This window comes from Bufo bufo, chromosome 1 (assembly GCF_905171765.1).
Source record: "Bufo bufo chromosome 1, aBufBuf1.1, whole genome shotgun sequence".
NCBI classification, from domain to species: domain Eukaryota; kingdom Metazoa; phylum Chordata; class Amphibia; order Anura; family Bufonidae; genus Bufo; species Bufo bufo.
Genome location: NC_053389.1, coordinates 144,393,729 through 144,537,907, shown reverse-complemented (window position 1 = coordinate 144,537,907; position 144,179 = coordinate 144,393,729).

Genomic DNA, 144,179 nt, shown 5'->3' with positions numbered 1-144,179 from the left:
TATTTAGTCTGGGCCAAAGTAATAATTCATTATCATTACATACAGCAGCCGCCGTTACATGGAAACAGGGTAATAGCCATGGCGCCGCTTATGGTCGCACCACTTATTCACTATGACTGTTTTCTTGTGCCGGTGGTCATGTGTGTGCCACAATTCAAAACGAATACTGCGGACTGTGGCGCTCATAGCAGCACGCGTGACGGGACCAGGTCCAATCATAGACCTTTTACAACATGCATACAGTACAGACCAAAAGTTTGGACACACCTTCTCATTCAAAGAGTTTTCTTTATTTTCATGACTATGAAGGCATCAAAACTATGAATTAACACATGTGGAATTATATACATAACAAACAAGTGTGAAACAACTGAAAATATGTCATATTCTAGGTTCTTCAAAGTAGCCATCTTTTGCTTTGATTACTGCTTTGCACACTCTTGGCATTCTCTTGATGAGCTTCAAGAGGTAGTCCCCTGAAATGGTCTTCCAACAGTCTTGAAGGAGTTCCCAGAGATGCTTAGCACTTGTTGGCCCTTTTGCCTTCACTCTGCGGTCCAGCTCACCCCAAACCATCTCGATTGGGTTCAGGCCCGGTGACTGTGGAGACCAGGTCATCTGGCGCAGCACCCCATCACTCTCCTTCATGGTCATATAGCCCTTACTTTCAAAGTTTTCCCAATTTTTCGGCTGACTGACTGACCTTCATTTCTTAAAGTAATGATGGCCACTCGTTTTTCTTTACTTAGCTGCTTTTTTCTTGCCATAATACAAATTCTAACAGTCTATTCAGTAGGACTATCAGCTGTGTATCCACCTGACTTCTCCTCAACGCAACTGATGGTCCCAACCCCATTTATAAGGCAAGAAATCCCACTTATTAAACCTGACAGGGCACACCTGTGAAGTGAAAACCATTTCAGGGGACTACCTCTTGAAGCTCATCAAGAGAATGCCAAGAGTGTGCAAAGCAGTAATCAAAGCAAAAGGTGGCTACTTTGAAGAACCTAGAATATGACATATTTTCAGTTGTTTCACACTTGTTTGTTATGTATATAATTCCACATGTGTTAATTCATAGTTTTGATGCCTTCAGTGTGAATCTACAATTTTCATAGTCATGAAAATAAAGAAAACTCTTTGAATGAGAAGGTGTGTCTAAACTTTTGGTCTGTACTGTACATGTAATAAAAAACTTTGAAAATAAAAGTATTAGTATTTAATGTGATCATGGAAAATATTTGATTTTAGGTTACCGTTATAACATTACATTGTATTTAAATTGTAGGTGTGTGGGGTATGAGCAATGGGGTATTGGCCAATGGCCATCTGAGGAGAGGTGTACCTGTGTAGTGAGGTGACGGTACGGTATGGGGTATACAGCTGGTTCGCCTCTACGTGGTGCACCCTGGGTTATGGTAAATGAACCAGCGAATACGGAAATACTGGAGGTCAATCATTACTTCTCATAAACTGTGTGTGAGTGAGGAGGTGGGGGGGGACGTGATGGAGGGGGGTTTAAGGTGGTATAGGGTTTAAGGGAGAGGTGGGGTTGGTGTGGTTTTTATAGCGTAGGATATACAGTGTGTAGCACGTAAATAGAGGTGCTATGTGCATATGAGAGATATTTGTCTGCTATCCATACATACATGTTACAGACATTGTAGTGTGATGTAGCCACTTTAGTTTGTGCCATAATCATTTACCGCTTCACACCCAATGACGTAGCTATACTTCATCCAGCAGAATAATTAAACATGGATCAATCCTTATGCGGGCACCGTGGCCACCTGCTTTGTGTGGCTGCATACACCCACGGCTAATGTCCGTGACCGTCAGTAATACCGATGGTGAACATTTAACCCATAAGATGCAGTGGTCACTTGTTAACTATAACAATACAAGCAATACGAATATTTTAGCAATCGTGTTGGATTCGAAATGCAACTAATATTTTATTGCATTGCAATTCCAGCTTTGGAGATTTTGCTATAGGTATTGGTAGAATTAACTAATAAAACAAATATAGTAATGTATGTCAGAATAGTGCATTATAAAAGTTGGATTCGCAATGTGGTTAATAATAATAGCAAATATTATCGCATTGTGATAAAAAATTAGCACTGCTAGATTCAATATTAGTTAAGTTCGTTAATTCTAGAAAGCTGACCCATTCTATTAGAGACCCAGCAGCAGCCTCAAGTTGAAATCGCAATGCGATTAATATAACTTGAAGTAATCAAATTTCGATTTCAACTTAAAACTGCTATATTCCATATTCGTTAATTCTAGCCTAATATGGAATATAGCAGTGCTAAGTTGAAATCGAAATTCGATTATTATAACTTGAATTAATCGAATGTCTATTTCAACTTTGACCTGGTTTACTATGGTTGGCTTGGTAGAATTAGCGAATATGACAAATGTATTCGTCATATTCTATCAAAACGAAGATAACGAAGTTCTCCGTCTTCGTTTTTGCTCCATATTCATCAACTTCGTTAATTCTAGCAATCAAATAGGAAAGTTGACTCTAGAGACAGCTGTGTTTAATTCGCTATGCGATTATAATACTTTGCTTTTTTTAAAAATAAATAGAATCATTTTAATAATTATCAAGTATTATAATTATTCTATTTATAAAAAAAAATAAAAAAAGTAATATAAATCGCATAGCGAATCAAACACTGTCTCTAGAGTCAACTTTCCTATTTGATTGCTAGAATTAACGAAGTTGACGAATATGGAGCTAAAACGAAGATGGGGAATACTTCGTTATCTTTGTTTTGAAGAATATGACAAATACATTCGTCATATTCGCTAATTCTACCAAGCCAACCATAGTAAACCAGGTCCAAGTTGAAATCGCAATGTGATTAATTCAAGTTGTACTGATCGCATTACGATTACAACTTAGCACTGCTATATTCAATATTAGGCTAGAATTAACGAATATGGAATATAGCAGTGCTAAGTTGTAATCGCAATTCGATTATTATAACTTGAATTAATCGAATTGCGATTTCAACGTAATTCTCAAATCCGACAGTACATTCTAGTATGGAAACGTTCACATGGTGATGGGGACGCTCCTTGAGCACGGAAGTCGGCAGAAGCGGCAACGGTCACTGACTGGAGCAGCCAGGAATCCTAAGGACAGGTAAGAACTACTTTTGGGAAGTGGGAAAGAAAAAAATATAACAATAAAAAAAAAAAAAAAAAGTGCCGATATTCGCTTAAAAAATTTGATATTCGAATATTCGCGCTCAACACTAACAGTGACAAGGTGATATAGTGTGGAGATGGTAGTAGCACCAGCATCATTAGGATACCACAGAGTGGCAAGGTGAGATAGTGTTGAGATAACAGTAGCAGCAGCAGCATCAGGATACCACAAAGTGGCAAGGTGACAGCAGCAGCAGGATACCACAGAGTGACAAGTTGACATAGTGTGGAGATTGCAGCAGCATCAGGATACCACAGAGTAGCAAGGTGACATAGTGTGGAGATGTCAGCAGCAGCATGATACCACAGAGTGGCTAGGTGACATAGTGTGGAGATGGCAGTAGCAGCATCATCAGGATACCACAGAGTGGCAAGGTGACATAGTGTGGAGATGAAAGAAGCAGCAGCAGCATCAGGATACCACAGAGTGGCAAGGTGACATAGTATGGAGATGGCAGTAGCAGCTTCAGGATTCCACAGAGTGGCAAGGTGACATATTGTGGAGAAGGCATTAGCAGCATCAGGATACCACACAATGGCAATGTGACATAGTGTGGATATGGCAGCAGCATCAGGATACCACTGAGTGGTAAGGTGACATAGTGTGGAGATGGCAGTAGCAGCAGCAGCAGCAGCAGGATACCACTGAGTGGTAAGGTGACATAGTGTGGAGATGGCAGTAGCAGCAGCAGCAGCAGGATACCACTGAGTGGCAATGTGACATAGTGTGGAGATGACAGTAGCAGCAGCATTAGGATACCACAGAGTGGCTAGGTGACATATCATGCAGATGGCAGCAGCATCAGGATACCACAGAGTGGCAAGGTGACATAGTGTAGAGATGGCAGAAGCAGCATCAGGATAGCACACAATGGCAATGTGACATAGTGTGGATATGGCAGCAGCATCCTAATACCACAGAGTGTCAAGGTGACATAGTGTGGAGATGGCAGTAGCAGCAGCAGCATCAGGATACCACACAGTGGCAAGGTGACATAGTGTGGAGATGGCAGTAGCAGCAGCATCAGGATACCACAGAGTGGCCCCCGTCACACTAAATACCCACTCTGATGCCACACTACTGGCTGGGCAGGACAGCTTTTCCAGGGCAAACTCTGCTAGTTGCAGCCACAAATCCAGTTTGATTGTCCAGTAGTCCAGTGGATCTTCAATGTGTGTTGGCAGGGTGCTGTCTAAGTATGCCACCACCTGCTGGTTCAGGTGCTGCTCCAGGTCTACCTGCTGCTGCTGGTGAGTAGTTTCTTCACTATGCTTGTGAAGGAAGCTGTTCATTAGCAACTGTAGACTCAGGCTGCTGCTGATGGAGCTGGTACTGCTCCTGCCACCCCACCCCTCCCTAGCAGCCATGGCAGTGGAACGTGAGCGCAGATGGCTCCCCCGGTCAGACATGCGAGAAGATGGACGATGGTGCAGATAGGCAGCGGCCAACTGACTACATAGGATGTCTCTGTAGTAGCTCAGTTTGTCCTCCCTCTCAGTGGGTGTAAAAAAGGCCCCCATTCTGGACCGGTAGAAAGGGTCCAACAAGGTGGAGAGCCAGAAGTCATCCCTCTGCCAAATCGTGGCAATTTGGCTGTCACTACACAGGCAAGTGAGCATGCATCGGGCAATTTGCGCAAGTGACTCAGAGGGACTCCCTGCCTCCATCTCCACTGCCTACTGCCACTGTGTGTCTGGGTCATTTGTCTCATCTCCCTCATCACCCTCTGGCTGCTCCTGCTCCTCCTCTCCTGTCACCTGAGTAGAAAAACCACCCATTTCGCTACACATTGCCTGTGCTCCATTGTCCTCCTCCCCTCCTCCTCTTCCAGTTCAGCCGCCACAGGGCTCATGTGACCATGAGATCTAGCTGCCACGTCTACAGTCCCCTGACCAGCTATTGTTACCACCATCTATGCTCTACCTGAAGCTTGCTGTACTAAGTGGGCTGCTGAATAAGTGGAGTTAATGAACCGGAGTTCTGGTGCTGAGTGTGATTTTGTGGGTGTGATTGGAGATGGCTGAGTGAGGTTTGAAGCGAAGGTCCCTGAGAGTTAAGTATTTGCATTTTGGTACTGCCATTTAAACCCATTTTTTTTTTCTCTGCTTGGTTAAATTAAGTGGCTTGTGCTTCCAGGGGCTATTAATTGCACCACTGAACTCTCCAGAGCTTGCTCTACCTGAAGCTTGCTGTACTAAGTGGGCTGCTGTATAAGTGGAGTTAAAGAACCGGAGATCTGGTGCTGAGTGTGATTTTGTGGTAGTGATTGCAGGTAGCTGAGTGAGGTTTGAAGCAGAGGTCCCTGAGAGTTAAGTACTTGCATTTTGGTACTGCCATTTAAACCCATTTTTTTTTTCTTTGCTTTGTTAAGGGGAGTGGCTTGTGCTTCCAGGGGCTATTAATTGCACCACTGAACTCCGCAGAGCTTGTTCTACCTGAAGCTTGCTGTACTAAGTGGGCGGCTAAATAAGTGGAGTTAAAGAACCAGAGTTTAAGACAAGGAGCAAGAAACTAAGGTTTGATAGATTTTTCTTGTGTGTTGTTGGCTTGATTCTAGTTAGTCCTCCAACTGTAGCAGACGGGGTCTAAATCTTAACTCATATTTACTTTTTTCCTTCTTTACTGTTCATCCCCATTTAAACATGTGCTCCATGGACAATGCTACTAAGTGTGTGTCCTGTGCAATGTATGAGTGCCTTGAAGAGCCTTTCGAGGGTGAATACATTTGAACTAGATGCAATCATGTTGCATATTTCGATGCCCAGATCTTGGAACTAAATAAGCAGCTTAAAACACTTAGGGGCATTGCATACCTGGAGAGAGGCTTAGACCTCAATGTGCAGGCACTGACTGGGGTCAGTGAAATGGAGGTGGGAAGAGGAGGGCAAGATCAGGACTATTAGGTCATAAGTTAGGTTAATGTAGGAAGAAGGGGTAGAGGGAAAAGTGCCAGGGAGGCTAGTCCTGAGCTGGAATGTCCTAGTAAATATGCCTGTTTGGCTGATATTAGGGATGAAAGCCCAGGCCAGCAACACTGTAGCAGGTCATTGCTCCTAGCAACCAGGAGGATGACCGCTGCAGGAAGGATAGGAAAATGAGTGCAGCAAACGTTAGACAGATGCTGGTGATAGGGGACTCTATTATTAGGAGGAAAGACAGGGTCATCTGTTGCCGAGACTGTGAATGCCAAACAGTGTGTTGTCTGCCGGGTGCTCGGATTCGGCATATTGCAGATCGGATTGACAGATTGCTGGGTGGGGCTGGGGAAGACCTGGAGGTCATGGTACACATTGGCACCAATGAAAAAGTCAGGGGGAGATGGAAGGTCCTTAAAAATTATTTTAGGGAACTAGGAGAGGAGCTTAAAGGGCTTCTGCCATCCCCCAAAAGTCATTTTTCGTTTTTTGGGCTACTTAAAATCTTTATACTGTGATTTTTCTATATATAGTGCTCTTACCCTTTTCCATTCAGTAGTTTCTTTAAAAAATGCACTTTTATAATATGTAAATTACCTCTCTACCAGCAAGTAGGGCGGTTACTTGCTGGTAGCAGCCGCATCATCCTTTCAAAAAAACACCGCATCCTCCTGTTGATTGACAGGGCCAGCGAGCGCTCTCTTCCTCTGGCTGGCCCTGTCTGCGTTTTAGATCTCGCACCTGCGCCGTACCGGTCTTCAATCGGCGCAGGCGCACTGAGAGGAGGACGCTCGCTCGGCTGCTCCTTCCTCAATGCGCCTGCACCGATGAGGTCACATCTACACCCGGCGCAGGCGCACTGAGGAAGGAGCGGCCGAGCGAGCGTCCTCCTATCAGTGCGCCTGCGTCGACTGAAGACCGGTACGGCGCAGGTGCGAGATTTAAAACGCAGACAGGGCCAGCCAGAGGAAGAGAGCGCTCGCTGGCCCTGTCAATCAACAGGAGGAGGGGGCGTTTTTTTTTAAGGATGATGCGGCTGCTACCAGCAAGTAACCGCCCTACTTGCTGGTAGAGAGGTAATTTACATATTATAAAAGTGCGTTTTTTAAAGAAACTACTGAATGAAAAAGGGTAAGAGCACTATATATAGAAAAATCGCAGTATAAGGATTTTAAGTAGCCCAAAAACTTAAAACTTTTGGGGGGGGTGACAGATGCCCTTTAAGTCCAGGACCTACAAGGTAGTGTTTTCAGAAATACTACCAGTGCCACGAGCGTTACCAGAGAGACAATGGGAGCTTAGGGAGTTAAATTAGTGGCTCAGAAGCTGGTGCAGGACGGAAGGGTTTGGGTTCATTGAGAACTGGGCCTACTCCTCTGTCGGTTACAGGCTCTACAGTAGGGACGGGCTGCACCTTAATGGGGAGGGTGCAACTGCCCTGGGGGAAAATGGTTAGACGGCTGGAGGAGCTTTTAAACTAGGATCTGGGGGGAGGGTGGGGGATCATTCTAATAAGGGGGTAGTTAGTGTAGATAGAGTGTGATATAGAAGGGAACAGTGGGGATTTAGTGGGGGCTGGGGTTAGCAAGGAAAGTAGGGAGAAGACTGGGCATAACAATACACTTATGAAAAATAGAACCGCTGGTAACAAAAACCTGTTACATACAAACATCAATCAAGGTAACCCAAAAATCCCGGATATTCACTTTACAGGTAATAGTAATTTAAAATGTATTTTTACAAATACCAGAATTCTAGCTAGCAAAATGGGGGAGCTGGAGGCTGCGGTACTAGAAGAACACATAGATATAGTTGGTGTGGCTGAGACATGGTTGGATTCTTCGCATGACTGGGCTGTAAATATTAAGGATTTTACACTATTTAGGATAGATAGAGTCTGTAGAAAAGGAGGTGGCGTGTGCCTGTGGGTGAGGATGGTGAGGATGTGGAAACCTTATGGGTGAAAATTCTAAGGGATATAAACACTGAAAAAATAATACTTGGAGTAATCTATAGACCCGATAACAACACAGAGGAGATAGAAATGCAACTGTATAACCAAATAGAGTGGCTGCACTAGCTAGTACAGTGGTCATAATGGGAGATTTTAACTTCCCAGACATTGACTGGCGACATGATTCTACCGCAAAGGGGAGGACATTCCTCAACTTGCTGCAGAACCACATTATGGGCCAGTTTGTAGAAGCTCCCACTAGGGGCAATGCTCTGTTGAATCTGCTAATCTCTAATGATGCAGAGCTTGTTTAAAATGTTGCTGTTCGAGAAACACTAGATAATAGTGACCACAATATAATTATATTTCCCCTAAACTATAAGAAGCAAACTCTGTCAGGCAGAGCAAAGACACAAATTTTCAAAAAGGCTAATTTCCCTGGTTTGAGGGCAGCATTTCAGGGCATAGACTGGGTGCAGCTACTGTCACATAATAATACTGAGGATAAATGGGAGAGCTTTAAATCCACATTGAATAATTACACCTTTTTTTTTATTCCTTTAGGTAACAAGTATAAATGGCTAAAATTAAACCCCCGATGGCTTACAGCTACTGTAAAAAGGGCAATAAAAGACAAAAATAGGGCATTTAAAGGGTTTCTGTCACCCCTCAAAACTCTTCTTTTTTTTTTTGGGATAGTTAGATTCCTTATAGGGCGATATAGGAGAATATAATCGTCTTACTTACTTTCATGCGGCCGATTCTTTATAAAACTAAGTTTTATAATATGTAAATGAGGGCTCTACCAGCAAGTAGGGCGTCTACTTGCTGGTAGCCGCAGCAGCAATCCGCCCCCTCGCCGTGTTGATTGACAGGGCCAGCCGGGATCTCCTCCTCCGGCCGGCCCTGTCAGTAATTCAAAAATCGCGCGCCTCTGGTCATTCGGCGCAGGCGCTCTGAGATGAGGAGGCTCGTCTCCTCAGCACTCCCTCAGTGCGCCTGCGCCGATGACGTCTTCTCTTTCGGTGATGTCATCGGCGCAGGCGCACTGAGGAGACGAGCCTCCTCATCTCAGAGCGCCTGCGCCGAATGACCAGAGGCGCGCGATTTTTGAATTACTGACAGGGCCGGCCGGAGGAGGAGATCACGGCTGGCCCTGTCAATCAACACGGCGAGGGGGCGGATTGCTGCTGCGGCTACCAGCAAGTAGACGCCCTACTTGCTGGTAGAGCCCTCATTTACATATTATAAAACTTCGTTTTATAAAGAATCGGCCGCATGAAAGTAAGTAAGACTCTTATATTCTCCTATATCGCCCTATAAGGAATCTAACTATCCCAAAAAAAAAAAAGGAGTTTTGTGGGGTGACAGAAACCCTTTAAAAAATACTAATCTGAGGGGTCAGCTGGAGTGTTTGAAGATTGCAAAGGGCTTAATAAAAGAGAGCAAAACAAATCCAAAAAAATTCTTTAAATATATACAGTCAAGTCCATAAATATTGGGACATTGACACAATTCTAACATTTGTGGCACTATTAACCACCACAATGGATTTGAAATTAAACAAACAAGATCTGTTTTAACTGTAGACTATCAGCTTTAATTTGAGGGTATTTACATCCAAATCAGGTAAACGGTGTAGGAATTACAACAGTTTTCATATGTGCCTCCCACTTGTTAAGGGACCAAAAGTAATGGGACAATTGGCTTCTCAGCTGTTCCATGGCCAGGTGTGTGTTATTCCCTAATTATCCCAATTACAATGAGCAGATAAAAGGTCCAGAGTTCATTTCAAGTGTGCTATTTGCATTTGGAATCTGTTGCTGTCAACTCTCAAGATGAGATTCAAAGAGCTGTCACTATCAGTGAAGCAAGCCATCATTAGGCTGAAAAAAACAACAAAAAAGAAACCATCAGAGAGATAGCAAAAACAATAGGAGTGACCAAGACAACTGTTTGGAACATTCTTAAAAATAAGGAACGCACCGGTGAGCTCAGCAACACCGAAAGATCCGGAAGACCACGGAAAACAACAGTGGTGGATGACTGAAGAATTCTTTATCTGGTGAAGAAAACACCCTTCACAGCAGTTGGCCAGATCAAGAACACTCTCTAAGAGGTAGGTGTATGTGTGTCAAAGTCAACAATCAAGAGAATACTTCACCAGAGTGAATACAGAGGGTTCACCACAAGATGTAAACCTCAAAAACAGAAAGGCCAGATTAGAGTTTGCCAAACAACATCTAAAAAAGCCTTCACAGTTCTGGAACAACATCCTATGGACAGATGAGACGAAGATCAACTTGTACCAGAGTGATGGGAAGAGAAGAGTATGGATAAGGAAAGGAACTGCTCATGATCCTAAGCATACCACCTCATCAGTGAAGCATGGTGGTGGTAGTGTCATGGCGTGGGCATGTATTGTTGTCAATGGAACTGGTTCTCTTGTATTTATTGATGATGTGACTGCTGACAAAAGCAGCAGGATTAATTCTGAAGTGTTTCGGGCAATATTATCTGCTCATATTCAGCCAAATGCTTCAGAACTCATTGGACGGCGCTTCACAGTGCAGATGGACAATGACCCAAAGCATACTGCAAAAGCAACTAAATAGTTTTTTAAGGGAAAGAAGTGGAATGTTATGCAATGACCAAGTTAATCACCTGACCTGAATCCGATTGAGCATGCATTTCACTTGCTGAAGACAAAACTGAAGAGAAAATGCCCCAAGAACAAGCAGGAACTGAAGACAGTTGCAGTAGAGGCCTGGCAGAGCATCACCAGGGATGAAACCCAGCGTCTGGGGATGTCTATGCGTTCCAGACTTCAGGCTGTAATTGACTGCAAAGGATTTGCAACCAAGTATTAAAAAGTGAAAGTTTGATTTATGATTATTATTATGTCCAATTACTTTTGGTCCCTTACCAAGTGGGAGGCACATATGCAAACTGTTGTAATTCCTACACCGGTCACCTGATTTTGATGTAAATACCCTTAAATTAAAGCTGACGGTCTGCAGTTAAAGCACATCTTGTTCGTTTCATTTCAAAACCGTTGTGGTGGTGTATGGAGCCAAAAATGGTGTTGATGTCCCAATATTTATGGACCTGACTGTAAATGCTAAAAAACCTAGGTCTGAGCAGGTAGGTCCACTAAATAATGGTAAAGGGGGGGTAGTCACTGAAGATAAGGAAAAGGCAGAGTTACTAAAAAAAATTTTTTAGCTCTGTATATACAAAAGAAGAGAAAGGAGCTGATATCGGTGGTGCTGGGGCTGTTAGTACATCCAGTAATATACTCAATTGGCTAACTGTAGATATGGTCCAAGACAAGTTAAATTGGGTAAATGTGAAAAAGTGTCCAGATGGATTGCACCCAAGAGTGCTTAAAGAGCTTCAGTCATTAATGTGCCCCTGTTTATAATTTTTTAAGATTCTCTAGGTACTGGTACAGTGCCAAGTGATTGGCGCAAGGCAAACGTGGTGCCCATATTCAAAAAAGGATCAAGGTCCTTCACAGATAATTATAGACCTGTTAGTTTAACTTCTGTCAAGGGAAAAATGTTTGAAGGACTCTTAAGGGACTATATACAGGAGTATGTGACTGTAAATAATATTATAAGTTATAACCAACATGGGTTTACCAAGGACAGAAGTTGTCAGACTAACCTGATTTGTTTCTATGAGGAGGTGACTAGGTGAGTAGTAGCCTGGACAGAGGGGCGGCTGTGGATGTAGTGTTTCTGGATTTTGCAAAGGCTTTTGATACAGTCCCTCATAGACGTTTAATAGGTAAAGTAAGGTGTATAGGCTTGGAAAGTATAGTTTGTAATTGGATTGAAAACTGACTGAAGGACCGTGTCTAGAGAGTTGTGGTCAATGATTCCTATTCAAAATGGTCCCGGGTTATAAGTGGTGTACCCCAAGGTTCAGTGCTGGGCCCCTTATTATTTAATTTATTTATTAATGATATTGAAGACGAGATTAATAGCACCATTTCTATTTTTGCAGATGATACTAAGCTATGTAGAACTGTACAGTCTATGGAAGATGTCCATATACTACAAGCTGACTTGAACACTCTGAGTGATTGGGCATTAACTTGGCAAATGAGGTTCAATGTGGACAAATGTAAAGTTATGCATTTTGGTAGTAATAATCTCTGTGCTTCATATGTCCTAGGTGATGTAACACTGGGGGAGTCACTTATAAAGATTTGGGTGTCCTTGTGGATGGTAGATTAAATTTCAGCATACAATGTCAATAAGCTGCTTCTAAGGCCACCAGGATATTGTCATGCATTAAACGAGGCATGGACTCGCGGGGCAGGGATGTAATACTACTACTTTACAAAGCGTTGGTGCGGCCTCATCTGGAATATGCAGTTCAGTTCTGGGCACTAGTCCATAGAAAGAACGCACTACAGCTGGAAAAAGTACAGAGAAGAGTGACTAAAATGATAAGGGGAATGGAGGGCCTTAGTTATAAAGAAAGATTAAAAGAATTGAATTTATTTAGTCTTGAGAAGAGATGTCTAAGGGGGGGCATGACTAATCTATACAAATATATAAATGGGCCATACAAAAAATACGGTGAAAAACAGTTCCATGTAAAATGTGCTCAAAAGACAAGGGTGCACTGCCTCCGATGGGAGAGGAAAAAGTTCAGTCTCCGGAAGCGCCAACGCTTTTTTACTGTAAGAACTGTTAAGCTGGGGAATAGACTTCCTTAGGACGTGGTCACAGCAGGAACAGTGGGCAGTTTTAAAAAGGGTTTAGATGAATTCTTAAAAGTAAAGTAACATTAATGCTTATGAAAACGTGTAGAAATCTGAGTCTCAATTCCTTCTGGGATTCGCATCCTCACCTATCCCTTGGTTGAACTTGATGGACTTATGTCTTTTTTCAACCGTATTAACTATGTAACTATGTTCCAGGACATGAAGCAGTGGAATAACGTTGTTTCTCCCGTAGTCCTGGCGACTGACAAATTACGTGGTGTCCTCAAAAGGCCTGAGCAAACGGCAGGTGTCACGCATGAGCTGCCACTGGCTAACATTGAAGATACACAGGGGTGTACTCCTATCCGCTTGCATCATCAAGAAATCGTTGATGGCCTTTCTCTGTTCGAATAGTCGGTCCAACATATGGAGGGTGAAATTCCAACGGGTGGAAGCATTGCATATCAGCCTATGTTGGGGGATGCCGTTCTGCCGCTGCAGATCAAGGTGGGTGTGCTTTGCGGTGTACGAGTGGCTGAAGTGCATGCAAAGTTTCCTGCCCATTTTTAAGATGTCTTGCAGATGGGTGGAAGACTTCAGAAACCGCTTGACAACCAGATTGAACACGTGTGCCATGCAGGGCGCATGGCTCACCCTCCTTGAAGCAGCACCGACACAGTGTGCACCAATCAGTAATATGTAGTCAGACCTGCTAAAATGTGACTTTGCACGTATTGCGCAAAAATATGTGCATAATTAATTGCCGATTTGCACAATCGTGAATATATTGGAGCACTCTATCTGCATATAAAGCTATTGTAATGTTCTTCCGTGCCAACCATTTTCTCCAGTCTCAGCAAACTTTTTTGCGCAATACACGCATATTACATTGCCGATTTTCGCAATCAAGAAAATAATAGCGAATTCTCGAATTTGCAAATGTAGGATGAATATTCGCCCAAATATTCACGAAATTTCGCAAATTCGAATATTGCCCCTGCCGCTCATCAGTACTCAGCACAAGCCATCAGTTCTCTGAAAGGTGCAGAGTCCACCACTTGGAAAGGGAAGGACTGCAGCACCAGCAACTAGGACAGGAGCACGTTCAGCTTCTGCGCCGTTGGATGCGTGCACGCATACTGCTGTCTCTTGGCAATCGCTTCAGTGATTAATTGCTGACGGAATGACTGACGAGGAGGAGGAGTAGCAGGAGCATCTGGACCAGCAGAAGATGGGAATGACAGACAGCTCCCTTCAGCTGAGGTGGTGGAGCCTTGACTGGCTGAAACTGGGTGCGTGCCACTGGGTGATGCAGCGGTTGCTGCAGCAGGAAGGACCACCACATCGAAGCCCCGGTTCTCCCAGGCCACTGTATGGCGATGCTGCATATGTTGACGCAGGACCGTAGTGCCAACATTGGCACCCTGGCTACGCTTCACCTTCTGCCCACAGATTCTACATATGGCCACGTTCACCTCCTCCGGCAAAAAACTGCCATACCACCAAGTAGTTGATTCCCCCACTCCCAACGGTCCGCACTGACTGACTGCTACTGCCGCTGCCTCTGTGAACCCCCGCACTACTACTGTTTGGGCAGGTAGGCTGTTGCAAAGCAGATGGTCTACCCCGGACACTTTTGGCTCCCGACCTCCTACTGCTGCCAGCCTGCTGACTTCCGACCACTCTATTGAATTGCTGGCTCCGCCGCTGGCTCACGGGCAAGCTGCCACCCTCTTATCCTGATGATGATGATAAAGCCCCTTCTGCACCCCGCTCCCAAGTACGATCGGCTTCATCATCATCGAGTAGTGTATGCACTTCACTGATGTCCTCCTCAACGATCTCTGGGTCAGGAGCCTTACTGCTCGCAACACCAGCTCCCACGCCACTCTCCTCATCACTACTCGCCCGCCTAGCAGTGGAAGCGGCGGATGTCTCTTCCAGATCTTGGGTGGGCAGTAGCTGCTGACTGTCCTCGCTGTATAGTGGAGCTGAGCCTACAGCATGCAATACTTCTGTGGCTGAGGGAACAGCAAAGGACAGAGGCAGGTTGAGGACAGGTGAGGGCACAGGGCCTGCTCCCGGGCCATGCCAACTAAGGGTTGTGTCTGACGAACCCAACGACTTTTGGCTGGTGGTGTCTGATGTCACTTGGGATGAAGTTGATGACCGAGTTAACCAATCAAGAACCTCTGAGTTGCTGGTCAAGACACGAATGCTAGATGACACCGGGAGCTCAGGCCTCTCGCTGCGACTCCTGCTGCCACGCCCTCTTACTCTGCTGCAACCTCTGTCTGTGCCAGAAACATTTGTGCCTCTGCCACTCCTCTGTGCATGGCCTGGCACTTCTCTGTCTGACATACTTTTAGCTGAACTAAATACATTAAAAGTAACAATGGAAAAATGGGCGAGCACTCATACACTTGGCAACCAAATTGACATATGCAGAAAATATTTATTGTTAAATCCCCATAAAATTCAAGTAATAAAAATAATAAAAACAGTGTATTATAGCAATGACATACAAAAACTACAGTCACATAAACTATAGTAGATATAATAGTATAGTCGATATTGTATGCTAAAATATAGGATAATAAAATATTCGATACTAGTCTATAGTCGATAAATTCACTGATATAAATCAGACACCAAAAACTTAAAGTATTGTCCAGGTCTTATATATGCTGTTATTGTGAAGGGGGGGGTAATTCCTCTGTGAATCTATCTCAGATTGGGAAAATGAAATGAGTGTCACTTTAAATATTGTAGGTGGGGGGCGGAGCTTGGCTGCAGAGCGAGACGCACATGTTTGTGTGAGCTCTGCTTATGGTTACGCTCACACAAGCTTTTACAGGCACAACTGGCAATCAGAAATGGGCAAAGTCGGCAGAGATAGAGCCAAAGACACTCCGGGTGCACGTGGGAATCATTCTACCCACGGAGAGATGGAGAAATTTCTAAGAAGAGGAGTTGGGCCGACTAGAGCCGAATCTAAGATGGCGCCGGAAAGGGAAGCTTCCAAACATGAGGAGCAAACGGACGCCTCGGTCGACTCCCATGGAGGTAAGGACAGCGAAACTTGCACCAGACGTCCCAGAGACAACCTCCCAGTATCAAGGGACTTTATTACTCAAGCATTGGGGGCCGCACTAGCTCCGTTGAGACAGGACCTACAAGATATTAAAGCTGATCTGAAACAGGTTGGTGACAGGGTTGAAGCCCTGGAAGCGGGATGGGAAGGAACTACTGCTTTCAACTCAGCAGTGGCACATAGCTTTGACCATGCCCAAGCCCATGTCAATCAGCTATACAATCTGATAGAGGATCAGGATAATCGTGGGCGCAGAAATAACCTGCGTATAAAAGGAGTTCCGGAGACCCTGCTCTCAGACGCCATCATGACATCAATGGTGGAACTTTTTCATAAAATCCTAGGCCCGGACGCCACAGATGATTTCACTATGGACAGGGCCCACAGAGCGCTACGTCCTCCGCCTAAACCCCAAGAAGCACCAAGGGACATAATATGTCGCTTAACTAGCTTTACCACTAAGGAGAAGTTGCTCAAAGTGGCAAGAGATAAGCATCCAATAGCCTGCTTTGGTTCCGCAATTACTTTATTTCAAGATTTGTTGATATGGGAGGCCCATAAGGCTGTAATAAGGGGTCACTTTATAAGTTTGGGCTCCTTCCTTAAAAAGAAAAGAGAAGAACAGGTGTTGTCTCTGGCAAAGAAAATACAGAATCTGGAAACTTCTCATAAAAGTACTAGATCTGAGGAGGACCTTAATGAGTTGAATTTAGCACGTTCATCCCTCAAGAATATCCTGAACCAAAAAACGGCAAAGCTTTTTCTCTCTGCGCGATTTAAATATTATGCGCATGGGGACAAAGCTTCAAAGTTTTTGATCGCACAGATTAAAAAGAGAAAAGCTAAATCATATATACAAAAAATTTGCGCAACTACATCCTCACTGGCTAGGAATACAGCAGACATAGCGAAAAGGTTCAAGGAATTTTATGAGGCATTACATATAGGGATGAGCGAACCCGAACTGTATAGTTCGGGTTCGTACCGAATTTTGGGGTGTCCGTGACACGGACCCGAACCCGAACATTTTCGTAAAAGTCCGGGTTCGGGTTCGGTGTTCGGCGCTTTCTTGGCGCTTTTTGAAAGGCTGCAAAGCAGCCAATCAACAAGCGTCATACTACTTGCCCCAAGAGGCCATCACAGCCATGCCTACTATTGGCATGGCTGTGATTGGCCAGTGCAGCATGTGACCCAGCCTCTATATAAGCTTGGGTCACGTAGCGCTGCACGTCACTCTGCTGATTCAAGCATAGGGAGAGGTTGCTGCTGCGACGTTAGGGCGAGATTAGGCAGATTAACTCCTCCAAAAGACTTAATTCAGTGATCGATCTCCAGCTGTGGATCATTGAAGTGCTGATATTGAATTGCTCACTTTTTTTAGGCTGCCCAGAGCGTTTTTATATCACTTTTTTCTGGGGTGATCGGCGGCCATTTTGTGGCTTGTGGTGCGCCAGCACAAGCTATCACCAAGTGCATTTAACCATCAATAGTGTGGTTATTTTGTGCTATATCCTACATCAGGTGCAGGCTGAGCCTGTGTCACCCAAGTGCATTTAACCATCAACAGTGTGGATATTTTTTGGCCATATACTACATCAGGTGCAGGCTGAGCCTGTGTCATCCAAGTGCATTTAACCATCAATAGTGTGGTTATTTTTTGGCCATATACTACATCAGGGGCAAGTTTAGCCTGTCACACAGCGGCTAAAAAATAGGCCTGACATTTCTATTCCTCCAAATCAGTACAGTTTTAGCTGGTCAAATTATTTGTAGTGACCGTAAAAGCACAGTTTTTGTTCTGGGTTGAAAAACTATTCCCAAATTTGCCATTCTCAAAATTAGTAGTTTCTGTTATATCAGGCCTACTTTAAATCTATCCCAAAAAGGATATCTTAGATTCAAGGTGCTGATAGTGTCATTCTGAAAAACTTAACACACACGCTACCGTGCAGATACAAGTCTAATTCTGTGATTAAAGGTATATCTGTCACACAGCGCGTAAAAAATAGGCCTCACATTTATATTCAACCAAATCTGTACTGTTTTAGCTGGTCAAGTTATATTTAGTGACCGTAAAAGCACAGTTTTTGTTCTGGGTTGAAAAACTATTCCCAAATTTGCCATTCTCAAAAATAGTAGTTTCTGTTATATCAGGCCTACTTTAAATCTATCCCAAAAAGGATATCTTAGATTCAAGGTGCTGATAGTTTCATTCCGAAAAACTTAACACACACGCTACCGTGCAGATACAAGTCTAATTCTGTGATTAAAGGTATATCTGTCACACAGCGCGTAATAAATAGGCCTGACATTTATATTCAACCAAATCTGTACTGTTTTAGCTGGTCAAATTATTTGTAGTGACCGTAAAAGCACGGTTTTTGTTCTGGGTTGAAAAACTATTCCCAAATTTGCCATTCTCAAAATTAGTAGTTTCTGTTATATCAGGCCTACTTTAAATCTATCCCAAAAAGGATATCTTAGATTCAAGGTGCTGATAGTGTCATTCTGAAAAACTTAACACACACGCTACCGTGCAGATACAAGTCTAATTCTGTGATTAAAGGTATATCTGTCACACAGCGCGTAAAAAATAGGCCTCACATTTATATTCAACCAAATCTGTACTGTTTTAGCTGGTCAAGTTATATTTAGTGACCGTAAAAGCACAGTTTTTGTTCTGGGTTGAAAAACTATTCCCAAATTTGCCATTCTCATAAATAAGTAGTTTCTGCTATATCAGGCCTACTTTAAATCTATCCCAAAAAGGATATCTTAGATTCAAGGTGCTGATAGTGTCATTCAGAAAAACTTAACACACACGCTACCGTGCAGATACAAGTCTAATTCTGTGATTAAAGGTATATCTGTCACACAGCGCATAAAAAATAGGCCTTACATTTATATTCAACCAAATCTGTCATTACTTGTGTGCCTGTCAGGGGCGTAGCTAGAAATGCATGGGCCCCATAGCAAAAAAAAATTATGGGCCCCCCCCCTCTGTGCCATCCACAGATCCCCCTCCCCTAAATAGTGCCATCCACAGATCCCCCTCCCCTAAATAGTGCCATACACAGATCCCCCTCCCCTAAATAGTGCCATACACAGATCCCCCCTCCCCTAAATAGTGCCATCCACAGATCCCCCTCCCCTAAATAGTGCCATCAACAGATCCCCCTCCCCTAAATAGTGCCATACACAGATCCCCCCTCCCCTAAATAGTGCCATCCACAGATCCCCCCTCCCCTAAATAGTGCCATCCACAGACCCCCCCTCCCCTAAATAGTGCCATCCACAGATCCCCCCTCCCCTAAATAGTGCCATCCACAGATCCCCCTCCCCTAAATAGTGCCATCCACAGATCCCCCTCCCCTAAATAGTGCCATCCACAGTTCCCCCTCCCCTAAATAGTGCCATACACAGATCCCCCTCCCCTAAATCGTGCCATCAACAGATCACCCCTCCCCTAAATAGTGCCATCCACAGATCCCCCTCCCCTAAACAGTGCCATACACAGATCCCTCTCCCCTAAATAGTGCCATCCACAGATCCCCCCTCCCCTAAATAGTGCCATCCACAGTGCCATCCACACTCCCCTAAATAGTGCCATACACAGATCCCCCTCCCCTGAACAGTGCCATCCACAGTATCAGGTGCCTCTCTCTCCCCCCCCCCCCCATGTGCCAGTATCAGGTGCCAAACCCCCCCCCCCCCCCAGGTGCCAGTATCAGGTCAGATGCCAACCCCCCTCCCCCCATGTGCCAGTATCAAGTGCCCCCCCCCCCCCCCCCCCCCATGGCAGTAACAGTCGGGTATTAAAAAAAAAAAAAAAAAACACTTCTACTTACCTCCATGTCAGCGATGCAGCCTCTTCCTGTGTCCCTCCCTGTATGTCCATATATGGAGTCACTGCTTGTATTTCAGAAAAGGTTTCTGCTGGGATTCGAACCCACGACCTTCTGTATCAGAGGCAGAGCACCTACCCTCAAGACTATAACAGCTGCCTTGCTGATGACTGAAAAAGACTTCTACTGTTATAGCTGGCTAAGTGTACATCTATACACATAGCTGCTCATATATAGAGATATAGCAGAGCTGAGTGTGCTGGGATAGCTGTCATATAGAGATATAGCAGTGCTGGGTGTGTTGGGGCAGCTGTCATGTGTATAGATGTACACTTAGCCAGCTATAACAGTAGAAGTGTCAAATTTTTTCAGTCAGTTGCAATGCCTTCTTTATGGCTGTGAGGGTTAATGCTTTGCCTCTGATACACTGCCTCTGATACACTGTGGGTTCGAATTCCAGACACATCAGGAGACTTTACTATATACAGTAAGATTAGAGCACATTAGCGAGGGAACATTAAGACCGCTGCTGTGAAGGGGCCTTGAACAGTAAGACATCGATATTTAACTAACTTGAAAATAAACTGTCGGGCCCCGAAGCAGCTGCTTCCCCGGTAGTTACGCCACCTCCTGGCTTGCCTGTGTGTAGTGTCTGTGTGTGTTAAAAAAAAAAAAAAAAAATTTGAATGCGGTCGGACGGGCCCCCTAGTGGCGTAGGGCCCCATAGCCACTGCAATGGTTGCTATGGCGATCCCTACGCCACTGGTGCCTGTATTAGTGTAATACAGTACCTAAATAGATAGCCAGACAGTGTTAGGTGTCTGTAAAAAAAAGGCCTGAATTTTAATTCAATACATTGGCCCGAATAATATTTTTCTTATTGTGGTGAACGGTAACAATGAGGAAAACAACTAGTAAGGGACGCGGACGTGGACATGGTCGTGGTGGTGTTAGTGGACCCTCTGGTGCTGGGAGAGGACGTGGCCGTTCTGCCACAGCCACACGTCCTAGTGTACCAACTACCTCAGGTCCCAGTAGCCGCCAGAATTTACAGGGATATTTGGTGGGGCCCAATGCCGTTCTAAGGATGGTAAGGCCTGAGCAGGTACAGGCATTAGTCAATTGGGAGGCCGACAGTGGATCCAGCACGTTCACATTATCTCCCACCCAGTCTTCTGCAGAAAGCGCACAGATGGCGCCTGAAAACCAAGCCCATCAGTCTGTCACATCACCCCCATGCATATCAGGGAAACTGTCTGAGCCTCAAGTTATGCAGCAGTCTCTTATGCTGTTTGAAGACTCTGCTGCCAGGGTTTCCCAAGGGCATCCACCTAGCCCTTCCCCAGGGGTAGAAGAGATAGAATGCACTAACGCACAACCACTTATGTTTCCTGATGATGAGGACATGGGAATACCACCTCAGCACGTCTCTGATGATGACGAAACACAGGTGCCAACTGCTGCGTCTTTCTGCAGTGTGCATACTGAACAGGAGGTCAGGGATCAAGACTGGGTGGAAGACGATGCAGGGGACGATGAGGTCCTAGACCCCACATGGAATGAAGGTCGTGCCACTGACTTTCACAGTTCAGAGGAAGAGGCAGTGGTGAGACCGAGCCAACAGCGTAGCAAAAGAGGGAGCAGTGGGCAAAATCAGAACACCCGCCGCCAAGAGACTCCGCCTGCTACTGACCGCCGCCATCTGGGACCGAGCACCCCAAAGGCAGCTTCAAGGAGTTCCCTGGCATGGCACTTCTTTAAACAATGTGCTGACGACAAGACCCGAGTGGTTTGCACGCTGTGCCATCAGAGCCTGAAGCGAGGCATTAACGTTCTGAACCTTAGCACAACCTGCATGACCAGGCACCTGCATGCAAAGCATGAACTGCAGTGGAGTAAACACCTTAAAAACAAAGAAGTCACTCAGGCTCCCCCTGCTACCTCTTCTGCTGCTGCCGCCTCGGCCTCTTCTGCTGCTGCCGCCGCCTCAGCCTCTTCCTCCGCCTCTGGAGGAACGTTGGCACCTGCCGCCCAGCAAACATGGGATGTACCACCAACACCACCACCTGCGTCACCAAGCATCTCAACCATGTCACACGGCAGCGTTCAGCTCTCCATCTCACAAACATTTGAGAGAAAGCGTAAATTCCCACCTAGCCACCCTCGATCCCTGGCCCTGAATGCCAGCATTTCTAAACTACTGGCCTATGAAATGCTGTCATTTAGGCTGGTGGACACACACAGCTTCAAACAGCTCATGTCGCTTGCTGTCCCACAGTATGTTGTTCCCAGCCGGCACTACTTCTCCAAGAGAGACGTTCCTTCCCTGCACAACCAAGTGTCCGATAAAATCAAGTGTGCACTGCGCAACGCCATCTGTGGCAAGGTCCACCTAACCACAGACACGTGGACCAGTAAGCACGGCCAGGGACGCTATATCTCCCTAACTGCACACTGGGTAAATGTAGTGGCGGCTGGGCCCCAGGCGGAGAGCTGTTTGGCGCACGTCCTTCTGCCGCCAAGGATCGCAGGGCAACATTCTTTGCCTCCTGTCTCCTCCTCCTCCTACTCAGCTTCCTCCTCCTCTTCTTCCACCTGCTCATCCAGTCAGCCACACACCTTCACCACCAACTTCAGCACAGCCCGGGGTAAACGTCAGCAGGCCGTTCTGAAACTCATATGTTTGGGGGACAGGCCCCACACCGCACAGGAGTTGTGGCGGGGTATAGAACAACAGACCGACGAGTGGTTGCTGCCGTTGAGCCTCAAGCCCGGCCTGGTGGTGTGCGATAATGGGCGAAATCTCGTTGCAGCTCTGGGACTAGCCGGTTTGACGCACATCCCTTGCCTGGCGCATGTGCTGAATTTGGTGGTGCAGAAGTTCATTCGCAACTACCCCGACATGTCAGAGCTGCTGCATAAAGTGCGGGCCGTCTGTTCGCGCTTCCGGCGTTCACACCCTGCCGCTGCTCGCCTGTCTGCGATACAGCGTAACTTCGGCCTTCCCGCTCACCGCCTCATATGCGACGTGCCCACCAGGTGGAACTCCACCTTGCACATGCTGGACAGACTGTGCGAGCAGCAGCAGGCCATAGTGGAGTTTCAGCTGAAGCACGCACGGGTCAGTCGCACTGCGGATCAGCCCCACATCACCACCAACCACTTTCAGGCCAGTCTCTTCGAAGTGACTCAGAGGGAGGTTTTTTGCAACAGCAGAGGCCAGGTACAAATGTGGGCAGACAGGGCCCACTACTGGAGGACGAGGATGAGGAGGAGGTGGAGGAGGATGAGGATGAAGCATGTTCACAGCGGGGTGGCACCCAAAGCAGCTCGGGCCCATCACTGGTGCGTGGCTGGGGGGAAACACAGGACGATGACGATACGCCTCCCACAGAGGACAGCTTGTCCTTACCTCTGGGCAGCCTGGCACACATGAGCGACTACATGCTGCAGTGCCTGCGCAACGACAGCAGAGTTGCCCACATTTTAACGTGTGCGGACTACTGGGTTGCCACCCTGCTGGATCCCCGGTACAAAGACAATGTGCCCACCTTACTTCCTACACTGGAGCGTGATAGGAAGATGCGCGAGTACAAGCGCACGTTGGTAGACGCGCTACTGAGAGCATTCCCAAATGTCACAGGGGAACCAGTGGAAGCCCAAGGCGAAGGCAGAGGAGGAGCAAGAGGTCGCCAACGCAGCAGTGTCATGGCCAGCTCCTCTGAGGGCAGGGTTAGCATGGCAGAGATGTGGAAAAGTTTTGTCACCACGCCACAGCTAACTGCACCACCACCTGATACGGAACGTGTTAGCAGGAGGCAACATTTCACTAACATGGTGGAACAGTACCTGTGCACACCCCTCCACGTACTGACTGATGGTTCGGCCCCATTCAACTTCTGGGTCTCCAAATTGTCCACGTGGCCAGAGCTAGCCTTTTATGCCTTGGAGGTGCTGGCCTGCCCGGCGGCCAGCGTTTTGTCTGAACGTGTATTCAGCACGGCAGGGGGCGTCATTACAGACAAACGCAGCCGCCTGTCTACAGCCAATGTGGACAAGCTGACGTTCATAAAAATGAACCAGGCATGGATCCCACAGGACCTGTCCATCCCTTGTGCAGATTAGATATTAACTACCTCCCCTTAACAATATATTATTCTACTCCAGGGCAATTCCTCATTCAATCCTATTTTTATTTTCATTTTACCATTATATTGCGGGGCAACCCAAAGTTGAATGAACCTCTCCTCTGTCTGGGTGCCGGGGCCTAAATGTGTGACAGTGGCCTGTTCCAGTGGTGGGTGACGTGAAGCCTGATTCTCTGCTATGACATGAAGACAGATTCTGTGCTGACATGAAGCCAGATTCTCTGTTACGCGACCTCTCTCCTCTGTCTGGGTGTGGGGCCTAAATGTGTGACAGTGGCCTGTTCCAGTGGTGGGTGACGTGAAGCCTGATTCTCTGCTATGACATGAAGACTGATTCTGTGCTGACATAAGGCCAGATTCTCTGTTACGGGACCGCTCTCCTCTGTCTGGGTGCCGGGGCCTAAATGTGTGACAGTGGCCTGTTCCAGTGGTGGGTGACGTGAAGCCTGATTCTCTGCTATCACATGAAGACTGATTCTGTGCTCACATGAAGCCAGATTCTCTGTCTACGGGACCTCTCTCCTCTGCCTGGGTGCCTGGGCCTAAATATGTGACAGTGGCCTCTTCCAGTGGTGGGTCACGTGAAGCCTGATTCTCTGCTGACATGAAGCCAGATTCTCTGTTACGGGACCTCTCTCCTCTGTCTGGGTGCCAGGGCCTAAATGTGTGACAGTGGCCTCTTCCAGTGGTGGGTGACGTGAAGCCTGATTCTCTGCTATGACATAAAGACTTATTCTGTGCTGACATGAAGCCAGATTCTTTGTTACGGGACCTCTCTCCTCTGCCTGGGTGCCTGGGCCTAAATATGTGACAGTGGCCTCTTCCAGTGGTGGGTGACGTGAAGCCTGATTCTCTGCTATGACATGAAGACTGATTCTCTGCTGACATGAAGCCAGATTCTCTGTTACGGGACCTCTCTCCTCTGTCTGGGTGCCAGGGCCTAAATGTGTGACAGTGGCCTCTTCCAGTGGTGGGTGACGTGAAGCCTGATTCTCTGCTATGACATGAAGACTGATTCTGTGCTGACATGAAGCCAGATTCTCTGCTATGGCATGAAGAGACTGATTCTCTGCTGACATGAAGCCAGATTCTTTGCTATGGCATGAAGAGACTGATTCTCTGCTGACGTGAAGCCAGATTCTCTGCTATGGGACCTCTGTCCAATTGATATTGGTTCATTTTTATTTTTTTTATTTTAATTTTAATTCATTTCCCTATCCACATTTGTTTGCAGGGGATTTACCTACATGTTGCTGCCTTTTGCAGCCCTCTAGCTCTTTCCTGGGCTGTTTTACAGCCTTTTTAGTGCCCAAAGTTCGGGTCCCCATTGACTTCAATGGGGTTCGGGTTCGGGACGAAGTTCTGGTCGGGTTCGGATCCCGAACCCGAACATTTCCGGGAAGTTCGGCCGAACTTCTCGAACCCGAACATCCAGGTGTTCGCTCAACTCTAATTATATAATCTCCGTACCAATGATACACTTCAGGATAGAGATCTTAGATCAAAAAAAGATTGACGATTGGTTAGCGTCCCTGAAGTTACCTACTCTGGGAAAACAACAAATAGCTTCTCTAATTAGACCCATTACAATACAGGTGAAATACACACTTAAGTGAATTAAATCGGTAGACGTTCCTATAATATTTGAAAGATAACAGCCTGATGAACGTTTAAAAAGAAAAAAACAAAACCTTTATTTAAAGTCTGTTTAAAATAGGGTAGGGAAAGACCCATATGTCACAGTCTGTGACCATCAGGCAACTAGTCTTCAATTAACATACAGAGGGGGAGACTAAATAACACCTCTGTATATCTAAAAAGACCAGGCTAAGACCTGACTTGCTAGCTAGGATTGCTGGAGTATGCAATTCAGGAAAACGGACACAAATAACAGTGTGAACGGATGCAGAGTGTGTGTATACCAATGAACCTGTGGACTGTATATGAGGACAATTACGGGTGAATACCCACTGGTATACAAATCTCAGCACACTAAGTCTCACTACCTCTATCAAGTAGAAGTGTCAAAGGATTTGAGACCACTAGATATAACGTTTGGATGTGTATATGGCCTATGGTCAGGACCAAAAGTCGCAACTACTGTATATGCCCGCAGCCAATTTTGGCTAGATACAGTCACTCAGAGCTAGTATATTTTAGCTCCATACACACAGCAATAGCCAGTATATTTTGGCTCATCCATTCATCACATGCATACTCTGAGGCTGACTAAAGGGTAATTTGCATCTGGTGCAGTCCTGCCTGGAGAGCTGTGTCCTAGTACATTTACAGCAGCTCTACGCGTTTCCACGCGATCTATACATTATCATGCTTCTTCAGGAGCTTGTTTTCAGTACATATGTCAAAGACAGTTGGAGCCGCACTGTAGATTCTTTTTCCATTTCTCTATCTACTGCATCCAGCATATATGTTGATCTAGATCTATGCATGCTGAGGATATACTGTGCATATTGCATTTGTGCTGTGATGTGCAGTAATATAATATATATCTTCAAGTCTGGCAATGTATTGATTGATAGAACTCCTCCCTGTGGATGTCACATGACATGGATGCTAATACTTAATACTAGTATTAAGTTCTTAGGCATCAAACTTACATCGGACCCTACTCGACTATATGTTGAGAACTATATATGTTTATCTGATGAAATCAAACATACATTAGATTCATGGGAGATACCATTTACTTCATGGTTCGGCAGACGCTCCTTAATCAAAACTATTATATTACCAAAGGTTTTATACTTCCTTCAAACACTCCCCATTTTCCTCCCTCGATCCTTTTTCACAAAATTGGAATCGATTCTTTCCAAATTTTTGTGGAATAAAGAAAGACCTAGACTTACAAAACAATACACTTATTTACCTATCAAACAAGGAGGTATGGGAGTACCGGACTTCCATGGCTATTACTTAGCTGTTCATGGAATGAGATGTTTAGAATGGCTGCGTTACAAAGGTGACAGACTTGATATTCAATCTGAGTTTGCCATTAGCCAATCTGCTATCCGTCCGTTACTTTTACTTGGTAACTATACCACTGGAACAGATATTGAAAACCCCACTACTAAGAATACGATACGACTTTGGAAACAAAAATTGTGCTCTCACTTTCTTACGACCACATTTTCCCCTTTGACACAAATGAGAGATATCCTACAAGATTATTGGATTCAAATCTGCTCAACAATCACAAAGATTTGTAAATGCTTGGTCCTACCATCACCACAGATTTGCCTATTGAGTCTACTGGACAAATTAAAGTGTTGTGGATCGACCAAGCGTCTCATCTACCACCTGCTTGCTGCCGCACGAGTCCTAGTTGCTGTAACATGGCGAAATACCTCTCCTCCCTCATTGAGTACTTGGGAAATTAGATGTGACAATATTTATAGGATGGAGCAGATAGCAGGTTGGGAAAACAGATCTACTCAAGTATTCCAAAAAGTGTGGAGTCCATGGGTAACATACAGAGGCTTCCAGTCTTCGTAAAGTAATACTTTCATCACCTTTTGGTCATGGGGTTTGAGAGGTCTGAGTTCTGTCTGTGTGAGGAAGCTGAAACGTGTGCTGCAACATCCATTCCCCCCCCTTCTTCCTTCCTTTATCTTACCCCCCCCTTTTATATATATTTTATTTGTGCTTCACTCTAATGCTGTGATTTACTCTTTATCTCTGATTTGTAAATCAAGAGGAAAAGCTGTCTTATAATGTATAAGATGTCATTATCGTTTTCATTGACTCTGTAAAGATATTTACAACATTTCTGTACTTATGAGACAATAATGAACAATAAAAATAGTTTGAATCTAAATATTGTAGGTGTATTTCCCCTGGGAACGTAGTGTATTCATAAGGAATCCTGATAATGTTGGAATAAAAAGTCTCTTATGGTATTTCCTTTTAAAGTCGAGGTAAACTTTAAATCGGTATTTGGCTTACCGTCTGGTGTCTGCTGTCTCCCTGTTGCTTGAGTGGAGCTTTAAATGTCTGCCGTCTTATTTGATCGCTCCTTCCAACAAGCTGGTTCAAATTTCGCGGGAGTTCCAAAGATCGCGGGAGTTGACACTCTGTTCTGCAATTTCTTTCGGTACAGCTTTTCGACGATAAAAGTAGTTGTTCCTTTACTGTAAATTTTTTTTCTTCTCTGTATGGCCATACAGTTTTATCGGAGGCTTCTCAATACAGGTACATCACTTGTTTCACCATACGCGTTTCGGGTAGATTCGCTCTCCCTTCCTCATACCGAAACGCGTATGGTGAAACAAGTGATGTGCCTGTATTGAGGAGCCTCCGATAAAACTGTATGGCCATACAGAGAAAGAACATTTTTTTACAGTAAAGGAACAACTACTTTTATCGTCAAAAAGCTGTACCGAAGGAAATTGCGGAACAGAGTGTCAACTCCCGCGATCTTTGGAACTCCCGCAAAATTTGAACCAGCTTGTTTATTATTTTTATTACTTGAATTTTATGGGGATTTAACAATAAATATTTTCTGCATATGTCAATTTGGTTGCCAAGTGTACGAGTTCTCGCCCATTTTTCCATTGTTACATTTACTTTTTAACAGAGGGTGGGGTGATTCCCTCTATATGAGCTTGCAGCACCACCCTGTAACTACTAAGGAGTGAGCCACTACAACCCACTACTAAATACATTAAAAGCAAATTAAAACACCCCTAAAAGTAACGAAAATATTTATCTTTCTGTACTGAAATAGGGCACTAAACCCTTTTAACACATATAACTGCAGAAGTGAACTAAGAATATATTTTTCTTTTTGTACTGAAATAGGCCACTAAACGTTTTTACCAGAAATAACTGCACCAGTGAAGTGCGTATATATTTTTCTTTCTGTACTGAAATAGGCCACAAAAAGCTTTCAACACATATAACTGCAGAAGTGAACTGAGAATATATTTTTCTTTCTGTACTGAAATAGGCCACTAAACGCTTTCACCAAAAATAACTGCACCAGTGAAGTGCGTATATATTTTTCTATTTGTACTGAAATACATCTCTAAACGCTTTCACCACAAATAACTTCAACAGTGAACTGCGTATATATATTTTTATTTTTGTACTGAAATACGCCACTAGACGCTTTCACCACATATAACTGCAGAAGTGAACTGCATATATATTTTTATTTTTCCACAGATATAAGCCACTGAATTCTTTTCAACATAGCACTTGCACCCCAAGAACAAATTGCTGGAATAACAGAGCTGTATAATGGCTATTTGGATCCCCAAAAAATCTTTCCCTGCACTTGTAAATAGCTTTTCTAGCACTGTCCTTAGCACCTTGTGACGTCTCTCCCTGCACCAAGATGCTGTGAAATAATTTCTCCCTATCCTTTCCCTGCACTTGTAAATCATTTTTTCTGTTACTTTGTTCGCATTGAGGTTTTTCCTGTTGCTGTACCTAGTGACTACTCACGTCTGTCCCTGCACTCAGAATGCTGGAAAATGGCAGAATCTAAAATGGCTGCTGTATTTAGAGGGCTGTTACATCACAGGGCTGGCTGGCTGCTAATTGGCTGCTTGCATGCATGTCAATCTGGGTGATCCCCACTTCCCATAGTTCCTTTCCCCATGTCCTCAGTCCTCCCACGTGTAGCCGCCATTTTAGGAAAAATTGTGATTCGTTACCACGAAGCGTGAGTAAATTCGCAAATCGTTGCAAATCAAATTTTTCCTGAAATTTGTATCAAATTCCACTTCGTCTGATTCGATTAGGTCATATCTAATAATGACCTATAAAAGTAATGTCTCATTTTTTGTGTTGATCAAGCACCAAAGTGCTCGGGTGCTCAAGTAGAACACTTTGGGATGCTTGGGTGCTCTACAGAGCACCCAAGCACATTGGAAGTCAATGGGAAAACCCGATAATTAAACCAGGCACCCCCTGCTCTGAAGAGGGGAGGGTGCCTGGTTCATAGGAAAAGGTAAGAAATTGATGGAAACACCACTGAAATGGTTCGGGAACAGCATGGGGATGATGTCTGGATGCATCTTGGACTCCCAGGTCGCTGCTGGGAACGATGTTGTCGAGTAGTACGCCACTTTTAAAGACTGACAATAATACGCACAAAACCGAAGATAAAATCGATTTTAGAGGAAAAATTGTTAGGAAACATTATTTGCTGTCTATTTACTTGTATATAAAGTGCAAGTGCTGCCAAAAATGACAAGGAAGAGGCACTCCGATAAAACCTGTATATCACATAAAGGAGGGCCTCTTTCATATTGTAATTTATGTAATTTATGTTCAGGTAGTGGGACTGCTACACTCATAAAGCCTATGGCTGCCAAAAATTACAAGGAATCGGTTCTATAATACACCTATTATAACACATGAAGGAGGCATCATACACACCCTTGAAAATTTATGATTGATGGCCTGCTGGTGACCCTCAAAAATATTAGGAGCAAGGGCCTGCTGGTGACCCTCTAAAATATTATGGGCGAGGGCCTGCTGCTGATCTGACCATCTAAAAAATTAGGGATGAGGGTCTGCTGCTGAGCTGAACCTCTAAAACATTAGGGGAGAGGGCCTGCTGGTGATCTGACCATCTAAAGAATTAGGGGTGAGGGTCTGCTGCTGAGCTGACCATCTAAAAAATTAGGGGTGATGGTCTGCTGCTGAGCTGACCCTCTAAAACATTAGGGGCAAGTGCCTGCTGCTGATCTGACTATCTAAAAAATTAGTGGTGAGGGTCTGCTGCTGAGCTGACCCTCTAAAACATTAGGGGCGAGTGCCTGCTGCTGATCTGACCATCCAAAACATTAGGGGTGAGGGTCTGCTGCGGATCTGACCATCTAAAACATTAGGGGTGAAGGTCTGCTGCTGATCTGGCCTTCTAAAACATTAGGGGTGAGGGTCTGCTGCTGAGCTGATCATCAAAAAAATTAGGGGTGAGGGTCTGCTGCTGATCTGACCTTCTAAAACATTAGGGGTGAGGGTCTACGGGTGACCCTCTAAAACATTGGGGGTGAGGGTCTGCTGCTGAGCTGATCCTCTAAAACATTAGGAGCGATGGCAGAAAAATCAGCATGTTGATATGATAGAGGAGGACAAGAAAAGGAAGATTGAACCATATATCCTTTTTTGTTGTGGAAGGGGTGCATGGGAATACAGTGTATTCAATACACCATAAAAGCCACACTTAAAGTGCCTTTATGTTCAGCCGCTTTCCTCTGGTGGAGTAGAGAAGTCTGGGGCAATCCAGGCCTTGTTCATTTTGATAAGAGTCAACCTGTCAGCAATTTCAGGTGACAGGCAGATGCGCTTATCAGTTATTATGCCCCCAGCAGCACTAAATACCCGCTCTGACAAAACGCTGGTGGCAGGGCAGGCCAGCACCTCCAAGGCGTAGTGTGCCAGTTCGTGCCACATGTCCAGCTTGAAAATCCAATAGTTGTAAGGCACAGAGGGATCACTGAGGACGCTGACACGGTCTGCTACGTACTCCTTCATCATCTTACAAAAATTTTCCCTCCTTGTGACAGTAGGCTGTGCAGAGAGTGTTGCCCTGCCTAACTGTGGTGTGTTCCCCTCGTCTCCCCTCCTCGGTTGCCCAAGGAACTACGTACTCTGCCGCCAGCGTTGTCAGCTGGAAATTTTTGGAGCAATTTTTCCACAATTTTTCCACAGGAATGAGAGATGAGACGTTCTCTTTGTAGCGGGGGTCAAGAAGGGTGAGCAACCAGTAATCGGTGTTGGCCAAAATGGGTAAAAGGCGAGGGTCACGGGAAAGGCAGCATAACATAAAGTCAGCCATGTGTGCCAGAGTCCCAACAGACATGACTTTGCTGTCCTCATCAGGAGAATGACTCTCAGTCTCAATCTGTTCTTCCTCTTCTTCGGCCTACCCACGTTGAACAGATGGAATAAACCTTCCATGGGTATTAGCCTCTGTAGTGGAGGCAACCATCTCCTGCTCCTCCTCCTCATCATCCAATTCGCGCTGAGAAGACGAACGAATGATGATCTGGCTATCACCCTGTGTACTGTATTCCCCATTTTAACCTCTTCCACATGCAAAGCGTCCGCCTTCATTGTGAGCAGCGAGCGTTTCAGTAGACACAGAAATGGAATGGTCACGTTGATAATAGCGGCATCGCCGCTCACCATCTGTGTTGATTCCTCAAAGTTGTGTAAAACCTCACAGAGGTCAGACATCCATGCCCACTCGTCGCTTGTGAAGAGCGGAAGCTGACTGGAAAGGCAAAGACCATGTTGCAGCTGGTATTCCACTACTGCCCTCTACTGCTCACAAAGTCTGGCCAACATGTGGAACGTGGAGTTCCAGCGCGTGCTCACGTCACTCAACAGTCAGTGAGCTGGCAATTGCAAGCGCTGCTGCAGCATTGCCAGACTGGAGGCAGCTGTAGATGACTTTCGGGAATGGGCACACACGCGGCGCACCTTCAGCAGTAGCTCAGGCAAATTGGGGTAGGCTTTGAGAAACCGCTGAACCACTAAGTTTAACATGTGGGCTAGGCATGGTATGTGTGTGAGCTTGTCGAGCTCCAAAGCCGCCACCAAGTTACGTCCATTATCAGACACAACCATGCCCAGGTTGTAGGTTGAGTGGCGAGAGCCACAGCTCAGTCTGGTCCCTTATACCCTGCCAGAGCTCTGGGGCGGTGTGCTGTTTGTCACCTAAGCAAATTAGTTTCAGCATGGCCTGTTGCCGCTCCCCCTCTCCAGTGCTACACAGCTTCCAGCTACTGACTAATGGCTGACTGGTGCTGCAAGGTGACAATTCAGAGGTGGAAGTAGAGGAGAAGGAGAAGGGGGGTTGCAGCCACTAATGTATGTGGTGTCGGAAATTCTGATGGAAGTAGGGCCCGCAATCCTTGGCGTTGGTAGCACCTATGCCATCCCAGGGTACTACTCGCTCCCGGCCTGTGGGTGGGTGGCTGGGTATTTGCGCTTTCGTTTAAAGGCCTGGGGTATGGACATCTGTACGCTGCGCTGGGACACAGAAGTGGATATGCTAGCTGATGGTGCTTGCGAAGGTCCAGGTGCAGGCCGGGAGGCATCCAGGCCTGAATCTTGGACAGGGGATTGGCCAGCACATAACACAGGGGAAGAGGAGGCAGTGGTGTGACCCGCAGACAATGATTGTGGACCCAGACGTTTGGCCCACCTATTAGGGTGTGTTGATGCCTTGTGGCCGATCATGCTGGTGGTGGTGAGGTTGCTAGTGTTCATGCCCCTGCTCATTTTGGTATGGCACAGGTTGCAAATGACAATTCTTTTATCGTCCGCACTTTCCTCAAAAAAGCGCAAGAGTGCGGAACACCTACCCCTTGGCAAGGGAGACTGCCGCAACAGTTGTTGGCCTGTTTGGTGTGGCCCGCCTTCTCCCTTTTGACAACCCACTGCCTCTTCCAGCCTGTTGCGATGCTGCGGAACCCTCCCCCTCTGTACTGCTATCCTTGCTTTGCTTGCGTCAGTGTTTTCATCGTCCACCACCTCCTCTTCCACCTCGCTCTGGTCATCCTCCTGACTTGTTGACCTAACAAGAACCTCTCTTATTGACAACTGTGTCTCATTTTCATCATGAACTTCTTGAGACACTAATTGCGGATGACTTATTGGCAAATGTGTCTCATCATCCTCATCCAGCTCGTGAAATACTAATTGCTGTTTCCCACTGTCATCTTTTTCTGACTGTGGATGCTCAAGAGTTTGGGAATCAGTGCACAAGGTCTCTTTATGTCCCTCTTCAAGCGGGCTTGGCGAGAGGGCCAAATCAAGAAATGGCGATGAAAAGAGCTCCTCGGATTATCCGAGTGTGGGATCACTTGTTTGCCAAGACTCTCCATGGTGGGAGGAAGGAGGATCAGGGTGAGGATTCTGTTGACCAGACTCTTGGCTACTGAGACTGGACTTTGTGGAAGACAGGGTGGTGCTTAACCGACTGGAAGCATTATCTGCTGCAATCCAACTGACCACCTGGTCGCACTGGTCTGACTTCGAGAGTGGTGTCCTGTGCCGCCCTGCAAACTGGGACATGAAGCTAGGTATCGTGGATGAGTGTGTATCTTGTACTCTGGCAGCAGGCACCGTTTCACCGTGCCCATGGCCACGGCCTCTGCGTGCACCATCAGCAGCACGGCCACTTCCCTGTCCCTTACTGCTCGCCTTGAGCATATTAAATGGTATATATGCTTGCAAGTATGTCACACGTACAGTAGAGCAGGTTTTGTAAGTGTATGCGCAAATAAATTAAACTGAATGTCACTGATATTTAGGATGCGCAAATGTTATACAGGAGATGTAGCGCAGGTAATTTCGCTGTCACAGGCGGCGAAAATATTCAACTGAATGTCACTGAAATTTAGGATGTGCAAACGTTATACAGGAGATGTAGCGCAGGTAATGTCACTGTCGCCAGGGGCGATTTTTTTTTATTGAATGTCACTGATATTTAGGATGCACTAACTTTATACAGGAGATGTAGCGCAGGTAATGTCGCTGTCACCAGCGTTGAAAATATTAAACTGAATGTCACTGATATTTAGGATGTGCAAACGTTATACAGGAGATGTAGTGCAGGTAATGTCGCTGTCACCAGCTTAGCAGGCATAGCGATTTGCGACAAATTAATTCGTAACAAACAAAATTTCAAACATGCCTGCGACAGACTGGCCGCCGCCGCCAGCATGATGATGTAATCTCGCGCCGCATGGGATTTCGGCCGAGATCTTCAAGCAAGATGAAGGCTGGAGGTAAGTTTGATTTATTTTTATTTTTTTTATACTATTTCAGGTTAAATCGATTCGGTGATGCAAAGCACGTTGAAATTCGGCTTCTAGGCGAATCAAATTTATCCTGAAATTCAGATTGAATTCACGTCGTGGGATTCGATTCGTTCATCTCACCTTAGGTGTCTGAACTTTTTCTTCTCCAGACTGGTGCGTGGTGCAGCTTGTATTTTGAGGGGATTTTACATGGAGTAGTTTTTCATCATATTTTTTTTTGCACAGCCCATTTATATATTTATACGAGCAGAACTACCCGGTTTTGCATGGGTATATTTCATTTAATGTTTGTGTGTGTCGTTAAAAGATATCAACATTATCCACTATGATAGTGACATCTACAGTACCCCGCCCCCTTAACAGTGAAATGGGACCTCCATAGCATCCCACCCCCTCAACTCTGACCTTCATAGCAGCCTGCCCCTTTAACAGTGAGTTTCACAGCACCCCACCCCCTTGACAGTGACATCCACAGGGGCCCACCCCCTTAACAGTGACCACTACAGCACCCGGCCCTTAACACTGACCTTAGGTTCCAGTCCCCTTGACTGACCTCCACAATTCCCGGCCTCCTTAACAGAGACCTCCACAGCGACTTCCCCTTTAATAGTGACCGCCACAGTACCCCGCTTCCTTAACATGACCTACACTGTACCCCACTCCCTTAACAGTGACCTCACAGTACCCCGCTGCCCCTTTAATAGTGGCCTCCACCGTCCCCTCCTCCCTTAACAGTGACCTCTACAGCAACCTTCCCCCTTAACACTAACATCCACAGTGCCCTCCCCTTTAACAGTGACTTCCACAGTGGCTGCCCCTTTATTAGTGACCTCCACAGTACCCCATCTCGTTAACAGTGATTTCCACAAAAAAACACCTCCTTAACAGTGACCTCCACAGAGCTCTATTCCCTGAAAATGTGACCTCCACAACACCTCACCCCCTTAACAGTGATCTCTATAGAACCCTGCCCCTGAACACTGACCTCCATAACGGACCGTCCCCTTAACTGTGACCTCCACCATTCCCTGCCCCCTTAACAGAGACCTCTACAGCACCTGCCCCTTTAAAAGTGACCTCTACAGCATCCCGCCCCCTAAACAGTGACCTCCAGAGTGGCCGCCCCTTTATTAGTGACCTCCACAGTACCTCATCTCCTTAACAGTGATTTTCACAACACCCTGCCCCCTTAACAGTGGCCTCTACAGAAATCTCCCCCTTAACACTGACCTCCATAGCGGACCGTCCTCTTAACTGTGACCTCCACAGCAGCCTGCCCCTAGGGTGGCCAGAGGTCCAGTTTTAGGCCGGACAGTCCGGCTTTCAGACTCCCTGTCCTCTGTCTGGCCCAGTGACAGTGTTGAGGTGGCAGCAGCATAAGGAGACCACAGAGTGGTGAGGTGGCAGCAGCATGAGGAGACCACAGAGTGGTGAGGTAGCAGCAACATGAGGAGACCACAGAGTGTTGAGATGGCAGCAGCATGAGGAGACCACAGGGTGGTGAGGTGGCAGGAGCATGAGGAGACCACAGGGTGGTGAGGTGGCAGGATCGTGAGGAGACCACAGAGTGTTGAGGTGGCAGCAGCATGAGGAGACCACAGAGTGGTGAAGTGGCAGCAGCATGAGGAGACCACAGAGTGGCCCAGTGACAGAGTGGGGAGTTGGTGGGCAATACCAGTACCAGCTGAAAATGGTGGGTGGCAGTATGAGCACCTAGGAGCAGGTCTGTGACATTAGGTGGGTGGTAGCATCAGAATAGTAGCTGAAGCAGGTAGCCAAAAGAAACAGGTCTCTTTTGAGAAAGTTTAGGTGTGGCACCATGAATTATCTAGTCTGATGCATCAGGCACTGGTGTATGGAAATCCTGGCTGATCCACACCTGATTCATCTTCACAAAGGTCAGTTTCTCCACATTTTGGGTGGACAGGCGAGTTCTACTTGGGGTAACTATGGCCCCCGCCGCACTAAACACCCGCTCTGATGCCACACTACTGGCTGGGCAGAAAAGCTTGTCCAGGGCAAACTTGGCCAGTTGCAGCCACAAATCAAATTTGGCTGCCCAGTAGTCCAGGGGATATTCAATGTGGGGTGGCAGGGTGCAGTCCAAGTATGCCACAACCTGCTGGTTCAGGTTTTGCTCCATGTCTACCTGCTGCTGCTGGTGAGTAGTCTCTTCACTAGAAGGGTGAAGAAAACTGCTCATCACCGACTCAAAACTTAAGTTGCTGCTGATGGAGCTGGTACTGCTCCTGCTCCCCCTTAGCCATGGCAGTGGAACGTGAGTGCAGAGGGCCTCCCCAGTCAGTTCTGCATGAGGATGGGTGATGGCGCACATAGGAGGCGGCCAACTGACTACATAGGATGTCTCGATAGTAGTTCAGTTTGTCCTCTCTCTCAGCGGGTGTAAAAAAGGCCTCCATTTTGGAACGGTAGCGAGGGTCTAACATGGTGGAGAGCCAGTAGTCATCCATCTGCCGAATGGTGACAAATCGGCTGTCAGTACGCAAGCAACTGAGCATGCATCAGGCTATTTGCGCAAGTGACTCAGAGGGAATCCCTGCCTCCATCTCCACTGCATACTGCCGCGGTGTGTCTGGGTCATCTGCCTCGTCTTCCTCATCGCCCTGTAGCTTCTCCGGCTGCTCCTCCTCTCCTGTCACCTGTGTAGAAAAACCACCCATTTCTCTACGCATTGATTGTGCTCAAATGTCCTCTAGTTTAGCTCCCACAGGGCTGAATGGCTAATAACACATACTTTTTTCCAATATTAATGCACCAGAAAAATGTCTGTAAAACAATGTACGTTTACCGCAGAATGGCTAATCACACGTACTTTTTTTTCCTATTAATACACCAGAAAAATGTCTTTAAAACAATATCACTGCAGAATATTGGCTACTAACACTTACAGTACCTTTTTTCCTAATAATACACTAGAAAAATGTCTGTAAAACAATGTATGTTCGCCGCAGAACGTATAATAACACATACTTTTTTTCCTATTAATACACCTGAAAAATGTCTGTAAAGCCATCTAATTTCACCGCTGAACAGTTACTAACACGTTCTTTTTTCCTATTGATACACCAGAAAAATTTCTGTAAGACAATGTAATATCATGTCATGCCCTGCTCAGACTATGTGCGGAGGTCTGCCAGATGAGCAGCACGTGTCTAGTAATTTGTTTTGTTTTGGAGTCGTGCTAGATCCGCCTCCCTTCAGGTGCACTGGGTGGGGTCGTGGGTTTAAATTACTCTCACTCCCAGTGTACCGTGCGGGTTATAGCTTCTGTCAGGCTGTGGAGGTGAGCGAGGAGGAATTGGCTGTTCCTGCTCAGATAAGTTGGTTTCTGATTTCTTTGGTTTGCTGTCTAGGCTGTTTGAGTGTCGTCTGTCCCCTCCAGGTTCTGAGGGAGCAGGCTGCCATTTTTTGCCACATACGGTTTTCATCCTCAATTTGGTACCTTTTCTGGGACTAGTTCCTCTGGGATGCCAGAGGAGGAGAGATTTTCTTCTGCCTTGTCTTCTATCTGGCGGAGGATCCAAGTGATTTTGGAGAAGATGGGTGAGAGGTATAAGCGAATGGCTAGCAAAAGACGTGTGACTGTCCGGAGGTCACCCGTAGAAGGGGGGGGGGGGTACTGTCATGCCCTGCTCAGACTATGTGCGGAGGTCTGCCAGATTAGCAGCACGTGTCTAGTAATTTTTTTTGTCACGGATGGTGTTACAGAAAACTAGAAGACACAAATGAAGATCCGACTGACTTGATCCAAAACTAAGGAACCAAAGGGTAAGCCCTGTAACAACCCTAGCTCTCTCCCTTACTGCTCAGCCTATGCAAAAACCTCAATGGTAGAAAATTGCATACCCTCGTTCCTCGACTGTATGACACCTGAACACCCTATAATAGTGAGGGGACACGACCACCGGCTCCCTACACTTAATACGGAGGGAGTTAGGGTCACCTAGGATCAAGCCCACAGGAAAACAGAAATAAAGAAACAGACTTATCTTGTGGATGCAGCAGTAACAGCTTCTAGCATCAGCACACTCCAGGAAGTTGTATAAACCGCAAAGTGATGCAGTATGGGAGGGGATTTAAAGGGATGCAATCAGTGCAACTAGATGACAGCTGAGAGAGGGAAATGAGATGACAAAACGAAAGCAAAACAAAAGAACCTCAAGCAGGAGGTTCTGAAGAACGTCTGTCAGAGCTTCTCAGAAGTCTGGCGGTGACAGTTTTGTTTTGGAGTCGTGCTAGATCCGCCTCCCTTCAGGTGCACTGGGTGGGGTCGTGGGTTTAAATTACTCTCACTCCCAGTGTACCGTGCGGGTTATAGCTTCTGTCAGGCTGTGGAGGTGAGCGAGGAGGAATTGGCTGTTCCTGCTCAGATAAGTTGGTTTCTGATTTCTTTGGTTTGCTGTCTAGGCTGTTTGAGTGTCGTCTGTCCCCTCCAGGTTCTGAGGGAGCAGGCTGCCCCTTTTCCCCTTTCACCATCTCAGGGATTCTAGGGTATTTTCAGCCCAGGCACGAGGACACATTATTCCCACCTTCAGGGTCTGAATGTGGGCTTAGCAGAATAGGGAGAGCTGTTAGGGATTTGCTAGAAGGTGACCTTATCCCCAGCTTTTCGTCTAGAAACTTGTTTGTTTTGTTATCTGTGTATCTTATATCCTGTCTGCCGTGATATTATAACCCGCCAAAACTGTGACTGCCATTGCTCAGCGGTTTTGTGATGGCGTCAATTGATGCACTAGTTGACCGCATGTAGGGATTATCTCTAGAGGTTGCGGATCTGCGTAGTTCGGTCACACGGTGTCAGAATGCTCTGGCATCAGGTGCAGGTCAAATTTGTTGGGAGCCTAAAGTTGCTTTTCCTGAGAGATTTGCAGGGGGTGCGGATGACTTTATCCGCTTTAAAGAGTCATGCAAGTTGTATTTTCAGCTGCGTCCATCTTCGTCAGGTGATGAAAGTCAGAGGGTTGGTATAATCATTTCTCTGCTTAAAAGGGACGCGCAATCCTGGGCCTTTTCTCTGCCACCCGGTTCTCTGGCCTTCCGGTCGGTAGAAGAATTTTTCAAAGCCCTGGGATTAATTTACGATGACCCAGATCGGGTCTCGATGGCGGAATATAAATTGCATAATTTATTATAGGGTGAACATACTGCAGAGGCTTACTGCGTTGAGTTTAGGAGATGGGCTACCGAGTCAGAGTGGAATGACCCCGCGTTACATAGTCAGTTTTGTCAGGGGTTATCTGAGAGATTGAAAGATGCCCTTGCTTTTCATGAGTACCCAGATTCTTTGGAGAATTCTATGTCTTTGGCAGTACGGTTAGATAGACGTATTAGAGAGAGGTGTAAGGCTCCCTCCGCTCAAGGGATCCCTTCTGTGAGTGGTTTCATCTCTACTGCTTCCCAGGGTGATGTTACAGGTAACTCTGGGATAGGGGAGGAACCCATGCAGCTAGGTCAGGTATATTTCCGTTCTGGTAGTAGAGACTTTAGGAAATTGCATAAACTATGTTACTACTGTGGGAAAAGTGGTCATTTTATTTTTGCTTGTCCTTTGGTTAAACCGCATGTTGATAAGAAAGAGAAAACAAAAACCGTCCTGACTCTTGGTAGCGTGAATGGAGTGGTGGAGCAAGCAGGTATGCAAGCTCCCTGTAATACTCGTTTTCCCCTTCCAGCTATGGTGACGCTAGACTCAAGAATTTTTTTTGTTGAAGTATTCATTGACTGTGGTGCTGGGGTAAACCTTATTGACTTTCTTTTTCTTCAAAATCTGGGTCTAAGTACTTGCACTTTAGAAAGAGAGATTCGGGTTTTTGCAATTGATTCTTCCCCTCTTTCTCAAAGGAGTCTCACTCATATTGCTCATGGTATTCAGTTAAGGGTGGGCGATTCACATGTTGAGATTATGTCTTGTTTTGTCATGAAGGACTTGCCCGCTCCTATAGTCTTAGGGTTACCGTGGTTGACAAAACATAACCCAATTATAGATTGGCAAGACAAATCATTGGTTGGAGTGAATTTTGTTCGGATAATTGTCTTGGCACATCTATCTCTAGTGTGTCCACTACGGCTCTACCTCAGTATTTTGCGGATGTCTTTTCGGAGGGTGGGGCTCAGGAATTGCCCCCTCATCGTGACTATGATTGTCCAGTTAATCTCATCCCAGGGGCTAAGTTGCCAAAATCTCGGCTTTACAATCTTTCTCAACCCGAAAGAGAGGTCAAGCGGAAGTATATCGCCGAGAGTTTGGCAAAAGGTCATATTAGGCCATTTAAGTCTCCGGTGGCAGTAGGTTTATTCTTTGTAAAGAAAAATGATGGATCGCTGAAACCTTGTTTGGATTTTTGGGAATTTAACCGTATTATGGTCTGGGATGCGTATCCCCTTCCTTTGATCTCCGACCTTTTTGATCAGATTGTTGGAGCCAAGGTGTTCTCTAAGTTGGATTTGAGAGGGGCCTACAATCTGATCAGAATCAAGGAAGGGGATGAGTGGAAAACGGCCTTCAATATGCACGAGGGTCATTTTGAGAATCTGGTTATGCCTTTTGGGTTGACGAACACGCCAGTGGTATTTCAGCGATTCGTCAATGACATTTTCCATCATTTGGTGGGGAGGATCGTGGTAGTTTATTTGGATGACATTTTAATTTACTCTTCTGATCTGAAGACCCATCAGGATCACGTGAGACAGGTTTTGACGATCCTTCGGGAGAATAAATTATATGCCAAATTGGAGAAATGTGTGTTTTCTGTGCAGGAGCTTCCTTTTTTTGGGATATCCGCTTTCTGACTCTGGTTTTCGTATGGACCCCGAAAAGGTCCGTGCGGTTCTGGAAAAGGTCCGTGCGGTTCTGGAATGGGACCGACCAGAGAATCAGAAAGCTTTGATGCGGTTTTTGGGGTTTACTAATTATTATAGAAAATTTATTTTGAACTATTCTACCATTGTAAGACCCCTGACTGATATGACTAAGAAGGGCGCCAACGTCTCTGTCTAGTCGGATGAGGCATTGCAGGCCTTTTCGACTATTAAGGAGTGTTTTGCGTCTGCTCCCATTCTGGTGCAGCCTGATGTGTCTCAGCCATTCGTGGTGGAGGTTCATGCATCAGAAGTGGGGGTTGGAGCGGTGCTGTTGCAGGGTTCATCTCCTGGCAGAAGCTCTCGGTCGCCGAGAAGAATTATGATGTGGGAGATAGAGAGTTGCTGGCCATCAAGTTGGCCTTTGAGGAATGGCGTCACTGGTTGGAGGGGGCGTCTCACCCCGTTACAGTATATACAGATCATAAGAACTTGGCTTACCTGCAATCTGCCAAGCGTCTGAACCCTAGACAGGCCAGATGGTCACTGTTTTTTACCAGGTTCAATTTTGTGGTTACTTTTCGCCCGGGGGTTAAAAACGTCAAGGCAGATGCGTTGTCTCGCAGTTTTCCTGGGGGATGTGATTCAGAGGATCCTGCTCTGATTTTGGCTTATGGGGTGGTGATCTCCACTCTGTACCCCAATTGGAGATGGAGGTGTTGGGAGCCCAGGAGGGGGCTCCTGGTTCTTATCCCCCAGGGAGGTTGTTTGTTCCTGAAGGACTGCGATACAAGGTATTCAAGGAGCATCATGATACTGTCCTTGCTGGACATCCTGGTGGTAAGTCCACCGGTGACCTTGTGATAAAATATTGAGGCACTCAGTCTGAAAGTTTTGCAATTCAAATGTATTTTTTTATTATTTTTTCATTTTTCTGCATCATCCATTTGCCCGTGGTATATTAAGGAATGACAGACTATTTCCTACCAGACATTTCGGTCACGGTGGACCTTCATCAGTGGTCATGTTATCTGGAACAGTATTAAATACATATTTAAAGTGTATTTTTATATATAGATGGCAGAACATGAAGTCACATAAATAATAATATAACATAACAAGACAATATGTCCCGGAAGTTCTGGTGGCCCGGGTTACGTAAGAGCATTGAGGATTACGTGGCAGCTTGTAAAACCTGTGCACAGTCAAAGGTTGCTCATACTCGACCGGCTGGTTCACTTCTTCCTTTGTCTATTCCGTCTCGTCCTTGGACACACTTGTCTATGGACTTTATTATGGATCTGCCGAGTTCCTCCGGGAGAACAGTGATTCTGGTGGTTGTTGACCGTTTTAGTAAAATTGCTCACTTTATATCGTTGACTAGTCTGCCTAATGCCAAAACTCTTGCGCAGATTTTTGTTGATAATATCGTGAAATTGCATGGTATTCCTTTGGATGTGGTTTCTGATAGGAGCACGCAATTTGTCTCCAGGTTTTGGAGGGCGTTCTGCTCTCGACTTGGCATACAACTTTCGTTCTCTTCGGCTTTTCATCCACAGTCGAATGGACAGACAGAGCATACTAAACCTGGAGATCTACTTGAGGTGCTTTGTGGCTGAGAATCAGGAGGACTGGTCCTCATTCTTGTCTCCAGAAGAGTTTGCTTTGAATAACCGTAGGCAGGAGTCCACGGGTAAGTCGCCATTTTTTGGCACATACGGTTTTCATCCTCAATTTGGTACCTTTTCTGGGACTAGTTCCTCTGGGATGCCAGAGGAGGAGAGATTTTCTTCTGCCTTGTCTTCTATCTGGCGGAGGATCCAAGTGAATTTGGAGAAGATGGGTGAGAGGTATAAGCGAATGGCTGGCAAAAGACGTGTGACTGTCCGGAGGTCACCCGTAGAAGGGGGGGGGGTACTGTCATGCCCTGCTCAGACTATGTGCGGAGGTCTGCCAGATTAGCAGCACGTGTCTAGTAATTTTTTTTGTCACGGATGGTGTTACAGAAAACTAGAAGACACAAATGAAGATCCGACTGACTTGATCCAAAACTAAGGAACCAAAGGGTAAGCCCTGTAACAACCCTAGCTCTCTCCCTTACTGCTCAGCCTATGCAAAAACCTCAATGGTAGAAAATTGCATACCCTCGTTCCTCGACTGTATGACACCTGAACACCCTATAATAGTGAGGGGACACGACCACCGGCTCCCTACACTTAATACGGAGGGAGTCAGGGTCACCTAGGATCAAGCCCACAGGAAAACAGAAATAAAGAAACAGACTTATCTTGTGGATGCAGCAGTAACAGCTTCTAGCATCAGCACACTCCAGGAAGTTGTATAAACCGCAAAGTGATGCAGTATGGGAGGGGATTTAAAGGGATGCAATCAGTGCAACTAGATGACAGCTGAGAGAGGGAAATGAGATGACAAAACGAAAGCAAAACAAAAGAACCTCAAGCAGGAGGTTCTGAAGAACGTCTGTCAGAGCTTCTCAGAAGTCTGGCGGTGACAGTTTTGTTTTGGAGTCGTGCTAGATCCGCCTCCCTTCAGGTGCACTGGGTGGGGTCGTGGGTTTAAATTACTCTCACTCCCAGTGTACCGTGCGGGTTATAGCTTCTGTCAGGCTGTGGAGGCAAGCAAGGAGGAATTGGCTGTTCCTGCTCAGATAAGTTGGTTTCTGATTTCTTTGGTTTGCTGTCTAGGCTGTTTGAGTGTCGTCTGTCCCCTCCAGGTTCTGAGGGAGCAGGCTGCCCCTTTTCCCCTTTCACCATCTCAGGGATTCAAGGGAATTTTCAGCCCAGGCATGAGGACACATTATTCCTACCTTCAGGGTCTGAATGTGGGCTTAGCAGAATAGGGAGAGCTGTTAGGGATTTGCTAGGAGGTGACCTTATCCCCAGCTTCTCGTCTAGAAACTTGTTTGTTTTGTTATCTGTGTATCTTATATCCTGTCTGCCGTGACATATCACCGCATAACGGCTAATAACACGTACTTTTTTTCCCTATAAATACACCAGCAAAATGGCTGTAAAACTATATACGTTCACCGCAGAATGGCTAATAACATGTACTTTTTTTCCTATCAATACACCAGAAAATTAGCTGTAAAACAATGTAATATCACCGCTAGGGTTGAGCGAACCCAAACTGTAACGTTTGGGTTCGTACCGAACTTTAGGATTTTTGGACCCCGGACCCAAACCCGAACATTTCTGAAAAAGTTTGGGTTTGGTGTTCGGCGATTTCTTAGCACTTTTTGAAAGCCTTCAAAGCAGCCAATCAAGCGTTTAACTGTGTGACCTGAGAAGCCATCACAGCCAGGCCTACTAATGGCATGGCTGTGAATGGCCAGTGCAGCATGTGACCCAGCCTCTAAATAAGCTGGAGTTACGTAGCGCTGCACGTCACTCTGCTGTGCTTAGTGTAGGGAGAGGATGCTGCTGCTGTGAGGGAGAGAATAGGACAGAATCTTTAATCAGAACTCCAATTGAACTCAGCGATCTACATAGATTTAGTTGTGTGGGTGCAGTGCACAATCTTTTTACCCTGCCCTGAGCCCAGTGACAGAGAAAAATAACTTTTATCCGTCTGTTAGTTAGGTGGGCGGCGGCCATTTTATGCAAGCTCAGTGCACCAGCACTGCATCTGTGCTTTTGTGACATTCATATCCCAGCTTGAAATACTGGAATAATAATCTGGTTTTAAAAAAACACCCATTTTCAACAAAAAACTAAATTTTGCAGCCTTTGCTGCATATGTCATTGTGAGATACACACTTTACATACTGTGGTTCTATTCTGCTATTAATAAAACACCATTTTGGGCAAAAATCTTTAATTGCGGCCTAGTCTGCATCTGTACGTGTGAGATACACACTTTAGATACTGTGGTTCTATTCTGCTATTAATAAAACACCCTTTTTGGGCAAAATACACAATTTTACAGCCCATGCTGCATCTGCACGTGTGAAATTCAAGCGTATTATACTGCTGTCATGTTCTGTTATTAAAAAAAACACCCATTTTGGGCAAAAAACAAAATTTTGCAGCCTTTGCTGCATATGTTATTGTGAGATACAACCTTTAGATATGGTGTTTCTATTCTGCTATTAATAAAACACCCCTTTTGGGCAAAAGTCTTTCATTTAGGCCTAGTCTGGATCTGTACGTGTGAGATACACACTTTACATACTGTGGTTCTATTCTGCTATTAATAGAACACCCCTTTTGGGCAAAAATCTTTCATTTAGGCCTAGTCTGGATCTGTACGTGTGAGATACACCATTTACATACTGTGGTTCTTTTCTGCTATTAATAAAACAACCTTTTTGGGCAAAATACACAATTTTACAGCCCATGCTGCATCTGCACGTGTGAAATTCAAGCATTATATACTGCTCTCATATTCGGTTATTAAAAAAACACCCATTTTGGGCAAAAAACTTAAAGGGGTTGTCTGAGTTATGCAAAAAAAATATATAGCACTGAAAATCTGATGGGCAGCAATATATAACTAAGCTAACCAAGTTTTATGCAAAAAAAATCTATATTTCCATATTTCCCTGGTTCTTTTCTGGCCCTTGTTTACATGCAATAACAACAACCTCTGCCCCTCCCCCTGCTCAGCTAAGGGAGTGGCTACAAGAGCTGCCCTAAGTGACATGTCTGCCTGCTGGGAGAATCAGCAGCATGTTGTATATGTAGGACTACAAGTCCCAGCTGTATAATGACACTGCTAAGGGAGTGGATACAAGAGCTGCCCTGAGTGCTGGGAGAATCAACAGCAACTTATAAGTGTAGAACTACAAGTCCCACCTGTATAATGACACTGCTAATACACACAGGATCTTCCCCCTACCTTCTTGCGCAATGCTCTCTTTAGTCTGTCAGCTCATGTGCCCAGAATTGTCACTGCCTGAAGCTACCCAGTCTGTGCAGTTAAAGGAGTTAAGAATCCTAGGAGAGAGCAGACGGCAGTTAAGGGGGGCGTGGCCAGCACAGTGATCTCTCGTTTACAGGCTTGTGCAACAAACTTTATCAGAGCAGAGAGAGAAGCTGACATCACAGGTCATGTGACCCTCAGTAAAATCTGATAAACCAGGGACTGCAGATAAAGTGAGTTAATTGTAAAGTTGTTATATTTGCCTAGTTAGGAACATAGAAAGAACAAAAAAATAATTCGAACAACCCCTTTAATTTTGCAGCCTTTGCTGCATATGTCATTGTGAGATACACCCTTTAGATACTGTGGTTCTATTCTGCTATTAATAAAACACCCTTTTTGGGCAAAAATCTTTAATTGCGGCCTAGTCTGGATCTGTACGTGTGAGATACACACTTTAGATACTGTGGTTCTATTCTGCTATTAATAAAACACCCATTTAGGGCAAGATCCTAAATTTGAGAAATATGAGGAGAGCGTCAAATAAGGGACGTAGCCCAGGTCGTGGTGCTGCTGGTAGAGCTCCTGTTGCAGGGAGAGGACGTGGTCGATCTGTGCCAGCTATATGCACAAGTGAAACACCTTCCTCAGGTGCCAGTAGGCGACAGAACCTGCAGTGGTATTTGGTCGGGCCTAATGCGGCTCTACGAATGGTGAGGCCAGAACAAGTACAGGCGATAGTAGATTGGGTGGCTGACAGTGCCTCCAGTTCCTTCACATTGTCTCCCACCCAGTCTACTTCTGAAAGATCAGAATTGGCACCTGCAGCCCATGTCAATCAGTCTATCACCTCACCCCCTTGCAAATCAGTCAAGCAGTCTGAGCCCCAAGTAATGTAGCAGTCTCTTCTTCTTTTTAATGACTCCCAGGGCCATCCACATAGCCCTGCCCCAGAAGTGGAAGAGATTGAGTGCACCGATGCCCAACCACTTATGTTTCAGGATGAGAACATAGGAGGACCACCGCAGCACGTCTCGGATGATAGAAACATAGAATGTGTCGGCAGATAACAACCATTTGGCCCATCTAGTCTGCCCAATATATCTGAATCCTATGAATAGTCCCTGGCCCTATCTTATATGAGGGATAGCCTTATGCCTATCCCATGCATGCTTAAACTCCTTCACTGTATTTGCAGCTACCACTTCTGCAGGAAGGCTATTCCATGCATCCACTACTCTCTCAGTAAAGTAATACTTCCTGATATTACTTTTAAACCTTTGCCCCTCTAATTTAAAACTATGTCCTCTTGTAGCAGTTTTTCTTCTTTTAAATATTCTCTCCTCTTTTACCTTGTTGATTCCCTTTATGTATTTAAAAGTTTCTATCATAACCCCTCTGTCTAGTCCTTCTTCCAAGCTATACATGTTAAGGTCCTTTAATCTTTCCTGGTAAGTTTTATCCTGCAATCCATGTACCAGGTTAGTAGCTCTTCTCTGAACTCTCTCCAAAGTATCAATATCCTTCTGGAGATATGGTCTCCAGTACTGAGCACAATACTCTAAATAAGGTCTCACTAGTGCTCTGTAGAGCGGCATGAGCACCTCCCTCTTTCTACTGGTAATTCCTCTCCCTATACACTCAAGCATTCTGCTAGCATTTCCTGCTGCTCTATGACATTGTCTGCCTACCTTTAAGTCTTCTGAAATAATGATCCCTAAATCCCTTTCCTCAGATACTGAGGTTAGGACTGTATCACTGATTTTATATTCTGCTCTTGGGTTTTTACGCCCCAGGTGCATTATCTTGCCAGATTTTTGACCATTCCTCTAGTTTTCCTAAATCCATTTCCATTTGGTGTATCCCTCCAGGAACATCAACCCTGTTACAAATCTTTGTGTCATCAGCAAAAAGACACACCTTACCATCGAGGCCTTCTGCAATTTCGCTGATAAAGATATTAAACAATATGGGTCCCAGAACAGATCCTTGAGGTACCCCACTGGTAACAAGACCATGGTCTGAATATACTCCATTGACTACAACCCTCTGTTGCCTGTCCCTCAGCCACTGCCTAATCCATTCAACAATATGGGAGTCCAAGCCCAAAGACTGCAATTTATTGATAAGCCTTCTTTGTGGGACAGTATCAAAAGCCTTACTAAAGTCTAGATAAGCGATTATTTTTGTTGTCCCCCTATCATAGGCCTACCAGGGAGAATGAGAGCAGAGGGAAGGACTCCAGCATTGTGGGTCTTACCAGGACTCCATGATAGGGGGACAACAAAAATAATACCTTGCTGGGATCTTCCCTACCATCTGAACTGATGCAGAATATACCATCTACCTCTGAAGGAGTCTGATGCAGGCACGATCATCAAAATGTGCATATAACTGGCCTGATATGATGCTATCAAGCATACCCATTGGCCTGATTACATCCCCCTGAATCAATTAAACGTAGAGCGATTATCCTACTCTGTCTGTGCGACCTGGCTTTATGCCGGCGTTTATCTTGTAGCACTTTTTTATGTGACCTGGCTCTATGCCAGTATCTATAAGGTTGCATTCATTCTATATAGACTAACAGTTTTATTACACCTCCTGATGATCCCATAGCATTGTCTAGGGGGAAACGCGTCTAGGTAGCTAAGGTGTATGACTATCAAGTCAACCCTGACCAATCGTATGTTTTGTATATGTCTGTTCTATATGTTTTGTTTTTTCTTGTCTTTTTTTATTCCATCCAGCTGATCTATATATTTATGATTAATTATTATCCTCACCTCATACCTGGGGCAATTTAGAACCATCCCTACTACCCCTCACAGATCCCTATAGGGATCTGTGAGTGGTAGTAGTATAGGTACGTGGACAGGGGGCCTCCACCATCAGGAGCCCTCCCTGGGCTGAGGTTATAGGATAGGGGTAGATATAGGGACAAACATTCCCGTACCCCAGGTTACTAATCCACACTGGATGTGATTATCGGTTACACTTTTCTGTTTGTATATTATTGATGTCATATTTAGTGGACCCAATTGGGATCCCTTTTAAGGTATACCATTAAAATTGTTATTTTAGGTTTTTTTTCTTTGTGCTGGACTTGTTTTAGTTTCCTTTTTTCATTTATGTATCTGAAGAATGCCTTATCGCATTTTTTCCCTGACTGAGCTAATTTCTCTTCTGCCTGTGCTTTAGAAGCTCTTATAGCTTGTTTGGCCTCTCTCTGCCTAATCTTTTAAATTTGCCTTTCATCCTCGTTTTTTTTTTATAATTTCTAAATGCTATCTTTTTGTTTTCAATGATTTTGGCCACTTCTGCTGAGTACCACAGTGGTCTCTTCCTTTTTTTGCTTTTATTGACAAGCCTAATGCAATTTTCTGTTGCCTCTGGATCCTCCTGCTTCCTCTTCTGCTGCAGTCTCAGCATCTTTATCCCTCTCTGGAGGGACAGTGCCACCTGCCACACCGCAAACAGAGGATCTGCCAGCAGGCAATGATGACGAAACAGAAGTGCCAACTGCTGCGGCTTACTGCAGTGTGCATACCGACAAGGAGGGCAGGGGTGAAGACTGGGTGGAAGATGATGTGGAGGACGATGAGGTCCTTGACCCCACATGGAATCAAGGTCATGCGAGTGACCTGTGTAGTTCGGAGGAAGAGGCGGTGGTCGCACAGAGCCACCAGCACAGCAGAAGAGGGAGCAGGGTGCAAAAGCGGAGCGGCCGTCCCCTAGACAGTACGCCTGCTACTGCCCACCGCAGCAAGGGGCCGAGCACACCAAAGCCAGCTCCAAGGGGTTCCCTGGCGTGGCAGTTCTTCAAACAATGTGCTGACGACAAGACACGAGTGGTTTTCACGCTGTGCAATCAGAGCCTGAAGCGAGGCATAAACGTTCTCAACCTGAGCACAACCTGCATGACCAGGCATTTAAGTGCAAAGCACGAGCTGCAGTGGAGTACACACCTCAAAAACCAAGAAAGGTCTCTGGATTCTCCTGCTTCCTCTTCTGCTGCAGTCTTGGCGTCTTCATCCCTCTCTGGAGGGACAGTGCCACCTGCCACAACGCAAACAGAGGATCTGCCAGCAACACCACCATCTGGGTCACCAAACATATCCACAATGTCCCATGGAAGCGTTCAGCTCTCAATCTCCCAAACACTGGAGCGGAAGAGGAAGTACCCCCCTACACCAAACACTAGAGCGGAAGAGGAAGTACCCCCCTACACTCCCCCCCCCCCCCCCCGCAATCCCTCCAGCATTTTAAAATTACTGGTCTTTGAAATGCTGTCATTCCGTCTGGTGGAGACGGAGAGTTTTAAAGGCCTTATGGCGGTGGCTGTCCCACAGTATGTCGTGCCCAGCCGCCACTATATTTCCAGGCGAGCCAGCACTTCCCTGCACAACCAAGTGGGGGACAAAATCAGGTGTGCACTGCGCAACGCCATCTGTGGCAAGGTGCACCTCACTACGGATACGTGGACCAGTAAGCACGGTCAGGGACGTTATAGCTCCATAACAGCACACTGGGTAAATGCAGTGGTGGCTGGGCCTGAGGAGGATAGCAATTTTCCGCATGTCCTTCCACCACCGAGGATTGCAGGGCGCTTTATTTTACCTCCTGTTTCTTCCTCCTCCTACGCCGCTTCCTCATCCGGTCAGCATAACACCTTCACCACCAACTTCAGCACAGCCAGGGGTAAACGACAGCAGGCAGTTTTAAAACGTATCTGTTTGGGGGACAAACCCCACACTGCGCAGGAGCTGTGGACGAGCCTTGAACAACAGACCGATGAGTGGTTGGTGGTGTGCAATAATGGGCGAAATCTCATAGCAGCTCTGGGACTAGCCGGTTTGATGCACATCCCTTGCCTGGTGCATTTGCTGAATTTTTGGTGCAGAGATTCCTTAAAAATTACCCCGATATGTCAGAGCTGCTGCATAAAGTGCAGGCCGTCTGTGGGTGCTTTCGGCGTTCTCACCCTGCTGCTGCTCGCCTGTCAGCGCTGCAGCGTAACTTCGGCCTTCCCGCTCACCGCTTCATATGCCACGTGCCCACAAGGTGGAACTCCACCTTGTACATGCTGGCCAAACTGTACGAGCAGCAGCAGGCAATAGTGGAGTTTCAGCTGCAGCACGCACGGGTGAGTCGCTCTACGGAACAGCACCACTTCACCACCAATGACTGGGCCTCCATGCGAGAACTGTGTTCCTTGTTGCGCTGTTTCGAGTATTCCACCAACATGGCCAGTGCCGATAACGCAGTTCTCAGCGTTACTATCCCACTTCTATGCCTCCTTGAAAAAACGCTGCTGGCGATGATGGAAGAGGGTGTGGCACAGGAGGAGGAGGAGGAAGAGGGATCATTTTGTAGGGTTTCCGGCCAGTCATTCACAAGTGGCTCTGAGAGTGCGTTCCTGCACCCACAAACGCCAGGTGCACAATTGTCCAGCCAGGGCACAGTACTAGAGGATGATGAGGTGGAGGATGTGAAGAGGAGGAGATAGAGAAGGAGGAACCTTGTTCACAGCAGGGTGGCACCCAGACCAGCTCATGGCCATTACTGGTGCATGGCTGGGAGATACAGAGGACACAGACGATACACCTCCCACATAGGACAGCTTTTCGTTGCCTCTGGGCAGCCTGGCACACATGAGCGATTACATGCTGCAGTTTCTCCGCAACGACCGACGAGTTGCCCACATTCTAACTTGTGCTGATTACTGGGTGGCCACGCTGCTGGATCCCCATTACAAGGACAACGTACCGTCCTTAATTCTGTCACTGGAGCGTGATCTTACGATGTGCGAGTACAAGCACACGCTGGTAGATGCGCTGCTGGTGGCATTCCTACCTGACAGCGGGGGCACAGTGGAAGCACAAGGCGAAGGAAGAGGTCGCCAACGCAGCTGGGGCACCGCCAGCACCTCAGAATGCAAGGTTAGCATGGCCGAAATGTGGAAATGCTTTGTCAGCACGCCACAACAACCAGCATCACCAGCTGATATGGAATGTCTTAGCAGGAGGCAGCATTTCACCAACATGGTGGAGCAGTATGTGTGCACACTCCTGCACGTACTGAATGACGGGTCTGCCCCCTTCAACTTCTGGGTCTCCAAATTGGGCACATGGCCTGAGCTCTCCCCTTACGCCTTGGAGGTGCTGGCCTGCCCTGCAGCCAGTGTATTATCTGAACGTGTGTTTAGCACCGCAGGGGGCGTTATCACAGACAAGCGCAGCCGCCTGTCCACAGCCAATGTGGTCAAGCTCACGTTCATTAAAATGAACCAGACATGGATCCCACAGGACTTGTCCGTACCTTGTGTAGAATAGACATGTATACCGACCTTACCCAGCCATTGTTATACTACAGCACAATTGCTCCATGTTGTATTTTTGATATTTCCCACTCTTTTGGGGTGTACCCTAATAAAAAATAAAAAAATTTAAACCAAAAAACTGTGTTGGCTGCCTCGTCCTCCTCCACCGCCGCTTCCATCTACACCGCTACGTCCACCGCCTCCTCAAACTCCTACTCCATATGAATCTCCACCTCATAAATCAAGTTTTTTTTATTTATTTGAACTTATTTTATTTTATGTCATTTCACTAATTCGTCTGTTTTATTTTAGGGTGAAATTCACCAATTTTTGGGTATGATATACCACTGCCATACTTAGTATACAGGTTAAAAAAAATCACAAATTTGTCTGTTACATTTTCAGGTGAAATTCACCAATTTTTGGGTTTGATATACCACGGCTATACCTAGTAGACAGGTTAAAAAAAAATCATAAATTTGTCTGTTACATTTTTCCGGTGAAATTCCCAAATTTTTGGGTGTGATATACCACTGCTATACTGTCACGGCTATGTCATGGTCTGGTGTAGTGGACCATGACACTTTTGCTGTGCATGCTTGTTGCTGGTGGCAACATGTTGTTTTGCATGTTTTGACACTTCCCCTTTAAGTTGTGTGTCCCTACCCATCCTGGTGTGTTCGGGGTTAAGATGTGTGCTTGGTGGAGCTGGGTGTGGTCTCTGGCTCTTCCTATACAGTGTTGTGAGCCTAAAGGTCAGTTAGTTGTTTGCCTGTATATGTATATGCTCTGCTTCTTTCTGGATGTGTCATCTTACCTGTGTGAGGACATCCTAGTTGGACATCGTTTGTCTCCCTTGTCTCCTTTCCCTTCCTCACCTGTTATGTTGTTTGGTTGTTTATGTCATGTCTGGTGTTGTGATCTGCATGGATGTTTGATATTTTCCCCAGTCTGTTGTTAAACCATTAGCTTGTATGCAGTGCTGCCTGGAGCTTCCATGCATCTGGTGTTCGCACGGAGGTCCGGGTAGATGTTTGGCGCAATCTTTCCATCTTTTCTGCGGCAGGTAAGTGTTGGTTGTTGCTAGTGTTCTGTTGTTGCACTGTGTACTTACCTGCTGTCCAGTTGCTGCATATGGTCTTTTCTCTTCTGTTACTAGGCCTGTGGGAGACTCCAATTTATCCATGTCGTGGATGAATCGGCCGTCTCTTATTCCTGACTTCCAAATTGCAGGGACCGATAGGGTCAGTTTGGCCCAGGTTCGAGAGTATGAGCTCATACAGTCAGGAGGTCAGGGATAGGATTAGGGCGGCTGTAGGAGGTGACCTGCTCCCTATCCCTGTGTTGTGGCCTAGTATCAGTTCCCATTATACGGTGGGGGTTTCCCCCACTCCCCATCGTGACATATACCTAGTAGACAGGTTATAAAAATTCACAAATTTGTCTTACATTTTTGGTTGAAATTCACCCATTCGCCGAACATGCGAACATATGGAGAAATTTGCGCCCACCATATTCTTTTACATTGTGAAAAACTTTGACCCATGACACATCCATCAGGTGGTACAGGACAGCCAATTGAGACATTTCAGCACATGGACATACCCCCTACCTTATAAATAAACCTGATCTGGCCGCCATTTTACATTCAGTGTTTTGCCAGTGTAGGGAGAGGTTGCTGTGTGGAGCAGGGACAGGCTGTTAGGGACACAAAACGCTAGCTAATAGGGCCACAAAAGTCATTTTAAGCACTAGTTTAGGTGTATCGATATTTGTGATACACAGAGGGGTGCGATATACTTATAATATACTTTTATAATGAGTCACAGTCAAAACACATAGATCTATATAGTGATCACCTGGAAGTCAGGGGCCTAGGGACTAGTGGCTTACTGGGGCCATTTTTATATAGGGTAAGGTTCCGGACGGGTTCGCTCTTATCAGGGCGGGTGGTCTGTGGTTAGGCTATCAGGGCCAAAATAGCACCCCCCTGTAGGGCAATATCAGGGACAGTTCTTTGCCCACCCTGTCCTTCAATACCACATCATCATGTAGCCCAGGGATGGATGTTTTTTTTTATTTTCCCTCCTGGATTCATCGATGTGCACTGGAACCCCCCGGATTGTGGTAGGACATATGGTTTCTGATTTGGTGCCACCGAGTAGAGATGGCCTTGCGGTTCGCCCGGCGGTCGGTTTGCGGCGAACTTTCCACATTCGCGGTTCGCCGAACATGGGAGCATATGGAGATATTCGCCGGCGCCATATTTTTTTACATTGTGAGAACTTTGACCCATGACACATCCATCAGGTTGTACAGGACAGCCAATAAAGATGTTTCAGCACATGGACATAACCCCTACCTTATAAATAAACCTGATCTGGCCACCATTTTACATTGAGTGTTTTGCCAGTGTAGGGAGAGGTTGCTGTGTGGAGCAGGGACAGGAGGTTAGAGTGTTAATAGTGACACAAATCGCTAGCTAATAGGTCCACAAAAGTCCTTTTAAGGACTGGTATAGGTGTGCTATTGATTGGTGTGCAGTACAGAGGGGTGTAATACACTTATAATATACTTTCTAATATAGAAAGCATATTATAGTGGATTTATATTGTGCAGCATTATGACTTGTGATCGGTTCTGCAGCGATACTACAACTACAAAGAGTGACAAACGCAATTATAAAAAAGTATTATAACTGGTGTGATAGACCAGTGTCCCCCAAAACCACATATTGAAGTGGGGTGTTATCTAAGAATATACTACTCAAATAGTGTATTTGTGTGCTGCAGAAATGTATCAGCTTTCACTGCGTTACCTCTGCTACACACAGTGATAGAATTTAAAGGAAAACATAAACTGGTGTGAAAGACCAGTGGGCCCCAAAACAACATATTGAAGTGGGGTGTTATCTAAGAATATACTACTCAAATAGTGCATTTGTGTTCTGCACAAATTTATCCTCTTTCACTGCGTTACCTCTGCTAGACACAGTGATACAATTTAATTTTTTTTATTTTTTTTAAACTGGTGTGATTATAGACCAGTTGACAACAAAACGACATATTGAAGCAGGGTGTTATATACCTTCTTCCACATACACTGCGCTTCTCTATATACTTTTGTCACCGGGTCATTTAAAAAATGACAGGCAGAGGAAGAGGCAGGCCCTTTCGCAGGGGTGGTAGGGGTAGGGCAGTAGCACCAGGCAAGAGCCAAAGTGGGAAGTTGCAGAAGGTGCATTCAATTTCGTCAAAGGACACACCAGACTTGGTTAAGTGGCTCACTCAGCCTTCTACTTCTGTACCCTCCTCATCCTCTCTATCTGCACCCTCTTCACTCTCTGCTGTGTGCACCTCCAAAGACACCACCACCATATACCCTCCACTTGAGTCACAGGAATTATTTTCCGATCCATCACAAGACATTTCTGATGCGCAGCCATTCTTGGCATCGGATCAGGAAGAGGAGGTAGCAAGTGCAACAGCCGCCACTTAGCAGTCTGACAACAGTACCTAGATCAGCCCAAGAAGGTTGGTCCCCGCTATTGCTGCCTACTCAGCGATCTCGGTTAGTGGTGGGGAAGGTGACGTCGATGATGACTTGTCTATGGACGTAACGTGGGTGCCCACAAGAGAGGAAGAGGAGGGGAGTTCAGAGGGAGAGATGGACCAGCAGATAGGGAGGAGAAGCAGGCCGAACTAACAGGACGCCGGCACATGGCTCCGCAGTGCGGGCTTTTTTTAATGTGTCAGCTGCTGACAATAGTGTTGCCATCTGCAGCCTTTGCAGTCAATGCATAAGTTGCGGTAAGCCCAACACTCACCTAGGCACGACCGCCTTAAGAAGGCACCTGGCCTCACATCACCGAGCCCAGTGGGAGCAATGCCATCAGAACCCACAAAGCCACACTCCAGGCTCTCACCGTCCAGCCTCGTCTCCTTCTCCTCTCTCCTCCCAATTGTCCTCCACTCCACCTTCCATCATGCCGTCCTCACGTTTTTCAGGAAAATGTTTTTCAGGCCCAAATGTTCGAGCGTAAAAAAAAATGATGATGCCGGATAACCCACTTGCCCAATGGTTGACCGCTGGCTTGTCGGAACTGATAGCCCGCCAACTACTGCCATATAAACTTGTGGACTCTGAGGCCTTTCAAAAATGTGTGGCCATTGGAACACCACAATGGAAGGTCCCAGGAAGGAAATATTTCTCGCAGAAGGGCATCCCAGAGTTATATGGACATGTTCAGCGGCAAGTGAATGTATCTCTGGCACATAGTGTCGGTGCCAAGATACATCTTACCACAGACACGTGGTCTAGCAAACACGGGCAGGGAAGGTATATAACTTTTACTGCCCACTGTGTGAACCTTCTGACGGCCGTCAAGCATGTAACCCGTGGCACCCGGGTAGATTTGGTTTTACCGCCACGGATTGCATGCAGGCCTGCCTCTTCTCCTCCTCCTTGGCTGACTCCTCCTTTTCCGCTGCTACCGTCTCTTCCATTGCGCCAACCAAGATCCCCAGAACCTATTCGACATGCCAGGTTAGACGTTGCCATGCTGTGCTACGTCTGTTGTGCCTGGAAGCCAAGAGCCACACCGGTCCTGCACTCCTTTCAGCTTTGCGTTCACAGGCAGATCAGTGGCTAACACCGCTCAATCTGCTGAGCACGCTGAAACAGGGCAAAATTACACATGTGCCGTGCATGGCACACGTCCTGAACTTGGTCGTGCAGCGATTCGTTGTCAAATTCCCCGGGGTCCAGGACGTCTTGTGGCGGGCCATTTCAGAAGATCTTACACGGCCATGGCTCGCCTTGCTGAAATCCAGCGGCGACACAACCTGCCCGTCAGACTTCTTATTTGTGACTGCCCGACGCAATGGAACTCAACCTTATATATGCTCGATAGGCTGCTACAGCAGAAATGTGCAGTTAACGTCTACCTGTACGAACTCTGCGGCAGGACAGGTTCTGGGAGCTTGTTTTTTTTTCACCGCGCCAGTGGCTGTGCATGCGAGATGCATGCAGACTTCTGCGGCCATTTGAAGAGATCACCAAACTGGTCAGTCTCAGCCAGGGCACCATCAATGACATCGTACCTTTTTGCCTTCTTTCTGGAGCGTGCATTGTGTCGTGTCATTGACCAAGCCGTCGAGGAGCAGGAGCAGGAAGATGAGGAAGTAGCAATGCTGGATGAATTCCCAGGGGGGGCTACTCCATCTGAGACAAGTCAACAACAGGAGTCTGAAGAGGAGTCAGAGGAGGATGGTGTTGGGGAGGAGGTGTCATGGCGGACGTGCACTCAGTATAAAAGATAACACACCAACCAGGCTCTGGACGAGAGACAGGGGAAGGGTCACCTCCTAGTAAATCCCTGACCTCTTTCCCTGCACTGCTCAGCCCACAGGCAGACCTTGAAGGTTGGTGTGCTGTGTCCTCCAGCCTGGACTGACAACCCTGAACTCCCTGAGATGGTGAAGTGGGGAGATAGGAGCAGCCTGCTCGCACAGAACCTGGATGGGATAGATGACACAAACAACCAAACTAGAAAAGACACTTATCTTCTGAGAGCAGGAACTGACAGCCAACCTTTCCTCCAAACTTCCCAGACCCAAATGATCAGTATAATCCGCTCAGAGCACTTAGCCGGAGGCCATTTAAACTAATGACTCCACCCAGTGCACCTGATGAGAGGCGGATCCAGCACGGCACCAAAACAAATACTAAACTCGTGCTGCTATCCTGGCCGACCTCCGCACAACGTCAGAGTAGGGCATGACAGGAGGAGGATCAAGAAGAGCATGCTTTAAACCTTTCTGGGATCACTGGTGTTGTCCATGGATGGGGGGAGGAGAACGAGGACGACATTATCCTGGATGATGAGCAGGAGCCAGGCCACTACAACGCTTCCAGTTTAGTGCAAATGGGGGCCTTCATGCTTCAGTCTTTTAAGAGGGACCCCCGTATAAAAAGCATAAAGGGCAAGGACCAATACTGGGTGGCAACGTATTTGGACCCCCATTGCAAACCAAAAAAGGCGGAAATGTTACCACCATCAGAGAGGGTTGTCAGAATGCAGCACTTCCAGGCCTTGCTTAGAGAAATGCTGCATTCTGCTTTTTTGGGCGCTGGCAGAGGAGTTTTCACTCACAGAGAAACTGTTGTGGGTACTAATACAACAGCGACTGCAAGAAGATGGCGGTTTGAAGATGTGTTGGTCACTTCTGATATAAGAACATTCTTTCAGCCGACCCATCGACAGCTGTCCTCCGGATTCAGCCTCAGGGAACGCCTGGACCGACAGGTATCCGACTACATCGGTTTAATGGCCGATTTGGACGCTCTGAGAAGTGATGAACCCCTGGACTACTGGGTGGGCAGGCTTGACCTCTGGCTACAACTTGCACAATTTACAATGGAACTGTTGGCTTGCCCCTCATCAAGTGTCCTATCCGAAAGGACGTTCAGCGCAGCTGGGGGGATCGTGACCGATAAGCGGACTCGCCTAGCTCACGACAGTGTTGACTACCTCACATTTCTAAAAATGAATGAGGCATGGATCTCGGAGGAATTCAACACATGTGAACAGTAGACCATGTTTGTTTAAAATTCCTCATGGCAGCCCATATCTGCCACCACCCATAACAATTTATGGTCCCTGTCTTTAGTAAATAGAGCGGCATAAAATGCCTTTTTATGTACGTTGAATGCCTAATTTTTATGGCCTGTAATGGCTGAAACTTACTTCTGTATCCTGTGAATGCCTAATTTACCACCAGCAACAGAATACAAAGTTATTTGCGGCTAATTTTTGAGACCGGTAATGGCTGACACTTATTTCTGGTTGATTTAGGCCGAGCTATTACAGTAAAACCAAGCAATATTACAGAAAACACAATACACTTTATAACTGTGAAAATGAATATGGAAAATGTCGCACTAGAGTGAGATGGGGATCCAACAGAGGTGCACCCACTAACAGACACCACCCAGTCTGATAGTGATAAAAGTATATAAAGAATGGAAGTGGGACACACTTTTAAGTATAGGGATCTTTATTGACACAATATTAATAATCACAGTAAATATCAGTCGATAAAACCGACACAATATAATAGCAGTAAAAGAGCAGAGTGTTTAAGGGGGGAATAAATAAGATCAGTAAATATTTAAAAACAGGCAATATAAGCAAGAAATTAAAATAGGGTTAAATACACAATAAATAGGATTAAATACGCAGTAACAATAAAATGGCAATATAAATAAGATCCCAATAAGTGTATGGGTTTACGTGGAGCATATAAATGATTCAATATTGCTCCTCCATGCACTGAGGTCCACTCCGGTACCAGTCCTAATAGCAAATATTGGAAAGGAATTATAGTTCCAAGTGCATGCCGCAATACAAATTGAGTAGTGTAATGGATCGGCTGGTTATGCGAACAGCGGCGTCCCGCTGTATTAGAGAAGAGTGATCACTTGTGATGGGTATATGCAGGTCTTACCCGAGGATGCTTGATACTGGACGGTGGCCCCTCGACTCGGCTTGTGGATAATGTCTCCGGTCTCAAGGGGTAATGCCCAGATTTGAATTTCGCGCCTGTAGGATTGTTTGCTACACGTGGTGAAGTCCGTCTCACGTGGGGTAGCGTCCTAATATATCGGCGGTTCTCTGGTAATAAAGTAGTCTTCCAGGCTTCCTCGGATTTGCAGACCCTCTCCTGTGGATGGGGGGATACCAAACGCGTTTCGGGGATTTACAAAGGAGACCCCTTCTTCAGTGGTTCACACTGAAGAAGGTCTCCTTTGTAAATCCCCGAAACGCGTTTGGTATCCCCCCATCCACAGGAGAGGGTCTGCAAATCCGAGGAAGCCTGGAAGACTACTTAATTACCAGAGAACCGCCGATATATTAGGACGCTACCCCACGTGAGACGGACTTCACCACGTGTAGCAAACAATCCTACAGGCGCGAAATTCAAATCTGGGCATTACCCCTTGAGACCGGAGACATTATCCACAAGCCGAGTCGAGGGGCCACCGTCCAGTATCAAGCATCCTCGGGTAAGACCTGCATATACCCATCACAAGTGATCACTCTTCTCTAATACAGCGGGACGCCGCTGTTCGCATAACCAGCCGATCCATTACACTACTCAATTTGTATTGCGGCATGCACTTGGAACTATAATTCCTTTCCAATATTTGCTATTAGGACTGGTACCGGAGTGGACCTCAGTGCATGGAGGAGCAATATTGAATCATTTATATGCTCCACGTAAACCCATACACTTATTGGGATCTTATTTATATTGCCATTTTATTGTTACTGCGTATTTAATCCTTTTTTTTTGCGTATTTAACCCTATTTTAATTTCTTGCTTATATTGCCTGTTTTTAAATATTTACTGATCTTATTTATTCCCCCCTTAAACACTCTGCTCTTTTACTGCTATTATATTGTGTCGGTTTTATCGACTGATATTTACTGTGATTATTAATATTGTGTCAATAAAGATCCCTATACTTAAGAGTGTGCCCCACTTCCATTCTTTATATACTTTATAACTGTACAAACGATTTATATAACTTAGTAGAATTTTTTTATTTAAGGCACTTTTTCCAAAAGCATCATAATCTCATGCACCCCCTTCATGGCCTTGCGTTGCCTCTCCTCCATGGCCTTCAAGCGCTCATGAGAAAAGCTGTCCATAAAATTGCCTTTTTTAACAGTTAAAAATTTTTGTTTAAAAAGGTGTCCAACTAAGGGGTTATTTGGTATGATATGTAACAGCTGGTTGTTACAGGTGCAGCCAAACCTACTTTTTTTTCCTTATTTTATAGTAAATTGTCTTTTACACAATAAAAGCATTGAACAAAAAACAATTCATGTTTTACTGTCCTCCATATTTTGAGAGCCAAATTATTGATTTTATGTGGCAATTGTCTAACGTTTGGGTCTCATTTTTAGCAGAATGCACTGACCGATTGTTACTATTTTGGGGGGGCATATGCCTCTTTAGCTAGCTTGGTGTTGCACTTTTAGTGATGTTAGGTTGAATAAATTCATATTTTCGTTTAATAAAAAAAAAAAAAAAAAAATTTAAATTGTTCACCGGAGGGGTAATATCATATGATATTTTTATATAGACAGTCGATATGTAGACGGCGGTACATAATATGTCTGTCTATTTACCTTTTTTTTATTTTTATTTAAAGTCTTTATACACATTGACGATTTAAATCTCAATACGTTAGTTAGTGATCTTTATGATCATTATATGGTATATTAGTTATATTTCAGTACATTATAATTTTATTTTGTTAGTTAATGATAATTCAATTGAGTTTAATATTATTTATTTGTTAAATCAATGGTTTTAAAGTAGATTAAAGAGTTATTGGCCAGTGTTCTTTTTCTGTATTACTAGAGTGTATGTTGTCGCCTCATTGTCGGCCCTTTTAATGTTTATGTACATGTAATGGATACATAATCATATTGCTATGTGCACATATTTACCCTCCTGCCAGGGGCTGGTGATCATCTCCTCTTCCTCCGAGTCCTGAGATGGGGTGGTGCTGGAGGGTACAGCACTTTCCACCTCCTTTACTTCTCCCACATCTGGTGGGGGTGGCTGAATAGGCTGGGAGGGTCCGGCCTCCACCTCCTCTTCCTCCTGTACCTCCACCGGTCGCCTTTTCCGAATGGAGGGAATAGGAACGTTTGTGATCACAAAATGTTCCGATTTTAGATAACCAACTCCAAAATCTTAACAACATTTGATATAAAGATATTCCAATATGGAGGGATCTATATATAATTGCAGTGGCTGCCAGCTTTATGATGCATAACTCAATCCAAAATTAACAGTATGAAAAGACATCCCCCTTCACATTGTCTTGATGGAACAATAGGGCTGAGAGATGAGACCCATGGGATGGGATTATCTCCTCAGTGTCTCATAGGATGATATAAATCGGCTACTTCTTAATCCCATCACTAACACAATAGGACAAAGGGACAAATAAACCAACACATTCATTTGGAGTCTTTGAGCAGAGTTAACCCTTATTGCGTTTATTGATTCACACCATGCTACTTTAATGGGGAATACGAAAAATGTGGCCTATAAACTCAACCAAAAATTCATGGTTTATAGTTCCCTCTCAACCAAATAGGTCGGAGTGGGGGTCTCCATAGTCCTGTGTCCAAAGCCTGTAGGAAGGCTTCTACTGCAGACACAGTGATGGTTCAGTCTGTCACTTGTCTGGCACAAAGCCAACAACACATCACCCAAAGAACATCATCCCCACAATAAAACATGGTGGTGGCAGCATCATGCTGTGGGGATGTTTTTCAGCAGCCGGGACTGGGAAACTGGTCAGAGTTGAGGGAAAGATGGACAGGGATATTCTTGAGCAAAACCAGTCCCACTCTGTGCGTGATTTGAGGCTAGGACGGAGGTTCAGCTTCCAGCAGGACAATGACCCCAAACACACTGCTGAAGCAACACTTGAGTGGTTTAAGGGGAAACTTATAAATGTGTTGGAATGGCCTAGTCAAAGCCCAGATCTCTATCCAATAGAAAATCTGTTGTCAGACTTAAAGATTGCTGTTCACAAGCGCAAACCATCAAATTTGAAGGAGCAGAATCAGTATTGCAAGGAGGAATGGGCAAAAAACGCCTGTGGTAAGATGTGACAACTGCTCATAGAGACTTATCCAAAGCGACTTGGAGCTGTGATTGCCGCAAAAGGTGGCTCTACAAAGTATTGACTTTAGGGGGGTGAATAGTTATGCACATTGACCATTTCTGTTATTTTGTCCTATTTGTTGTATGCTTTACAATTAACCAATTTAAAAGAAGGTCAAAGTCGTGGGCATGTTCTACAAATTAAATGATGCAAATCCTCAAACAATCCATGTTTATTCCAGGGGGCGAGGCAACAAAAAAAAGAACAAAGTCAAGGGGGGTGAATACTTTTGCTTAGCACTGTATACATTACAGAGTGTTGGCAAAACATAAAGTTATTTACGTATGTACCTGGGCATTTTTTGTCCCGGATTCTTTTAATGAAACGGGGCTGCTTTCTTTTCATGTCTGACCATTTTTTTAAAATGGCCAGACGGTGGTGTGTGCGACCCATTTTGCTCCACATTTCATAGGCCAACTGCCGCACAATCTTCTGTTTCTCAGCGTGGGATCGGGTGCTGTCGTAGCCCCGAACCAACATCTGCTGCAAGAGAAAAATGCAAGCATATAATCCCCATTTTTAACAATAATAGTATGGAAAAAAATGTAATCATGTAAACGGAAAAAAGTATTTAATGCTTTGAGGTGGAAATATTAGATTTAGGCCGCATGCACCGCCAGTATTTGATGGTTCATTTACAGTTACCCAGGGTGCATCCCGGGGAGACTAACCAGCTGTACACCCCATACCGTACTGTCACTTCACTAGACAGGTACATCTCTGCTTATCTGGACAGTATCTGATAGCTCAGACACCACCCACATAGAGTCGTAATACAATCCTATCTTATAACCGTAACAGTAAGGCCGCATGCACACAGGCGTGTTTTTCAAAACTACGGTCCGTACAGACCCGTCCTGCAGAGTGAACAAGCGCACGGCGTCATTGGTTGCTTTGACGACGTGCGCTTCCAGGCCACCACCGCTGTACTGTGATACACTTGTATGATCTATTCAAGTGTATTACTGTACAGTGGTGGCGGCAAGAAGCGCACGGCGTCATAGCGAGTTAGCATTAGCAACCAATGACGCCGTGCGCTCGGCCACTCTGCAGGGTAGCCTAACATAGTGGGTGTGATGTCACAGGAATACTTAGTGCAAAAATCAATAATATCTAGTGAGACCTTATAAAATCTGAAGTTTGGTGCACTCAAGAAAAATTAGAATCGCAGAAGGTCGCACTGACTATTTTATGCATATAAAGCGATTGTTCAGACATGCAGGTGAAATGTAATCAAATACACTACTTTAATGTAAGATTACTTGCAGTCACCGGGAGTTCTTCCTCTTCCTCATTGAACTTCGCTCCAACCATCGCATCCATCTATTTGCTAGTTGGTTTAAACCAGTTCCTATACGCCATGCCTTCAGAACGCATGTGATCTTGCGATTAATACTTTGCCGAAATTTCGCCGATAAAAAAAAAAATGCTTACAGATCGTAAAATCGCTTAATACTTCTGGTATGTCAGTGTCCATGTTGTGGGACTATGTGTGCGCATTTACTAAGTATTTTGTAGCTGCAAATATGACCTGGAGGTTTCTCATGTTCGCATGCCATTAAAATGAATGGGACCCGCCGCGAACTGCAGGTTCGCGAACATTTGAGCGATCGCGTTTGCGAACCGTCCCATCTGATGTTCGTCCAACACTACCGCCGAGCACCTTATTTAGTGCCGCTGAGCACTTGTTATTGCCTACCATATCTATGCTTTTTGCTTAACTTTAATAATTTAATTTATTTTCATTTTGAGGGATATCTTTTCCATTCACACGTCCTCAAAATGGGTCCGCATCCGTTCCACAATTTTGCGGAACAGGTGCAGACCCATTCATTTTCAATGGGGCCGGAATGTGCTGTCCGCATTTGCGGATCCACATCCTCATTTGCGGATCCGCACTTCCGCATCTGTGCTTCCGTTTCTGCAATTGCAGACAAGATTAGACATTTTCTATTATAGTGCCGGCGATGTGCAGTCCACAAATTGCAGAATGCACATTGCTGGTGTCCGTGTTTTGCGGATCCGCAAAACACTTACGGACGTGTGAATGGACCCTCATAGTGAAATTATTAAAGGTTACGTTTTATCTTCATGTATATTCTAATGGATTGCCCTCCTTTGTACAATGTTATAATATACTTTCTATGTTAGAAAGTATATTATAGTGCATTTGTATTGTGCGGCAGTTGTGTGCGGTTTTGCTGCGATACTGAAGGTAAATAGAGGGACAAGCGTTATTGGAACAAATAATTTCTACTGGTGTGATATACAAGTTGTCCCCCAAAAAAACAGATTGAAGCGGGGTGTTATATACCAATATACTTTCTTTATAGTGCATTTGGGTACTGTATCATTTGCGTATGCGAAAATTATATTGACGATATTTCGCATTGAAATTTATTTTTTATGGAGATCGCAAATTCGAATAATACATCTGGTATGTCACTGTCCATGTTGTGGGACTATTTGTGCACTTCTAGTAATTATTTCTTGGCTGCAAAATGAGCTGAAGGTTTTTCAGGTTTGCCTGCCATTAAAATGAATGGGACCCGCCGCAAACTTGCGATTCGCGAACATTTGATCGCGTTCGCGAACTGTCCCGGCAGATGTTCGTCCACCACTATTCACTAATTTGTCTGTTACATTTTCGGGTGAAATTCACAAATTTTTGGGTGTGATATAACACTGCTATACCTAGTAGATAGGTTAATAAATTTCACAAATATTTCTGTTACATTCTTGGGTTGACCTTTTTATAATTTTTGACGTGAATAAACCCCTGCTCTGCATAGGTGACAGGGACCGAAATTTTTTAAAATAATCTGTTCCATTGGTGGGTGACATTAACCCATTTCTGTCGATGAAAAACCCCTACTCTGCATAGGTGACAGGAACTTAAATTTCTAAAATTCGTCTTTATCTGGCCCTTTCCTTCGATTCTTCTGCTTTAATAACTTTTCCCATATTTCCGCTCAATCAAAATTATATTTCATCCATTGATCTCCCTTGGATGTGATCTCTTTCTCACGCTCCCTCTCCAGCGTGGAACCCTGATTCGCCGATAACCGTGATCAACATGGTAGGCTCAGAAAAGAACATCGAAAGTTGATAGAGAAGATATCCAAATGGATGGTGGACGTCACGGGGGCACCTCAGCATAGGTGACAGGAACATAAATTTCAAAAAATCGTCTTTTACATTGTCAGGTGACATTTTGCTGGATAGAAACCCCTGCTCTGCATAGGTGATAGGGACTTAAATTTATAAAATTCGTCTTTAATTGCCCTTTCCTTCGATCCTTCTGCTTTTAATAATTTGTCCCACATTTCCGCTTCATGCCATTGCAGCCATTGACCTCCCTTTGGATGTGGTCTCTCTTTCTCATGCTCCCTCTCTGGCGTGGAACCCTGATTCGCCGATAACCATGATCAACATGATAGGCTCAGAATAGAACATCGAAAGTTGATAGAGAAGATATCCAAATGGATGGTGAACGTCACAGGGACGTGCAATCAGGAAGTTATCTAGAGTCAACAAAATGGCAGCAGGGCCTCTCCTGTCTAACGTTTCCTAATCCAAAATACTGCAGTGATATTCCCTGTAATTTTTAATTAATCATTCAAATAACAGGGCATCTTAAGAGCCTGTATTGTTATTTATAGTCACTACCTCCCTGAGTCGGGAGTGGGTAATTGCCGCGTGCCCCCTCCTTAACTTGGAAGCTTATGCTTCAATACTTTGTCCCACATTTCCGCTCGATTACATTTAATTTCATCCATTGATCTCCCTTGGATGTGGTCTCTTTCTCACGCTCCCTCTCCGGCCTGGAACCCTCATTCCCCGCCACCCATGATCACCATGGTAGGCGCATAAAATAACATTGAAAGTTGCTAGAGAAGATATCCAATTGGATCGTGGACATCACGGGGACGTGCAACACGTACTGACTGATGGGTCTGCCCCCTTCAACTTCTGGGTCTCCAAATTGGGCACATGGCCTGAGCTTGCCCTTTACGCCTTGGAGGTGCTGGCCTGCCCTGCAGCCAGTGTATTGTCTGAACGTGTGTTTAGCACGACTGGAGGGGGTTATCACAGGTTATATTTCCCAATGTTTTAGGGTGTACCCTAATTAAAAAAAAAAAAAAATACATTTAAAACCAAAAACAGTGTAGGCTATTTACACCGCCACATCCACCGCCTCCTCAACCTACTACTCCATATGGACCTCGTCCTCCTAGATCAAGATAATTTTTTATTTTTACGTATTTTATGTTATTTAAAGTCATTTCCCTATCCACATTTGTTTGCAGAGCACTTGCCATGCCCTTAACCACATTTTGATGCCATTTGCAGCCCTCTAGCCCATTTTTACAGCCATTTTAATGCTCAAAATTTTGGGTCCTTATTGACTTCAATGGGGTACAGGGTCAAGTTCGGGTCAATTTTCGGGTCCCGAACTCTAACTTTTTTGTGAAGTTTGTCCGAACCCGTCGAACCCGAACATCCAGGTGTCCGCTCAACTCTAATAACCGCTGAACGGCTAATAACACATACATTCGCAATGTACAAACAATGTACGTTCACCGCAGAACGGGGCTACTGACACATGCTGTTTTACCTATTTATACACCAGAAAATTGGCTATAGAACAATGTAATATTACCGCTGAAAGGCTAATAACACGTACTATTTTTTTCCTATACACCAGAAAAATGTATGTAAAACAATGTACGTTCACCGCAGAACGGCTAATAATACGTACTTTTCTTTTCTATTAATACACCAGAAAATTTTCTGGAGAAAAATGTAATATCACCGCTGAACAGAAAAACAGTATGTAAAAGCTGTATCATACACGCCCTGATCCACACTAGGCTGCAATTATAGATTTGTGAACAAAATTGGTGTTTGTTTAATAACTGAATAGAACCACACTATGTAAAGGCTGTATCTCACAGTGACATATTCAGCAAAGGCTGCAAAATAATAAACTTTTTTGCCCAAAACGGGTGTTTGTTTAATAACTGAATATGACAGCAGTATATAAGCCTTGAATTTCACATATGCTGATGCTGCAAGGGCTGTAAAAAGTGGATTTTGGAGGGGCGTGGCCGGATGCCGGAAGGAGAGGACGCGTAGAGCCTGAGCTCCGTGTGTGGAACCCCGTCCTGCGGCACACAGCGATAGCTATACAAGCGATATTATACACACTTACCTGCCCCAGGCCAGCGCTCGATCCTGCAGCCTCTGCCGATGATGACAAGGGGGAAAAAGAAGGGAGCTCATCCTCAGAAAATGACGGCTTTCTTTCACCCAGCCGCCGGGTCCTCTCAAAATGGCGCCGATTCCCGCCACACAGAAGGAGAGCTCCGATCCTCTGTGGACACCTGCGACCAGCGATCTCCTGGGTCTCCCTCCTCAGCAGGCTCCAGCCCTTCTTCAGCACAGGAACCTAAAAAACAAAAAAGGGTGAGTGAACAACAAGTTTATAATCCTCCCCTTGATACCTATACTGCATCGCCAGGCAAGGACACTTGTATTACAGTGGCCACAATGCAGGACATGCTTTCAGACTTGAAAAGATCCATACATAGCGATTTTAAAGAGACAATCACTACTATACATGCAGACATAGTGGCCATAGGAGAAAGAACTGCACATCTAGAAGAAAAAATGGAGGAATTTGTTACAGCACATAACTCTCTGGTAGATAATCACAATGTGGTTGAAGACGACCTAGCAGCCATTAAACTTAAAATTACTGATCTGGAGGACCGCTCCAGGAGAAATAATATCAGATTCAGAAACATTCCTGAAAGCGTTCTGGACTCTCAGCTACAAGAATATATTTCAGACCTTATCATGTCATACCTACCAGATACCCCTGGATCAGAGTTAGGCCTATTGCACACGACCGTATGGCTTTTTAAGTGTTTTGCGGTCCGTTTTTCACGGATCCATTGTTCCGTTTTTTGTTTCCGTTGTGTTTCCGTTTTTGTTCCGTTTTTCCGTATGCCATATACAGTATACAGTAATTACATAGATAAAATTGGGCTGGGCATAACATTTTCAATAGATGGTTCAGCAAAAAACGGAACGGAAACGGAAGACATACGGATGCATTTCCGTATGTGTTCCATTTTTTTGCGGACCCATAGACTTGAATGGAGCCACGGAACGTGATTTGCGGGCAATAATAGGACATGTTCTATGTTAAAACTGAACGGAAAAACGGAAATACGGAAACAATGCATACAGAGTACATTCCTTTTTTTTGCGGAACCATTGAAATGAATGGTTCCGTATACGGACCGTATACGGAATGCAAAAAACGGCCAGTAAACGGGAAAAAAAAACGTCCGTGTGCAGGAGGCCTTAATCATTGACCGGGTACATCGGGTTCCTAAGCCTAAAGCTCTACCTGCCTCCATTCCCAGGGACGTCCTAGCCAGGAAACATTTCTATCATCTGAAAGACTGATGAGAGAAGCTCAAAAAAAGAGGAAAGACATTCCTGAAAGATTTTGTAATGTATTTACCGACCTCTCGCCAGCGACATTAAGCAGGAGGCGTGATTTCCAAATCTATACCAAAGCGCTGCGGGATAACAATATCCCCTACAAGTGGGGTTACCCTGTTAAGCTGATTGTGAGGCATCAAAACTCATCATTTGTTCTAGTTTCTCCTCAGGAAGCAGCAGAGACTTTCACAAAATGGAACATCATTGTGCCACCAGAGGGCGCCAAAGACAAAGCAAAGAATTCTCCTTCCAACAGATCTCCATCTGGAAGAAATCAACTTAATCTAACACCGGAATGGACCAAAGTAGGAAGAACACCTCCGTGACCTTCATTCTGGACAGTAACTATGACTTCATAAAGTTTATTTTTATGTTGTACACAATTTTACGGGGTTCCACACCCTATCTCTCTACCTCTCAGAACACATATTTCACCTAAGTGTACCTTATTCCCTAATCCACTGTTACTCTTCCGCCTTCCAATCTAAGTGACAGACATCACATTTTAGTGGTCTTTGATAGACTCTTATTATGTTATTGTTATCTATTACTTTCTTTTATTTTTGTGTTTGGCTATATTGTTTTTTCAGGTTACACACATGGGGACTACCTCTAACCCCCCAATAGCTTGAAAACAAAGGAACAAATCCACGTTCCCCACCATTTTTACACAGTTACATCTGGGTACTACATTCATTAACATATGCACTATTACCTACTTTTTTTATGCTAGAATTGTTAGCATGCTGTTTTGATGCTTTAAAATGGCCAGCAAAGGAATAAAGATCTTTTCAGCAAATGTTAAGGGTCTCAATAGCCCCTTTAAGCGCTCCACATGTTGGAACGAGGTGAGGAGACAGAGAGCTGACATTATTTGCATACAAGAGTCTCACCTTAACGAGGAGGACTCCCACAGATTTTGCCACCCCTCTTTGCCGCACAATTTCTTCTCTCCAGCTACAAAAAAAAGGAGAGGTGTGATTATAGGCTTTAAAACACCATTGCCTTTCATTGTCATAATGTATTGTCAGATAAAGAGGGTAGATATATTATTATTGTATGTGACATAAATAACACTAGATATACAATAGTGAATCTTTATGCCCCTAACTCCGATCAAATTAAATTCATCAAGCGTACTATTAGATTGGCTCAAGACTCTAAACAGGGAGCACTGTTAATCTGTGGCGACTTTAATATGTGCCCCGACTCCTCAATTGATAGACTACCTCCCCCACCTCCGTCTCTCAAAAATTCTCTCCTTCAAGATTTTTTATTTCAGGAAGAGCTTCATGATACTTGGAGGGTCTTTCATGCCAATGAAAAAGACTTTACTTTTTTTTCACACCCACACAATACCTACTCTAGAATTTATTTATTTGTAATGGATAAATGGCTTCTTCAAAAAGTGTTGGAGGTTTCCATCTCCAATATCACCTGGTCTGACCATGCGTTTACTACTCTCACACTAGATGATATGTACAATAACAGAGTATACTCCCCATGGAGACTTAATAATTCCTTGCTCCAAAACTCCTCTATACGTACTGATGTAGAAAATTCTCTAAAAGATTACTTTAAGACTAATGATAACAATTTGGTACTAGACACTACACTATGGAGTGCCCATAAAGTGTTTATTAAAGGTGTACTATTAAAACATGCGGCTATTCAGAAAAAAATTTGAAGGAAAACCCTGGATGCATTACTTTCTGATATTAAGACGCTAGAAGAAACTTCTAAATTATCCGTAGATAAAATCAAATCAGATCACTACTCACAAGGTAATAAAGCCTCAACAATTTTAGCAAATAGAATAAAAAAAAGAGAAGTCAAGACAAAAATTCCCTTCCTATTGGACACACAAGGCAAAAAACTGTTTAATCCCAAACATATAGCAGAGGAATTTGCCAATTACTACGCAAACCTTTATAATTTAGAAAAATCCCCCGATACTTTCCAACCTACTACTGAATCTATTAACAATTTTCTTAGTGGCATCTCCCTCCCGTCCTTAACTCCAACCCAAAGTCAAGTCCTCAATTCAAGGATCTCACATTCGGAAATATCTGAGGCAATTCATTCCCTCAAAAATAATAAATCCCCTGGTCCAGATGGGCTTACAAATGAATATTACAAGAACTTCTCACACATTTTAAATCCCTTCCTGAACAGAGCCTTTAACTTAATAGCAATGAAGAACTCAATTCCATAAGATATGTTAAACGCATTAATTATCACCCTCCCCAAACCCGGCAAACCTGCAGATAAACCGGCTAACTTCAGACCCATATCTCTATTAAACTCGGATATAAAGATTTTTGCGAAAATCTTGGCAAAAAGATTATCCAGCATTCTACCTTCTCTAATTTCCAATGATCAGATTGGCTTTGTACCCAACAGGCAATCGTCGGATGGAACTAGAAGGTTCATAGATCTGTTGGATGTGGCATATGCCACTCGGACGCCTTCTCTGCTTCTTTCTCTGGATGCGGAGAAGGCGTTTGATAGAATACACTGGGACTACATTTATGCAACATTAAAAAAGTTTGGATTTGGGAATTTCTACCTATCCGCAGTTATGTCTTTATACTCTAACCCCAGCGCCTCTATATATTCGTCTAGTTTTCTGTCAGCTCCATTCAATATCAAAAATGGGACTAGACAGGGATGCCCTATGTCTCCCTTGATATTTTCTCTCGCAATGGAACCTTTTTTGCGGAGCATATTAGATCTTCCCCGCTCATTAAAGGGATAAAGGTAGGAAACACAGATCATCGTATTGGCCTATTCGCGGATGATGTTCTAATTATAACATCAAACCCAACATCTGCACTATCTGCAATTAATGACATTATTACCAAATTTGGCAAAGCATCCTTTTATAAAATAAATTTTAACAAGTCCCAAATGCTTGATTTGGGTCTATCTCCGGCTAACAAACGCTTAATTTCCAATCTATATAAATTTCCTTGGGCTGATGAATCTTTGACATACTTGGGCATTCAATTAGCATATCCCACCAACAAACTATTTAAGGTTAGCTTTTGGCCTCTATATAATAAAATTAGTGACTCATTAAATAACCTAAAGATGGAATCTCTCTCTCCTGGTTAGGGAGAATAGCTGCACTTAAAATGGTCATACTCCCCAAAATTATTTACATGTTTCGTAATATTCCAATTACCATCCCCAATGTTTATCTATCCAAACTACCATCCTTAATTAATCGTCACATTTGGGGGAAATATAGATCCAGAGTGAAAGCACTTATCCTTATCAAACCGCTCAAAGCAGGCGGTCTAAATGTCCCCTCTATCAAACATTACTACACCTCATCTATACTCGATCAATTGAGATATTTGATCAAAGGAGACATCACCAAAAAATGGGTCTTGTTGGAAATTTTTTTTATGGGGTCCCATGATATACTGTTACGCCTTTCCGCTACAGCGGCCTTTGGCATTAAAAATAATTCCCCATTATCAACCCTGACAGCAATTTATAACACTTGTTATTCCTTTGCTAGAATAGAAAAGTTAGTTCCCATTTTTGTGTCCTCAGCTCCTCTGGAAATTTGCGAATTAGCTCTTCCAGATCTACGTGTAAACAATTGGGTGTCCTCGGGCATCTCTGATACTAGGCAATTATGGAAGGAAGGTATTTTTGTTGAATTTGCTCAAATTCACAAAGATTTCGATATTCCCAATTCGGATTTCTAGAAGTATCTAAGGATAAGACACTTATTACAATCTCCAAAATTTTTTAGCTTCGACCCACATAACTATTCCCTTCTAGAATGGATACATATGTCAAAAAACTCGGACAAAGGTATCACTAAGGGTTACCAACTTCTGAAAGAATCACGTTTGAACCCCTTACAACATATTCTAGATCTTTGGAATTCTGAATTAGGCTCTGTTCTCTCAGACTCAGAATGGGAAGAAGCGTTTACTTGTGTTTCTAAATTATCCAAATGCTCTGATCATCTATAAGGGGCAAGAAAAATTCTGTATAGATGGTACAGAACCCCTCTCTATTTAAACAGGATATTCCCAGATTTTCCCCCAGAGTGTTGGAGATGCGGAAACGTCCCAGGCTCATATATACATTAGTGGTGGGAATGCCCTACAGTTAGAAAATGATGGAACTCGGTATTTAAATTCATTTCATCTATAGCAAGTTGCCCTATTAAACCTTCATCTAGGATGGCTCTCTTGTCGATTGGGCTTATAGACCTTCCTTACCACATTCGGTCGATAGCCAGTCACTTAATATTCCACACTCGACTAAAAATCGCTGCTTGCTGGAAATCTGGTAATCTCCCTAATATTAATAGAATTTTTAGAACACTGGACAATAACTACTTATATGAAGGTTTATGGGCATCTTCTCAGAACTCTAAAGCCTCGTTTCTGAAAAACTGGGAAGTGTGGCTAAACCATAATTACTGTAAATTACCTCCTAATGCTGCCATTAGACTATAAAGTTTTGTACTCCACAATGTTATGTATTTGTGCATATAACACTTTACCCCGCTATGTATGTACCTGACGAGTTCTTTCTTACTGTTACATAATCTTGTCACACACTGTGTATTGATATCTATTGCCTATAGATTTTGCACAATTGTCTTCTATAACTTTGATTTAGTTATGTTTATGTGATTGACATACATTTATACTGTAACCTACTATTTTATAATTTTCAATAAAAACTATTGTTAAAAAAAAAAAAAGAGGATTTTGCCCAAAAAATTGTGTTTTATTAATAGAAGAATATAACCACTGTATATAAAGGGTGTATCTCACACGCCCTGACCACACTAGGCCGCAATTATAGATTTGTGCACAAAATGGCTGTTTTTCAAATAACTGAATAGAAACACAGTATGTAAAAGCTGTATCTCACACGCCCTGATGCACACTAGGCCGCAATTAAAGATTTGTGCCTAAAATGGGTTTTTGTTTAATAACTGAATAGAACCACACTATGTAAAGGCTGTATCTCACAATGACATATGCAGCAAAAGCTGAAAAATCAATCAAAATTTTTTTGCCCAAAACAGGTGTTTGTTTAATAACTGAATATGACAGCAGTATATAACCCTTGAATTTCACACGTGCTGATGCTGCAAGGGCTGTAAAATGGTGTATTTTGGCCAAAAAGTGTTTTTTTTAAAACCCAGAAAATTATGGTTGTATTTCTAGCTTAAATTGCACACTGACTAATCCAGATGTTGTATATTGCCAAAAAGTGTTTTTTTTACTAACAGAATATGAAAGTTGTATATATTAAACTTGAATTTCACACATGCTGTAAAATAGTGGATTTTAACAAAAAAATAAGTGTGTTTTTAAAAACCCAGAAAACAATGGCTGTATTTCTAACCTAAATTGCACACTGACTAATCCAGATGTTGTTTATTGCCCCAATTTTTTTTTTTTTACTAACAGAATATGAAAGTTGTATATAACATTTGAATTTCACATGTCCAGATGCAGCTAGGGATGTAAAATAGTGTATTTTGCACAAAAAGGGTGTTTTAAAAAAAAAACTGAAAATTATGGCTGTATTTCTAGCTTAAATTGCACACTGACACGACCGTTGTTTGGGTCTGTATCCGAGCCGCCGTTTTGGTGGCTCGGATGCGGACCCATTCACTTCAATGCGCCGCAAAAGATGCGAACAGCACTCCGTGTGCTGTCCGCATCCGTTGCTCCGTTCCGTGGCCCTGCAAAAAAAATATAACCTGTCCTATTCTTGTTCGTTTTGCGGACAAGAATAGGCATGTTTACAATGGGCCGCCCATTCCGTTCCGCAAATTGCGGAAGGCACATGGGCGGCTTCCGTTTTTTGTGGATCCGCGATTTGCGGACCGCAAAAAAAGGCACGGTTGTGTGCATGTAGCCTTATCCTGCAAATGCACTAGATGTTGTATATTGCCAAAAAAGGGTGATTTTTTTACAACCAGAATATTAGTGCAGTTTTTCAAGCTTGGATTAGAATGTCACAAAAGGTCAGATGCAGTGCTGGTGCACTGAGCTTGCATAAAATGTCGGCCGCCGCCGCCCACCTAACTAACAGACGGATGAAAGTATTTTTTTTTCCGGTCACTGGGTTTAAGGGCAGAGTAAAAAGATTGTGCCCTGCACCCACACAACTAATTGTATGTAGATCGCTGAGTTAGATTCTCTCCTATTCTCTCCCTGAAATCACCAGCAGCATCCTCTCCCTACACTAGTAACAGCAGAGTGACGTGCAGCGCTACATGACTCAAGCTTATATAGAGCCTGGGTCACATGCTGCACTGGCCAATCACAGCCATACCATTAGTAGGCTTGGCTGTGATGGCTTCTAAGGTCAGACAGTTAAACGCTTGTTGATTGGCTGCACTGCAGCCTTTGAAAAAGCGCAGAGAAATCGCCGAACACTGAACCCGAACCCAAACTTTTACAAAAAATTTTGGGTTCGGGTCCGGGGTCAAAAAATCCTAAAGTTCAGTACGAACCCGAACTTTACAGTTCGGGTTCGCTCAACCCTACTTGTAAATCCATTTGTGATGTCTATAGAGCAAAAAGAAAAGATAAATTTACTGCTCTTCGGTGCAATTATGTGTAGTAAAGGTATTTGTTTATTGTTCTAGCGGAAAAAGAAAAAATACATTTACCGCTCTGCGATATAGTTATTTCTTGTAAAGCCTTTTGTGACATATAATAGCGCAAAAAAAATTTAAATTTATAGCTCTGCGGTGCACTTATCTTTATTAAAGGGTTTGGTGCGGTGTTTTGGCAGTGTTTTAAAATTTGCCGCTCAGCGGTGTAGCTATTTCTTGTAAAGCCTTTTGTGATGTGTATTAGCGCAAAAAGAAAAAATACCTTTTCCTACTCTGCGGTGCAGTAATCTGTAGTATAGGATTTTGTGTGGTGTTTTAGCGGAAAAAGAAAAAATATATTTGCTGATAAGCGGTGTAGTTATTCCTTGTAAAGCCTTTTGTGACGTGTATTATCGAAAAAAAAAAAAAAAAAATTCCTGCTCTCCGGTGCACTTATATGTAGTAAAGGCTTTGGTGGTTTTTTTTAGCTAAAAAAAGAAAATATATATTTGCTGATTAGCGGTGTAGTTATTTCTTGTAAAGCCTTTCGTGAAGTGTATTAGCGCAAAAAGAAAAAAATAAATTTACCGCTCTGCGGTGCACTTATCTGTAGTAAAGCCTTTGGTGGGGTGTTTTAGTGGAAAAAGAATAAATATATTTGCAGCTCAGCGGTGTAGTTATTTCTTGCAAAGCCTTTTGTGACACGTATTAGCGCAAAAAGAATAAATACATTTAACCACTTTGTTTTGCAGTAATTTGTAGTAAAGGTGTTTTAGCCGAAAAATTATAAATATATTTGCAGCTCAGCTGCATAGTTTTTTCTAGTTAAGCCTTTTGTGACGTGTATTAGCACAAAAAAGAAAAAATACTTTTTCCTGATATGCGGTGCAGTTATTTCTTGTTAGGCGTGAAGTAGAGTTGAGTGAACCCGAACTGTAAAGTTCGGGTTCGTACCGAACTTTAGGTTTTTCGGCACCCGGACCCAAACCCGAACATTTACGTAGAAGTTCAGGTTCGGTGTTCTGCGATTTTTATGGCGCTTTTTGAAAGGCCTCAAAGCAGCCAATCAACAAGCGTCCTACTACTTGCCCCAAAAGGCCATCACAGCCATGCCTACTATTGGCATGGCTGTGATTGGCCAACTGCAGCATGTTACCCAGCCTCTATTAAAGCTGGAGTCACATAGCGCCGCCCGTCACTCTGCTCGGATTAGTGTAGGGATAGGCTGCAGCTGCTGTGAGGGAGAGATCAGGGAGGAGTCTTATAAAGAACTGCTTCTTTACTCAGCGATCTACAGCAAATGTGTTTTGTGGGTGCAGTGCACAATTGTTTTAAGCCTGCCCTGAGCCAACTACTACTGAAAACGAACTTTTTTTCCTTCAGTTAGTCAATATCAATACATAATCGGCAGCCATTTTATGCAACGATAGTGCACCAGCACAGGATGTCTGCAAGTCCAGAAATACTGCTTTGAGACATTGTGGTTAAAAAAAACCTTTGTTTCATATAGTGCTCATCTAGGATTATAGGTGCATAAGTGACCGTTCATTTAAGGCCAGAAATATGGCTTTCGCATACCGGGGTGGAAAAAACACTGTTTTATATACTGCACATCTGTGATTATAGGTGCATAAGTTACTGTGAAATTTAGGCCACAAATACAGCTTTTGCTAACTGGGGTTAAAAAAAAAACTCTGATATACTGCACATCTGGGATTAGAGGTGCATAAGTGAGTGTCAAATTTAGGCCAGATATACGGCTTTGGCATACTGGGTGAAAGAAACCGCTCTGTTTCATATAGTGCACATCTAGGATTATAGGTGCATAAGGAACTGTTCATTTTAGGCCAGAAATACGGCTTTTGCTTACTGGGGTTTAGAGTTGAGCGAACACCTGGATGTTCGGGTTCGAGAAGTTCGGCCGAACTTCCCGGAAATGTTCGGGATCCGAACCCGACCCGAACTTCGTCCCGAACCCGAAACTCATTGAAGTCAATAGGGACCCGAACTTTTGGGCACTAAAAAGGCTGTAAAACAGCCCAGGAAAGAGCTAGAGGGCTGCAAAAGGCAGCAACATGTAGGTAAATCCCCTGCAAACAAATGTGGATAGGGAAATGAATAAAAATTAAAAAAATTAAAATTAACCAATATCAATTGGACAGAGGTCCCATAGAAGAGAATCTGGCTTCACGTCAGCAGAGAATCAGTCTGTTCATGCCATAGCAAAGAATCAGGCTTCATGTCAGCGCAGAATCAGTCTTCATGTCATAGCAGAGAATCAGGCTTCACGTCACCCACCACTGGAACAGGCCACTGTCACATATTTAGGCCCAGGCAGAGGAGAGAGGTCCCGTAACAGAGAATCTGGCCTTATGTCAGTGCAGAATCAGTCTTCATGTCATAGCAGAGAATCAGGCTTCACGTCACCCACCACTGGAACAGGCCACTGTCACACATTTAGGCCCCGGCACCCAGACAGAGGAGAGGTTCATTCAACTTTGGGTTGCCCCGCAATATAATGGTAAAATGAAAATAAAAATAGTATTGAATGAGGAAGTGCCCTGGAGTAGAATAATATATTGTTAAGGGGAGGTAGTTAATATCTAATCTGCACAAGGGATGGACAGGTCCTGTGGGATCCATGCCTGGTTCATTTTTTATGAACGTCAGCTTGTCCACATTGGCTGTAGACAGGCGGCTGCGTTTGTCTGTAATGACGCCCCCTGCCGTGCTGAATACACGTTCAGACAAAACGCTGGCCGCCAGGCAGGCCAGCACCTCCAAGGCATAAAAGGCTAGCTCTGGCCACGTGGACAATTTGGAAACCCAGAAGTTGAATGGGGCCGAACCATCAGTCAGTACGTGGAGGGGTGTGCAAAGGTACTGTTCCACCATGTTAGTGAAATGTTGCCTCCTGCTAACACGTTCCGTATCAGGTGGTGGTGCAGTTAGCTGTGGCGTGGTGACAAAACTTTTCCACATATCTGCCATGCTAACCCTGCCCTCAGAGGAGCTGGCCGTGACACAGCTGCATTGGCGACCTCTTGCTCCTCCTCTGCCTTCGCCTTGGGCTTCCACTGGTTCCCCTGTGACATTTGGGAATGCTCTCAGTAGCGCGTCTACCAACGTGCGCTTGTACTCGCGCATCTTCCTATCACGCTCCAGTGTAGGAAGTAAGGTGGGCACATTGTCTTTGTACCGGGGATCCAGCAGGAAGGCAACCCAGTAGTCCGCACACATTAAAATGTGGGCAACTCTGCTGTCGTTGCGCAGGCACTGCAGCATGTAGTCGCTCATGTGTGCAGGCTGCCCAGAGGTAAGGACAAGCTGTCCTCTGTGGGAGGCGTATCGTCATCGTCCTGTGTTTCCCCCCAGCCACGCACCAGTGATGGGCCCAAGCTGCTTTGGGTGCCACCCCGCTGTGAACATGCTTCATCCTCATCCTCCTCCACCTCCTCCTCATCCTCGTCCTCCTCGTCCTCCAGTAGAGGGCCCTGTCTGGCCACATTTGTACCTGGCCTCTGCTGTTGCAAAAAACCTCCCTCTGAGTCACTTCGAAGAGACTGGCCTGAAAGTGCTAAAAATGACCCCTCTTCCTCCTCCTCCTCCTCCTCCTCCTGGGCCACCTCCTCTTCCATCATCGCCCTAAGTGTTTTCTCAAGGAGACATAGAAGTGGTATTGTAACGCTGATAACGGCGTCATCCCCACTGGCCATGTTGGTGGAGTACTCGAAACAGCGCAACAGGGCACACAGGTCTCGCATGGAGGCCCAGTCATTGGTGGTGAAGTGGGTCTGATCCGCAGTGCGACTGACCCGTGCGTGCTGCAGCTGAAACTCCACTATGGCCTGCTGCTGCTCGCACAGTCTGTCCAGCATATGCAAGGTGGAGTTCCACCTGGTGGGCACGTCGCATATGAGGCGGTGAGCGGGAAGGCCGAAGTTACGCTGTAGCGCAGACAGGCGAGCAGCGACAGGATGTGAACGCCGGAAGCGCGCACAGACGGCCCGCACTTTCTGCAGCAGCTCTGACATCTTGGGGTAGTTGTTAATGTACTTCTGCACCACCAAATTCAGCACATGCGCCAGGCAAGGGATGTGCGTCAAACCGGCTAGTCCCAGAGCTGCAACGAGATTTCGCCCATTATCGCACACCACCAGGCCGGGCTTGAGGCTCACCGGCAGCAATCACTCGTCGGTCTGTTGTTCTATACCCCGCCACAACTCCTGTGCGGTGTGGGGCCTGTCCCCCAAACATATGAGTTTCAGAACGGCCTGCTGACGTTTACCCCGATTAATGTACTCAGCACTCTCTTATCCAACTATTTGTTAGAGCGATGCTTAGATAACATTATGTCGCGATTTTAAGGTACTCAACACCTTCCTGAGGGAACATGGGTGAAATGTTTAAGCACTAGAGTTGAGCGAACACCTGGATGTTCGGGTTCGACGAGTTCGGCCGAACTTTCGAAAAATGTTCGGGTTCGGGATCCGAACTCGACCCGAACTTCATCCCGAACCCGAACCCCATAGAAGTCAATGGGGACCCGAACTTTTGGGCACTAAAAAGGCTGTAAAACACACCCGGAAAGGGCTAGAGGGCTGCAAAAGGCAGCAAAATGTAGTTAAATCCCCTGCAAACAAATGTAGATAGGGAAATGATGAGTTAACATAAAATAAATAAAAATTAAACAATATTAATTGGAGTGAGGTCCCATAGCACAGAATCAGGCTTCAAGTCACCCACCAATGGAGAAGGTCACTTACTATTATTTTGACCACAGCACCCAGACAAAGGAGAGAGGTCCCACAGCAGTGAACCAGGCATCATATCACCCACCACAGGAGTAGGCCACCATTTAGTTACTTTGACCCCTACACCCAGACGGAGGAGAGAGGTTACACAGCAGAGAATCAGGCATTTAGATCACCCACCACAGGAGTAGGCCACCATTGAATCAGACCCCGGCAACCATGTCAGATGGCACAAGCATAAGCTTTATATCAATCAGCACAGGAGAAGGCGACTTTGACAGACTTTGACCCCTACACCCGGACGGAGGAGAGAGGTTTCAAAGCAGAGAATCAGGCATTTAGATCACCCACCACAGGAGTAGGCCCCAATTTAATGGGACCCCGGCAACCATGTCAGATGGCACAACCATCAGCTTCATATCAATCAGCACAGGAGAAGGCGACTTTGAAAGACTTTGACCCCTACACCCAGACGGAGGAGAGAGGTTTCACAGCAGAGAATCAGGCATTTAGATCACCCACCACAGGAGTAGGCCCCATTGAATCAGACCCTGGCAACCATGTCAGATGGCACAACCATCAGCTTTATATCAATCAACACAGGAGAAGGCGACTTTGAAAGACTTTGACCCCTACACCCAGATGGAGGAGAGAGGTTTCACAGCAGAGAATCAGGCATCATATCAACCACCACAGGAGAAGCCACCATTTAGTTACTTTGACCCCTGCACCCAGGAAGAGGAGAGAGGCACCACAGCACATATTCTGGCATCATATCAGCCACCACAGGAGAAGCCACCATTTAGTTACTTTGACCCCTGCACCCAGGAAGAGGAGAGAGGCACCACAGCACATATTCTGGCATCATATCAGCCACCACAGGAGAAGCCACCATTTAGTTACTTTGACCCCTTCACCCAAACAGAGGAGAGAGGTTCCACATCAGAGAATCAGGCATCATATCAACCACCACAGGAGTAGGCCACAATTTAGTTTATTTGACCCCTGCACCCAGGAAGAGGAGAGAGGCCCCACAGCACATATTCTGGCATCATATCACACACCACAGGAGAAGGCCTCTTTCAGTGATTTAGGCCTTTGGACCCAGACAGAGGAGAGAGGTCAGAGATTAGCTTCATATCCCCCAGCACAGCAGAAGACCGCTTTATTTGACTTAGGCCTCAGCACCCAGACAGAAGACAGAGGTAGCATGGCAGAGGTTATGGCTTCATGTCACCCGTTAGTTTAACCGGCCACTTTCATCTGGTTAGGCCCCGGCGCCCAGACAGAGAAGAGTTTCATTCAACTGTGGGTTTCATAAAATTTGTATCAAATAAAGAAGTGGCCCGTAGCACAACAAGACATGTTTTAGGCAGTTAATAAGGACTACTCTGCACAAGGGAGGGACAGGTCCTGTGGGATCCATGCCTGGTTCATCTTTATGAAGGTCAGCTTGTCCACGTTGGCTGTGGACAGGCGGCTGCGCTTGTCAGTAATGACGCCCCCTGCCGTGCTGAATACGCGTTCAGATAAAACGCTGGCCGCCGGGCAGGAAAGCACCTCCAAGGCATAACATGCTAACTCTGGCCACGTGGACAATTTCGAAACCCAGTAGTTGAATGGGGCCGAACCATCCGTCAGGATGTGGAGGGGTGTGCAGACATACTGTTCAACCATGTTAGTGAAATGCTGCCTCCTGCTAACACGTTCCGTATCAGGTGTCGGTGCAGATAGCTGTGGCGTGGAGACAAAACTTTTCCACATTTCTGCCATGCTAACCCTGCCCTCAGATGAGCTGGCCGTGACACAGCTGCGTTGGCGACCTCTTGCCACTCCTCTGCCTTCACCTTCCACCTGTTCCCCTGTGACATGTGGGAATGCTCTCAAGAGCGCCTCTATCAGCGTGCGCTTGTACTCGCGCATCTTACGGTCGCGCTCCAGTTCAGGAATTAAAGTGGGCACATTGTCTTTATACCGGGGATCCAGCAGGGTGGCCACCCAGTAGTCTGCACACGTTAAAACGTGGGCAACTCTGCTGTCGTTGCGCAGGCATTGGAGCATATATTCGCTCATGTGGGCCAGGCTACCCATGGGTAAGGACAAGCTGTCCTCTGTGGGAGGCGTATCGTCATCGTCCACCGTATCCCCCCAGCCACGCACCAGTGATGGGCCTGGGCTGCCACCCCGCTGTGAACTTGCGTCATCCTCGTCCCCCTCCACCTCCTCCTCCTCATCCTCCTCGTCCTCCAGTACAGTGCCTTGGCTGGCGACTTGTGAACCTGTCCTCTGCTGCTTAAACAAACCTCCCTCTGAGCCACTTCGAACAGACTGGCCCGAAAGTGTTAGAAACGAGCCCTCATCCTCCTCCTCCTCCTCCACCTGGGCCACCTCCTCTAACATCATTGCCCTAAGTGTTTTCTCAAGGAGACATAGAAGTGGTATTGTAACGCTGATAACAGTGTCATCGCCACTGGCCATGTTGGTGGAGTACTCGAAACAGCGCAGCAGGGCACACAGGTCTCGCATGGAGGCCCAATCATTGGTGGTGAAGTGGTGCTGTTCGGCAGTACGACTGACGCGAGCGTGCTGCAGCTGAAACTCCACTATGGCCTGCTGCTGCTCGCACAGTCTCTCCAGCATGTGCAAGGTGGAGTTTCACCGGGTGGGCACGTCGCATATGAGGCGGTGAGCGGGAAGGCCGAAGTTCCGCTGTAGCGCAGACAGGCGAGCAGCGGCAGGATGTGAACGGCGGAAGCGCGCACAGACGGCCCGCACTTTATGCAGCAGCTCTGACATGTTGGGGTAGTGGTGAATTAACCTCTGCACCACCAAGTTCAGCACATGCGCCAGGCAAGGGATGTGCGTCAAACCGGCTAGTCCCAGAGCTGCCACGAGATTTCGCCCATTATCGCATACCACCAGGCCTGGCTTGAGGCCCACCGGCAGAAACCACTCGTCGGTCTGTTGTTCAATACCCCGCCACAACTCCTTTGCGCTGTGGGGCCTGTCCCCCAAACATATGAGTTTCAGAATGGCCTGCTGACGTTTACCCCGGGCTGTGCTGAAGTTGGTGGTGAAGGTGTGTGGCTGACCGGATGAGCTGGTGGAAGCAGTGGAGGAGGAAGCCGAGTAGGAGGAGGAGGCTACAGGAGGCAGAGAATGATGCCCTGCGATCCTAGGGGGCGGAAGGACGTGCGCCAAGGAACTGTCCGCCGGGGGCCCAGCCGCCACTACATTCATCCAGTGTGCAGTTAGTGAGATATAGCGTCCCTGGCCGTGCTTACTGGTCCACGTATCTGTGGTTAGGTGGACCTTGCCACAAATGGCGTTGCGCAGTGCACACTTGATTTTATCGGACACTTGCATGTGCAGGGAAGGCACGGCTGTCTTGGAGAAGTAGTGGCGGCTGGGAACCACATACTGCGGGACAGCCATGGCCATCAGCTGTTTGAAGCTGTCTGTGTCCACCAGCCGGAATGACAGCATTTCAAAGGCCAGCAGTTTAGAAATGCTGGCGTTCAGGCCAAGGGCTCGAGGGTGACTCGGGGGGAATTTGCGCTTCCTCTCTAAGGTTTGAGATATTGAGAGCTGAACGCTGCTGTGTGATATAGTGGAGACGCTAGTTGACGGTGGCGGTGGTGGTGGTGTCGGTGGCACATCCTCTGTTTGCTGCTCGGCAGGTGGCAACATTCCTCTCGAGGCGGAAGCCGAGGCAGCAGCGGTAGAGGGAGCAGGGGGAGCCTCAGCGAGTGCCTGGTTTTTAAGGTGTGTACCCCACTGCAGTTCATGCTTTGCATGTAGATGCCTGGTCATGCAGGTTGTGCTGAGGTTCAGAACGTTAATGCCTCGCCTCAGGCTCTGATGGCAGAGCGTGCAAGTCACTCGGGTCTTGTCGGTAGGACATTGTTTAAAGAAGTGCCATGCCAGGGAACTCTTTGAAGCTGCCTTTGTGGGGCTGGGTCCCTGTTGGCGATGTCCAGTAGCAGGCGAACTCTGGGGGCGGCGGCTCGTCTGCTTTGGCCCCCTGCTCCCTCTTTGGCTTCGCTGTTGTCTCGGTCTCACCACTACCTCTTCCTCTGAACTGTGAAAGTCATCGCCACGACCTTCAGTCCATGTGGGGTCTAAGACCTCATCGTCCTCTGCATCGTCTTCCACCCAGTCTCCCTCCCTGACCTCCTCCTGTTCAGTCTGCACACTGCAAAAAGACGCGGCAGTGGGCACCTGTGTTTCGTCATCATCAGAGAGTCGGTGACTCTGCTGTGGTGGTATTCCCATGTCCTCTTCATCTGGAGACATAAGTGGTTGTGCGTCAGTGCATGGTATGTCTTCCTCCACTGGGGAAGGGCTAGGTGGACGCCCCTGGAAAACCCTGGAAGCAGAGTCTTCAAACAGAAGAAGAGACTGCTGCATAACTTGTGGCTCAGACCGTTTCCCTGATATGCTTGGGGGTGATGTGACAGACTGATGGGCTTGGTTTTCAGGTGCCACCTGTGCGCTTTCCGCAGAAGACTGGGTGGAAGACCATGTGGTGAACGTGCTGGAAGCACTGTCGGCCACCCAATCGATTAATGCCTGTACCTGCTCAGGCCTTACCATCCTAAGAGCGGCATTGGGCCCCACGAGATATTGCGGTACATTTCTGCCGGCTAGTTGAGGGAGTTCGTTCCCTACTGTGTGCGCCTGGGGCCGAACGGCCACGTCCTCTACCAGCAACAGAGGCTCCACGGACACCACCACGACCGCGTCCTCGTCCCTTAATAGTATTTTTCTTCATTGTTGCGATTCAACTCGCACCACAATGAAATATATTATTTTTTATAAGCAAAATCCCCTCACTGGAATACTTTCAGTCTTTTGACTGTATGGATTACAGATGGAATGACTGTTATATGTGAGTACCGCTTTCTTTGACAGATTCTAGTATGGGTACATATATGTTTTCCCAACCCCAGCACATTAGTTTGCTAATTCCAGATGTATGAAACGCAGGCCTAACTGTATCTAGTATATTGAACGCCAGATAAACTAACTTGGCCTTTTTTAAATAAAAAAAAAATTCCCTCACTGGAATACTTTCAGTCTTTTGACTGTGTGGATTACAGATGGAATGACTGTTATATGTGAGTACCGCTTTCTTTGACAGATTCTAGTATGGGTACATATATGTTTTCCCAACCCCAGCACATTAGTTTGCTAATTCCAGATGTATGAAACGCAGGCCTAACTGTATCTAGTATATTGAACGCCAGATAAACTAACTTGGCCTTTTTTAAATAAAAAAAAAATTCCCTCACTGGAATACTTTCAGTCTTTTGACTGTATGGATTACAGATGGAATGACTGTTATATGTGAGTACCGCTTTCTTTGACAGATTCTAGTATGGGTACATATATGTTTTCCCAACCCCAGCACATTAGTTTGCTAATTCCAGATGTATGAAACGCAGGCCTAACTGTATCTAGTATATTGAACGCCAGATAAACTAACTTGGCCTTTTTTAAATAAAAAAAATTCCCTCACTGGAATACTTTCAGTCTTTTGACTGTATGGATTACAGATGGAATGACTGTTATATGTGAGTACCGCTTTCTTTGACAGATTCTAGTATGGGTACATATATGTTTTCCCAACCCCAGCACATTAGTTTGCTAATTCCAGATGTATGAAACGCAGGCCTAACTGTATCTAGTATATTGAACGCCAGATAAACTAACTTGGCCTTTTTTAAATAAAAAAAAAATTCCCTCACTGGAATACTTTCAGTCTTTTGACTGTATGGATTACAGATGGAATGACTGTTATATGTGAGTACCGCTTTCTTTGACAGATTCTAGTATGGGTACATATATGTTTTCCCAACCCCAGCAAATTAGTTTGCTAATTCCAGATGTATGAAACGCAGGCCTAACTGTATCTAGTATATTGAACGCCAGATAAACTAACTTGGCCTTTTTTAAATAAAAAAAATTCCCTCACTGGAATACTTTCAGTCTTTTGACTGTATGGATTACAGATGGAATGACTGTTATATGTGAGTACCGCTTTCTTTGACAGATTCTAGTATGGGTACATATATGTTTTCCCAACCCCAGCACATTAGTTTGCTAATTCCAGATGTATGAAACGCAGGCCTAACTGTATCTAGTATATTGAACGCCAGATAAACTAACTTGGCCTTTTTTAAATAAAAAAAAAATTCCCTCACTGGAATACTTTCAGTCTTTTGACTGTATGGATTACAGATGGAATGACTGTTATATGTGAGTACCGCTTTCTTTGACAGATTCTAGTATGGGTACATATATGTTTTCCCAACCCCAGCACATTACTTTGCTAATTCCAGATGTATGAAACGCAGGCCTAACTGTATCTAGTATATTGAACGCCATATAAACTAACTTGGCCTTTTTTAAATAAAAAAAATTCCCTCACTGGAATACTTTCAGTCTTTTGACTGTATGGATTACAGATGGAATGACTGTTATATGTGAGTACCGCTTTCTTTGACAGATTCTAGTATGGGTACATATATGTTTTCCCAACCCCAGCACATTAGTTTGCTAATTCCAGATGTATGAAACGCAGGCCTAACTGTATCTAGTATATTGAACGCCAGATAAACTAACTTGGCCTTTTTTAAATAAAAAAAATTCCCTCACTGGAATACTTTCAGTCTTTTGACTGTATGGATTACAGATGGAATGACTGTTATATGTGAGTACCGCTTTCTTTGACAGATTCTAGTATGGGTACATATATGTTTTCCCAACCCCAGCACATTAGTTTGCTAATTCCAGATGTATGAAACGCAGGCCTAACTGTATCTAGTATATTGAACGCCAGATAAACTAACTTGGCCTTTTTTAAATAAAAAAAATTCCCTCACTGGAATACTTTCAGTCTTTTGACTGTATGGATTACAGATGGAATGACTGTTATATGTGAGTACCGCTTTCTTTGACAGATTCTAGTATGGGTACATATATGTTTTCCCAACCCCAGCACATTAGTTTGCTAATTCCAGATGTATGAAACGCAGGCCTAACTGTATCTAGTATATGAACGCCAGATAAACTAACTTGGCCTTTTTTAAATAAAAAAAAAATTCCCTCACTGGAATACTTTATGGCTTTTCACTGTATGGATTACAGATGGAATGACTGTTATATGTGAGTACCGCTTTCTTTGACAGATTCTAGTATGGGTACATATATGTTTTCCCAACCCCAGCACATTAGTTTGCTAATTCCAGATGTATGAAACGCAGGCCTAACTGTATCTAGTATATTGAACGCCAGATAAACTAACTTGGCCTTTTTTAAATAAAAAAAAAATTCCCTCACTGGAATACTTTCAGTCTTTTGACTGTATGGATTACAGATGGAATGACTGTTATATGTGAGTACCGCTTTCTTTGACAGATTCTAGTATGGGTACATATATGTTTTCCCAACCCCAGCACATTAGTTTGCTAATTCCAGATGTATAAAACGCAGGCCTAACTGTATCTAGTATATTGAACGCCAGATAAACTAACTTGGCCTTTTTTAAATAAAAAAATCCCCTCACTGGAATACTTTCAGTCTTTTGACTGTATGGATTACAGATGGAATGACTGTTATATGTGAGTACCGCTTTCTTTGACAGATTCTAGTATGGGTACATATATGTTTTCCCAACCCCAGCACATTAGTTTGCTAATTCCAGATGTATGAAACGCAGGCCTAACTGTATCTAGTATATTGAACGCCAGATAAACTAACTTGGCCTTTTTTAAATAAAAAAAATTCCCTCACTGGAATACTTTCAGTCTTTTGACTGTATGGATTACAGATGGAATGACTGTTATATGTGAGTACCGCTTTCTTTGACAGATTCTAGTATGGGTACATATATGTTTTCCCAATCCCAGCACATTAGTTTGCTAATTCCAGATGTATGAAACGCAGGCCTAACTGTATCTAGTATATTGAACGCCAGATAAACTAACTTGGCCTTTTTTAAATAAAAAAAAAAATTCCCTCACTGGAATACTTTATGGCTTTTCACTGTATGGATTACAGGTGGACTGGTATTAGTAGGGTGACACAAGCACACCCAAGTCCCTGATGTAGGATTTCTATGGCACAGACCACTATTACAAGTGATTAATGGACGTTGGGAGAGATTGTGCTGCAGCACTAGTCCCAAGATGGCCGCCGCCTATCAGCCCAGTAACATGTGCCACAAATGGTCTGCACAACCTTTAAAAAAAAATAGCCTTGGACTGTGCTGCTAAATCGCTATTGGTCTGAATCCTAGGTGTAGATGTCTGACTTGTTTGGAGCTTTGGAATGCACACTGTGGCAGCTTCTGCTGCAGCACTACAAGTCGCAAAATGGCGGCCGGCGGTCAGCCCAGGTACATGTGGATGGAAAAATCACTCTGGCCACTCTAAAAATAGCCAATCCCTATCAAAAAAGCAGATCTGCTGCAGTTGTTCAGATGAATCACAGGTGGAGGAGAGAATTTGCTTCCAGTTATTCAATTATCCCTGCCTATTCTCGCCCTAGCATCAGCTGCGTCTATCCCTGTTCTATTCACATCGGGAGTGAGCACGTCCCGACGTGCGCACAAGCTTATAAAGAGGCTGAGTCACATGCTGCACTTGGCCAATCACAGCCTTGCCAATAGTAGGCATGGCTGCGATGGCATCTTAGGGCAAGTAGTATGATGCATGTTGATTGGCTGCTTTGCAGCCTTTCAAAATGCGCCAAAATACATGCCGAACGACGAACCCGAACCCGAACTTTTACGAAAAAGTTCGGGTTCGGGTCCGTGTCACGAACACCCCAAAATTCGGTACGGACCCGAACTATGCTCGAACTGTTCGCTCAACACTATTAAGCACCAATATGTTGCCGTTTATATGTACTCAGTGCCTTTATACATGAAGGTTCATATAGGGGATACTCGAGCACTAATATGTGTCCGCTTATTGCTATCAGTATTTTTCTACCCAAAGCTATATTTGCGATATCTGCTGTATAACACATTTTTGGTTAATACATTTAGCATGTTTTTGCCTGGGAGCCCGGATGCATTCTTATTAGATCTTGTCCTTCCCTGGGACTGCGTCTGTGACTCTTAGGTACAGATATGCTCCAGTATAATGCATTCTATACTTTTTCCACCTGAAAATTAATGTTAAGAATGTATGCTTATGTCAATAGCACATCCCTGCCCGAAAGGTAGTACTATGCCTGTTAAGCCTTCTTTCCCTCCCTCCCTCCCCTCTCCTAATTGCTTTCTTACATTCGCACCTAAGGGCTTGGCAATAATTTAGATGTACACAGGTCACCAAAGAAAAGTGTTAACATTGCTAGCTGTGATGTCTGGACGATGTGACCAGGCTAAAAGTTTTTCTTGTTTTACCCCCCCCTGCTGTCTACATACACCACGGATTACTTCCTATGTGACAGACTCTATTTACTGGCCTCATATCCAGTAACTGGCTAACTACACTATTTTCTCTATCTTTCTTGATTTTTTTTTTATTCCTCTTTCTTCCTTTCTCCCCCTTCCCTCTGACCTTCTTCCCTATTTGTATCTCACCCAAACCCTTGAACCTATCCTGTAGACGAGTTTACAGAGAGTTCTTTACTAAGAAACTAGGTACCACTGCTCACTTAAGATGACTGACATAGTGGTTTCTACATTTAATGTGAAAAGTTTAATTCACCTCAGAAAAGAGGTCAAGTTATGCTTGCCCTTAAAAGACTAGGCTCACATATTGTGTTCCTCCAGGAAACTCGCCTCCGCCAGAAGAAAATGCCAAGACTACCGAAGCGTCCATTTGCACTCTGGTACCACAGCACCCAACCAGTGTCAGCCTCTAAAGGAGTTGCCATAGCAATTCATCAATCAGTACCATTTACCTTCCTGAAACACCACTCAGATGCAGAACGGAGACTCCTATTAGTCAAGGGCTTAATAGCAAACCGCAGATTCACGTTAGCTAACTTTTATGTCCCTAATAAATCTCCAATTCATTGGCTCCTACAAGCCCTTGACACCCTCAAGCTTTTTGCTGAGGGACACATAATCCTTGGTGCTGACCTGAATCTAGTGCTGGACCCAACTGTGGACTCATCCTCCGCTAAGTCCTATATAACACAAAAACTCCTTAGCAAACTCCACAAGAAACTCCATGAGCTACACCTAATAGATGTATGGCGTAGCCTTCACCCTACAGTTAAAGACTTCTCCTTCTACTCTGTCCCACATGGGACATATCAGCGTTTAGATCACGTTTTGACTTCTGCACCTCTTCTTCCCTCCTTTAGGTCAGCTGAGATCGGAACTATCACTGTATCGGACCACGCACCATGCTCGGTGACCTTTACCCTAGTCTCTCTGCAAAAAGGAGAATGGAGCTGGAAACTGAACGAATGACAAAAAGAAGTAGACACACTCTTAGAGAAGATAGCAACTGTAGAAAAATTGCATAAGGCTTCTCTAAGAATCGAGCATCAAAAAGCTTTAACAGAGCTTAGGTTGCAACTTCGCAACCTTCTCAACCAAAGGGTAATGAGACAGATGTTGAATTTTCAAAATAAAGTATACGTCCATGGCGACAAAGGAGGGAAATTGATGTCATCTCTGCTTAAGAAAGCTAAGAATATAACCTACATTTCAGCTATAAAGCAACAAGATGGTAGCCTAACACAGGAAACACCAGAGAAAGTTAGGGGCCTTCACAGAATTTTACTCAGGCCCTATATAATCTTCACCAGAAGATACACCTGATGGAGAATCACAAAAAGAACAACATATTAGAGAATTCTTGAGCTCTCTCAATCTCCCGGCTATAACACATGAGGGCTCTACATACCTTACCAGACCAATAACAACAGATGAAGTAACAGACATCCTTAAAAGCTTCCCACCAGGCAAGAGTCCAGGACCAGATGGTCTATCCTTGCTATATTATAAAAAGGTTCAGGACATCCTAGTCCCCAGATTTACAGAGGTCTGCAATGCGTTACTACAAGGTGACTTCCTACCCAGACAAACGCTGGAATCCCACGTTACCCTAATCCCTAAAGAAGGGAAAGATCCCCAAAACTGTGGAAGCTATCGTTAGATTTCCCTCCTGAACCTGGACTTAAAGCTTTGGGCCAAAATCTTAGCATGCAGAGTGAGTAAGCATTTGCCAACTCTGATAGGACCTGAGCAATCAGGTTTCGTCCGGGGTCCTGAGGGGAAGGACAATACCCAGAGAATTATTCACGCCATACGCATGGCCCATATTAAGCATTGACGCCGAAAAGGTGTTCGATAGGGTCAATTGGATGTTTATGAAACTGACTCTACAACGGTTTGCCTTTCCAGACACATTTATACAGGCAATCCTAACTCTCTACCGAAACCCCCATGCTAGATTGAAAGTCAATGGCACGTTATCGCCAACTTTCGATATTACCAATGGGACTAGGCAGGGGTGCCCCCTGTCTCCCCTCGCTGTTTCATCTTAGTATTAGAAACAATTTTACAGTTAGTCAGACAATCGCTGGACATCTCGGGAGTTAACTACGGCCAAGAGATTTAAAAATGCACTGCTTTTGCAGATGACTTATTGTTTTCAGTAAAAGATCCTGAAAAGGGGTTGGGCCCCTTGATGGACAGAATAGACACTTATAGTTCACTATCGGATTTCAAAGTAAATCATGCCAAATCCGAACTCTTAAACATATCCCTACCAGTAGCCAAAGTAACCGCCTTAAGCACTCATCTTCCATTCCACTGGACTAAGGGACCGATTAAATACCTGGGGATTCAAATCCCCAAGGACACCAATGACCTATAATTGCACAATTATACCCCCCTTTTAAAAGAAATACAAAGTTTTCTTCAGACTTATAGTCTACCTTATCTTTCCTGGATGGGACAGAAAAAACATTTTAAAAGCTTATGCAATGCCCCAAAATCTTATATATTATGCAATTAATCCCAATATGGCTTCCTAAATCCTTTCTCTCGAGTGTAAGGGGAATGTTCTCCAGATTCCTATGGAATGGTAGAAAGCCTTGTATCTCTCACGAAATTCTGGTTAGAAGTGAGGAGCAGGGGGGCCTGGGAATGCCTGATGTCTCTAGTTATTATAAAGCGATACAGCTTAATAGATGGCTGGAATTAGTGGACGTACACGCTATCTGTAGACCTAGCGCAGGTCAACGTTTCCAGAAACACCTATGGCTTCCAGATAAATACATACATAGAGATTTGACTGTAGATCCCATGCTCAGAGGGCTTGGAGAGGTCTGGAGAGAAATGGGCAAAACTCTGGACACCTATCCATCTCCCCTGATTCCGGTAAGCCTTATCCCGGACCTCCTAAAATAGAACCAACCGGGATAAACCGCAGTTTATGGTCTTACCTTGCATCAACTAGACTTAATGAGGTCACACCTGAGTAGAGCCTTCCATTCTTGAAAAGCTCCCACGTACGATTGTTGACCTCGCCTGGGTTTTTTCTCATGAAATCCATATCAGAAGCTGTGTGCGGAGAATTGAAAGAGCAGTACTCCCTCCAAAGGTCCCTGACTGGCTTTGAGAAATTGATCTACTCGCCACTCCTTGTTTCAAGGAAAGTAGCAAAGCTCTATCTATTGGTAGGAGCTTAGGTGAACCACCGAAACCCCTATATCTTAGGGAGTGGGAAAAGAATTGAACAAAGTTCTAATCATGCAGAGGTCAAAAAAGTGCTAGCAAACTCACATGGATTCTCTGCCTGTACTCGTTTACAGGAGAAACCATTTTAAGATACTAACAAGATGGTACAGAACCCCTGACTTTCTCTTCAGAGGGGTTTGTCTGACGCAAGAGAGCTGCTGGAGGTGTGGAGGGGGAATAGGTTCTTCGTCACATATTTGGTGGGACTGTCCCGGATTAGAGCCTATTGGAGAGAAGTAGAAGCATTTAACCAGAAAATTACAACCCCGGATTTCAAGCTCAAGCTAGACGATGGTGGCTCTGGCCTTCCCACACCTGATTATGCCCATCCAAAAGGAATCTAGTATCGCATCTTCTGGCAGCAGCCAAAATGAAAATTTCCCCTACCATTGGCTAGACACAAATCCTCCCAACATACCTGAATGGAAAGCTAAGGTTAAACAAATCTGTAGATTTAAAGAGATGACTGGATAGATAACAGGACTCATGATAAGTTTCTGAAGTTGTGGAGTCCTTGGAGATCTCTGGCGGAGGTGACCCCTGGTTGATAGTAATACTAACAATTGAGAGAAAACCTCTTTTGTCGAGGTACCCCCCCCATCCCCTCTATCTTTACTCCCTCTTGATCTTTCTTTTCTTATGCTCTTTGTCTTACTCATACTCTTTTTCTGGCTCTTATTTTGTTCCTCTCCATAAGCTCAACATAGAGTTCTAGGGAGTAAGCCAGATCAGCCTCAACCTATCTACCATATACTACCTCCCTTCTTAAAAGAGAACGATCGATGATAGATATAACAAAAATCCATATCTGTTCAAGATCAGATCATTACGACTCTCATTATGATGATATTGGATGTAAATTTTTCATGGCTATTTCTGTACATGTCGTGTTACTTTGTCTTTCTTATTGAAAAATTGGAAATAAAGAATCATAAAAAAAAAATACGGCTTTCTCATACTGGGGCATACTGGGGTGAAAAAGAACATCTGTTTCTATAGTGCACATCTAGGATTATAGGTACATAAGTGAGTGTCACATTTAGGCCAGAAATACGCTTTGGCATACTCGGTGAAACAAACCCCTCTGTTTCATATAGTGCACATCTTGGATTAGAGGTGCATAAGTTACTGTGAAATTTAGGCCAGAAATACAGCTTTGGCATACTGGGGAATACTGGGTGAAACAAACCCCTCTGTTTCATATAGTGCACATCTTGGATTAGAGGTTAGGGATGAGCGAACCCGAACTGTATAGTTCGGGTTCGTACCGAATTTTGGGGTGTCCGTGACACGGACCCGAACCCGAACATTTTCGGGTTTCTTGGCGCTTTTTGAAAGGCTGCAAAGCAGCAATCAACAATCGTCATACTACTTGCCCCAAGAGGCCATCACAAACCATGACCTACTATTGGCATGGCTGTGATTGGCCAGTGCAGGCATGTGACCCAGCCCTCTATTTAAAGCTGGAGTCACGTAGCGCGCACATCACTCTGCTCTGATCAGTGTAGGGGATAGGATGCAGCTGCTGCTGTTAGGGCGAGATTAGCAGTGATTTACTTACTGAAGTGATCGATATACAGCTGTGTTTCATACAACCTCTGCTATTCAATTGCTCACTGTTTTAAGGCTGCCTAGAGCGTTTTTCAGTCACTTTTTTCTGGGGTGATCGGCGGCCATTTTGTGTCTTGTGGTGCGCCAGCACAAGCTGCCACCAAGTCCATTTTTAACCATCAATAGTGTTTTTTTTTTTTTTTTTACCCCTCCTACATTGAGGGGTAAAATACAATTGCCAAAATAGCAGTACCCTAAATCTGGTGTTTCAGCTGTGGCTAGCCAATTGTAATACTGTCTGCTGTCTGCCGAAGCACAGTTTTTGTTCTGGGTTGAATACAATTCCCAACTTAGCAATTCCTTAAATCAGTGGTTTCTGCTGTATCAGGCCAAGTTTAAATCTATCCATAAAAGGGTATATTAGATTGAAGGTGCTGATAGGGTCATCCTCAATAACTTCACACGCTACTGTGCATTTCCAAGTCTAATTCTGTCCGTAAACATATACCTGTCATCCAGCGCCTAAATAATAGGCCTAAAATTTATATTCAGCTAAATCTGTTTTTATTGCTGAGGCTGGTCAATTCATTTAGTGTCCGCCAAAGCACAGTTTTTGTTCTGGTTTGAAATACAATTCCCAACTTAGCAATTCCCTAAATCAGTGGATTCTGCTGTATCAGGCCTACTTTAAATCTATACATAAAAGGGTATATTAGATTGAAGGTGCGGATAGGGTCATTCTCAATAACTTCACACGCTACTGTGCATTTCCAAGTCTAATTCTGTCCGTAAACGTATACCTGTCATCCAGCGCCTAAATAATAGGCCTAAAATTTATATTCGGCTAAATCCGTGTTTATTGCTGAGGCTGGTCAATCCATTTAGTGTCCGCCAAAGCACAGTTTTTGTTCTGGGTTGAAATACAATTCCCAACGTGGCAATTCCCTAAATCAGTGGTTTCAGCTGTATCAGGCCTACTTTAAATCTATCCATAAATGGGTATATTAGATTGAAGGTGCGGATAGGGTCATTCTCAATAACTTCACACACTACCGTGCATTTCCAAGTCTAATTCTGTCCGTAAACGTATACCTGTCATCCAGCGCCTAAATAATAGGCCTAAAATTTATATTCAGCTAAATCTGTGTTTATTGCTGAGGCTGGTCAATTCATTTAGTGTCCGCCAAAGCACAGTTTTTGTTCTGGTTTGAAATACAATTCCCATACTTAGCAATTCCCTAAATCAGTGGTTTCTGCTGTATCAGGCCAAACTTTAAATCTATCCATAAAAGGGTATATTAGATTGAAGGTGCGGATAGGGTCATTCTCAATAACTTCACACGCTACCGTGCATTTCCAAGTCTAATTCTGTCCTTCAACGTATACCTGTCATCCAGCGCCTAAATAATAGGCCTAAAATTTATATTCAGCTAAATCTGTGTTTATTGCTGAGGCTGGTCAATTCATTTAGTGTCCGCCAAAGCACAGTTTTTGTTCTGGTTTGAAATACAATTCCCAACTTAGCAATTCCCTAAATGAGTGGTTTCTGCTGTATCAGGCCAACATTCAATCTCTCCATAAAAGGGTATATTAGATTGAAGGTGCGGATAGTGTCATCCTCAATAACTTAACACGCTACCGTGCATTTCCAAGTCTAATTCTGTCCGTAAACGTATACCTGTCATCCAGGGCCTAAATACTAGGCCTACAATTTATATTCAGCTAAATCTGTCGTAACTGCTGTGCCTGTATTAGTGTAATACGGTACCTAAATAGATAGCCAGATAGTGTTAGGTGTCTGTAAAAAAGGCCTGAATTTGAATTCAATACATTGGGCCAAATAATTTTTTTCTTATTGTGTGTGAACAGTAAAATGAGGAAAACATCTAGTAAGCGACACAGGACATGGTCGTGGTGTGTTAGTGGACCCTCTGGTGCTGGGAGGATCGTGGCGTCTGCCACAGCCACATGTCGTAGTGAACCAACTACCTCAGGTCCCAGTAGCCTCCAGAATTTACAGCGATATTTGGTGGGGCCCAATGCCGTTCTAAGGATGGTAAGACCTGAGCAGGTACAGGCATTAGTCAATTGGGTGGCCGACAGTGGATCCAGCACGTTCACATTATCTCTTACCCAGTCTTCTGCAGAAAGCGCACAGATGGCGCCTGAAAACTAAGCCCATCAGTCTGTCACATCACCCCATGCATATTAGGGAAACTGTCTGAGCCTCAAGTTATGCAGCAGTCTCTTATGCTGTTTGAAGACTCTGTTGGCAGGGTTTCCCATGGGCATCCACCTAGCCCTTCCCCAGCGGTGGAAGACATAGAATGCACTGACGCACAACCACTTATGTTTCCTGATGATGAGGACATGGGAATACCACCTCAGCACGTCTCTGATGATGACGAAACACAGGTGCCAACTGCTGCGTCTTTCTGCAGTGTGCAGACTGAACAGGAGATCAGGGAGGAAGACTGGGTGGAAGACTATGCAGGGGACGATGAGGTCCTAGACCCCACTTGGAATGAAGGTCGTGCCACTGACTTTCACAGTTCGGAGGAAGAGGCAGTGGTGAGACCGAGCCAACAGAGTAGCAAAAGAGGGAGCAGTGGGCAAAAGCAGAACACCCGCCGCCAAGAGACTCCGCCAGCTACTGACCGCCGCCATCTGGGACCGAGCACCCCAAAGGCAGCTTCAAGGAGTTCCCTAGCATGGCACTTCTTCAAACAATGTGCTGACGACAAGACCTGAGTGGTTTGCACGCTGTGCCATCAGAGCCTGAAGCGAGGCATTAACGTTCTGAACCTTAGCACAACCTGCATGACCAGGCACCTGCATGCAAAACATGAACTGCAGTGGAGTAAACACCTTAAAAACAAGGAACTTACTCAGGCTCCCCCTGCTACCTTTTCTGCTGCTGCCGCCTCGGCCTCTTCCTCCGCCTCTGGAGGAACGTTGGCACCTGCCGCCCAGCAAACAGGGGATGTACCACCAACACCACCACCTCCGTCACCAAGCATCTCAACCATGTCACAAACATTTGAGAGGAAAGCGTAAATTCCCACCTAGCCACCCTCGATCCCTGGCCCTGAATGCCAGCATTTCTAAACTACTGGCCTATGAAATGCTGTCATTCAGGCTGGTGGACACAAACAGCTTCAAACAGCTCATGTCGCTTGCTGTCCCACAGTATGTTGTTCCCAGCCGCCAGTACTTCTCCAAGAGAGCCGTGCCTTCCCTGCACAACCAAGTATCCGATAAAATCAAGTGTGCACTGCGCAACGCCATCTGTGGCAAGGTCCACATAACCACATATACGTGGACCAGTAAGCACGGCCAGGGACGCTATATCTCCCTAACTGCACACTGGGTAAATGTAGTGTCTGCTGGGCCCCAGGCGGAGAGCTGTTTGGTGAACGTCCTTCCGCCGCCAAGGATCGCAGGGCAACATTCTTTGCCTCCTGTTGCCTCCTCCTCCTACTCGGCTTCCTCCTCCTCTTCTTCCACCTGCTCATCCAGTCAGCCACACACCTTCACCACCAACTTATCACGGTCGGCGTGACTATCACATACGTGACACAGAGGGAGGGAACAAGGAAGGCCCTGCCCAAGTGAGCGGGAAGGTGGTGACCCCTGACTCACCTAGCGGCTGGCACCTGGCTGCCCTGACGTCCCTAGACGGGTTCCTCACCCGTACGCCGATCACGTGCCTAAAGCCCTGGCTTTCCCTAAGCTGAGCCCTAGATAGTGAACAGGGCGGTGGGAACACTAGCCCGCACCACTAGCTCTAAAGGAAAACACCAAGGGAAGGACAGACAATACAAACTCAACATATAATCCCAGGTGGGCGACAACAGGAGACAACAAGAAGCCCAACAGGGATCCGGAGTGTAGCACTCTGGAACGACAACCAGAATTCACAACTCCAGTGGGTCAGTATAGATGTCCAGGCAGGAAGCTCTATAACTGGCAACTAGAGAAGTGTGAGGGGAGAATATAAGGAGGTTGGGAGTGGCAGACAAGAAACAGCTGAGGAGGAGAAGCTACGGATCCCTGATTGAGACAAAAAGGATAGCAAGGCAAACACAGAAAACAATCACTAAGAAACAACGTGATCTTTAGATATAGAGCGCGCAGCCACCCGCTGCGACCTCCTGACCCCGGGTATAACGGAGTCAGACGTGGCTCTTGATACCCTCGTGACACAACTTCAGCACAGCCCGGGGTAAACGTCAGCAGGCCGTTCTGAAACTCATATGTTTGGGGGACAGGCCCCACACCGCACAGGAGTTGTGGCGGGGTATAGAACAACAGACCGACGAGTGGTTGCTGCCGGTAAGCCTCAAGCCCGGCCTGGTGGTGTGCGATAATGGGCGAAATCTCGTTGCAGCTCTGGGACTAGCCGGTTTGACGCACATCCCTTGCCTGGCGCATGTGCTGAATTTGGTGGTGCAGAAGTTCATTCACAACTACCCCGACATGTCAGAGCTGCTGCATAAAGTGCGGGCCGTCTATGCGCGCTTCCGGCGTTCACATCCTGCCGCTGCTCGCCTGTCTGCGCTACAGCGTAACTTCGGCCTTCCCGCTCACCGCCTCATATGCGACGTGCCCACCAGGTGGAACTCCACCTTGCACATGCTGGACAGACTGTGCGAGCAGCAGCAGGCCATAGTGGAGTTTCAGCTGCAGCACGCACGGGTCAGTCGCACTGCGGAACAGCACCACTTCCCCACCAATGACTGGGCCTCCATGCGAGACCTGTGTGCCCTGTTGCGCTGTTTCGAGTACTCCACCAACATGGCCAGTGGCGATGACGCCGTTATCAGCTTTACAATACCACTTCTATGTCTCCTTGAGAAAACACTTAGGGCTATGATGGAAGAGGAGGTAGCCCAGGAGGAGGAGGAGGAGGAAGAGGGGTCATTTTTAGCACTTTCAGGCCAGTCTCTTATAAGTGACTCAGAGGGAGGTTTTTTTGCAACAGCAGAGGCCAGGTACAAATGTGGCCAGACAGGGCCCACTACTGGAGGACGAGGAGGACGAGAATGAGGAGGAGGTGGAGGAGGATGAGGATGAAGCATGTTTACAGCGGGGTGGCACCCAACGCAGCTTGGGCCCATCACTGGTGCGTGGCTGGGGGGAAACGCAGGACGATGACGATACGCCTCCCACAGAGGACAGCTTGTCCTTACCTCTGGGCAGCCTGGCACACATGAGCGACTACATGCTGCAGTGCCTGCGCAACGACAGCAGAGTTGCCCACATTTTAACGTGTGCGGACTACTGGGTTGCCACCCTGCTGGATCCACGGTACAAACACAATGTGCCCACCTTACTTCATGCACTGGAGCGTGATGGGAAGATGCGCGAGTACAAGCGCACATTGGTAGACGCGCTACTGAGAGCATTCCCAAATGTCACAGGGGAACAAGTGGAAGCCCAAGGCGAAGGCAGAAGAGCAAGAGGTCGCCAACGCAGCTGTGTCACGGCCAGCTCCTCTGAGGGCAGGGTTAGCATGGCAGAGATGTGGAAAAGTTTTGTCAACACGCCACAGCTAACTGCACCACCACCTGATACGGAACGTGTTAGCAGGAGGCAACATTTCACTAACATGGTGGAACAGTACGTGTGCACACCCCTCCACGTACTGACTGATGGTTCGGCCCCATTCAACTTCTGGGTCTCCAAATTGTCCACGTGGCCAGAGCTAGCCTTTTATGCCTTTGAGGTGCTGGCCTCCCAGGCGGCCAGCGTTTTGTCTGAACGTGTATTCAGCACGGCAGGGGGCGTCATTACAGACAAACGCAGCCGCCTGTCTACAGCCAATGTGGACAAGCTGACGTTCATAAAAATGAACCAGGCATGGATCTCACAGGACCTGTCCATCCCTTGTGCAGATTAGATATTAACTACCTCCCCTTAACCATATATTATTGTACTCCCGGGCACTTCCTCATTCAATCCTATTTTTATTTTCATTTTACCATTATATTGCGGGGCAACCCAAAGTTGAATGAACCTGTCCTCTGTCTGGGTGCCGGGGCCTAAAAATATCTGACAGTGGCCTGTTCCAGTGTTGGGTGACGTGAAGCATGATTCTCTGCTATGACATGAAGCCTGAATCTCTGCTATGGGACCTCTCTCCTCTGTCTGGGTGCCAGGGCCAAAATATCTGACAATGGACTGTTCCAGTTTTGGGTGACGTGAAGCATGATTCTCTGCTATGACATGAAGCCTGAATCTCTGCTATGGGACCTCTCTCCTCTGTCTGGGTGCCAGGGCCAAAATATCTGACAATGGACTGTTCCAGTTTTGGGTGACGTGAAGCATGATTCTCTGCTATGACATGAAGCCTGAATCTCTGCTATGGGACCTCTCTCCTCTGTCAGGGTGCCGGGGCCAAAATATCTGACAATGGACTGTTCCAGTTTTGGGTGACGTAAAGCATGATTCTCTGCTATGACATGAAGACTGAATCTCTGCTATGGGACCTTTCTCCTCTTTCTAGGTGCCGGGGCCTAAATATCTGACAATGGACTGTTCCAGTTTTGGCTGACGTGAAGCCTGATTCTCTGCTATGATATGAAGACTGATTCTCTGCTGACATGAAGCCTGAATCTCTGTTATAGGACCTCTCTCCTCTGTCTGGGTGCCGGGGCCTAAATATATGACAATGGACTGTTCCAGTTTTGGCTGATGTGAAGCCTGATTCTCTGCTATGACATGAAGACTGTTTCTCTGCTGACATGAAGCCTGAATCTCTGCTATGGGACCTCTCTCCTCTGTCTGGGTGCAGGGGCCTAAAAATATCTGACAGTGGCCTGTTCCAGTGTTGGGTGATGTGAAGCATGATTCTCTGCTATGACATGAAGCCTGAATCTCTGCTATGGGACCTCTCTCCTCTGTCTGGGTGCCAGGGCCAAAATATCTGACAATGGACTGTTCCAGTTTTGGGTGACGTGAAGCATGATTCTCTGCTATGACATGAAGCCTGAATCTCTGTTATGGGACCTCTCTCCTCTGTCTGGGTGCCGGGGCCTAAATATATGACAATGGACTGTTCCAGTTTTGGCTGACGTGAAGCCTGATTCTCTGCTATGACATGAAGACTGATTCTCTGCTGACATGAAGCCTGAATCTCTGTTATGGGACCTCTCTCCTCTGTCTGGGTGCCGGGGCCTAAATATATGACAATGGACTGTTCCAGTTTTGGCTGACGTGAAGCCTGATTCTCTGCTGACATGAAGCCTGATTCTCTGCTATGGGACCTCTCTCCAATTGATATTGGTTAATTTTTATTTATTTTATTTTTATTTGAATTAATTTCCCTATCCACATTTGTTTGCAGGGGATTTAATTACATTTTGCTGCCTTTTGCAGCCCTCTAGCCCTTTCCTGGGCTGTTTTACAGTCTTTTTAGTGCCGAAAAGTTCGGGTCCCCATTGACTTCAATGGGTCCGGTTTGGGACGAAGTTCGGGTCGGGTTCGGATCCCGAACCCAAACATTTCCGGGAAGTTCGGCCGAACTTCTCGAACCTGAACATCCAGGTGTTCGCTCAACTCTAATCAGAAGGGCAGAATAAATGGTAATGTCAACAAGTCACAAACAGGGACACTAAAGGCCCCATCACAGAGTTGGGAGGGTAGCAACAGCATGAGAAGTTGTCATGCCCCACTCTGACAATGTGCGGAGGTCGGCCAGGATTGCAGCACGAGTTTAGTGTTTGTTTTGGAGTCGTGCTGGATCCGCCCCTCATCAGGTGCACTGGGTGGAGTCATTAGTTTAAATGGCTCCTCAGCCCAGTGCCCTGAGCGGATTATACTCATCATTGTGGTCTTGGAAGCTAGGAAGGAAGGTTGACTGTCTGCTCCAGCTCAGGAAGATAAGTGTTATTTCTAGTTTGTTGTTTTGTGTCATCTATCCCATCCAGGTTCTGTGCGAGCAGGCTGCTCCTATTTCCCACTTCACCATCTCAGGGAATTCAGGGTTTTGTCAGCCCAGGCACGGGGACACCTCATACCTACCTTAAAGGTCTGTAGGTGGGCTGAGCAGTGCAGGGAAAGAGGTCAGGGATTAGCTAGCAGGTGACCCTTCCCCTGTCTCTCGCCCAGAGCCTGGTTGTGCGTTTTCTGTTATACTGAGTGCACGCCCGCCGTGACATTATAATCCGCCATACTGTGACTGCCATTACTCAGCGCTTTTGTGATGGCGTCAATTGATGCACTGTGTGACCGCATGCAGGGTTTATCCTAGAGGTTGCTGATCTGCGTAGTTCGGTCACACAGTGTCAGAGGTTTCTGGCATCAGGTACAGGTCAAATTGGTGGGGAGCCTAAAGTCGCTCTTCCGAAGAGATTTACAGGGGTGACGGATGATTTTTTCCGCTTTAAAGAGTCATGCAAATTGTACTTTCGACTGCGTCCATTTTCGTCAGGTAATGAAGATCAGAGGGTTAGTATCATCATGTCTCTGCTTAAAGGGACGCTCAATCCTGGCTTTTTCTCTGCCGCCCGGTTCTCTGGCTCTCCGGTCAGTGGAGGAATTTTTCCAAGCCCTGGGATTGATTTACGATGACCCAGATCGGTCTCGAATGGCAGAATCGAAATTGCGTAACTTACTACAGGTAAACATACTGCAGAGGGTTACTGCACAGAGTTTAGGAGGTGGGCTACTGAATCGGGTGGAACGACCCACGCGTTACGTAGTCAGTTTTGTCAGGGGTTATCTGAAAGGTTGAAGGATGCCCTAGCTTTTCATGAGTATCCGATACTTTAGAGAATGCTATGTCTTTGGCTATACGGTTGGATAGACGTATCAGAGAGAGGTGTAAGGGTCCCTCATGCAGGGGATCCTCCTGCGTGTGGTTTTGTTTCTTCCTGCTGCCCCAGGGTGATATTACTTTGTGCACTTTTCTAAAGTCTCTACTATCTATGTTACTTTTGTGGAAAGAGGGGTCATTTTATTTTTTCTTGTCCTCATGTTAAATCACAGGAGGAAGAGAAAAGACAAAAGAAAAAAAAAACTTCCCTCACACTTGGTTGTATGAATGGTGTGGTGGAGCAGACAGGCATGCAAGCTCCCTGCAGTTCCCGTTTTCTCCTTTCAACTATGGGGGCGCTAGAGTAAAAAAATGTGTTTGTTGATGTATTCCTTGATTGTGTGCCTGGGGTAACCTAATTGACTTTCTTTCTTCAAGGCCTGGTGTCACGGGGTTCCGAAGGTGCCACTCGGTCCCCCCATGCCCGCATACCTGTTGCTTAGCTTTGGGAATGAGGATTTGTGCTTGACCTCATTCCAGGGCGGCTTTGCTGGCTGGGTGGCTCCCTGCTCCTAGTCTGCCTTGAGCGCCGAGCTGATCACTCGGTGCACGACTGGTTGGCCTGTCGGTCATGTGACGCTGGCCACTCACATGACCCTCACTCCCCACTATAAATACAGGCAGCCTGCTGGCCACCGGTTGGCTTGTTAATTTCTAGGTTCCTGGCTATTTGTTGGACTACTGAATACTTACCTGATCCTGTTCCCTGACGATCCTCTGCCTGCTCCTCCTGTACTGCGCATTCTTCCTGGTATTGTGACCTCGGCTCCCACCTAACTACTCTCTTAGGACTCCTCTTGTACTTCGCTACTCTCCTAGTATTTGACCCCGGCTTCTCCTGACCATTCTTGCTTAATCCATTGTACTGCGTAGCTCTCTTGGTTCTGACCCGGTCCGTTCATGTTCCGTATTTTGTCTTGTCTGTCTTCCCTGCACATATCCTAAGTTAGGGACTGCCGTCCAGTTGTCCCCTGTCATCAGGACTCGTGAGGCAAGTAGGCAGGGCCAGGGGTGAGGGTGGAGCGCAGTGGTCACTACCCTTCCCCCTGTGTGTGTGTGGACGTGACCGTTACACTGGGACTAAGTACTTGCACGTTAGAGAACAAGATTCGTGTTTTTGCAATTGAATCTTCCCCTCTTTCTCAAAGGAGTCTTACTCACATTGTTCATGGTATTCACTTAAGGGTGGGTGATTCACATGCTGAAATTATTTCTTGTTTTGTCATGAAGGATTTGCCAGCTCCTATAGTTTTGGGTTGCCATGGTTGACTAGACATAACCCAATTATAGACTGGCAAGCAAAAAAAATCATTGGTTGGAGTGAGTTTTGTTCGGATAATTGTCTTGGCACATCTATCTCTGGTGTGTCCATTACGGCTTTACCTCAGTATCTCTCAGATTTTGCGGATGTCTTTTTCGGAGGGTTGGGCTCAGGAATTGCCCCCTCATCGAGACTATGATTGTCCAGTTAATCTCATTCCTGGCGCTAAATTGCCAAAGTCTCGGCTTTACAACCTCTCTCAACCCGAAAGAGAGGTCATGCGAAAGTATAGTCGCTGAGAGTTTGGCAAAGGTCATATTAGACCATCTAAGTCTCCAGTGGCAGTAGGTTTGTTCTTTGTGAAGAAAAAAGATGGATCACTGAGACCGTGTTTGATTTCCGGGAATTGAACTGTATTACAGTCCGGGATCCATATCCCTGCCCTTGATCTCTGATCTTTTGATCAGATTATTGGAGCCAAGGTGTTCTCCAAGTTGGATTTGAGAGGAGCCTACAACCTGATCAGGATCAAGGAGGGGGATGAGTGAAAAACGGCCTTCAATACGCACGAGGGTCATTTTGAGAACCTGGTGATGCCTTTTGGGTTGACGAACGGCCAGCAGTATTTCAGCGATTCTCAATGACATTTTTCATCACTTCGTGGGGAGGTTCGTAGTAGTTTACCTAGTAGTTTGACATTTTAATTTATTCTCCTGATCTGAAGACCCATCAGGATCATGTGAGACAGGTTTTGACGATCCTTCGGGAGAATAAGTTATATGCCAAGTTGGAGAAATGTTTGTTTGCGGTGCAAGAGCTTCCGTTCTTGGGATACATGCTTCTGATTCCGGTTTCGTATGGACCCCGAAAAGGTCGGGCGTTCTGGAGTGGGACCGACCAGAGATCAGAAAGCTTTGATGCGGTTCTTGGGGTTTACGAATTATTATAGGAAATTTATTTCAAATTATTCTACCCTAGTAAAACCTCTTACTGATATGACCAAGAAGGGCGCCGATGTCTCTGTCAGGTCGATGAGGCATTGCAGGCCTTTTCGGCTGTTAGGGAGCATTTTGCGTCCGCTCCCATGTGTCTCAACCATTTGTAGTAAGGTTGATGCATCAGAGGTGGGGTTAGTACGGTGCTGTCACAGGGTTCATCTCCTGGCAAGTGGGTCCCGTGGTGCCTCTTCTCCAAGAAGCTCTCGGTCGCCGAGAGGAATTATGATGTTGGAGATAGAGAGTTTTGGCTATCAAGTTGGCCTTTGAGGAATGGCGCCACTGGTTGGAGGGGCGTCTCACACCCCGTTACGGTGTATACTGACCATAAGAATTTGGCTTACCTGCAATCTGCCAAGCGTCTGAACCCTAGGCAGGCCAGATGGTCACTGTTTTTACCAGGTCAATTTCGTGTTACCTTCGCCCAGCGGTCAAGAATGTCAGGGCAGATGCCTTGTCTCGCAGCTTTCCTGGGGGAGGTGATTCAGAAGATCCGGCGCCGATTTTGGCGGATGGGGTGGTGGTCTCCGCTCTGTACCCTGAATTGGAGATGGAGGTGTTGGGAGCCCAGGAGGGGGCTCCTGGTTCTTGTCCCCCAGGGAGGTTGTTTGTTCCTGAGGGCCTACGATACAAGGTGTTCAAGGAACATCACGATACTGTTCTCGCTGGACATCCTGGTGGTAAGTCCACCTGTGATCTAGTATCCCGGAGGTTCTGGTGGCCAGGGTTACGTAAGAGCATTGAGAATTACGTGACAGCTTGTGAAACCTGCGCTCGGTCAAAGGTTGCTCATACTCGACCGCCTGGTTCACTTCTTCCATTGTCTATTCCATCTCGTCCTTGGACGCATTTGTCTATGGACTTCATTACGGATCTGCCGAGTTCCTCCGGGAGAACAGTGATTTTGGTGGTAGTTGACCGTTTCAGTAAGAAAAACTTTATACCACTAACTAGTCTGCCTAACGCTAAGACTCTTGCGCAAATTTTTGTGGATAATATTGTGAAATTGCATGCTATTCCTTCGGATGTGGTCTCTGATAGGGGCACGCAGTTTGTCTCCAGGTTTTGGAGGGCGTTCTGCTCTCGGCTTGGCATTCAACTTTCATTCTCTTCGGCTTTTCATCCGCAGTCGAATGGTCAGACGGAGCGTACTAATCAAAACCTGGAGACCTACTTAAGGTGCTTTGTGGCTGAGAATCAGGAGGACTGGTCCTCATTCTTGTCTTTAGCAGAATTTGCGCTGAATACCCGTAGACAGGAGTCCACGGGTAAGTCGCCATTTTTTGGCGCATACGGTTTCCATCCCCAGTTTGGTACCTTCTCTGGGTCTGGTTCCTCTGGGATGCCAGAGGAGGAGAGATTCTCTTCTGCCTTATCCTCTATCTGGCGGAGGATTCAAGGGAATTTGGAGAGGATGGGTGAGAGGTATAAACGAATGGCTGACAAGAGACGTAAGACTGGTCCGACCTGTGTGTGGGTGATCTGTGTGGTTGTCCACTAAAAATATAAAATTGAGAGTGCCTTCTTGAATCTGGGTCCAAGATATTAATGGTCCGTATAAAATTTCTGCGGTGATCAATCCTGTGGCATTTCGGCTGGATCTTCCGCAGACATGGAGGATCCATGATTAGAGTTGAGCGAACACCTGATGTTCGGGTTCGAGAAGTTCGGCTGAACTTCCCGGAAATGTTCGGGTGCGGGATCCAACCAGACCCGAACTTCGTCCCGAACCCGAACCCCATTGAAATCAATGGGGACCCAAACTTTCGGCACTAAAAAGGCCTTAAAACAGCCCAGGAAAGGGCTAGAGGGCTGCAAAGGGCAGCAAAAATGTAGTTAAATCTCCTGCAAACAAATGTTGGATAGGGAAATGAATTAAAATAAAAATAAAATAAATAAAAATTAACCAATATCAATTGGAGAGAGGTCCATAGCAGAGAATCTGGCTTCATGTCAGCAGAGAATGAGTCTTCATGTCATAGCAGAGAATCATGCTTCACGTCACCCACCACTGGAACAGTCCCTTGTCAGATATTTAGCCCAGGCACCCAGGCAGAGGAGAGAGGTCCCATAGCAGAGAATCTGGCTTTCATGTCAGCAGAGAATCAGTCTTCATGTCATAGCAGAGAATCAGGCTTCACTGTCACCCAACATTGGAACAGTCCATTGTCATATAATTAGAAGGCCCGGCACCCAGACAGAGAGAGAGGTCCCATAACATAGAATCTGGCTTCATGTCAGCAAGAATCAGTCTTCAAGTCATAGCAGAGAATCATGCTTCACGTCACCCACCACTGTAACAGTCCATTGTCAGATATTAGGCCCAGGCACCCAGCAGAGGAGAGAGGTCCCATAGCAAGAATCTGGCTTCAATGTCAGCAGAGAACAGTCTTCATGTCATAGCATAGAATCAGGCTTCATGTCACCCAACCACTGAACAGGCCACTGTCAGATATTTTTTAGGCCCCGGCACCCGAGACAGGAGGAGAGGTTTCATTCAACTTTGGGTTGCCCCGCAATATAATGGTAAAATTGAAAATAAAAATAGGATTGAATGAGAAGTGCCCTGGAGTACAATAATATATGGTTAATGGGAGGTAGTTAATGTCTAATCTGCACAAGGGATGGACAGGTCCTGTGGGATCCATGCCTGGTTCATTTTTATGAACGTCAGCTTGTCCACATTGGCTGTAGACAGGCGGCTGCGTTGTCTGTAATGACGCCCCTGCCGTGCTGAATACACGTTCAGACAAAACGCTGGCCGCCGGGCAGGCCAGCACCTCCAAGGCATAAAAGGCTAGCGCTGGCCACATGACAATTTGGAGACCCAGAAGTTGAATGGGGGCCGAACCATCACTCAGTACGTGGAGGGGTGTGCACACGTACTGTTCCACCCATGTTAGTGAAATGTTGCCTCCCTGCTAACTACGTTCCGTATCAGTGGTGGTGCAGTTAGCTGTGGCGTGTGACAAAACTTTTCCACATCTATGCCATGCAAACCTTGCCCTCAGAGGAGCTGGCCGTGACACAGCTGCGTTGGCGACCTCTTGCTCCTCCTCTCCTTCGCCTTGGGCTTCCACTTGTCCCCTGTGACATTTGGGAATGCTCTCATAGCGCGTCTACCAACGTGCGCTTGTACTCGCGCATCTTAACATCACGCTCTAGTGCATGAAGTAAGTGGGCACATTGTCTTTGTACCGGGGATCAGCAGGGTGCAACCCAGTAGTCCCGCACACGTTAAAATGTGGGCAACTCTGGCTGTTGTTGCGCAGGCACTGCAGCATGTAGTCGCTCATGTGTGCCAGGCTGCCCAGAGGTAAAGACAAGCAGTCCTCTGTGGGAGGCGTATCGTCATCGTCCTGCGTTTCCCCCAGCCACGCACCAATGATGGGCCCGAGCTGCGTTGGGTGCCACCCCGCTGTGAACATGCTTCATCCTCATTCTCCTCCACATCCTCGTCCTCCTCGTCCTCCAGTAGTGGGCCCTGTCTGGCCACATTTGTACCTGGCCTCTGCTGTTGCAAAAAACCTCCCTCTGAGTCACTTCTAAGAGACTGGCCTGAAAGTGCTAAAAATGACCCCTCTTCCTCCTCCTCCTCCTCCTGGGCCACCTCCTCTTCCATCATCGCCCTTTGTGTTTTCTCAAGGAGACATAGAAGTGGTATTGTAACGCTGATAATGGCGTCATCGCCATTGGCCATGTTGGTGGAGTACTCAAAACAGCACAACAGGGCACACAGGTCTCGCATGGAGGCCCAGTCATTGGTGGTGAAGTGGTGCTGTTCCGCAGTGCGACTGACCCGTGCGTGCTGCAGCTGAAACTCCACTATGGTCTGCTGCTGCTCGCACAGTCTGAGCAGCATGTGCAAGGTGGAGTTCCACCTGGTGGGCACGTCGCATATGAGGCGGTGAGCGGGAAGGCCGAAGTTACGCTGTAGGGCAACAGGCGAGCAGCGGCAGATGTGAACGCCGGAAGCGCGAACATACTGTCCGCACTTTATGCAGCAGCTCTGACATGTCGGGGGTATTTGCGAATGAACTTCTGCACCACCAAATTCAGCACATGCGCCAGGCAAGGCATGTGCGTCAAACCGGCTAGTCCCAGAGCTGCAACGAGATTTCACGCCATTATTGCACACCACCAGGCCGGGCTTGAGGCTCACCGGCAGCAACCACTCGTCGGTCTGTTGTTCTATACCCCGCCACAAATCCTGTGCGGTGTGGGCCTGTCCCCCAAAAAGATATGAGTTTCAGAATGGCCTGCTGATCGTTTACCCCGGGCTGTGCTGAAGTTGGTGGTGAAGGTGTGTGGCTTGACTGGATGAGCAGGTGGAAGAAGAGGAGGAGAAGCTGAGTAGGAGAGGAGGCAAAGAATGTGGCCCAGCCGCCACTACATTTACCCAGTGTGCAGTTAGGGAGATATAGCGTCCCTGGCCGTGCTTACTGACCACGTATCTGTGGTTAGGTGGACCTTGCCACAGATGCGTTGCACAGTGCATACTTGATTTTATCGGAAACTTGGTTGTGAAATGGAAGCACGGCTCTCTTGGAGAAGTAGTGCGGCTGGGAACAACATACTGTGGGACAGCAATGCGACATGCGCTGTTTTGAAGCTGTCTGGTCCACCAGCCTAAATGACAGCAATTAATTGGCCAGTAGTTTAGAAATGCTGGCATTCAGGGCATGGGATCGAGGGGTGGCTAGGTGGGAATTTACGCTTTCTCTCAAATGTTAGTGAGATGGAGCTGAACGCTGCCGTGTGACATGGTTGAGATGCTAGGTGACGCAGGTGGTGGTGTTAGTGTACATCCCCTGTTTGCTGGGCGCAGGTGCCAACGTTCCTCCAGAGGTGGAGGAAGAGGCCGAGGCGGCAGCAGCAGAAGAGGCCGAAGGCGGCAGCAGCAGAAGAGGTAGCAGGGGGAGCCTGAGTGACTTTCCTTGTTTTTAAGGTGTTACTCCACAGCAGTTCATGCTTTGCATGCAGTGCCTGGTCATGCAGGTTGTGCTAAGGTTTCAGAACGATAATGCCTCGCTTCAGGCTCTGATGGCACAGCGTGCAAACCACTCGGTCTTGTCGTCAGCACATTGTTTGAAGAAGTGCCATGCCAGGGAACTCCTTGAAGCTGCCTTTGGGGTGCTCGATCCCAGATGGCGGCGGTCCAGTAGCATTTTTTCACTCACACACTGGAAAGAAATATGAGATAAAGGGTTTTTACACATGTTCCTCTGATTATGTGATCTATACATTGCAATGCCCGTGTGGTCTCATCTATGTGGGTGAGATCACACATGCATGCAAGCTGAGATCAACCAGCACAGGTACTACCATCCGGAAATTGTTTACCAGATGGAGAATATGACCGAGAATTTGGAAGTGAACTCCCGGTCCCCGGAACATTTTTTAGATTGAAACACAACGTTGCGCCACTGAGGTTCAGGATTATTGATGGCGTCCCCACACCGCAGAGAGGTGGTGATCGGGAACGACATTAAAACGACTGGAACTCAGATGGATCTTTGAACTGGACACCATTGAGCCAAAGGGACTCAACCGGAGTTCAGGGTGGGCTCCCTCATTTGAGTCGCCCATAGGGAATGTGAATAAGTTTTTTTTTTTATATATTAAATGGAAGTACCCGATGTTGTATCGAGATATTAACCAATTTAATTTTCTTCTTTCTTTTTCTATTTATCACTTATAGATAAGGCAGCCATTAGATTTTGGGCAAAGGATGGGACCTAGTTGTTTATGGAAGCAGCGACCGTGGAACCATCTAGCAGGTATATTATATTGTCGTACTGATTGTATGTTATGATTCGGATTACATTGACTGGGTATGCGTGGCGATGTGGACCACATATGCGGCGTGCGGGATTTCTTCCTTGATCACGCACCTGGTGAGCTGATCTATATATGTGGATTTTGTTCAGGTTCATTGGCATGGGGTGATGTTTATACAAAGATGATAAAACTATGTTATATTAACAGGAGACAATGGGGATAGGCTTGGTAGGGGTCTTTTACTTAGCGGTTGGACCAGACCAGGCAAAGGCGGACATCTGTGGTCTCACTTTGACAGAGAGGGGGCGATGGTTGCGGCCTTAGTATTCCCAGTCCAATTTATTCTCTGTCATTCTTGTATATTACATGCCGATATATCTCCTGGGTATTCACTCATGGGGAGTATCGGTTTGGTCACTTTATACCGTAAAACATACGGTATTTCACCCTTTATGCTATTTTGAACCTATCCCCTTGAAAGCGAGCGGTTGATAGGGCTGCATTGTTTGAACAGCCCCGGTTCCTATGAGAGGACCTCCTACGTGCTCGTATGTGAGGTTACACATCTCCGCTTTACGCATGCCAGGTAAGGTATTGAACCTTAGTTCTGATATGGGCCTATTTTGGGTATCCTGCAGTGATTGGTTCCTACGTCGTTGCTCAATAAAATAAAATAAAATAGATGAAATTATATCTTTTCGATTGATATCACCTGTCTGGCATTATGCCCAGGGGTGATCGGCGTCTGTACATTAGCTGCGCATATTAGAAATAGCATCAAATAAAGAGTACACACGGGACATAGATTATCTATGCAGGACCTGTGGTTTCCATGACAGCAATTAGACGCTAAGGTGCGTCACCAGTCAGATGACCAACAGGAACGTCATTGATCACATGACCGGTTTGTCGACCATGTGATGTATGTGAATCCCGTCTGGATACTCGCGCAGCCGCAGTTGTATGCGGAAGACTGCCGAACACCATGGACACGCTAAAGATTAGGAGCCTCCCGTATCAACACCTGGTATGCCTTATATTACTAGGACACTGTGTTTGTTAACTTATATTATATTATGTATATTGGATTATATGACTGTTTATACCTGAGAGGGGGCGGGTTTGTTTTTGGAACACACCCACTGAGTAATTGATACCCTTATAAAATGTAGTGTGGGTCACTGTAAACTTTTATGTAGCTTGATAAAGACTATTGACGAAACGTTGCTGCTGTACTTTTGGTGGAATAAAGAACACTGACTAAGGAAGCTTTTGGAGTGCCGTGACTATCTTCATTTTTACTGGTAAACTTTGGGGTCTTTGAGGCCGAGACCTGACGCCACGAGCACCGCCGCTAAGTATTTTTGAGCTTATAACAAGTAAGTGGTGCTGTCCTACTACGCATTTTTTCAGTAGCCGGCGGAGTCTCTTGGCGGCGGTGTTCTGCTTTTGCCCACTGCTCCCTCTTTGTCTTTTGCTACGCTGTTGGCTCGGTCTACACCACTGCCTCTTTCTCCGAACTGTGAAAGTCAGTGGCACGACCTTCATTCCATGTGGGGTCTATGACCTCATCGTCCCCTGCATCGTCTCATCCCTGACCTCCTGTTCAGTCTGCACACTGCAGAAAGACGCAGCAGTTGGCACCTGTGTTTCGTCATCATCAGAGACGTGCTGAGATGGTATTCCCATGTCCTCATCATCAGGAAACATAAGTGGTTGTGCGTTAGTACATTCTATGTCTTCCACCGCTGGGGAAGGGCTAGGTGGATGCCCTTGGGAAACCCTGCCAGCAGAGTCTTCAAACAGCATAAAAGACTCTGCATAACTTGAGGCTCAGACAGTTTCCCTGATATGCATGGGGGTGATGTGACAGACTGATGGGCTTGGTTTTCATGCGCCATCTGTGCGCTTCTGCAGAAGACTGGGTGGGAGATAATGTGAACATGCTGGATCCACTGTCCCGCCACCCAATTGACTAATGCCTGAACCTGCTCAGGCCTTACCATCCTTAGAACGGCATTGGGCCCCACCAAATATCCAGTAAATTCTGTGGCTACTGGGACCTGAGGTAGTTGGTACACTAGGACGTGTGGCTGTGGCAGAATAGCCACAGCCTCTCCCAGCACCAGAGGGTCCACTAACACCACCACGACCATGTCCGGGTCCACGTCCCTTACTAGATATTTTCCTCATTGTTACCGTTCACCACAATAAGAAAAATATTATTTGGCCCAATGTATTGAATTCAAATTCTGGCCTTTTTTTACAGACACCTAACACTATCTGGCTATCTATTTAGGTACCGTAATACACAAATACAGGCACAGCAGTAATGACAGATTTAGCAGAAAATTAATTTGAGGCCTATTATTTAGGCGCTGGGTGACCGGTATACGTTTACGGACAGAAATAGACTTGGATATGCACAGTAGCGTGTGTGTGAAGTTATTGAGAATGACCCTATCAGCACCTTGAATCTAATATACCCTTTTAGGGATAGATTTAAAGTAGGCCCTGATACCGCAGAAACCACTAATTTAGGAAATTGCTAGGTTGGGAATTGTATTTCAAACCAGAACAAAAACCGTGCTTTGACGGACACAATATAAATTAACCAGCTACAGCAATAGCCAGAGATTTAGCTGAATATAAATTTGAGGCCTATTATTTAAGCGCTGGGTGACAGGTATACGTTTACGGACAGAATTACACTTGGATATGCACAGTAGCGTGTGTGTGAAGTTATTGAGAATGACCCTATCAGCACCTTGAATCTAATATACCCTTTTAGGGATAGATTTAAAGTAGGCCTGATACAGCAGAAACCACTAATTTAGGAAATTGCTAGGTTGGGAATTGTATTTCAAACCAGAACAAAAACTGTGCTTTGACGGACACAATATAACTTAACCAGCTACAGCAATAACCAGAGATTTAGCTGAATATAAATTTGAGGCCTATTATTTAGGCGCTGGGTGACAGGTATACGTTTACGGACAGAATTAGACTTGGATATGCACAGTAGCGTGTGTGTGAAGTTATTGAGAATGACCCAATCAGCACCTTGAATCTAATATACCCTTTTAGGGATAGATTTAAAGTAGGCCTGATACAGCAGAAACCACTAATTTAGGAAATTGCTAGGTTGGGAATTGTATTTCAAACCAGAACAAAAACTGTGCTTTGACGGACACAATATAACTTAACCAGCTACAGCAATAACCAGAGATTTAGCTGAATATAAATTTGAGGCCTATTATTTAGTCGTTGGGTGACAGGTATACGTTTACGGACAGAAATTAGACTTGGATATGCACAGTAGCGTGTGTGTGAAGTTTTGAGAATGACCCTATCAGCACCTTGAATCTAATATACCCTTTAGGGATAGATTTAAAGTAGGCCTGATACAGCAGAAACCACAAATTAGGAAATTGCTAGGTTGGGATTTGTATTTCAAACCAGAACAAAAACTGTGCTTTGACGGACACAATATAACTTAACCAGCTACAGCAATAACCAGAGATTTAGCTGAATATAAATTTGAGGCCTATTATTTAGGCGCTGGGTGACAGGTATACGTTTACAGACAGAATTAGACTTGGACCTGCACAGTAGCGTGTGTGTGAAGTTATTGAGAATGACCCTATCAGCACCTTGAATCTAATATACCCATTTAGGGATAGATTTAAAGTAGGCCTGATACAGCAGAAACCACTAATTTAGGAAATTGATAGGTTGAAATTGTATTTCAAACCAGAACAAAAACTGTGCTTTGACGGACACAATATAACTTAACCAGCTACAGCAATAACCAGAGATTTAGCTGAATATAAATTTGAGGCCTATTATTTAGGTGCTGGGTGACAGGTATACGTTTACGGACAGAATTAGACTTGGATCTGCACAGTAGCGTGTCTGTGAAGTTATTGAGGTTTACCTAGCCTAAAAAAAACATATCTTTTGCAGCACCGAAGCTAAAAGACTAACCTTGAGCGTCACCAAAGGTGAAAGACTTACCCTTGTGTCGCACCAAAGGTGAAAGACTTATCTTTCTTCAGCTCTAAAGCTGCAAGACCTCATCTTGAGCAGCACTGAAGCTGAAAAACATACAGCTTCATAGGTGTATGACTTAGTGTGACTGCAGCACCCATAGGAATCAATTGGATCTGACCCTAAAGAGTCTGTGGGGGGGTCCTTTTAGACCCCTGCGGTCTTCCTAAGATATGGGGTGCAGGGGAACCCCATTTTTTTTTAAATTGCTTTTACTTTCCAGATTTTGCAGCAGATATATCATTGGTTGATTTTAAAATACTGGGAGGGTCCCTGGGAGTCTGGCTCTCTATGTGATTCTATACGACTTTGGAATTTTATAGCTTGTGGCTCCTGGTAGTCATATGTTGTTGTTTTTTGGCTCTTTGTGTATGTAAGGTTGGCCACCCCTGCTCTATGTGATTCTATATGACTTTTGAAGTCATAGCTGATACAGTGCTACTTCTGGAAGTCTACCACACACATGCCAGAGGGTGGGTTGGTTTGGGGTGTAGGGGTACCCAAAAATTTTTAAAGTACTCTGGGTGTCCAGACCTTGCCTCAGGTTGTAATTTTGGGGTGATTTTAATATTGTGGGTGTCCTTAGGTGTCCCCCAGTTTTGAGGGGCAAGGGGTACCCCACTATTCTGAAGTGTTCAGCATGCTAAAAACTGCTCAGGTTATGTCTGTGGGGGCTCAATTGTGGTTTTTTTCTCATGGTCTCTGCATGTTTGAGTGTAAGGTAGATTTTAGCTCTCAAACTCTGATGCAGCAAAGGTGTGTTTCAATGTATGTCAACGGAAGGTTTAACCCTGGATGCTTCTATGGTAGCTCTAAGTGATTCTATACGACTTTGGAAGTCATAGCTGATACAGTGCTACTTCTGGAAGTCTACCACACACATGCCAGATGGTGGGTTGGTTTGGGGTGTAGGGGTACCCCACAAATTTTAAAGTACTCTGGGTGTCCAGACCTTGCCTCAGGGTTGTGATTTGGGGTGATTTTAAGATTGTGGGTGTCCTCAGGTGTCCCCCAGTTTTGAGGGGCAAGGGGTACCCCACTATTCTGGAAGTGTTCAGCATGCTAAAAACTGCTCAGGTTATGTCTGTGGGGGCTCATGGTGTTTTTTCTCAAGGTCTCTGCATGTTTGAGTGTAAGTGAAGGTATATGTTAGCTCTCAACCTTTGATGCAGAAGAGGTGGGGTTCAATGCATTTCAATAGAAGGTTTAACCCTGGATGCTTCTATGGCGATTCTATGTGTTACTATACGACTTTGGAAGTCATATCTGATACTGTGCTGTTTCTGGAAGTCTACCACACACATGCCAGAGGGATTGTAGGCGTACCTCAAATATATAGGTTTGATTAATTGCAAGTGAATGGGAGTTGTTGTTTTTTTTAGGTATAAAGGAAACCATACAGTTGCATGCTAATGTAAATTAGATGTTATTTATCTACCAGATTAAAAAAAAGTTGTCTGTAGTGCAATCTTAAATTTGTCCACTAAGTGTCACTATTGGCCTTTTAATGGCAGTTGAATGGCAGTTGTTGTTTTTTTAGGTATAAAAGAAACCATACAGTTGCATGTTAATGTAAATTAGATGTTATTTAGCTAGCAGATTTAAAAAGTTGGTTGCCTGTAGTGCAATCTTAAATTTGTCCACTGGGTGTCACTATTGGCCTTTTAAGGATTTAGCTCACTGGGGGATGGGGGATCTGTGTCTATTCTTTGTTAGATCAACTTTAATAGAGCAATAGACATGGTAATGTCTGCCCAGAAATTGCTCTGAAACTTTCCTAGCCAGGTGAGGGATGGCTGCATACACACAGAGTCCATTACACAAACTGTGGAATATAAAGTGTTTGTGTGTGTGCATATATATATATATAAGCGATGAAAAAAAGGGCAGCACTCCAATAAATAAAAATAACTTTATTTACCCATAAGGCTGTAGCGACGTTTCGACTCTTACACAGGAGCCTTCCTCAAGCTCCTGCTTGAGGAAGGCTCCTGTGTAAGAGCCGAAACGTCGCTACAGCCTTATAGGTAAATAAAGTTATTTTTATTTTATCTATTGGAGTGCTGCCCTTTTTTCATCGCTTGCATTTTACTGGATTGGCTTATATCCACACTGGGCTTTTTGCACCCTTCATCCATTTTTTCATCTGTGATGGTGCTGCCATTTTTTTCCTTTTTATATATATATATATATATATATATATATATATTTATAAAAATTTGATCTAAAACATATATGGTCTTAGCCTTTGTTATGAAAGCAATCTTGGCATAGGCAGCTACATTAACTTTTTCAAAGAGCATTATCAACTGTGTGCACATAAACCAGTATAGTATGGGTACCCCAACATTTTTAAAGTACTCTGGGTGTCCAGATCTTGCCTCAGGGTTGTGATTTGGGGTGATTTTAAGATTGTGGGCGTCCTTAGGTGTCCCCCAGTTTTGGGGGGCTTGGTTGGGGTCTCTCCTAGAAGTTATGACCCCACTCTGCAATCCCTGAAAGTCTGGAGTCGGTACCCCTAAAGGAACCTTAGGAAATGTCCACCGAATTTGTGACTTTAGGAAGGGCACTTAGGAAAAAATCTGCCACTGGGGAAAATGATTCTGTGTCACCTAATATGCCCCACTGCCATGCTGGGAGAGAGGGTGACTCCGGCTTGGTTAGGGTCTCCTCTAGAAGCCATGACCCCTCTCTGCTACCCCTGAAAGTCTGGGGTCAGTAGCCCCAATGGGGGCCACTCGGCGGGACTTTCAAGGAGGGCTCCTCAGGGAGATTTTCGAATCGGGAATGTCACCCACCTAGTCCGTGGCCACCTTTAATTTTTTTTTTTTTAACATTGTCGTCTATAGGAAATGAGGCTAAACTCTCACTCCAATATCTAAAGGTAAAGCTAGAGATATCAGCTCAATATTCTAACCCAAAGTAGACCTTCCCTAGCCCTCTGCCTGCTGGGAGATTTATAGAATTTGTACCTTTTGAGTGGGGATATATGAGTTCTTAAGTGGGGCCTAGTTTATTTGCTTTTCTCATTATTGTCAATGGGAAAATAGCTTCAGTTCTGAACCAAATATCTCACAGCACAAAGGCAACCCAGTAAAACCCTTTACACGGCTTGAAGGTCCAACTTAGCCCTCTAAAACCAGCAAGTTTCAGATTTATATATGGGGGGGGGGCTTAAAGGTCGTTTTTTATAATATTTTTCTAATAGTCTCTGCATGTTTGTGTCAGTGAAGGGACACTTTGGCTCATCAAACTCTGATGTAGCACAGGTGGGGTTCAATGCATGTCAACGGCAGGTTTAACCCTGGATGCTTCTATGGTGTTTCTATGTTTTACTATACGACTTTGGAAGTCATAGCTGGTACAGTGCTGTTTCTGGAAGTCTCCCAAAAACATGCCAGAGGGTGGATGGTTTGGGGTGTAGGGGTACCCTAAAATCTTTAAAGTACTCTGGGCGTCCAGACCTTGACTCAGGGTTGTGATTTTAAGATTGTGGGCGTGCTTAGGTGTCCCCCAGTTTTGGGGGGCTAGGGGAACCCCACTGTTCTGGAAGTGTTCAGCATGCTAAAAACTTCTCAGGTTATGTCTGTGGGGGCTTAATGGTGGTTTTTTCTCATGGTCTCTGCATGTTTGAGTGTAAGTGAAGGTAGATTTTAGCTCTCAAACTCTGATGCAGCAGAGGTGAAGTTCAATACAAGTGAATTGAATTTTTACACAGGATATTTCTATGGAGTCCACATATGTTCCTGTATGACAGGGTTGCCCAAAAGTAGATCTCCGTCTGTTGCAAAACTACAAGTCCCAGCATCCCTTGCAAATAAGATTGTAAAAATCCTAAGACTGACCTTATATGCTCAGTCTAGCAGAGGACGCTGGGAATTGTTGTGTTGCAACAGCTGGACTTCTACTATTTGTGCACCCCTGCTGTATAACTTAAAATTATTACAAGCCTTTATTGAGTAGTCTCAGGTGTGTAACCAAGAAAAGAGAGAGACTATTAGGATCAGAGTGGCTGTGTCTAACTGCATTAGAAAGGCATGCAACACTGGGCCACTAGCTGCAATTTTATGAGGAAGATAAAATAATTTTTAGAGGCCCACATAATGTTTACAGGGGGATCTGTGTCAGTTCTCAAGGCTTTTCTTTTCCAATGGCCTGTGGAATGTTTGTCAGTTACATATAACAATAGGCCATGCTGAGCAAGGTGTGAAACTTTTCTTAGCTTACCTAGAACAATAGGCCGTGCTGAGCGAGGTGTGAAACTTTACTTAGCAACTTGCCAGGTGGGGGCTGCTGTCTAAGCCCAACACACAAACTGCAGGGTAGCAAACTTTGACCCGTTGCCATTCCCGGAGGCAAGGAGGCCCAGGCTCGGTTGGGGTCTCTTCTAGAAGTTATGACCCCAATCTGCAATCCTTAAAAGTCTGGAGTCGGTAGCCCCAATGGGGGCCACTCGGCGGGACTTCCAAGAAGGGCTCCTCAGGGGGATTTTCTAATCGGGAATGTCACCCACCTAGTCCGTGGCCACCTTTAATTTTTTTTTTAACATTGTCGTCTATAGGAAATGAGGCTAAACTCTCACTCCAATATCTAAAGGTAAGGCTAGAGATATCAGCTCAATATTCTTTTCCAAAGTAGACCTTCCCTAGACCTCTGCCTGCTGGGAGATTTATAGAATTTGTACCTTTGAGTGGGGAGATATGAGTTCTTAAGTGGGGCCTAGTTTATTTGCTTTTCTCATTATTGTCAATGGGAAAATAGCTTCAGTTCTGATCCAAATATCTCACAGCACAAAGGCAACCCAGTAAAACCCTTTACACGGCTTGAAGGTCCAACTTAGGGAGATATGAATTCTCAAGCAAGGCCTGTCAGTCCATATCTTTAACAGGGAATTAGTGTGAAGGTGTTAGTCTGCGCCATATATGGAACGGCTATCACCTTCCCACTTTTAGCTAAAAATACAGCAAGATTCTCACTGTAATATTGCAGGTAAAAATAGAGATATCTGCTCAATATTTTCACACAATGCAGAACTAACCTAGGGGTCCGCCCAATTGTAGTTTCATAGCATTTGGACTTTGGGTTAAGAATCTGTACTGGGTCAAATATGGGCTATTTTACATGGTCGTCTATGGGCTGCTTTTTCAATTGACATCAGTGGAAAAATAGCCCCGGTTCCGATGTAAATTACTCACGGTCCAAATGGACTAGAGAAACAATATTTCTCCAGCATGAAGGTCCAGTCCAGCCTATCATACACCATAAGTTTTAGAACTTTTGGACCATTGGCTGGGGAGAAATGAATGCTCAAGCAAGGCCTGTCAGTCCATATCTTTAACAGGGAATTAGTGTGAAGGTCTTAGTCTGCGCCATATATGGAACGGCTATCACCTTCCCACTTTTAGATAAAAATACAGCAAGATTCTCACTGTAATATTGCAGGTAAAAATAGAGATATCTGCTCAATATTTTCACACAATGCAGAACTAACCTAGGGGTCCGCCCAATTGTAGTTTCATAGCATTTGGACTTTGGGTTAAGAATATGTACTGGGTCAAATATGGGCTATTTTACATGGTCGTCTATGGGCTGCTTTTTCCATTGACATCAAGGTAAAAATAGCCCCGGTTCCGATGTAAATTACTCACGGTCCAAATGGACTAGAGAAACAATATTTCTCCAGCATGAAGGTCCAGTCCAGCCTATCATACACCATAAGTTTTAGTACTTTCGGACCATTGGCTGGGGAGATATGAATGCTCAAGCAAGGCCTGTCAGTCCATATCTTTAACAGGGAATTAGTGTGAAGGTCTTAGTCTGCGCCATATATGGAACGGCTATCACCTTCCCACTTTTAGATAAAAATACAGCAAGATTCTCACTGTAATATTGCAGGTAAAAATAGAGATATCTGCTCAATATTTTCACACAATGCAGAACTAACCTAGGGGTCCGCCCAATTGTAGTTTCATAGCATTTGGACTTTGGGTTAAGAATATGTACTGGGTCAAATATGGGCTATTTTACATGGTCGTCTATGGGCTGCTTTTTCCATTGACATCAATGTAAAAATAGCCCCGGTTCCGATGTAAATTACTCACGGTCCAAATGGACTAGAGAAACAATATTTCTCCAGCATGAAGGTCCAGTCCAGCCTATCATACACCATAAGTTTTAGAACTTTTGGACCATTGGCTGGGGAGATATGAATGCTCAAGCAAGGCCTGTCAGTCCATATCTTTAACAGGGAATTAGTGTGAAGGTCTTAGTCTGCGCCATATATGGAACGGCTATCACCTTCCCACTTTTAGCTAAAAATACAGCAAGATTCTCACTGTAATATTGCAGGTAAAAATAGAGATATCTGCTCAATATTATTACACAATGCAGAACTAACCTAGGGGTCCGCCCAATTGTAGTTTCATAGCATTTGGACTTTGGGTTAAGAATATGTACTGGGTCAAATATGGGCTATTTTACATGGTCGTCTAAGGGCTGCTTTTTCCATTGACATCAATGTAAAAATAGCCCCGGTTCCGATGTAAATTACTCACGGTCCAAATGGACTAGAGAAACAATATTTCTCCAGCATGAAGGTCCAGTCCAGCCTATCATACACCATAAGTTTTAGAACTTTTGGACCATTGGCTGGGGAGATATGAATGCTCAAGCAAGGCCTGTCAGTCCATATCTTTAACAGGGAATTAGTGTGAAGGTCTTAGTCTGCGCCATATATGGAACGGCTATCACCTTCCCACTTTTAGCTAAAAATATAGCAAGATTCTCACTGTAATATTGCAGGTAAAAATAGAGATATCTGCTCAATATTTTCACACAATGCAGAACTAACCTAGGGGTCCGCCCAATTGTAGTTTCATAGCATTTGGACTTTGGGTTAAGAATATGTACTGGGTCAAATATGGGGCTATTTTACATGGTCGTCTATGGGCTGCTTTTTCCATTGACATCAATGTAAAAATAGCCCCGGTTCCGATGTAAATTACTCACGGTCCAAATGGACTAGAGAAACAATATTTCTCCAGCATGAAGGTCCAGTCCAGCCTATCATACACCATAAGTTTTAGAACTTTTGGACCATTGGCTGGGGAGAAATGAATGCTCAAGCAAGGCCTGTCAGTCCATATCTTTAACAGGGAATTAGTGTGAAGGTCTTAGTCTGCGCCATATATGGAACGGCTATCACCTTCCCACTTTTAGCTAAAAATACAGCAAGATTCTCACTGTAATATTGCAGGTAAAAATAGAGATATCTGCTCAATATTTTCACACAATGCAGAACTAACCTAGGGGTCCGCCCAATTGTAGTTTCATAGCATTTGGACTTTGGGTTAAGAATATGTACTGGGTCAAATATGGGCTATTTTACATGGTCGTCTATGGGCTGCTTTTTCCATTGACATCAATGTAAAAATAGCCCCGGTTCCGATGTAAATTACTCACGGTCCAAATGGACTAGAGAAACAATATTTCTCCAGCATGAAGGTCCAGTCCAGCCTATCATACACCATAAGTTTTAGAACTTTTGGACCATTGGCTGGGGAGAAATGAATGCTCAAGCAAGGCCTGTCAGTCCATATCTTTAACAGGGAATTAGTGTGAAGGTCTTAGTCTGCGCCATATATGGAACGGCTATCACCTTCCCACTTTTAGCTAAAAATACAGCAAGATTCTCACTGTAATATTGCAGGTAAAAATAGAGATATCTGCTCAATATTTTCACACAATGCAGAACTAACCTAGGGGTCCGCCCAATTGTAGTTTCATAGCATTTGGACTTTGGGTTAAGAATATGTACTGGGTCAAATATGGGCTATTTTACATGGTCGTCTATGGGCTGCTTTTTCCATTGACATCAATGTAAAAATAGCCCCGGTTCCGATGTAAATTACTCACGGTCCAAATGGACTAGAGAAACAATATTTCTCCAGCATGAAGGTCCAGTCCAGCCTATCATACACCATAAGTTTTAGAACTTTTGGACCATTGGCTGGGGAGATATGAATGCTCAAGCAAGGCCTGTCAGTCCATATCTTTAACAGGGAATTAGTGTGAAGGTCTTAGTCTGCGCCATATATGGAACGGCTATCACCTTCCCACTTTTAGCTAAAAATACAGCAAGATTCTCACTGTAATATTGCAGGTAAAAATAGAGATATCTGCTCAATATTTTCACACAATGCAGAACTAACCTAGGGGTCCGCCCAATTGTAGTTTCATAGCATTTGGACTTTGGGTTAAGAATATGTACTGGGTCAAATATGGGCTATTTTACATGGTCGTCTATGGGCTGCTTTTTCCATTGACATCAATGTAAAAATAGCCCCGGTTCCGATGTAAATTACTCACGGTCCAAATGGACTAGAGAAACAATATTTCTCCAGCATGAAGGTCCAGTCCAGCCTATCATACACCATAAGTTTTAGAACTTTTGGACCATTGGCTGGGGAGATATGAATGCTCAAGCAAGGCCTGTCAGTCCATATCTTTAACAGGGAATTAGTGTGAAGGTCTTAGTCTGCGCCATATATGGAACGGCTATCACCTTCCCACTTTTAGCTAAAAATACAGCAAGATTCTCACTGTAATATTGCAGGTAAAAATAGAGATATCTGCTCAATATTTTCACACAATGCAGAACTAACCTAGGGGTCCGCCCAATTGTAGTTTCATAGCATTTGGACTTTGGGTTAAGAATATGTACTGGGTCAAATATGGGCTATTTTACATGGTCGTCTATGGGCTGCTTTTTCCATTGACATCAATGTAAAAATAGCCCCGGTTCCGATGTAAATTACTCACGGTCCAAATGGACTAGAGAAACAATATTTCTCCAGCATGAAGGTCCAGTCCAGCCTATCATACACCATAAGTTTTAGAACTTTTGGACCATTGGCTGGGGAGATATGAATGCTCAAGCAAGGCCTGTCAGTCCATATCTTTAACAGGGAATTAGTGTGAAGGTCTTAGTCTGCGCCATATATGGAACGGCTATCACCTTCCCACTTTTAGCTAAAAATACAGCAAGATTCTCACTGTAATATTGCAGGTAAAAATAGAGATATCTGCTCAATATTTTCACACAATGCAGAACTAACCTAGGGGTCCGCCCAATTGTAGTTTCATAGCATTTGGACTTTGGGTTAAGAATATGTACTGGGTCAAATATGGGCTATTTTACATGGTCGTCTATGGGCTGCTTTTTCCATTGACATCAATGTAAAAATAGCCCCGGTTCCGATGTAAATTACTCACGGTCCAAATGGACTAGAGAAACAATATTTCTCCAGCATGAAGGTCCAGTCCAGCCTATCATACACCATAAGTTTTAGAACTTTTGGACCATTGGCTGGGGAGATATGAATGCTCAAGCAAGGCCTGTCAGTCCATATCTTTAACAGGGAATTAGTGTGAAGGTCTTAGTCTGCGCCATATATGGAACGGCTATCACCTTCCCACTTTTAGCTAAAAATACAGCAAGATTCTCACTGTAATATTGCAGGTAAAAATAGAGATATCTGCTCAATATTTTCACACAATGCAGAACTAACCTAGGGGTCCGCCCAATTGTAGTTTCATAGCATTTGGACTTTGGGTTAAGAATATGTACTGGGTCAAATATGGGCTATTTTACATGGTCGTCTATGGGCTGCTTTTTCCATTGACATCAATGGAAAAATAGCCCCGGTTCCGATGTAAATTACTCACGGTCCAAATGGACTAGAGAAACAATATTTCTCCAGCATGAAGGTCCAGTCCAGCCTATCATACACCATAAGTTTTAGAACTTTTGGACCATTGGCTGGGGAGATATGAATGCTCAAGCAAGGCCTGTCAGTCCATATCTTTAACAGGGAATTAGTGTGAAGGTCTTAGTCTGCGCCATATATGGAACGGCTATCACCTTCCCACTTTTAGCTAAAAATACAGCAAGATTCTCACTGTAATATTGCAGGTAAAAATAGAGATATCTGCTCAATATTTTCACACAATGCAGAACTAACCTAGGGGTCCGCCCAATTGTAGTTTCATAGCATTTGGACTTTGGGTTAAGAATATGTACTGGGTCAAATATGGGCTATTTTACATGGTCGTCTATGGGCTGCTTTTTCCATTGACATCAATGTAAAAATAGCCCCGGTTCCGATGTAAATTACTCACGGTCCAAATGGACTAGAGAAACAATATTTCTCCAGCATGAAGGTCCAGTCCAGCCTATCATACACCATAAGTTTTAGAACTTTTGGACCATTGGCTGGGGAGAAATGAATGCTCAAGCAAGGCCTGTCAGTCCATATCTTTAACAGGGAATTAGTGTGAAGGTCTTAGTCTGCGCCATATATGGAACGGCTATCACCTTCCCACTTTTAGCTAAAAATACAGCAAGATTCTCACTGTAATATTGCAGGTAAAAATAGAGATATCTGCTCAATATTTTCACACAATGCAGAACTAACCTAGGGGTCCGCCCAATTGTAGTTTCATAGCATTTGGACTTTGGGTTAAGAATATGTACTGGGTCAAATATGGGCTATTTTACATGGTTGTCTATGGGCTGCTTTTTCCATTGACATCAAGGTAAAAATAGCCCCGGTTCCGATGTAAATTACTCACGGTCCAAATGGACTAGAGAAACAATATTTCTCCAGCATGAAGGTCCAGTCCAGCCTATCATACACCATAAGTTTTAGAACTTTTGGACCATTGGCTGGGGAGATATGAATGCTCAAGCAAGGCCTGTCAGTCCATATCTTTAACAGGGAATTAGTGTGAAGGTCTTAGTCTGCGCCATATATGGAACGGCTATCACCTTCCCACTTTTAGCTAAAAATACAGCAAGATTCTCACTGTAATATTGCAGGTAAAAATAGAGATATCTGCTCAATATTTTCACACAATGCAGAACTAACCTAGGGGTCCGCCCAATTGTAGTTTCATAGCATTTGGACTTTGGGTTAAGAATATGTACTGGGTCAAATATGGGCTATTTTACATGGTCGTCTATGGGCTGCTTTTTCCATTGACATCAATGTAAAAATAGCCCCGGTTCGATGTAAATTACTCACGGTCCAAATGGACTAGAGAAACAATATTTCTCCAGCATGAAGGTCCAGTCCAGCCTATCATACACAATAAGTTTTAGAACTTTTGGACCATTGGCTGGGGAGAAATGAATGCTCAAGCAAGGCCTGTCAGTCCATATCTTTAACAGGGAATTAGTGTGAAGGTCTTAATCTGCGCCATATATGGAACGGCTATCACCTTCCCACTTTTAGCTAAAAATACAGCAAGATTCTCACTGTAATATTGCAGGTAAAAATAGAGATATCTGCTCAATATTATTACACAATGCAGAACTAACCTAGGGGTCCGCCCAATTGTAGTTTCATAGCATTTGGACTTTGGGTTAAGAATATGTACTGGGTCAAATATGGGCTATTTTACATGGTCGTCTATGGGCTGCTTTTTCCATTGACATCAATGTAAAAATAGCCCCGGTTCCGATGTAAATTACTCACGGTCCAAATGGACTAGAGAAACAATATTTCTCCAGCATGAAGGTCCAGTCCAGCCTATCATACACCATAAGTTTTAGAACTTTTGGACCATTGGCTGGGGAGAAATGAATGCTCAAGCAAGGCCTGTCAGTCCATATCTTTAACAGGGAATTAGTGTGAAGGTCTTAGTCTGCGCCATATATGGAACGGCTATCACCTTCCCACTTTTAGCTAAAAATACAGCAAGATTCTCACTGTAATATTGCAGGTAAAAATAGAGATATCTGCTCAATATTTTCACACAATGCAGAACTAACCTAGGGGTCCGCCCAATTGTAGTTTCATAGCATTTGGACTTTGGGTTAAGAATATGTACTGGGTCAAATATGGGCTATTTTACATGGTCGTCTATGGGCTGCTTTTTCCATTGACATCAATGTAAAAATAGCCCCGGTTCCGATGTAAATTACTCACGGTCCAAATGGACTAGAGAAACAATATTTCTCCAGCATGAAGGTCCAGTCCAGCCTATCATACACCATAAGTTTTAGAACTTTTGGACCATTGGCTGGGGAGATATGAATGCTCAAGCAAGGCCTGTCAGTCCATATCTTTAACAGGGAATTAGTGTGAAGGTCTTAGTCTGCGCCATATATGGAACGGCTATCACCTTCCCACTTTTAGCTAAAAATACAGCAAGATTCTCACTGTAATATTGCAGGTAAAAATAGAGATATCTGCTCAATATTTTCACACAATGCAGAACTAACCTCGGGGTCAGCCCAATTGTAGTTTCATAGCATTTGGACTTTGGGTTAAGAATATGTACTGGGTCAAATATGGGCTATTTTACATGGTCGTCTATGGGCTGCTTTTTCCATTGACATCAATGTAAAAATAGCCCCGGTTCCGATGTAAATTACTCACGGTCCAAATGGACTAGAGAAACAATATTTCTCCAGCATGAAGGTCCAGTCCAGCCTATCATACACCATAAGTTTTAGAACTTTTGGACCATTGGCTGGGGAGATATGAATGCTCAAGCAAGGCCTGTCAGTCCATATCTTTAACAGGGAATTAGTGTGAAGGTCTTAGTCTGCGCCATATATGGAACGGCTATCACCTTCCCACTTTTAGCTAAAAATACAGCAAGATTCTCACTGTAATATTGCAGGTAAAAATAGAGATATCTGCTCAATATTATTACACAATGCAGAACTAACCTCGGGGTCAGCCCAATTGTAGTTTCATAGCATTTGGACTTTGGGTTAAGAATATGTACTGGGTCAAATATGGGCTATTTTACATGGTCGTCTAAGGGCTGCTTTTTCCATTGACATCAATGTAAAAATAGCCCCGGTTCCGATGTAAATTACTCACGGTCCAAATGGACTAGAGAAACAATATTTCTCCAGCATGAAGGTCCAGTCCAGCCTATCATACACCATAAGTTTTAGAACTTTTGGACCATTGGCTGGGGAGAAATGAATGCTCAAGCAAGGCCTGTCAGTGCATATCTTTAACAGGGAATTAGTGTGAAGGTCTTAGTCTGCGCCATATATGGAACGGCTATCACCTTCCCACTTTTAGCTAAAAATACAGCAAAATTCTCACTGTAATATTGCAGGTAGAAATAGAGATATCTGCTCAATATTTTCACACAATGCAGAACTAACCTAGGGGTCCGCCCAATTGTAGTTTCATAGCATTTGGACTTTGGGTTAAGAATATGTACTGGGTCAAATATGGGCTATTTTATATGGTTGTCTATGGGCTGCTTTTTCCATTGACATCAAGGTAAAAATAGCCCCGGTTCCGATGTAAATTACTCACGGTCCAAATGGACTAGAGAAACAATATTTCTCCAGCATGAAGGTCCAGTCCAGCCTATCATACACAATAAGTTTTAGAACTTTTGGACCATTGGCTGGGGAGAAATGAATGCTCAAGCAAGGCCTGTCAGTCCATATCTTTAACAGGGAATTAGTGTGAAGGTCTTAATCTGCGCCATATATGGAACGGCAATCACCTTCCCACTTTTAGCTAAAAATACAGCAAGATTCTCACTGTAATATTGCAGGTAAAAATAGAGATATCTGCTCAATATTTTCACACAATGCAGAACTAACCTAGGGGTCCGCCCAATTGTAGTTTCATAGCATTTGGACTTTGGGTTAAGAATATGTACTGGGTCAAATATGGGCTATTTTACATGGTCGTCTATGGGCTGCTTTTTCAATTGACATCAGTGGAAAAATAGCCCCGGTTCCGATGTAAATTACTCACGGTCCAAATGGACTAGAGAAACAATATTTCTCCAGCATGAAGGTCCAGTCCAGCCTATCATACACCATAAGTTTTAGAACTTTTGGACCATTGGCTGGGGAGATATGAATGCTCAAGCAAGGCCTGTCAGTCCATATCTTTAACAGGGAATTAGTGTGAAGGTCTTAGTCTGCGCCATATATGGAACGGCTATCACCTTCCCACTTTTAGCTAAAAATACAGCAAGATTCTCACTGTAATATTGCAGGTAAAAATAGAGATATCTGCTCAATATTTTCACACAATGCAGAACTAACCTAGGGGTCCGCCCAATTGTAGTTTCATAGCATTTGGACTTTGGGTTAAGAATATGTACTGGGTCAAATATGGGCTATTTTACATGGTCGTCTATGGGCTGCTTTTTCCATTGACATCAATGGAAAAATAGCCCCGGTTCCGATGTAAATTACTCACGGTCCAAATGGACTAGAGAAACAATATTTCTCCAGCATGAAGGTCCAGTCCAGCCTATCATACACCATAAGTTTTAGAACTTTTGGACCATTGGCTGGGGAGATATGAATGCTCAAGCAAGGCCTGTCAGTCCATATCTTTAACAGGGAATTAGTGTGAAGGTCTTAGTCTGCGCCATATATGGAACGGCTATCACCTTCCCACTTTTAGCTAAAAATACAGCAAGATTCTCACTGTAATATTGCAGGTAAAAATAGAGATATCTGCTCAATATTTTCACACAATGCAGAACTAACCTAGGGGTCCGCCCAATTGTAGTTTCATAGCATTTGGACTTTGGGTTAAGAATATGTACTGGGTCAAATATGGGCTATTTTACATGGTCGTCTATGGGCTGCTTTTTCCATTGACATCAATGTAAAAATAGCCCCGGTTCCGATGTAAATTACTCACGGTCCAAATGGACTAGAGAAACAATATTTCTCCAGCATGAAGGTCCAGTCCAGCCTATCATACACCATAAGTTTTAGAACTTTTGGACCATTGGCTGGGGAGATATGAATGCTCAAGCAAGGCCTGTCAGTCCATATCTTTAACAGGGAATTAGTGTGAAGGCGTTAGTCTGCGCCATATATGGAACGGCTATCACCTTCCCACTTTTAGCTAAAAATACAGCAAGATTCTCACTGTAATATTGCAGGTAAAAATAGAGATATCTGCTCAATATTTTCACACAATGCAGAACTAACCTAGGGGTCCGCCCAATTGTAGTTTCATAGCATTTGGACTTTGGGTTAAGAATATGTACTGGGTCAAATATGGGCTATTTTACATGGTCGTCTATGGGCTGCTTTTTCCATTGACATCAATGTAAAAATAGCCCCGGTTCCGATGTAAATTACTCACGGTCCAAATGGACTAGAGAAACAATATTTCTCCAGCATGAAGGTCCAGTCCAGCCTATCATACACCATAAGTTTTAGAACTTTTGGACCATTGGCTGGGGAGATATGAATGCTCAAGCAAGGCCTGTCAGTCCATATCTTTAACAGGGAATTAGTGTGAAGGTCTTAGTCTGCGCCATATATGGAACGGCTATCACCTTCCCACTTTTAGCTAAAAATACAGCAAGATTCTCACTGTAATATTGCAGGTAAAAATAGAGATATCTGCTCAATATTTTCACACAATGCAGAACTAACCTAGGGGTCCGCCCAATTGTAGTTTCATAGCATTTGGACTTTGGGTTAAGAATATGTACTGGGTCAAATATGGGCTATTTTACATGGTCGTCTATGGGCTGCTTTTTCCATTGACATCAATGTAAAAATAGCCCCAGTTCCAATGTAAATTACTCACGGTCCAAATGGACTAGAGAAACAATATTTCTCCAGCATGAAGGTCCAGTCCAGCCTATCATACACCATAAGTTTTAGAACTTTTGGACCATTGGCTGGGGAGATATGAATGCTCAAGCAAGGCCTGTCAGTCCATATCTTTAACAGGGAATTAGTGTGAAGGTCTTAGTCTGCGCCATATATGGAACGGCTATCACCTTCCCACTTTTAGCTAAAAATACAGCAAGATTCTCACTGTAATATTGCAGGTAAAAATAGAGATATCTGCTCAATATTTTCACACAATGCAGAACTAACCTAGGGGTCCGCCCAATTGTAGTTTCATAGCATTTGGACTTTGGGTTAAGAATATGTACTGGGTCAAATATGGGCTATTTTACATGGTCGTCTATGGGCTGCTTTTTCCATTGACATCAATGTAAAAATAGCCCCGGTTCCGATGTAAATTACTCACGGTCCAAATGGACTAGAGAAACAATATTTCTCCAGCATGAAGGTCCAGTCCAGCCTATCATACACCATAAGTTTTAGAACTTTTGGACCATTGGCTGGGGAGATATGAATGCTCAAGCAAGGCCTGTCAGTCCATATCTTTAACAGGGAATTAGTGTGAAGGTCTTAGTCTGCGCCATATATGGAACGGCTATCACCTTCCCACTTTTAGCTAAAAATACAGCAAGATTCTCACTGTAATATTGCAGGTAAAAATAGAGATATCTGCTCAATATTATTACACAATGCAGAACTAACCTCGGGGTCAGCCCAATTGTAGTTTCATAGCATTTGGACTTTGGGTTAAGAATATGTACTGGGTCAAATATGGGCTATTTTACATGGTCGTCTATGGGCTGCTTTTTCCATTGACATCAATGTAAAAATAGCCCCGGTTCCGATGTAAATTACTCACGGTCCAAATGGACTAGAGAAACAATATTTCTCCAGCATGAAGGTCCAGTCCAGCCTATCATACACCATAAGTTTTAGAACTTTTGGACCATTGGCTGGGGAGAAATGAATGCTCAAGCAAGGCCTGTCAGTCCATATCTTTAACAGGGAATTAGTGTGAAGGTCTTAGTCTGCGCCATATATGGAACGGCTATCACCTTCCCACTTTTAGCTAAAAATACAGCAAGATTCTCACTGTAATATTGCAGGTAAAAATAGAGATATCTGCTCAATATTTTCACACAATGCAGAACTAACCTAGGGGTCCGCCCAATTGTAGTTTCATAGCATTTGGACTTTGGGTTAAGAATATGTACTGGGTCAAATATGGGCTATTTTACATGGTCGTCTATGGGCTGCTTTTTCCATTGACATCAATGTAAAAATAGCCCCGGTTCCGATGTAAATTACTCACGGTCCAAATGGACTAGAGAAACAATATTTCTCCAGCATGAAGGTCCAGTCCAGCCTATCATACACCATAAGTTTTAGAACTTTTGGACCATTGGCTGGGGAGATATGAATGCTCAGGCAAGGCCTGTCAGTCCATATCTTTAACAGGGAATTAGTGTGAAGGTCTTAGTCTGCGCCATATATGGAACGGCTATCACCTTCCCACTTTTAGCTAAAAATACAGCAAGATTCTCACTGTAATATTGCAGGTAAAAATAGAGATATCTGCTCAATATTTTCACACAATGCAGAACTAACCTAGGGGTCCTCCCAATTGTAGTTTCATAGCATTTGGACTTTGGGTTAAGAATATGTACTGGGTCAAATATGGGCTATTTTACATGGTCGTCTATGGGCTGCTTTTTCCATTGACATCAATGTAAAAATAGCCCCGGTTCCGATGTAAATTACTCACGGTCCAAATGGACTAGAGAAACAATATTTCTCCAGCATGAAGGTCCAGTCCAGCCTATCATACACCATAAGTTTTAGAACTTTTGGACCATTGGCTGGGGAGAAATGAATGCTCAAGCAAGGCCTGTCAGTCCATATCTTTAACAGGGAATTAGTGTGAAGGTCTTAATCTGCGCCATATATGGAACGGCAATCACCTTCCCACTTTTAGCTAAAAATACAGCAAGATTCTCACTGTAATATTGCAGGTAAAAATAGAGATATCTGCTCAATATTTTCACACAATGCAGAACTAACCTAGGGGTCCGCCCAATTGTAGTTTCATAGCATTTGGACTTTGGGTTAAGAATCTGTATTGGGTCAAATATGGGCTATTTTACATGGTCGTCTATGGGCTGCTTTTTCCATTGACATCAGTGGAAAAATAGCCCCGGTTCCGATGTAAATTACTCACGGTCCAAATGGACTAGAGAAACAATATTTCTCCAGCATGAAGGTCCAGTCCAGCCTATCATACACCATAAGTTTTAGAACTTTCGGACCATTGGCTGGGGAGAAATGAATGCTCAAGCAAGGCCTGTCAGTCCATATCTTTAACAGGGAATTAGTGTGAAGGTCTTAGTCTGCGCCATATATGGAACGGCTATCACCTTCCCACTTTTAGCTAAAAATACAGCAAGATTCTCACTGTAATATTGCAGGTAAAAATAGAGATATCTGCTCAATATTTTCACACAATGCAGAACTAACCTAGGGGTCCGCCCAATTGTAGTTTCATAGCATTTGGACTTTGGGTTAAGAATCTGTATTGGGTCAAATATGGGCTATTTTACATGGTCGTCTATGGGCTGCTTTTTCAATTGACATCAGTGGAAAAATAGCCCCGGTTCCGATGTAAATTACTCACGGTCCAAATGGACTAGAGAAACAATATTTCTCCAGCATGAAGGTCCAGTCCAGCCTATCATACACCATAAGTTTTAGAACTTTTGGACCATTGGCTGGGGAGATATGAATGCTCAAGCAAGGCCTGTCAGTCCATATCTTTAACAGGGAATTAGTGTGAAGGTCTTAATCTGCGCCATATATGGAACGGCAATCACCTTCCCACTTTTAGCTAAAAATACAGCAAGATTCTCACTGTAATATTGCAGGTAAAAATAGAGATATCTGCTCAATATTTTCACACAATGCAGAACTAACCTAGGGGTCCGCCCAATTGTAGTTTCATAGCATTTGGACTTTGGGTTAAGAATATGTACTGGGTCAAATATGGGCTATTTTACATGGTCGTCTATGGGCTGCTTTTTCCATTGACATCAATGGAAAAATAGCCCCGGTTCCGATGTAAATTACTCACTTTCCAAATGGACTAGAGAAACAATATTTCTCCAGCATGAAGGTTTAGTCCAGCCTATCATACACCATAAGTTTTAGAACTTTTGGACCATTGGCTGGGGAGATATGAATGCTCAAGCAAGGCCTGTCAGTCCATATCTTTAACAGGGAATTAGTGTGAAGGTCTTAGTCTGCGCCATATATGGAACGGCTATCACCTTCCCACTTTTAGCTAAAAATACAGCAAGATTCTCACTGTAATATTGCAGGTAAAAATAGAGATATCTGCTCAATATTTTCACACAATGCAGAACTAACCTAGGGGTCCGCCCAATTGTAGTTTCATAGCATTTGGACTTTGGGTTAAGAATATGTACTGGGTCAAATATGGGCTATTTTACATGGTCGTCTATGGGCTGCTTTTTCCATTGACATCAATGTAAAAATAGCCCCGGTTCCGATGTAAATTACTCACGGTCCAAATGGACTAGAGAAACAATATTTCTCCAGCATGAAGGTCCAGTCCAGCCTATCATACACCATAAGTTTTAGAACTTTTGGACCATTGGCTGGGGAGATATGAATGCTCAAGCAAGGCCTGTCAGTCCATATCTTTAACAGGGAATTAGTGTGAAGGTCTTAGTCTGCGCCATATATGGAACGGCTATCACCTTCCCACTTTTAGCTAAAAATACAGCAAGATTCTCACTGTAATATTGCAGGTAAAAATAGAGATATCTGCTCAATATTTTCACACAATGCAGAACTAACCTAGGGGTCCGCCCAATTGTAGTTTCATAGCATTTGGACTTTGGGTTAAGAATATGTACTGGGTCAAATATGGGCTATTTTACATGGTCGTCTATGGGCTGCTTTTTCCATTGACATCAATGGAAAAATAGCCCCGGTTCCGATGTAAATTACTCACGGTCCAAATGGACTAGAGAAACAATATTTCTCCAGCATGAAGGTCCAGTCCAGCCTATCATACACCATAAGTTTTAGAACTTTTGGACCATTGGCTGGGGAGAAATGAATGCTCAAGCAAGGCCTGTCAGTCCATATCTTTAACAGGGAATTAGTGTGAAGGTCTTAGTCTGCGCCATATATGGAACGGCTATCACCTTCCCACTTTTAGCTAAAAATACAGCAAGATTCTCACTGTAATATTGCAGGTAAAAATAGAGATATCTGCTCAATATTTTCACACAATGCAGAACTAACCTAGGGGTCCGCCCAATTGTAGTTTCATAGCATTTGGACTTTGGGTTAAGAATATGTACTGGGTCAAATATGGCCTATTTTACATGGTCGTCTATGGGCTGCTTTTTCCATTGACATCAATGTAAAAATAGCCCCGGTTCCGATGTAAATTACTCACGGTCCAAATGGACTAGAGAAACAATATTTCTCCAGCATGAAGGTCCAGTCCAGCCTATCATACACCATAAGTTTTAGAACTTTTGGACCATTGGCTGGGGAGATATGAATGCTCAAGCAAGGCCTGTCAGTCCATATCTTTAACAGGGAATTAGTGTGAAGGTCTTAGTCTGCGCCATATATGGAACGGCTATCACCTTCCCACTTTTAGCTAAAAATACAGCAAGATTCTCACTGTAATATTGCAGGTAAAAATAGAGATATCTGCTCAATATTTTCACACAATGCAGAACTAACCTAGGGGTCCGCCCAATTGTAGTTTCATAGCATTTGGACTTTGGGTTAAGAATATGTACTGGGTCAAATATGGCCTATTTTACATGGTCGTCTATGGGCTGCTTTTTCCATTGACATCAATGTAAAAATAGCCCCGGTTCCGATGTAAATTACTCACGGTCCAAATGGACTAGAGAAACAATATTTCTCCAGCATGAAGGTCCAGTCCAGCCTATCATACACCATAAGTTTTAGAACTTTTGGACCATTGGCTGGGGAGATATGAATGCTCAAGCAAGGCCTGTCAGTCCATATCTTTAACAGGGAATTAGTGTGAAGGTCTTAGTCTGCGCCATATATGGAACGGCTATCACCTTCCCACTTTTAGCTAAAAATACAGCAAGATTCTCACTGTAATATTGCAGGTAAAAATAGAGATATCTGCTCAATATTATTACACAATGCAGAACTAACCTCGGGGTCAGCCCAATTGTAGTTTCATAGCATTTGGACTTTGGGTTAAGAATATGTACTGGGTCAAATATGGGCCTATTTTACATGGTCGTCTATGGGCTGCTTTTTCCATTGACATCAATGTAAAAATAGCCCCGGTTCCGATGTAAATTACTCACGGTCCAAATGGACTAGAGAAACAATATTTCTCCAGCATGAAGGTCCAGTCCAGCCTATCATACACCATAAGTTTTAGAACTTTTGGACCATTGGCTGGGGAGAAATGAATGCTCAAGCAAGGCCTGTCAGTGCATATCTTTAACAGGGAATTAGTGTGAAGGTCTTAGTCTGCGCCATATATGGAACGGCTATCACCTTCCCACTTTTAGCTAAAAATACAGCAAGATTCTCACTGTAATATTGCAGGTAGAAATAGAGATATCTGCTCAATATTTTCACACAATGCAGAACTAACCTAGGGGTCCGCCCAATTGTAGTTTCATAGCATTTGGACTTTGGGTTAAGAATATGTACTGGGTCAAATATGGCCTATTTTACATGGTCGTCTATGGGCTGCTTTTTCCATTGACATCAATGTAAAAATAGCCCCGGTTCCGATGTAAATTACTCACGGTCCAAATGGACTAGAGAAACAATATTTCTCCAGCATGAAGGTCCAGTCCAGCCTATCATACACCATAAGTTTTAGAACTTTCGGACCATTGGCTGGGGAGATATGAATGCTCAAGCAAGGCCTGTCAGTCCATATCTTTAACAGGGAATTAGTGTGAAGGTCTTAGTCTGCGCCATATATGGAACGGCTATCACCTTCCCACTTTTAGCTAAAAATACAGCAAGATTCTCACTGTAATATTGCAGGTAAAAATAGAGATATCTGCTCAATATTTTCACACAATGCAGAACTAACCTAGGGGTCCTCCCAATTGTAGTTTCATAGCATTTGGACTTTGGGTTAAGAATATGTACTGGGTCAAATATGGGCTATTTTACATGGTCGTCTATGGGCTGCTTTTTCCATTGACATCAATGTAAAAATAGCCCCGGTTCCGATGTAAATTACTCACGGTCCAAATGGACTAGAGAAACAATATTTCTCCAGCATGAAGGTCCAGTCCAGCCTATCATACACCATAAGTTTTAGAACTTTTGGACCATTGGCTGGGGAGATATGAATGCTCAAGCAAGGCCTGTCAGTCCATATCTTTAACAGGGAATTAGTGTGAAGGTCTTAGTCTGCGCCATATATGGAACGGCTATCACCTTCCCACTTTTAGCTAAAAATACAGCAAGATTCTCACTGTAATATTGCAGGTAAAAATAGAGATATCTGCTCAATATTTTCACACAATGCAGAACTAACCTAGGGGTCCGCCCAATTGTAGTTTCATAGCATTTGGACTTTGGGTTAAGAATATGTACTGGGTCAAATATGGCCTATTTTACATGGTCGTCTATGGGCTGCTTTTTCCATTGACATCAATGTAAAAATAGCCCCGGTTCCGATGTAAATTACTCACGGTCCAAATGGACTAGAGAAACAATATTTCTCCAGCATGAAGGTCCAGTCCAGCCTATCATACACCATAAGTTTTAGAACTTTTGGACCATTGGCTGGGGAGATATGAATGCTCAAGCAAGGCCTGTCAGTCCATATCTTTAACAGGGAATTAGTGTGAAGGTCTTAGTCTGCGCCATATATGGAACGGCTATCACCTTCCCACTTTTAGCTAAAAATACAGCAAGATTCTCACTGTAATATTGCAGGTAAAAATAGAGATATCTGCTCAATATTTTCACACAATGCAGAACTAACCTAGGGGTCCGCCCAATTGTAGTTTCATAGCATTTGGACTTTGGGTTAAGAATATGTACTGGGTCAAATATGGCTATTTTACATGGTCGTCTATGGGCTGCTTTTTCCATTGACATCAATGTAAAAATAGCCCCGGTTCCGATGTAAATTACTCACGGTCCAAATGGACTAGAGAAACAATATTTCTCCAGCATGAAGGTCCAGTCCAGCCTATCATACACAATAAGTTTTAGAACTTTTGGACCATTGGCTGGGGAGAAATGAATGCTCAAGCAAGGCCTGTCAGTCCATATCTTTAACAGGGAATTAGTGTGAAGGTCTTAATCTGCGCCATATATGGAACGGCTATCACCTTCCCACTTTTAGCTAAAAATACAGCAAGATTCTCACTGTAATATTGCAGGTAAAAATAGAGATATCTGCTCAATATTTTCACACAATGCAGAACTAACCTAGGGGTCCGCCCAATTGTAGTTTCATAGCATTTGGACTTTGGGTTAAGAATATGTACTGGGTCAAATATGGCCTATTTTACATGGTCGTCTATGGGCTGCTTTTTCCATTGACATCAATGTAAAAATAGCCCCGGTTCCGATGTAAATTACTCACGGTCCAAATGGACTAGAGAAACAATATTTCTCCAGCATGAAGGTCCAGTCCAGCCTATCATACACCATAAGTTTTAGAACTTTTGGACCATTGGCTGGGGAGATATGAATGCTCAAGCAAGGCCTGTCAGTCCATATCTTTAACAGGGAATTAGTGTGAAGGTCTTAATCTGCGCCATATATGGAACGGCAATCACCTTCCCACTTTTAGCTAAAAATACAGCAAGATTCTCACTGTAATATTGCAGGTAAAAATAGAGATATCTGCTCAATATTTTCACACAATGCAGAACTAACCTAGGGGTCCGCCCAATTGTAGTTTCATAGCATTTGGACTTTGGGTTAAGAATATGTACTGGGTCAAATATGGCCTATTTTACATGGTCGTCTATGGGCTGCTTTTTCCATTGACATCAATGTAAAAATAGCCCCGGTTCCGATGTAAATTACTCACGGTCCAAATGGACTAGAGAAACAATATTTCTCCAGCATGAAGGTCCAGTCCAGCCTATCATACACCATAAATTTTAGAACTTTTGGACCATTGGCTGGGGAGATATGAATGCTCAAGCAAGGCCTGTCAGTCCATATCTTTAACAGGGAATTAGTGTGAAGGTCTTAGTCTGCGCCATATATGGAACGGCTATCACCTTCCCACTTTTAGCTAAAAATACAGCAAGATTCTCACTGTAATATTGCAGGTAAAAATAGAGATATCTGCTCAATATTTTCACACAATGCAGAACTAACCTAGGGGTCCGCCCAATTGTAGTTTCATAGCATTTGGACTTTGGGTTAAGAATATGTACTGGGTCAAATATGGCCTATTTTACATGGTCGTCTATGGGCTGCTTTTTCCATTGACATCAATGTAAAAATAGCCCCGGTTCCGATGTAAATTACTCACGGTCCAAATGGACTAGAGAAACAATATTTCTCCAGCATGAAGGTCCAGTCCAGCCTATCATACACCATAAGTTTTAGAACTTTTGGACCATTGGCTGGGGAGATATGAATGCTCAAGCAAGGCCTGTCAGTCCATATCTTTAACAGGGAATTAGTGTGAAGGTCTTAGTCTGCGCCATATATGGAACGGCTATCACCTTCCCACTTTTAGCTAAAAATACAGCAAGATTCTCACTGTAATATTGCAGGTAAAAATAGAGATATCTGCTCAATATTTTCACACAATGCAGAACTAACCTAGGGGTCCGCCCAATTGTAGTTTCATAGCATTTGGACTTTGGGTTAAGAATATGTACTGGGTCAAATATGGCCTATTTTACATGGTCGTCTATGGGCTGCTTTTTCCATTGACATCAATGTAAAAATAGCCCCGGTTCCGATGTAAATTACTCACGGTCCAAATGGACTAGAGAAACAATATTTCTCCAGCATGAAGGTCCAGTCCAGCCTATCATACACCATAAGTTTTAGAACTTTTGGACCATTGGCTGGGGAGATATGAATGCTCAAGCAAGGCCTGTCAGTCCATATCTTTAACAGGGAATTAGTGTGAAGGTCTTAGTCTGCGCCATATATGGAACGGCTATCACCTTCCCACTTTTAGCTAAAAATACAGCAAGATTCTCACTGTAATATTGCAGGTAAAAATAGAGATATCTGCTCAATATTTTCACACAATGCAGAACTAACCTAGGGGTCCGCCCAATTGTAGTTTCATAGCATTTGGACTTTGGGTTAAGAATATGTACTGGGTCAAATATGGCCTATTTTACATGGTCGTCTATGGGCTGCTTTTTCCATTGACATCAATGTAAAAATAGCCCCGGTTCCGATGTAAATTACTCACGGTCCAAATGGACTAGAGAAACAATATTTCTCCAGCATGAAGGTCCAGTCCAGCCTATCATACACCATAAGTTTTAGAACTTTTGGACCATTGGCTGGGGAGATATGAATGCTCAAGCAAGGCCTGTCAGTGCATATCTTTAACAGGGAATTAGTGTGAAGGTCTTAGTCTGCGCCATATATGGAACGGCTATCACCTTCCCACTTTTAGCTAAAAATACAGCAAGATTCTCACTGTAATATTGCAGGTAAAAATAGAGATATCTGCTCAATATTTTCACACAATGCAGAACTAACCTAGGGGTCCGCCCAATTGTAGTTTCATAGCATTTGGACTTTGGGTTAAGAATATGTACTGGGTCAAATATGGCCTATTTTACATGGTCGTCTATGGGCTGCTTTTTCCATTGACATCAATGTAAAAATAGCCCCGGTTCCGATGTAAATTACTCACGGTCCAAATGGACTAGAGAAACAATATTTCTCCAGCATGAAGGTCCAGTCCAGCCTATCATACACCATAAGTTTTAGAACTTTCGGACCATTGGCTGGGGAGAAATGAATGCTCAAGCAAGGCCTGTCAGTCCATATCTTTAACAGGGAATTAGTGTGAAGGTCTTAGTCTGCGCCATATATGGAACGGCTATCACCTTCCCACTTTTAGCTAAAAATACAGCAAGATTCTCACTGTAATATTGCAGGTAAAAATAGAGATATCTGCTCAATATTTTCACACAATGCAGAACTAACCTAGGGGTCCGCCCAATTGTAGTTTCATAGCATTTGGACTTTGGGTTAAGAATATGTACTGGGTCAAATATGGCCTATTTTACATGGTCGTCTATGGGCTGCTTTTTCCATTGACATCAATGTAAAAATAGCCCCGGTTCCGATGTAAATTACTCACGGTCCAAATGGACTAGAGAAACAATATTTCTCCAGCATGAAGGTCCAGTCCAGCCTATCATACACCATAAGTTTTAGTACTTTCGGACCATTGGCTGGGGAGAAATGAATGCTCAAGCAAGGCCTGTCAGTCCATATCTTTAACAGGGAATTAGTGTGAAGGTCTTAGTCTGCGCCATATATGGAACGGCTATCACCTTCCCACTTTTAGCTAAAAATACAGCAAGATTCTCACTGTAATATTGCAGGTAAAAATAGAGATATCTGCTCAATATTTTCACACAATGCAGAACTAACCTAGGGGTCCGCCCAATTGTAGTTTCATAGCATTTGGACTTTGGGTTAAGAATATGTACTGGGTCAAATATGGCCTATTTTACATGGTCGTCTATGGGCTGCTTTTTCCATTGACATCAATGTAAAAATAGCCCCGGTTCCGATGTAAATTACTCACGGTCCAAATGGACTAGAGAAACAATATTTCTCCAGCATGAAGGTCCAGTCCAGCCTATCATACACCATAAGTTTTAGAACTTTTGGACCATTGGCTGGGGAGATATGAATGCTCAAGCAAGGCCTGTCAGTGCATATCTTTAACAGGGAATTAGTGTGAAGGTCTTAGTCTGCGCCATATATGGAACGGCTATCACCTTCCCACTTTTAGCTAAAAATACAGCAAAATTCTCACTGTAATATTGCAGGTAGAAATAGAGATATCTGCTCAATATTTTCACACAATGCAGAACTAACCTAGGGGTCCGCCCAATTGTAGTTTCATAGCATTTGGACTTTGGGTTAAGAATATGTACTGGGTCAAATATGGGCTATTTTACATGGTCGTCTATGGGCTGCTTTTTCCATTGACATCAAGGTAAAAATAGCCCCGGTTCCGATGTAAATTACTCACGGTCCAAATGGACTAGAGAAACAATATTTCTCCAGCATGAAGGTCCAGTCCAGCCTATCATACACAATAAGTTTTAGAACTTTTGGACCATTGGCTGGGGAGAAATGAATGCTCAAGCAAGGCCTGTCAGTCCATATCTTTAACAGGGAATTAGTGTGAAGGTCTTAATCTGCGCCATATATGGAACGGCAATCACCTTCCCACTTTTAGCTAAAAATACAGCAAGATTCTCACTGTAATATTGCAGGTAAAAATAGAGATATCTGCTCAATATTTTCACACAATGCAGAACTAACCTAGGGGTCCTCCCAATTGTAGTTTCATAGCATTTGGACTTTGGGTTAAGAATCTGTATTGGGTCAAATATGGGCTATTTTACATGGTCGTCTATGGGCTGCTTTTTCCATTGACATCAATGGAAAAATAGCCCCGGTTCCGATGTAAATTACTCACGGTCCAAATGGACTAGAGAAACAATATTTCTCCAGCATGAAGGTCCAGTCCAGCCTATCATACACCATAAGTTTTAGTACTTTCGGACCATTGGCTGGGGAGAAATGAATGCTCAAGCAAGGCCTATCAGTCCATATCTTTAACAGGGAATTAGTGTGAAGGTCTTAGTCTGCGCCATATATGGAACGGCTATCACCTTCCCACTTTTAGCTAAAAATACAGCAAGATTCTCACTGTAATATTGCAGGTAAAAATAGA